A 144179-nucleotide genomic window follows, 5' to 3' on the forward strand; every position below is an offset into this window, starting at 1 on the left:
AAAATCGGGTGTGCTTGGTTTATAGCGTCACAGAATAAAATACTGTCCAAGCATTTAGACATATCTTTATTAATAAAGTTATCGAGGTCTACACCAAATCAAATGCGTCACTGTCGTACCTTTCTTTCTATTTTCGAAAACAGCCTTCGCGGTGATACGAATCATAGTCTGGTCGCACGGTTTCATATCCGTTCATCCCTTTCTTCATTAATATGTGGAGTTAATGGGCTGGAACCTCATACCGTGAAAACATATGATGCAAATAAGCTACTATAGACAGCCTATGATAGTACCCCAATATACACGTTGTTATTGAGTAGTGGCAGAGATAACACACAGGGACTTTCTGAACTTGCAACTGTTGGATGAATTATTACTCGGTCAAAGATATCATGTTTTGAAGTGTGAATACAATAACTAACAGATTGTTTGCTAAATGTTTGGGGCGGCAATGCCATAAGTTTAGGAGAATGATGAATGATTTAGGGAAGATACTATATACACAAACAAATTAATAACGGCAAGTAAAGCCATAAAATTATTCACAAATAGATAAACAAAACATAAAATATGAACAAAAAATGAGCCTAAATACCTTTATTCAATTTTGATCAGAATGTAGTTTACTAAAATGAACACTTTGTACATGATTGCTATGTTTGCGATCGAATATCAAATAGGAGCTGGTACATATCAAATACTTGCATACTAGTATACTTAATGAACATAAAGTATTTTTCAATCATGTTTTGTTTTGTCATATTAGCTTACTCACATTGATTGAAACTATGTATGCTTGTGTATATACATGACTTTTAATAGTTTATAATATCTTATTCAATAATTAATTAATGTAATAATTTTTCTGTAAGAAAGTTAGTTTTGATTTAATTATCCCAATTAATTTGATGTTAGGCTAATAATTACCACACAGGTATTCTAGATCATGTATATACGGCATAAAATTCTACAAATTATTCATGTTTTGCATATTTGTATAATTTCACGTGGAAACTAGCAAATAAGTTTACGTTATCTGATTTATTCAAATGAGAGTCATTTTCAATCATTTTTGAGGGATATTGTTTAAAATTGCATATATAATTCAAATAAAATATATTTCCGTTTTCTTATTAATTGCATATGGAATAAATGTTCGTAACAGAGGTTCTGACACAAACGCGAAGATTGGCACGAGAGGGCGCCGTACGGTTTAGATTTTGGGGTAATAAGGTCCTTTTTACGAATAGATGAAATTGTTTCAGCGATTTCTTTGCAGAATAATTCTCAACAAAATTTAGAAACATTACACAGACATATACAGATTTCAAAATTATGTCTTCAGCTGTGTTACCTAGTATGTATTATTCTTATACAAAGATTGAATGAAATCGCTCTGTTTATTTCCGATAAAACGTTTCCGAGCATATTTAACCTCTGGAAATGAGCAAATAGGTACACAAACATGAAACTGAGAATGGATATTTACGAGCAATACTATTGCAATTTTTTTTGGTGGTTTCATAATGTTTAATGATGTCATTGAACCTATATTGTTAATAGTTTCGCGCATAATGGAATGTCGCATTGCCAGTCAATCTTTCCTAGGAATCTTTCCAAGGAATATTTCACTTTTAGTTTCACCTCCGTCATCTACTACTTTTAAGTGTCCTTTATATCTCGTTTTCTGGTTGCATGACAACATACATTTGACCGTGTTATCTTAAGTTAAGTAACAAGTAACTTGTTGGATCTTGATTTGTTAATTTATATGGTTGGGTTGCCAACAGCAGAAAAACAAACCCCAAATAATAATAGTTCAGAATCTGCCACCCTCGTTTTCGCATTGAAACTTTTTTGCGAAACAAAATAGTATAAGTGAAGAAACCTGGTAACATGTTGCTTAGATTCATGGGCGAGTACATTTTGATATTTATAATTTTGTTGCCAATAGCAAGAAATGAAACCCAAAAATGAATTTATTTTGCATGAAAATGAATGAAAATAATATCATTAATATTTAAACTGCCTCCATTATTTTGTTGAATATGACATGTGATTTAAGGGATCTTGCTGGCACTTGCAATCTCCAGCAACATAATTGGTATCTTGCTAGCACTTTACGCCATCATTAACTTTACCTTGCTGGCAGCGCCCACCTCCAGAAACATTTACAGTACCCAGTTGGCATTCGCCTCATCCAGCAAAGTTCATGGTACCTTGCTGGCACTGCTCGCCAACAACATGTGCTATACCCTACTGGCACCACCCCAATAGTTGTTAGTCCTCGGGCCGAATGTGCTTGTATATTAATCGGCAAACGGCGTTTGAAAGAAATGCCGCATTTCATAATTAATATCAAGGGAAAGTATGTTCTCGGGCGTTTGCTAATTTAGTATACTAAAACATTCAGACCTTAGGACTGTGAAGAGTCTATTATTATATGTATCGCTGAAGAAGTGAAGATCCTGTACAAGTATTTCACGGAACACTATCATTCCGCCAATCATCGTCATTGCTTGTGACATGGAGTGAATGTTGTTTGCAAAAACTGCCAAAGAATATATTCACATGATGTTAGAATAATAACTATTGAGTTTTAATTGTTCTGACTGCAACATCAAACATTTGTCTTTCCTGGCCGGATCTCGGCTATTGGCCGCCAAGTTGATAAGCCAAGGGTTTTCAATTCCTCGACTTAAACGTGCATTTAAGAAGTTTATTGGTCACGATCATGATTTGGTAGCTTCCTATTGGATTTATGTCTGTAACATGATTGCAGATTTGTTAATTGATCGATGTATGTTGTCGTGTTTGTCCTTATGACTTGGTGTGGTTGTTTGTCCAGTAAACTTGATTTTACATTTTTTCCCTGACATGACTTTGGAACATCATGGCGGGTGTGGCATGCCATCAGCAGATGCTTACCTTTCACGTGTACCTGGTCTGAAACCCTTGTGGGGGTTTGTGATTTTCCGCTTCCGTCAATTTTGTCGCAATATCTTTCCTAGACTACTGATATTCGGAGATTGGCTTATTGGTACTACTATAATTCTTGAATAACAGAATACGCTCATTCATAATCCATAAATAAAGGTCTGACATTTATCCCTCTTGATAAATACATGTAAGCTGATAGTAACCAGGTAAGACTTGATATGAAGCACAAGCTCCAAAACATGATCAGACTTAGGAAGATGGAATATATTAGACATTCTTACCTTTCTCATTTCAATCCCAAACTAAACACTCCTGTACTAGCCACTTTTTTCACATTCCAAATTTATCGAATTTAGACAATTATATCTATCACAGTGCAAGGCCTGCTCATTGATATTGAGAGGGACACCCACAGAACTCACACTGGACAGGGGTTCTTCACTGCTAGAAAGTGGTGGACAAGACAATACTTCTGGAAATGAGCTACGCACACTCCAAAATATCAATTCTCAAAATAATGATAAGAAACAAACAGAATAATACAATGATTAAATTCAATAAATTAGGGGATTATCCAGGAAAGTGTGCATCGGTAATAACAGTTCCAGGATGTGGTATTTGATGGCAGTCAATGGCTTCTTGTTACTCAACAACGGAGAGATACAGATGTCTTGCTTGCAGAGGAACACTGTTATTGTGGGTGGCACTACTGCTAGAAGGAGATTGCAGAGGAGCTCATACAAGTCTCACAGAATGATGATAGAAGCCTGTATAATTTTTCTCACAATATCACAGCAGCAACACACAAAATACTCAATTGAAATGGTGAAACACAATTTAGCCTATTTATAGAGCACAATTGTAAACAAGTATAATCGGCCAATCACCTTTATGAGAGTTATCACACGGCAATGCAATGCACACCGTTTCTTCTCATGATTCCATGCACATTTCTACTTAAACGTTTGAGGTAATACAAAAAAAACATGTAGAATGTAGGATGCTGGCAATATCAACCATATACAAAATCTTAGGAACAAATATCTCACATCTTGCATAAAAACTGACAGAAAATTCATCAAAAAAATGAATGAAGGAAAAACAAAAATTGTGCACAGTTTTTTCTTCGATTGCCCAACCAAGAGTTTCGTGACATGAGGCTAGGTGAGTAGGTGCCATACGCGCGTGTGACTCATGTCGACGCTCGGTACATGATTACTTTTATTTAACATAATATTTGCCATGCCTTTTATTCGACGTTATTTATCAGTTTTTATTTGTTATAATGAGCCACAACAACGTTTCTTAATTCAAAGCACTTCCGACCTACAGCTCCACCATTCTCGGGATATTAGACGTCACGGAGTTAGTGTACAATAGGGGTTTGTAGTAATCTTTTGAAATAACAGTTTTCATGATACAAATTGTGCATACACATTATTTTCGCGATGAATAAACTTCACAGTGACCTTAATCATTTGAAAAAAAGCCTACACTCCCATTGCCCGCAAGTCCGAATTGGCGAACTAATAAATACGGGATTGCCGTCATCGTGAATGCACATTTTGTTACGCATTATTAATAAAAGGGGTCAATTCTACATAAAAATGTAGAGTTTGCTCACCAAGAATCCAATGGAATCTTGACAGATTCGCTAATTTGCCGAATTTGATCGTGATGGAGGTTGGAATAGATTAGCACTTAACTGTATTCAGTTTGTGTGTTGTTTTTTCTAAGGAAAATGATTGATCACTGTTTAAATTCGAATAATTCTGAAGCTATGACGTCACTCTGGTGGTAGAGTTCTCGCCTTGGGGCTTTCGAGGTCAGTCGACGACCCCCTGTGCCATAACGCCGGATACATGTTCTACACCAATGCCGACATCACCTGATAAGTAGCTCATTGAAAACCCTGCAAAATGTCATCATCAAACTAGACGCATTTTGAATGTGAATAATTAATGAGAACTATTCATGATATAATTGCTTGATGTATAAATCGAAACAGTACATCGGCTAGAGGAAACGTTCAGCATGTGTCGTCAACTGGAGCTAGAACCAATAATGGCGTCCGTGTCCACTCACTCGGATAAATATAATTATCTAATTATCGGTGAAATGCGTACACTATGAACGATTTCAAAATGATAATCATCGCCAAACTAACATATGACGCATCATAAAAAAACGGCAAAACTATTATGTTACCAATGCAAACTTAAAGATATAAAGACAAAAATAAAGCACAATCATGCATTAACCAACAATATTTGAAAAAATGAGATAACACACCAAGAAATTTAAAACGTTCTGAAGATATGGTGCTCCAAATAAACAGATAAACACGTTTGCCAAATTCAGTCATTTCAGAATGGCGCTGTGTGCGATATCGTCACTTCCATCAGGCTGACCGCTGGTCAGCGCACGTGATAACAGAGCATTGTCTCAGCAGCAGGACGAGTGGTCTACCGTGTTTTGACACGTGACGTTTACATCATACGGCGAACAAGACCTTGACTCGACTTAGCCAAAAACTGTTGTCTGGGACTACATAACCTAAACAATTCTGAAGTCACGGAACGCTTTTTAGTCACTGGATTCAACATTATGCTGACGAAGGGGATGCAGCCAGGGCATGTTTCTCAGCGATTCAAACAGAATTTGTAGTTGTTGATACTTTTCCGAAAATAGCATCCTTAGAATTACATTGCGGGGCATATATAAAATAGATTTGAATACGAGGTCGTAACGAGGTCACCGTGAATACATTTGCATAAATTACCATCAATTTTTTTATTATTATTTTTTGTAATTATTTTTTAATTAGATTTTTTAATTATTTTTTTAATTATTTTTTTTAATTCGACGAGCATGGACGCCACGAAAGATTTTTGGCGCTCACACACACTCACACGCACACATACGCTAATAAATGCACGTCATTTTGCACAAAAGAAGTAAACAAGAATGTATTTTTTTAACGCCACGAAAAAAACGTACCATGTGAGTAAAGAAAATAGTTGCGTAGTGTGTAAATGTTTAACGTGATTAAATATTTTTTTTGTTAACACTTCGAAAAATACGTACATACATGTAAATGTGTGGCGTGGTTCAATTTATTTTTAACGCCACGAAAAAATACGAGTACATAAACGATTCGATTAAAACACAGAGAAGAGAAAAGTCAATAATAGTAAACAGTGATAAATAAAAGAAAATAATTCATTCTATATATACATATTTTGTTCATTTTTACATTTCTTACTTCCTTTCAATGAGTCAAGCAGTCTGTACACTTTTTTCATTCCATCACTCTAATCTGTCGTAGAAAAAAAAGAGAGAGAGAGAATAATATTAAAAATCGATAGTTATATAAAGAGTGTATAAGTTAGGGTTGGAAATTTAAAAGTATTAGTCACAGTAAAACTGCGGTCATAAATCCGGTAAAATGTGAAGTATGCAAAGTCGGTTGATCGACGTACGTTTTTTTTTTCAAAACTGGCGGACTACGCTGCGTTGAGTTAAAATATATATTTATCTGATCGTTTCACAGAATGAGTTTACGGGCGTAACGTAGCAATTTTCGTTTCCCCCAGCGAAGAAGGTACGTCCTCACCTGCTTGCCAAAGATTCAACGGCAGTAGACCAAGTTTATCCTTTCGTGAAGGGTCATCTCATTAATACAGGACGTATTGGCCATACATGGCTTGAAATCAGAGTATTCGATGATTGTAGATCCACGTACGAGAAATCTTTTAAATTCCATGACATGACTACTGTACGAGTCAAAATAGTCTTTGTGGTAAGGGTATTTCAGACAGAAAGTGGCCCAATGCGTTCCAGCCCGAGAATATCACCAGTTATTGATACGAGCGATGTGTATTACTCCAAAGCACACTCGTGAATACCAGTCTGAACTAAATCACAAGATTAAGTTTAAGGCGTAGGGTTATTTATAACTAGCTCGTCATGAGTGTTTCCAACGTGAAATAGACCTCCCACGTAGATGATAAACAATAGATGTTGGTGTATTTGTATATTTATGTTATCTAAAACATTAACACTCGCAAACATGGATATTGAATAGGGTTTCAAGTTGAAAGCATTACCAATATACGTGAATTTCGACCTCCGTGTATGGGATCGCGCCTGGACATAAAAAAACATTGAGAAATGAAGCAAATACGCATTTATGACTGTTCCTTTCGTGGCAGTGTGAATTACTACAGAGTTGAAATTCACCATGAATGAAAGTCGAAGAGTTAGCCTATAACTTATACCCTCTTTATATAACTATCGGTTTTTAATATTATTCTCTCTCACTCAGATTAGACTGATGGCATAAAATAAGTGTACAGACTGTTTGACTCATTGAAAGGAAGTAAGAAATGAACAACATATGTATATATAGAATGAATTATTTTTTCATTTATCACTGTTTACTTTTATTGACTTTTCTCTTCTCTGTGTTTTGTAATCAAATCGTTTATGTCCGTTTATGTATTTTCTTCGTGGCGTTAAAAATTAATTGAACCACGCCACACATTTACACATTATGTACGTATTTTTCGAGGTGTTAACAAAAAAATATTTATTCACGCTAAACATTTACACGCTATGCAACTATTTTCCTTACTCACATCGTATGTTTTTTTTGTGGTGTAAACAAAAATACTCAACCACGCTATGAATGTATACTCCATGTCAATAATTTATTCTTGTTTACTTCTTTTGTACAGTAAACTGCGTTAGTTTTCAAAATGACGTGCATTTATTAGCCTATGTGTGTGTGTGTGTGTGTGTGTGTGTGTGAGGGAGCGCCCTCTACGATACATTCTGAAAAATCTTTCGTGACGTCCATGCTCGTCCAATTAACAATAATAATTGAAAAAATAATTAAAAAAAAAATTTAAAAATTGATGGTAATTTATGCAAATGTCACGGTGACCTCGTTACGACATCGTATTCAATCTATTTTATGTATGAAAATGTATTCACAGTATCCCATTGTGACGTCATCCTCATTCAAATGACCCCTTTTACGGCCTTGTACGCTCACTTATGCTAATTTATGCACGGATCCCATTGTGACGTCATCATTTATGCTAATGTGTGCACCGTCCCCCATTGTGACGTCATCCCACCCGTATGACGTCATCGCATCCGAATATGAACAGCGCCATCATGGTCCTACCTATAGTGGAACGTAAACTACTTTGCATATGACACATTTTGCTTTTTAGTGCCTTTAAACGTGTAAAACGACATATATAGATTTCGAAAAACAATAACAATCGCATGAAGAATTTCTTACTGTAATATTTATGTTGTTGTTAGCAAGTAAATATTTTAAGAACGCCTAGAAAATGCAAAAACCGAAAATGACAAAACCATTAACACAGATTGACCTGCATATTCCTGTTAAAGTCTGCATTTCTTTGGTAAGTTCATGTCTCTTAGGGATGTTGACAAGACATTTATGCAGTATGAAATTCTCTGGTCATGTAAATGCATGATCGGGTAATTAGTAACATGTGTCGTTTGAATTATACTACAAGACGCATGTTGACAGGTGGCATGTTCGTTAAAGAAGCAACAACATCTTGCCAAATGCCCTATAGATTTTATGAGGATAGAAGGGAACCGGAAGTTATCCTGAATAAACTTGAAGGTATGCTGATGTTGTTACTCACCCCTTACGAAAATTGATAGAGCCAGTGTCAGCAGCCTGTACTGCATGGTCATTAGCAGCTGCTTCCATCCATGTCATTAGCATGAGAGGAAACTCAAACAAACAATAGCCAGCCCAACTGCCAATTCCAGGCTTCCTCGACAAATCCAAACCACGTTCAACTAAAAGACGTTAACCCCACACAATATATTCAAACTATACGGGAAACCCGGAGAATAATTTCTGTGTTTATCTACGATGAAAAATATTCCAATACAAGGTTTAGTCTTCCTGTCGGGACTCACTGTTTGATTTTCATTGTTTCATAGTTTTGTTTGCGTTCTCCATCTTTTGCGAGGAATTGATCCTCTGTTCATAGTATTGCTTTCCTTACATTAAGGTACTGTTGTCTTGTTTTTAAACAACGATTGTGGTACATATTCCTGTTTATGTTTCGTCTTTTGTCATGACTGACTTTGTTTTAGTTTAGCTGTGCTGTGGCGTGTGGAAAAATATATTTACACTGAAGTAATAACCGATAATGACCTAGTGTTTTACAGGCGCGTCATTGAGTCTGTGAATAATCATATTTCTAATGTATACTGACAGTAATATTGTTTTACTGATTTGATTCGAACAGAATGTTTTTCTCACTCTCCCTCTCTCTGTGTTTGTTATCTTGTTCAGTGAAAGCATTCCTACACTTCTTTGAGACTGTGCTTATTTTAGAGAAGTATTTATTAAAGTATTAGTTTAACATATTCAGCTAAAATTAATTTAAGCTGGTTAAAGTTTCACTGCGCACAGTGCTTCGGAATGTGTGAATGTTAGTTACCATTGACGATAAATTAGTTTTGTTGTTGGTCAGATGAGGCGATCTATGTCGAGGTTAGATTTCCAATGCCAGCCAGCAGTGTAAGAATGTCTCTGGTATTTTCTATTGAATTTGAAGGTTGTGTGCTTTAATGCATACTCTGTACATACTTCATTGTTGATTTGTTGGTCAAATCTATTCCATACACCACGCTCAGGGTTGACCCCATATCTTATGTGCGTGGTCCCAGTGGGTATTTCCATATTTTAATAACCAAGATTAATTATTTTTTCACTGACGTTTTATTAATAGACAGATGCTTACTGATGTTGAGTATTAATATCCTATGTTTTGCTTATAGTTTTTCTTTCTTCTAGAGAATACAATTATGATGGTTATTTTATGTTAATATTGGCGCATAGAGAAAACGGGTAATCACAAGTTTCACAAGCTCCATGTTTTAATATGGTCGTCTAGTATCACAATGTGTCCCACACTCGACAAAACTAGGCATATTGATGGCAAAATTCGTTGTCATTAACCGTTCAGTAATATTTATGCATTTTAATTATAATCAATATTTTTATCTTGTACCAGGCTCTATACAATTTGCATATAGGTTTATTAGCTAAGGTCAACATGCATTTCTGTCAAATATGGTTTCAATTGGATGATTGCCTAACTGTTGTAAACATGAGATCACATGATCGTCCCAAACATGATATTAGGCTTTAGTTGTGTCCAGAAATATATTCTGCATGTGAGCTCAGAGAACTGAATTACGCTTATCTATCCCGTCACTACAGGTATGCATTCACTATATGCTATTTTAAGGCAATGTATTATGTTGTAAATGAAGCGGGTCATCTGACAGTGGCAAAGCGCATTCCTTAGGGAAAAAAAATATTTTCTAGAAAGCAGTTGAGTCCTTTAGAAGGATTCTTGTTAAAATAGTAGCCAATAGAAGCGGAATCACGCTTTTTTGTAATAATTTGTGAAATGCCTAGTCGTTTCAGGGTCGTTTCCGTTGTGATGACAAAGCTATTTGCATCACCATAATTGATTGAATAGTACAGTTAAAGTAATATTTGTTTCACAAGGATGACATCCTAGTAATGACACAGCTCATTAAATAAATTGAAACTGTTTGACTTATCTATTGAAGTAAGACAGCAGCAATTCTGAACTGTTCTTTTAGCACACGTTTGGGCGTTCGTTCTATGAACCAATGTTTTTTCTTAATACGCATGTGCATTGTTTTGGCACGTGCAGTAACATTTATTGCACATGCGTATTAGTGATTTTGATTTTTCATCTAACGAATACTGTCGTGCGCTTTGCCAATGCAACTGTTTTTATATTTGTTAAATCAGAATCCGATTAGCTCCACAGTGTTGAATCGAATAACAGTTTTAAAAATTGCATATTTTCGTCAATATTGCATCTTTAACATAGCACTTTGTATAATTTATGGTAAATATATGTAAATTAATATCTGTGTAACATATCCAGAACCAAAGCAATAAAAATAACATAATCCACATAGAAAAGGGTAAGCAAATAACACCGAATAAACGGCAAGGTAAATACTAGAACAGATAAACAAGTACCTCATTAGCATAAATTCGAACTACCCACACTATAATCCAGTATTATAGAGAAGGCAATGTACGTACAACGTGGCGTATATCTGCGTTTTGGACATTGGGTTTGGTTTTCTGATGTCTGGTGGTAATTAAGGTAGAATTGAATTTATTTTTATAAATATTGAATATAGCGCTCGTTGATGTCAAATTTGTCGTTGTGACTGTAGCTGAATTCCAACTGATATGCTAGTATTCATTTGTAAAAGCGATACTGTACCATATATGCATAATTACACTACAGTAAACGTATTGACCTCGTACTGTGTGAGTGAATAAATTATCGTAATCCTGCAATAACCTTAATATGGTAAAACATTCATTACCATACATTGTTTTACTCATTTGACACATACCCCCATATATTCGGACAACCAACAAATCGTAGGTTCAGTATTTTATTCACAGCATGCACAATGTATCTGTGTTGAAAATACAGAATATGGTAAAATGTTTTACTAATTCAACTTACTGTAAAATGACTAATTTTCACTGGGTTTAAATTTCGCTGATTTTCCATTTCAGGCATATTCAGTGGGTTTTAAATTCACGGTTTTATCATTTAGTTAATGTGTTCTATGCAAAATTTTACATATTCACTGGGTTTTAATTTAGCGCATTTTCCAGTCAGCGAAATAAGCAAAATTAAAACCCAGTGAATAATAATTAACTCCATTACAGTATTATTCAAGTTGTTCAAAATATGTAAAATATTAGTGCTTATTGATTTTTAATTCGTCAATATAGATGTGCACTCTGATTAGTAGTTTTTAAACATTAGGATATGATTAACTACTACTAGCTATGATGTGGGAAATATTGCAAATTAACTAAATCACCTGCTTCCACCGACAATAAGCGCAAATGTCAAAACATAGTTTTGAATTTACCGAAAAGAACTATAGCTACTCCAAGCTAAGCGCAAAAGGGAAAACAATTTACCATATCCTATCATATTTTTGTCGAGGAAAATACAGTATTTGTATCAAGTAAAATCCTATTTGTTACAAAAAATATTGTTATACATTAGTTGTGAACTACATATTTTGTAATTTCATGCAGCTTCTTTCAGGCAGAATTCAAAACATAATAAATGCGAAACAGAGATAAGAAGCAAATTATTATTTGTCTTAAATATTCAGGTGTAATCGGAAATAATGATAATTATTTTTATTATTGGTGTACATATGGTTTGCATTATGTTAAGAATTATTCATAATATATTTCTGTATTTTTGTTCCTTGTCAAAATCTGTTGTTTTCGCGTTTTTGAACAAAACTTGCAATCGGCACTTACAAAAAAAATCAGGAGAGACAACAGTGACACTCAATGTCCAGAACTGTCGCCTGGTACAAAAACATTATTAAAAAAAAAACAAGAAAAAAAGGTATATGGTATATATCACCGTGTTAATATGTAGTTACATAAGTTTAATTAAAATAAAAATGACTGCATGTCTACGTCTTCCCAGGAGTTGATCAAACACTTAGTAATGTCGTATACATGGTTATATCATTTCTTACTAAAACTTGTGTAATAGATAACCTCAAACTCCAATGTTTTTATTCCTTAAAATTGTCGAGAGTGAAACTCAATACCGGCAATTCTGACGCTCCACGCTTACTAACCAAAGGTATAGCGTATTACCGGAACATCTCAACCAGACAATTTTTGTATTAGCAAAGTTCGATGAGAACCTCTGCTCTTTGTTGCTTTTTTTAAATAATCGATATCTTTTTACATATAATCTGGTGTGTACATTTGTATGTACATTAGTAGTAATGTAGTAGTTGTGATGTAGTAATGTTTTTTTGTTCATTTCTGACTACAATATTACTAACTTATTTTAGTCAAGATAGTCATGTATTATTTCTAATATCGCACTAACTCAATAATTTTTGCCTACTGCCCTTGGTTAGAGACAAATGATTGGAATCTTGTAACCATGCTTCCAATATATTGGGTAACAAGTGTCGGATCCGGAGAAAATAGGATTCTCGGGATTGGGAATTGCATTTCATCTTGAATTTGTTGATGTTCACTGCAACTGTAGCTGCTGCTAGTTCATGCATCAACACTGCCGTCACATTGAGAGGAGTAACTTTGAATGTGTCCATCTGCAAACTACATTGAACAAGATTAAAGAAAGAACAAAGAACAACATCTCTCCTTGTATATCTCTTCTCTCAGTCTGTCACCCATTGTGAAGTTAAATGTGTCATTTTCCTCATCCTATTTAATGCCAAACGTTCTTTCAATTGAACTTCCAGCAACGTAGCATCTGAATACCTTATGATTGCGTCCTACGGCACTCATCTGGGACATCATTCACAATAAGGAGAGTGACCTGTTTAATTTGTAATTCTGGCAATTCTATATTACTTAGATTAGGCCACCACTACCACTAGAATACTGTCTATTGTTCAATCGTTGTCTAGTCCCACACCATAGACTAAGTTTAAACATCTTACATCCATTTTTACTTCATGACCGTTCTGCTTCTCTTCACTCAGTGTGGACAAAATATAACTGATAAATTAACCAGTAATGCTCATCTTATCAACAAGGCTGCTGAGGCAGGCAGGGGAATCAGAACCACTATCACGAACTGTTTTAATACCTGGACCCAAATCAACACCACTTACATGAACAAGAATCAAATGCAAACTTAAGCGTCGTTGATGAAACTGAAATGTGTTGAGTGTAAATTATTATTGATCATTAACTGAATTAAATAAATGTATCACGTTTAGCTGGAGTTTTTATTTGGTGGTTCATTATCATAAGAGTTCGTTATGCATGTGGAAGCTTGCGATACCTACAGTATGCTAAATAGGGTAAAATACCTTCCTGCATCTACTTAGAATACAAGAAAGACCAGTTATGCTAATGTTCATAAAGTGTAGAAACAGTAGGCGGCCATATATTGCTTGTGGATGTAACTGCATTTCAACTGATGTTGACACACATAATATGTGTACCACTAGCAGTAGCAGTGCGAAGCTGTAGATAAAGGCAATATGTCAAAACGTTAGCATAGTCGGTGATTCTATCAATTGTATCACAGTGATTTCAGTCACTTTGCCAGCAGATGAATAAATATACATAGCACTTTCTGTACATGTAGTAACCTCACTCACTTGAGAATACTGGACAAAATAAAATATAGAGATGTAATAAACGAATACTTTATCATACAATCGATTACGACAGAGTGTTTAGTAACATTTGCGATTAACAGACTATTTATGTGTTGTAATGATCTTGTGACTTTTGAAAGTGTTATGTTTATATATAACTTGTTATGTGATTGTAAAAAAAGTATTAAAAGTTTATACATAAAGCAATGTTTGTAATTGTTTTACAGATGTTGCACTATGACGATATATTGGTAAATATAGTGGGAGAGTTTGGTACCTATCAAAAGATAGCTTTGTTTCTGCTGGGAATAGGGGGTACCGTGCCATCTGCTCTTTTAGTTATATCACCAGTCTTTCTTCTTGCGACAACTGATTCCTGGTGTATAGTTCCTGATCGATATAAAATCAGCAAACGAGTTTGTTTTAATAACATCACTGAGAGCTGTGAGGATTTGGTTAAACATCTCATTATACCAAAAGAAACGAGAAACTTTGGATGCAAGTCTGTCTTAGTATTTGACCAATGTCGTCGTTATAACATATCCTATGATTCCGTTACTGATTATTCAGAGGCATACATCGACCAATATCTTAACAACACTGAAACTATGAAATGTGATCTTGGATGGGAATACGATACATCGCAATATAAATCAACAGTGTCACAAGAGGTTAGTAAATTTCACATCCTAGAAATTATCTAAACTTTTCATAGCATAAAGCTTGACAACTTTTTTCCCAGCAAAAATGTATTAACGAACATTTCCATTTATAATTTGCATGAGCAAGAACATAGGTCTATGTAGGATATGTGGGGTTTCTGTCCAAACTAACATATAACGTTATTCATATTTTGGGGAAATAGCATACACACGCAAGTAATTAACACGCTAGCTAAATGATAAATAATACTCTGAACTTCACATGTCTAGATTACATGACAATCACATTTGATATGTTTTTTTCCCTTCCAGTTTGACTTGGTTTGTGATAGATTCTATCTGAATGCATTAGCCTCGTCTGTTTACATGCTAGGGATGCTGGGTGGATCTGTAATTTTGGTCATCTTCTTTGGCCAGTAAGTGATATTGTTGTCTTCTTTAGAATTAGAATTAGAATACTCGCAAACATACGGATATGTAGCAGACAAAAACACTAGACATACTTACGTATTATAATGCATAGTCAATCAGTGACATATGACGTATGACATATGGTATTTACTGTAAACGCATTAATTATTCGCTCTGTTTTAATTTCGTTAGTTTTGTTGAGAAGTAAAATTCTCCAAATTAAATCTATGTGAACATGTATAGTAACAATCGAACTCATTGTTTTTCTGCCAAGTTCATGAAATTAAAACCCAGTGAAATTGCTTAAACACTAAATAGTGAAATTTAATGGTTTTACGGTAAATGTATGATGTACATGATGTACGGATATACCTAAATATGTACGGTACATATGTAATATGTATGATATATATCTAAAGATGTATGATGTATACCTAAACATAAATGGTATAAATATTTGCACACTGTCGAGAGGTGATATGAAGTGTTTCAAAAACACTAAATGTACTTTATTCTGAAGGATCTTTACTCTATACGAATAAATGAAAATATAACATAATAAACAAGGTCAAAAAATATGATGCAATTAAATTTACTTAAAGGCAACGTAGACAATGTTTAGTTGTGTGTTAACACAACGTATATCGTAGCTTACATATTTACATGAATACGTTGTATTAAAGGTTAGCTCCCAATTGTAATATAGTCACCTTGTTTGATTTTTTTTAATATAGGTTTGGTCGAATGGATCAATTTATGATGTCATATATATTACTCATAGTTACTGGAATTCTAGAAGCATTTTCTCCCAAATACGTTGTGTTTGCTGTACTGAGATTTTTCATGGCAGCAGGGCAATACGGAATTTTTATCTCTGCATTCACTTTAGGTGAGTTTGTTTCTAAACTAAAGTGTCAATAACAAATAATGACTGTTTTAATATAAATGCTTTTTCTTTATTTTGCGTTGTTTGATACTTTTCAGTAAGTGAGTATGTTGGACCGACAAAACGCGCCATTACGGGGATGATATATATGGCACATCTTAGTGTTGGATATATGATATTAGCTGGGTATGCCTACTTCATACGTGATTGGTGGATTTTGCAGTTGGTCATTGTTGTACCTTGTATCATGTTTTTAAGTTACTATTGGTATGTATTGCTTAATCTATTGTATTCAATACTTCGCATGCGTTATGAATAAGATATACGTCAAAGTCAGTTTGTATAAAATACTGACTATGTCTATATTGTCACAGCGAATTGTCATACAACCAACCATTACACAACACTTGAATAAATGTGTTCCTGTATAAACGTAAATGAAGGTGTGTTATTTATAGGACTCATAGACACATGTGTAATTTTCGGGAAACACTTGAGATGTTATAATAAGCTTTGACTGACTAATATTGAACTGTAACTGTATAAATAGGATCATTCCAGAATCACCAAGATGGCTTATTTCTGTTGGAAGGACAGAGAAAGCTGTGGAAACCATCAAGTTATTTGCCAGAGTAAATAAAGTGACAATTCCTGAAGATCTGTTTAATCAAGACTTGGATAGTGATGACGACACAATACACTTCCATGTAAGTAGGTGTAGTGTATATGTCACGATGAAAGATGTCCATTCAGGATTGGTAATATGTTCGTGTATTAAACTGAATCGAAATGTCACAAAGGGAAATACTTGCAACTTCATCATTATGCTCTTCTGTGAGCATCTATATATTGAATTCTACCTCATGTTGATATATATGTATTAGAGTACTCATAAAATTAACTCATGTACATGTTATTCATTTACTAAACCATCGCACAAGCACAATGGATTTTACCCATGTGACATAAGTGATTAACTTACTATTCAAAATTCAATGTTTAACGAAATCTGTGTTCTGTGATGTACTCATCGTCATCGTATTGAGCAACGTGAGGCTCAAATGCAATTTACTGTTGGAGTTTAGGAAAAAACATATTCCGGGAACCAGAACAATTATTGTTGTGCTGATCTACTACGATATCCAAATCTGCGATTGAAGTTTCTAATTCTTTGTTACAACTGGTGAGATATTCTATTTGTTTTTGACATATTTTAACAAGGTGTAGTAATACATTTATGAGTCAGAAGTGGTTCAATGATATCTTCAGGATATTTGTTGGCTCTCCTTGTATTGTGGATTTTTTTTAATTATAGCATATATTGATTTGTCATATATTGAAACAAGTAGTCGGTAATTGATATTACTGATGAAGATATGATAATTTTGCATTACTACGAACTATATACCTCTCTCTGTACAGTTATGTTTCAGTCCTAACAACTTTTCTGTTTTCAAGTATTCTCGGTTGTATTCTGTCATTTTTGTGAAATCATAGTACATTAATATAAATGTCTCAACAGGGCCATTACATCCCTTGTGTACTATGGGATATCATTTGACACATCCAGTTTGGGTGGAAATGCATACCTCAATGTATTATTTGCTGGTGCTGTAGAAATCCCTGCATACATTTCCGGGATGATCTTGATGGATGTTCCCAGGATAGGACGTCGAAGATCACTTCTTATAGCATGGGGTCTTGTCGGCGTAGCATGTTCTGTGTTAGCATTTATACCTACATGTAAGTACACCTCCTTTAGTTGTGTGAACGTGCGCGTGTTCGGATTACATGTATGCGTAAAGATTAACAGTATGCAACAAACCGAATTACGTGTAAATACCTTAATCATTATCTAGCATGCGTACAGTGTCAATGTAAAAATGAAATTAACATGTAAAGTGGAATGTATCAAACCGCAATCATTATTCAAAAGTTGCCTATAAAATGCAAATTAAACTAAAACCGTTGTGCATGAACAATACAAATTGAATACAAAACATATTCAAATTGAAGGAAGAATTATACATTGACATAAATGTAGTAAACAACCAGATGTTTTCGCCCGATGGTGATACAAAAAAGCATGAAGACGTGATTAGCAATTATCATCAATTATAATTGGAATAATAACTTGCGGGTGACACTGGGGATAACGCGTGGTATTGCTCCAAGCATTTTTGATATTTGTTTAAGTGTGTAGGACGGCAAAATGTTTCTGGCATTCACCTATGCATTTTATTTCATGCAAAGTACATTTAATGTTACAGGTGGCGGTAATTATCGGGTGAGATTAGCGTTGGTGCTACTTGGGAAGTTCGGTATCACGTGCGCATTTGGTATGGTACGTGTCTATGCAGCAGAAATATTTCCTACACCTTTGAGGTAAGGATCTGCTTATCAAATATACATGTTCAATAGACGGTAACAGACAATTTACTAACAGTATTTGGCTGGGTCCTAAAAGATAAAGGTAATACGGTAACACAGATTTATGCTACTCCTCGCTAATTACAAAATAATTGTGATTAAAGTAGAGTATTACTTTCATTTCATCTTCTCCGCAAAATTTGTTTTATATGGAAAAGAATGTTGTAAATGGACAGTTGTCTTTGGTTTAATTATTAACAAATATTTCCAGGTCGGAGGGTCTCGCGATGTGTTCTGTGTGTGCATATACTGGCGGTATTCTGGCGCCTCAGTTGATTTTAATGGGTGAACTGTGGAAACCACTTCCTAAACTAATTTACGGGATTACCTCAATCATAGCAGGTATATTAGTAATATATTTACCGGAAACACGTGGAAAGCAATTATCGGAAACAATAGAGAAAGCTGAGCAGTTTGGAAAGTAAGTGCACATCGTTTGTGTTGTAATCAGTTTGATATACGATTATGTAAATAGGGAGAAATCGTCACGGTCATCATGACCCAATGGATCATTTATGGGATGTAATGCCCCGTGATATTAATGTCACAATACACCATCAAATGTAATGTTATTTATCCTCGTTCCTATCTAACCTTGTGAGTCACAAATATACGTATAACACGATGACTTGACGTGAATAATATCTATTTGTGAACTTAAAACAACGAGTTAGTTACGATAATATGAGGTTATTACGAGGACACCTCTAAGTATGCATGAAGACAGTACAGCGGGAGTATCGACCAACGCGCAGCAGAGGTCGATGCGACGGCGTACTGTCTGAGGTGTCCTCGTAATAACCTTAGTATTATACATCTTTTCCTTCAAAAGTTACATCATGGGAATGCCGAAATCCAAAAAGTTTAGAAAAGAATGTGGAGTAAAATCGTGGTGGCAGCCATGTTTGTTTTTAATATTAGAGGACGTTTACGCGCGTAATCATTCCATATTTGGAATTCGCATTTCAAAATATGGTAGGATGAAAATATCCAGTAAAATACCGCAAAATTACGGCAAGCTGTAACTTATGGCGTTACGGTTACAGATGTATAATAATGTGCTTTATTTCAGAAAAGTGAAGAAACATCGTGTAAGCAGTAAAACAAATGACATAGAGGAATCAAGACTATTGAAGTAAAAACAAGGCACGGAGAGGAAGTTTCGTTGTGTCATATTAATTTATATTATTAAAAATATACTATGTTATGATATATACCAAATCAAATCATATTGGCTTTTCTTCTTTTCATTTTTATTCATTTAATTGTTCAATTTTGTCTTCTATTTTTAATTTTCTGACTGAAGATGTGAACGACCTTGATAGAAGATCTTGTTTGTGAAGTGTCATGGATTTGTTTCAATGTGTCTGGATACCGACTTGATTGTGGAAAACCTGCTATGTAGTGCTGCTAATTTAAGTGGCTATTTTAGTAACACTGATGACCTGGGGTCACGTTCACCAGGAGCCGAGAACAAACTTCTTATTTATCGATTTTTATGTTGACATTTGTTCCAAAAGTCTAGTTATTATATTAGAGTCTCAATTATTGTTATGAACATTAGCGAAGTTCAAATATGAGAAATAATTCTTAGTTAGAACTTTCGGGTTTTCAGAGCGCATTATGAGAGTTGTTATGAACATCGTGACTGAATTATTATTATCGAACAACAAACATTCAGGATATATCATTGTACAAGATTCGTGATTTATTTGTGTATACACTCTGATATCGGGAAATCGTATATTACAAAATTTATGCACCAGCTATTCTACAGTTATTGTCATTCGCGATGATTTCACTCTGATTTGTAAGATAAATTCTCCATACTCTTCCATTACCCATGATACTGTTCGAGTCTCGTTGGTAGGTTTTTCTAGAATGTTCAAAATGTCGCTGATGTAACAAGTGTTTGTAAACCGTTCCGTTGAAATAAAAAAGAGTTTGTGTTCATCGCGAACCGTGAGTTTCTTCAGTGTCACTGGGAATGGGCGAAAACCTGTATCAGAACATTAAACGTTCCCCACACTGAAAGGTGGCGACCACGACGGGACTTACTGCACAATAGCGTTTGTGTTATACAGAACCGTGTAATACAACAGTGAGTATTATTGCCAGCTTATATAAAAAGAACTGAAACATTTGATGCGAAGTTAAAGAATACGTGAACTGTTCATACTAAGCCACACAGAAATACACCAAACATGGCATTTACGGAAGAGAAATTTGCAAGGCAACTAACAATAGCCAAACTCAAGCTTGAGGAAATTACTGAATTATCACAGAGTGAATGTACTGCTGATATAACAATGGCGTATGAACAAGTAGGCGAGTTACTGAAACGGCTGGAGCATTCGAGAGATCAAACAACTGAATATCTGTTAGACAAAGAATCAGAATTAGAGTATGTGAAGCAGTGGACAACAACGCAGAAAGCGTCCATGCAACCAATCAGGGAGGCTCGTCAGCATATCAGAAAATTGGTTGATGATGCAACAGAGCGAGAGACACAAGGGAAACTAGAAAAGGAACTACATATCCAGCAAAGGGTGAGTGAAGAGCAATCCAAACACCGACTACGACAACAACAAGAAATTGAAGAGATAATTATTCGTCAACAAAAACGAGAGGAGGAGTGGTATTTGAGAAAACTTGATTATGAAAAACAAATACACGCTAGACATGCTGAACAGGTGAGCAGTGGACAGTCTTTAACAGCGCCCTCTACACAAGCAGTGAAACTACAAAAGTTATTACTCCCTTCTCTGGTGATTACAAAGACTGGTTACGCTTTTGGAATCAGTTTACTGTGGAGGTGGATGGGTCCAATATTGATGAAGTCAGTAAATTTAATTATCTAATTGAATTGGTGAAAGACAAACCAAGAGAGGACATCTTGGGACTGCCTCACACTGCTGCAGGATATCAGGAAGCTAAGAAAATACTTCTACAAACATACGGTAAAGATATTAAAGTACACAAATCACTGATAAAAGACCTTGAGGAAATTCCAACTGTTACTAACATCCACAAATTGAATGAAGTACATGACTTTTATAACAGGCTATCAAGAATTGTGCGTACACTCAAAACAATGAATAAACTGACTACAGCACAAAGCTCAGTATATACATTAATGGACAAACTAGGTCCTGTACGTGAAGTGCTTGTACAAAAGGATGACAACTGGGAAGAATGGGGTCTAGAAGAGCTTGTTGAGAGTCTGCGGAAATATGTGGAAAGAAATCCACAGAGAGTTACTGAGGAGAATAATACTACAAAATGGAGAGATGATAAGGAAAGAAAAGATGAAAAATTGCTGCTTGGGAGTAATGGAGATCACACATCGAATCGTAAAATTAAGTGTGTGTATTGCCGTTCTGAAGATCACTCCAGTTATAGTTGTGTCAAAGTGCTCAATTTGGCCACAAGGAGAGCCATACTCCGTAGAAATCGAATGTGTTTCAACTGCACAGGAGTTGGACATCTTGCAAGTGACTGCAGATCAAGGGGATGCAGAAATTGCAAAGGAAAGCACCACACATCAATTTGTGACAGGGCAAAATCTACACTTAACGTTTCAGAGAGTGCAAAAGTAGAAAAGGGACTGAGTATCACTACACAGCATACAAGTGCGATTCATGCTACAGTCCTGAGCAAAGTTGGAACAGAGACAGTTCGAATCATGTTTGACACAGGTGCTGGTAGTTCATATGTGTGTACTGACTTGATAACACAATTGCACTTGAAACCTATAAAGAGAGAACAACGCTGTATAGAACAGATGTATGGCACTGTCAGGAAAACTGTCGAACTGTACAATATTACAATAGAATCACTAGCAATAGGTGGGTTTTCATTTGATGTCACCTGTGTAAATGCAGAAAAGGGTGTTTTAACCCACTTACCAAACCCAAACATCAAATCACTGAAGAAACGACATGTTCGGTTTCGCAGACTGCAGTTTAGTAAGGAAGAAACGACTGAGAATCTACTTGCTATTCACATCATCTTGGGAGCAGCCGACTACCAGAGGATTCGAACAACAGAACCGCTGGTGTTGGGCATAAATCCAGACAAGGATCCAGGTGCTGAGTTCACTATGTTGGGTTGGAAAATTTCAGGAAAACAGTCATCAACAGAAAGTCAAACAGAGAAGCAGTTCTTCATGAAAACCGGATATGAAGAATTTGAGAAGCTGTGCTCATTGGATGTTTTGGGAATTAGGGATGTGGATAGCAAAGACACTTCAATGATTCATGAAGAATTTAGACAACAGTTGAGTATGACAGAACAGGGATACTACGAAACCAAACTGCCATGGAAGGAAGATCACATTCCTCTTCCTACAAACAAAGGCTTATGCACAGCTCGACTGTACAGCACATCAAAGAAACTAGAGAGAATGGGGAAATTAGAGGAGTACAATAACATTATGAGAGAACAAATAAATGAGAGAATTATTGAGCCTGCACCATTTCATCAAACAGGGAAGGTCATTCATTATGTGCCACATCAGGCTGTTATCAGAGGGAAAGCAGAAACAACAAAGATGAGGATAGTGTACGACTGCTCAGCAAAAGCCAACACAAAAAGCCCCTCACTCAATGACTGCTTAGAGACAGGCCCCTCACTACAGCCACTACTGTTTGACATTATGATAAGGAACCGCATGCGAAAATATTGCATCAGAGGAGACATCCAGAAGGCTTTTCTTCAAATTCGAGTACACGAACAAGACAGAGATGCAATGAGAATTTTGTGGTACAACAATCTACAAGATCGTCAACTGATGGAGTACTGTTTTACACGGGTGATCTTTGGAGCAACTTCAAGTTCATATATCCTAGGAGTAACACTGCAAAAACACATTGAGAACTATAGGGAAAACTATCCAATAACAGTCCAAACCCTATTGGATGATACATATGTTGACGATATTCAAGGAGGAGGAGAGACAGAACGTGATGTTGCAGTATTCAAAGAAGAATCTACCAAAATACTATCAGAAGGTGGGTTTTCACTTCACAAATAGCACAGCAACATCACCCATCTTAGCTCCAAAAACAACATAAAACATGAAGGGACTGATAACACATCAACCAGTGACACAACGATTCTCGGTATCCCATGGAACAAGATGGAAGACACACTGATTCTTGACTTTGAGCCAGGCTTAAAAGGCAGTGAACCAACTACTAAACGGAAAATGATATCGGATATTAACAGCATTTATGACATACTTGGGTGGAGTTCACCAGTAACTATCACTGCAAAATTGATCTTCAGTGAAGTTTGTCTCCTTCAGTTACATTGGGATGAAAGGGTGCCAGAGGGAATTCACAAAAAAAATGGTGGATGTGGATAAAGAGCTTGCAACTAGCACCAACCATAACCATACCACGCTGTGTGTTTACCGACACACCCACAAGTTTTGAGATTCATGGATTTGCAGACGCCAGCAAAGTAGCTCTCTGTGCTGCAGTCTATGTTGTGGCATGCCGGGACTCAAAACCAGTCAGTCAGTAGTTGTTAGTTGCCAAGTCCAGAATCGCACCAAAAGACAGGACCATCCCAAGATTGGAATTGGCAGCTGCTCATACTTTAGCTAAATTGCAGAATAATGTTTCAAAGGCACTAGCTGCATTTCCCATCACAGCCTGGAATAGTTGGGTAGACAGCACAACAGTTTTGTATTGGCTTCAAAACCACGGTGAATGGTCAACATTCGTTCGCAATCGAGTAAGAAAGATCGGAGAGCTTACAGATGCTCAGTGGAGATATGTACCGACAACAGAAAACCCAAGCGACTTAGGGACCAGAGGCACAACGCCAGACCGTCTTGGTACACTTTGGTTCAATGGGCCAAAGTGGCTTTCAAGTGAGATAGACAGACCAGTTCAACCAGAGATTTCTGAATCAGCAGGCACGAAAACAGAAAAGAGGTCAACGAAGTACAATAAAGCTATGCTCCTGACAGAAGATGAGAACGACTTGAATAAATGGGTACAAGACCTCCTGAGCCGATTTCCCTTCTGGAAGCTTTTGCGCATAACGACACACATAAAGCGTTTTGCAGACAGCTGTAGAGGGATGAGACGGATTGGGCCTCTCACTAAATCTGAGATGTCAGCAGCGGAAACAGTATGGATTAAAATGACACAACAAACAAACAGAATGGCAGTCGACATTGCAATATCAGTAGATCATGACGGGATACAGAGATGCAGCAGTAGAATCCAAGGTTACAATCCAATCTACATTCCATGAAAGACAGCCTTAGCGAGACGGATAATTGAGCATTGCCATATTCTAACATTACACGGGGGAGTAGCCACAACAATGAGTAAGGTGAGAGAGAAATACTGGATTCTAAAACTGAGATCCCTAGTCAAATCAATACTACACAATTGCAACAATTGTAAAAAGTACCGTGCAAAAATGTTGGATGCACCTGTGACATCAGTTCTGCCTGCCTTCCGAACTGAATTTACTGAGCCCTTCGATGTGACAGGTGTGGACTTTGCAGGACCACTTCACTACAAATTAGGCAAGAGTGAAACGAATAAGTCTTACATCGCTCTCTTTACATGTGCAACTACCAGAGCTGTACACTTAAAGCTGTGCAAAGATATGTCAGCGATAGAATTCAAACGTGGACTGAAGGAGTTTGTTGCACGGAGAGGATCACCAAGTTGTATGGTGAGTGACAATGCCAAGACATTTGTTGCGACCAAGATGTGGCTAACTAAGCTTCAGAATGATGAAGATATATTCAACTACCTCACAACAAAGGGCATTGAGTGGAGATTTAACCTGTCACGCTCTCCATGGTGGGGTGGTTTCTTTGAGAGACTCATTGGCATCACAAAAAGAGCCCTATCCAAAACTATAGGACGAGCGCTGCTGATGTTCGAAGAACTTGAGGAAGTACTGCTGGATGTAGAAGTTTTCATGAACAACAGACCATTGTGCTACATGGAGGAAGACTTAGAACAAGTAGTTATCACTCCAAATATGTTGTTACGCTGACAGCCAGCACGTTACCTAGAGGACAATGTTCATGACTTAGATGATGACATAGGCAAACGTCTAAAATACCTTAAGACCTGTAGAGAACATGTACGTAAACGTTGGTTGAATGAATATTTACATGCATTACAGGAGCGTAATACCAAGGGGTTAGAAACCAAAAAGCATGAATTGCCAGGAAAGAACTCTGTCATTCTACTGAAGGACTCAACAAAGAACCGAGCAAATTGGAAGATAGGACGCATTGTAGATACCATTGTTGGTAAGGACGGAGTGATCAGAGGATACAAAATCAAGACAGGCAGTGGCTACATCGTTGAAAGGCCACTACAATTGGTTTGTGACCTAGAAATCAGCAATACAAATGATGAAACTCCAGTGGGTGATGATATTAAATCAGAAGAACCAGTTGGGACCCTCAAGAACCAGAATGTGAGTCGTCCAAGTCGAAAGGCAAAGACTGCTGCAGTGAACCGCTTAGTTGGTGTCATTGCAAACGAGATTGAGGACGATTAGAAAACCATGATATTAAAGTTAAGGTAACTTTAATAGGGGGAGGGTGTGGAAAACCTGCTATGTAGTGCTGCTAATTTAAGTGGCTATTTTAGTAACACTGATGACCTGGGGTCACGTTCACCAGGAGCCGAGAACAAACTTCTTATTTATCGATTTTTATGTTGACATTTGTTCCAAAAGTCTAGTTATTATATTAGAGTCTCAATTATTGTTATGAACATTAGCGAAGTTCAAATATGAGAAATAATTCTTAGTTAGAACTTTCGGGTTTTCAGAGCGCATTATGAGAGTTGTTATGAACATCGTGACTGAATTATTATTATCGAACAACAAACATTCAGGATATATCATTGTACAAGATTCGTGATTTATTTGTGTATACACTCTGATATCGGGAAATCGTTTATTACAAAATTTATGCACCAGCTATTCTACAGTTATTGTCATTCGCGATGATTTCACTCTGATTTGTAAGATAAATTCTCCATACTCTTCCATTACCCATGATACTGTTCGAGCCTCGTTGGTAGGTTTTTCTAGAATGTTCAAGATGTCGCTGATGTAACAAGTGTTTGTAAACCGTTCCGTTGAAATAAAACAGAGTTTGTGTTCATCGAGAACCGTGAGTTTCATCAGTGTCACTGGGAATGGGCGAAAACCTGTATCAGAACATTAAACGTTCCCCACATGATAGCTAGTTTCTAGTGGAGTGGCTGACGCAATGATCAAGGGACCCGCCGTAGGCGGCAGTTTTTTCATGCGAGGTCAATTTTGGATCACCAGGTCAATCCTAAACGCGTAATTAGGACTGAGACGAGAATCAATTTTGGGTGCCAGAAATTAACCAAAGACGCTTATTTGGGTATAATTTGCGCTGTCAAGACAACGTTCAGGTTAATAAAATAAGATTGACGACGTTTTCCCATGAGAAAAAAGTGAACTATTTGTTGAAAAAAGCGGAGAAAAATTGATATGCAAAAGTCGTGACGTCGTCATGGAAATTGTCTACAGTACACGTACACGCATCTTTCGATGAGGTAGATTATTTTGCTAGTCAGCCAAGGACGCCGTACAGACATTGTACTAATAGAAGGTAAGAGCTCATGTTTTTCCACAAATTTTAAAATATTCTTAACAATTGCTTTACCTATAAAACTTTGCAGACCATGCTATGATCATTCAGTGTTTTGAACTAAACGACTCATCGCTTAGCAAAGCCGATTTTCAGGATTTATTGGCACATGATGTCATGAATCAGGGAATCTAATGGCCAAAAATAAATCGCCAAATATTGCATCGTACATAAATGATGACAGCGATTTACTAGGCCTATGGCCTGTGAACTCGTATGATTTGTGTGATGTGCACATGCACGGTGCGACTAGTAAAAATTACCTAACCTACCGGTCCTTCACGGCCACAGTTGTCACGATGCATCTCAATAAAATAGCATCTAAAACCAAAATGAGGCCGATATGTGTAAATACTTGTACATTAATAGTCTGGTCTATGCAGCCAGCAATAATGAAATTGCAAGAATGATGACCTCGGATGTAGCCATGTCTAGGGCATGGATATGACCACCCTATTCGTTATTCGGCATAGGCTACCACACACTGTATAATATTATGCAAAAAATTGTATTTCATTCATCACATTGGCATGGCTGGCTGTACCCATTCTTACTTTTTCATGACCATTGTTTGGCCCACTACAATTTTCTTGTGATTTAGGCGTATTTTTGTCACATGAAGAAACAGCAAGAGCTGCAATGTGTACAACAAAAATGCTCTTATCATGCTTGTGATGTTGCAATTGTAGATAAATGGCCACATCAGGAATGTACATAACTGTTATTTATTAGGCAGAAACTGATAGGGGCCTATTCCTTGTGCTGATGTCTACCTACACATGTACATCAGTGAAAGTTTTGCTGTCACCAGCTGCCATTCTTGAAATGATGCCATCGATCAACAGTTCACGCCACTCACCTCAACCTTAAACAATGACATGTTTTGTCATTTGTTAATAAGGCCAAATTTTATTTTTATGGAAATAGTTACCTTTTTCTAAAATGAACACAAGTTGATATTAATATCAGCGTGTAAAAAAACAGTTGTTTAAAAAGATTGTATTTGATGTAGACTGAACATGTTGGGCAAAAATAAATCTAAAATAATAAAATCCCTGCCTAACTACCCAATAGTTTTTACCCTAATACTGGAAACACCAAATTTGTTTTCATTGGCCTCATAATGGTTTGAGATCTTTTCAACATGGTCCACATAAATAATGAGGAATAAACTGGTATTCTGTACAAACAGATCCATGCATTTACATTCTATGTTTCTGGTTTGATGTTGAGTCATTTACAGCCCTGTCATTGGTGATACCAGGATTTCAACTCACTCCAGTTATATGTCAGGTGGCACATTGCCATTGCCATGCGATAAATTCATTATTTTTACGATTTCCATCAGTCTGATGGGATTGATATCATTCATATAAGGCAGTGATATTCCTATGAAGTACAATTACATATCATATATTCTCTTTGCACCTACTTTATTTTATGTGCATAAACTGTGTATATTTTCAATGAGAGGATGCTTGAATGCACGGTAGTGCTTTCAGCATCCTCTCGCCAGTTATTTACAATGTGCCTCAGGATTATATTATGGAAAGTCCAATCATTTCCAAAGCATTATCTATTTCAACAATGTTCTTCCTATTGAACATTCCTCTACTCAACACCTTACTCAAATCATTCATTACCTTTATATAATCCTTACCACTTACTTGTTTTTTTTATTTTCTTCCAGGCGAGATAATTCAACCATCGTCTGTATCTCCTACTGGCCAAACTTGACAATTATTTTCACTTTATTCTTACTCGAATGTTTTTTGTAAACTTGTTGTTTATTGTTAGTTAAAATGAAAAATAAAAACTTTATTATTTCCTTGTTCATTACAGACGATTATTTTATTCACACTATTTTACCTGGTTGTCTTCCAACTTGTCTGCTAGTGATGTCTAATAGCAACTGGTCAAATTACAATCGAGTATTGGGTGGGTCACAGTCTTAGTACAAATAAGCCATTCACTGCCAAAGAACAATTACAATCATTCTTTCCGATCAAGTACTTTAACCTCACCTTCTTGATTCAAATGACATAACCAAAAGACTTAAAACATCACCCACTTCGTATAACACACAACACCATTTTCACATAATTGTTCATACATGTATACATTGTCACAGCAAAATCAATTCCATAAATTTACCAATGGCTCAAGCAAATCCTTTGCCTATATTAACTATAGTCTCTTCTGTAAGCCATCTAATACTTGTGACTTGTGTTTCAATTACATAACGTTAGTCCAAAAATGTCAGCTTCTATTATTTGAACACAATCCCATTATCAAGGTCACGTTTATATTGTGCTGGTCCCGCTAACTCTTGATGATATCATTCAACACTTTCCCATAACCTGTCATCATTTAGGCTTACACGAGGTTCCAGACGGATTTCAGTGACTGACAGTGAAGTCAGTGATTGGAACTAATTACGATATAAACGTCGCCAACCCGACTGCTGTTACTGATAGTTTGGTATGTGTAGTCTCTTAATATAGCGGACAATTAATCAAATATATATGACGTGGTAAATACTTTATGTGATTGGCTACATGCGAGTGGAATATGTGGAAGCCACGCCTCTAGCTCTTAAACTTCAATGTGATAGGTTAAAGTTTTGAAGTGAATAAAGCTAGTCTTAGTCAGTCGTGGCGAGAACTCCACGAGGCAGGGGAGTCTTGGGGTATTCTCGGCAGATGATCCAGCATTGGCGAGCTCTCCACAGGGCTACTGAGATTAGAAGTTGAAACGAATTCCATTTGTGTGTGTTTTTTGTTCGGTGGAAGGGTTGGCGAACGTAGCGATCCCGTGTACCTGAGATAACGTTTAAGAACATGATAATTAAGCCGTTATAGAGGACTCAGATAGCTAGCTTAGTTAACAAATCAATATATTATGATAGTCGTGCGAAAGTTCAAGCATGATTGTATATAAAGCCTTCACTGATTGGTTTTAGTTTGCGAGAGTTGAACGAGAGTCCTAGAGAGGTTGTTGATCAGGCAATACCAACAAATTAAATTAGGGAAATATTTAGAAAAAATAAAATCACACACCAAGAAAAATTATATAAGAAAAGGTTAAAACATGACAATTAGTTCTGATTTAAATTTAAAACGAAAGTCAAATTATTTTGAATGTTTGTGTAGCTTTTAAAAATGCATTATGACCATAGTATGACAGAATCAAATGTTCTCGTCTTCGCGTTTGTCGGTTATGTTTGTTTTCACAAGTAATTTATCCGATACCCTTGTATCGCATTCGACATCATTTATGGGACCTACTTATAATTTAGTTCAAATTGATAAATTTTATGCTCGCGTAAGGTAGCTGGATTCACGCACACACACACTGTTTTAATCGGTTTTACTTCGGTCGTTCGTAGTTATTTTTGTCCTTAATACTCAGGCCAATCTCGATTGGAATAGGATAACAAATATCAGTTGTGAGAAATATAAATACTTTTGTGGGTGAATCACTAAATATAGTACAGAAAGTGCTGAGTATTTTCAAACTCAGGGATTAGTAATAGCACCACTGATGACAACAAGATTTTCAAATATTTAATTTTGAGATTATTTGAATATACAGAAGATACTTGTATTAATAATTTGGATGATATTGAATGGATTTTAAATAGATTTTGTCTTAAATTAGAAGTACTGCTTTAGCGTCTATTGTTTCTTTTAGTTACTGTCAATTACTTAGACTATTCAGAAATTGTCTTGGACAAGTATGGTTATACACACAGCAATTTTAGCACACACTGAAGATTGTAATTGGTATTTGGGGGGGGGGTTGCCTGGCAATGGCGGATATCATGTGAAATACAAATATGCAATTTTGCTCCACCTTTCATCTTAGCACTGGCTATCGCGAAATTGGGCGTGTTGTGTGGGCAATTGGTATTGACTAATAAACATTTATAGTTGTTTAAAATTATATCATCGCCAGCCAGTAACAACCACTATAACATTTTAAACTTAATTGTCTAACAAATATGGACGAATCTGAATCAAGTACAAACTTTAACGGCACAGCAATTGATCCTCTGAAAAGGTATTGTAAGACAAGTGTATATATAAATGCAAAATATTTGACAATGTTATAGAGCAGAATCTGAGAAAATAGGAACTTGTAAAAAAATTTACAGATGGGTTTTCTTTATGCTAGTATAGTATGTTAACATCATTCATACCAATATATTACTGGTTATATCCAACGATAAACAAATTAATTTATGAACAAGATTTATTCTATTCTAGTTATTATATGTTACTATACCGGTAAGTGTGTTAGTATACATGTTCATGGGCAAAGATTTGTTTGTCTACACTGAAGTGTAAATTTAACAAATTAACTGTGGTGATAAATGACATCATGCACATTGAGTGAAACCATACTTACCTTACACCAAGTCGATAGAAATATATTGATTGGAACATTTCTTAATCTGGGGCTTACTGCGAAATGCCACCTTCATTTTTGCTAGGTTCCATTAAGGCAGGAGGTCTTAACCACCTTGAGCTGCCAGTCACTGGCCAGCTAGTGTGTAAACATAAAGCCTAATCCAGTCCATGGCCCAGACTGTCAAGTAGAAATTGACAATTTACTAGTAAAGGAAAGAAAAATTACTATTTACATAACGAAAAGTAAAAGGTAATCTATATGGTTTAGATATAAAAATGACGAAAATATCATCTGTAATAATAATAATAATAATAATAATAATATAAATGAACTACTGGTACAACGAATTTATATGCAGAAGAAAAGAAAAAAATGCAAAGAAGTGGTTCTGAATTTTTTTAAAGGATGAAGGAGTTGAAGATTAAGTGACTGGAGGTGAGTGATCTTCAATTAAACAGAGCGTCAAATTAGCACCTCAAGGAATTTGTTCATTTTAATATATTCAGACGTTCAGCCATACCTAAATCAAATCGAAAGAAGATATTGATTGAAACATTTTGGAAGAATGCATTAGCACAACTATTGGGCGCATGGTCTGTCTGGAGCTCAACAATTAAGTCGATTCTAAATTCCCAATTTGAATATTAATAATAGATGACATGAGCAACAATATTCACTGCCGTATAATCCTTCTTGTGACCCAGCTGTCCTATCAGAATGACATGGTACTAGGGTTATATTTAGTGCTAACTTAAACCACAGGTTTCTAACATAGTACTGCCTACCTCCACTTAAAATTCTAGGTGGAACTATGATCATAACACAAGCCCAAGGTTTCTGTAATTGGACTAAAGAACCTCAAGCTTATTACCTACACTACTTATATTTATGCTTTATGTTTACACACTAGCTGGCCAGTGACTGGCAGCTCAGGGTGGTTCAGACCTCCTGCCTTCTGGGTTAAATAACGGCTGATGAAAACAATCATGCGTTGAGAAACGTGAGTTAGCCAGTGACATGGCCTGATTCATATGCAGGTTGACAAATATTTTTCTTATGTATTTGTATGCTTTGGTTATGATATATTTAGCCAATTTGCCATTCGTTGTCAGGAATGTGGCTCTATTCTATTGCCTTGGTGGTTTGTTTCATTCCTGATATTTCTGGTTATATAATGGTATGGAGGCGGGGTTTTGAGAGGGGAAAATTGAAGTCTTACTTTTCAATTGTTTAACATGAAATCAAGCCATGACTTCACAGTAATGGTAGGGATGCAGTGACAATGAGAGGTTGATATTTTGCTCCTTTCTCAGTCTGAGGCAGGGAAGAGCAGAAAGACTGTTGTACATGGCAAATTGTGGATCTGATTCTAAGTCGGCGCTGGCATATGGCAGAACTTTAGCACCTATCTGGGCGAAGCCTAAGATTTGTTTTTTTGTAAAACCACTTCTAGAAAATCTGATGGTTCCAGTACATTCGTATGTTTTGTACCACACCACTGATCGGGCTAATTCAAGATCGCCATTGTCATAACATTCAGTACAGCCACTTTACATCGAAGTTCAATGTCAATATGAGTCAACAGATTTTGAAGTTTTGGGCAAAGTCAAACACATTTATCAATGATTCACCAAACAGGCTGCTTATGTGCAACGTCTCTTCAACCAGGGGTACCTGGTTTGTGATGTAAATAGAGTTGTCGCAGCGAACTAACATTTTCTTGTCCTAAACTTTGCTTAGAAAGTGGACTAGCCGTCTTTGTTTATGTGATGTCTTACTTCTTGTGGGTAACCACTCCCCCTTACTCTCAGGTTTATGAAATAGGATCCCTATTCTACTGAAAAAGCATCAGTGACTGGGGGGGGGGGGTTATGGATGGAGAGTATGGATCAGTCTGGAACCCCATCGTAGGAATACTTGGCAGGGTCCACGCAATATGCTACCAACTGTGCTTGTAGTACTAGATGCTGAATAGGGCATACTTGGAGGACCATTTCTGGAAAATTGAAAAAAAAAGATATTCCAACAGAACCCATAAGAGTACTCAGCGTTACTATTAATATGGAGCATAGTGCACAAGAAGGTGTCTGACAATGACCCATGCTGGTGAGTGCCTTACTAGACCTTGCTGCATTATAAATTCCATACCAGAACACTAGCTCCTGTTCAGGGTTTTGGACACAATTTAGTTGGTTTACTGTGAAATGCAAAATGTGTAAGATTTCTGTTGACACTGTAGATACAGGTTTATATTTATTTACCAACTATGTGGCATGCTTTTGGTTCTCCGAATAATTTGGTAAATATTCCTAGAGCAAAGTTCAACCCACAGGGGCAAACATTGAAGTGGTTCTTTGTACCATGAATCATGAAGGGGACTGGGGACTTTCATGGTGAATCGATCTGTACAGTACAGTAGGATCACCAGTTTAAGCAGAAGCGCACACAGCCTGGAAGTACTGATTCTGACAGCTCAAGTCTACAATACAATAGAGTTCATCCACCCATCCCACTTTTTCTCAGATTAAACAGCTTTCTGATTGCCAAACTGAAACTTTATCTGAGTAGGAGTGCTACTGTGCTTGCTGATAACCCTGATTTTGAAACCATATCAATCATATAAAATAGTGCCTTGTGCAAAGCCCGACACACTGAAGTCGTTTAGACTGGCTATCATTAATGTAGTGTGAAATGGTAACGCAATTCAGAGGAACTAAAATTGTCAACACAGCACAGACAGTAAATTTTAGATCTAATCTTAGGGAGTCCAGTTCAGGCTGGCATTGACGGCGCTTTCAAACACCTTTACATGCTTGGATCCAGCAAAAATAGGGTCAAGAGTTTCTACTGATCGGGTGAAAGTATGGCAGAATTGTTAGTTGCATGGACCTGTGGCCTTAACATGTATATCATTATTATTTCAAAGGTAGGCTGGGTATACTGGGGTCCCTGTACAGGATTGCCCTGGAACATAATTAATTATAATCAAAACTTAGAACCACATACTCGAGTGAATGAAAATGAAAAAGTTTATAAGATTTTAATAACATTTTATTTGGAATCATTAAATAACCATATATTAATATCCAAATTACTTTAAAATTGTGAATCTACAAATACACCATTGCATACTATAATACACCAATTCAACCAAACATCAAATTACCACGATATTTGAGATTTTGTACAATTACAACATACCCCCTCCCCCCTAAAAAATAGAATGGATACAATAAAGTATTATTTAATAGCACCTCAAAAGATAATATAAAATATTGTGCATAACATTCTTACATTTAAAAATCTATCATAATGGCATCTTATATTGATATAAATAATTCGTGTTAATGAACATACTCATCAAAAGTAACCCTCTGTACAAAAACGAATTTAACTAAAAATAATTAGAAAGAAGTTATAAATTTCTGAAGACTTGGCAATAGCATGGAAATCACCATAATTATGTATAAATGCAAATGCGCTTGTATTGCACTTATTTTAACTATAAATCAAATTGATATATTAACACGATCAAAGATTGTTAATTATTGGTAGCATTTTCTAAAGTTTAAATTTACACTCCCCCAAACCTAATACTTCAAAGTGCCAAAATTATCACGCAAGATGCATACAAATATCATATTTTTACATGCATTGTAAAGATCGCATGCTATCCATAACACACATATATATGAAACGTTAACCCAAGCAATAAACTTTAGACATAAATGAATGCCAAGATCTCATTGTGAAAACAAAAAAACATATGTAATTAGTATTATACTCTCTCCTTTCATCATAACTGTCCTGCAATCCTAACCACGCCATGCCAAATTTCATTTTTAACAAGCTATAGTTTAGATTAGATTAAAGATCATAGAACTGACAAATACAATATATAGAAATATTTAATTACTAATCGTAGTCAGTTTTACTGCCCCCAAATACCACTGATGAATGGCCACCACATCACGTTATATTGAATAATTCTTTTCTATGTATGTTAAATAAGCATTGTATTTGTGACTAAAATCAAATACAACATGCACATTTTCACATTATTTGAGAATATATTACTCAACAGAATTATCATAATCAGTGGGACATCAAGTCTTTAGCATGAATAGTATGGATTAATCCATTTGAAGAAGGAAAATATTCTGAATGTGCTACAAAGGTATATCAAGTTCAGTGTCTACAACTCAGTTGAGTTTGTAATAATATAAAACAACTATGCCACTTATTCCGGTACTTTCATTGATATGACTGGATCACAAACATGCCCAATTGGGACATTTTAATGCATCGTTTTGTTCTAAACAGAAACATAGTGCTCATGTAGCAGAAACAAATAGCCAAGTCTAGAAAATTGTGCTGAAATATCAAATAAAATAAATTGATTCTCATACTAATGAATGTACCAGGAAGAGAGAACTTTCACACATAGAACATATAACTGTATTCCAACAACAGTGAAGTCACACTGATACACACATGTACAATACTGGTATATGACCACTATAATTTGTAATACTAATTACCAAATGTCATAATAATTGTGAATAACATGAATAAAAGATTATTGATATGTTTCAGAAAAAAAAAAACTGATGCACTAATTCTGAACTGTAACTCACAGCTCAAAACAATAAATATGAATAAATAATTACATGCATGAATATAATTATGCAATTATTGCATATCAAAATGTGTAATCTATCACATATTTTTAACTATCCAGAGGGTGAAGTCCTTCAGATTAATTTCCTTAATTAACCTTCAATAGTTAGCACCATACATGTATGTATAAAAGTTTACAAGTGAAAAGGCAGTGTTTTTTTTTTTTAATATTGGCTAAGATAGATTCAGTTTCTATATCTCCCAATGGAAAGACGACATGTGAGGACTATTTTGAAACAAATGTTATTCCCATAACCTAAAAAAATCAATCATCAATTGAACATTAAATAAAAATCAGTTTCATATACATATAATATAGATATCAAATATATTCGATATTGCATCTGATAATACTTCATCATAAAGTATGAAATACAAATCCAACTACTTTGTGCATTTTCAGCCCCAAATATGACAGAAATATAAATATTAAACTGCCTACATTAACCAGATAATGGAAAGAAAGTTAATTACATTACATTACATTACTCAATCAATTAATTTCCAAAATGTCATAACATCACTTACAAGAAGATGTCTTTAAAGTGACTTTTTCATAATAATTTGGATACTTATTCTTTGTGGTAAGTAGGAATGAAAATGAGTGGAATTATTGATAGTTTCCATGGAAATGGTATTTTTAGATAATCCACAAGATTTAAAAATACCAAAGAGTACCAATTTTTGAATGAATGTTGGTGAAATTTATGAAGGTGACAACAAATTTCAAAATTTAATTTAATTAAAAATCGGAGGATCAATCAAATAAATCTGTAATATAAATCCACTGGAGATCAAACATGTTAACATTGTATGTAGTTGATGCTAATATGGTACATTGTACTGTACTGTATATGTTAGTATTTACAGCCACAGTGAACATATTTATTGCTACTCCATATGTTGTTAGTTATAAATCAGCTTTATTATGCTAGTTTTAAAAAATTATTTATCGAGGATATCAGAAATGAAATATAATAAATACACATTTATCTTTGTTGTGTTGTGACAAATATTCACCACAATTATTGACCACACATTGGTGTGAAGTTGGTAATGCTGAATTCCAAGGGTTAGCTCATTCTACATAATTTTTTATAGAACAACAAATTTCATATAAATAACTGCACTTATAAACATTGCACTACAAATAGTTTCAGTATTGCACCTATCCAAAATGGAAGAACAAAAGGAATGAAAACCCATGGAATCAGGATGATAAATTATAATAATTATAAATCGTCAACAAAATATACTCTTTAAAATATGTATTTTGTCATCTGCAATAAATAAACTTGTGAAGCATAAGCATAGACTTTTATATAATTTCATTTAAATGGGTCTGGATATCATGTGGTTGATTAGTGACATTGTTTTTTCAATACGCTACTGCATAAGGACTCGATTATTAACTGGGTTTTATTTTCGCTTATAAATGTAGCTAAATACAGCAAATAAAAACTCAGACAATACTGCGCCTTGGGCAGTGTATGTTCAGTACAAAAAGTATATGGTCTACCAGCCTGTGGGATTGAGTGTGTTATGCAACAAATGGAGCACATACCACATCTTGGATGTATGAAAATATAATATAAATTTCCATTAGGCAATATCGTCTTCTTGCTCTACCAATAGCTTGCTGGCCTCATAAGTACGGGCAGTAGGTACGCCAGTGTACTCCTTCATTCGGTTCTTGTGTTGACGGATACACATCCCAGTTAGGAAGATGGCTGATGTCAGGGAAACAATCCCAGCTATAACAATTGCTACAAATTTGAAGAAAAAAATTGATAAAGAAAAAAAAAAATATTACCGGGTAGTTCCTCCATGTAAGCGATATAGGAAAAACAAGTAGTTGTAATTGATTTTGTTTGTATTTGGTGGGATGGAAATTTTAGTACACGCAAGGAGGGAAAGAATGCCATGAAAACAATTGTAACAACAAATTATATACAAAACCCAGCATAATTTGCTTTGTGCCACATCAAATACAAGCCATGCATGGCACCGTCCCAGTAAGTTATCAAATTTAAGATATATAGTTTTGTTTATAGTAGTATAGTTAGAACATCAACATGTCAGAGTGTGGATCCAGAAGTTGATTTTTCAACATTAAAATGGTTGACATTCAGTCATCTTGTATCTGATCATCAAATGAGTACTTGTCCTTATTGAGAGATATTGCTCTGGAACACCAATACTGTTAATTAATACAAAATGGCCACCATTTGGCCATTTTGAATACATCTGTATATCTATTACATGATGTATAATGAATACATAAAAATTGAACTTAATCAGTCAAAGCATGTCAGAGAAATGGCACTAGAACCACATTGATTAAAAAAATGGCCACAAATTGCCCATTTTGAATCCAATCTGAAAAACAAAATTACCTGCATTCACGTCCCATAGCGTCCAATGTATGTACTAAGTTTGAACAAAATCCGTCTGTAAACAGCAGAGATCCGGTTTCGGAATTGCAGAAATGATTGATTTCAGTACAAAAATGGTCGCCATTCGGCAAACTTGAATCAGACCGATGTACATATGTATAATATTATGTATGATGTATGTGCGAATTTTGAATGTAATTGGTCCAGGTACGTCTAAGATATAGGTCTGGACTCACAGGCGCATGGATGCATGGACTGGGACTGTGTCCGAAAGGGTACTAAAAAATAGTTGGATGTTTCACGGCTGATTGGATTTACACAAATTTCCCGTTTACAGTGTTGGATTTAAAAAAACCTTGATCTGTAAGATGAATATTATCAGTTCAACTTACCAATTATTAATCTTTGAGACAGCGCTGAATGTTTACTAGATGGATTTGCGTCATCAGGTCCATCCCCTCCACCACTGGCACCACCTCCACCCCCACTTGTAGTAGGTTTTATTGGTGTTGGATAGGTTATGTTCAACATTTCTGAAACAATCGCTAAACTGCCGTTATTTGGTGCAGCTTCCAAACCCATTATCTGGCAGATCAGAGCGTAGATATCAACATTGTTGAACGACAACGAGGAAAAGTTACTTTTGAATGCTGGTCCATGAGCAATGAAGAAGGAACTCATCGACTTCAAAGTATTACTATATCCATCATCGCCTTTTTGGTCTGAAATAAAAATAACATGAATAGTTGACAATTTGGCAAATGAGTGTGTCAAAAGTCATATACAACATTCTAAAGTAGTTACATGAACATACATTTCAATGCTAAAATATTAAAGCAAGGGAGTCGTTACCTGCGTATGCGGTAAACAGCTTTAGCATAATGTTGTTTAAAAACAAGCATCTACCCATGAATCTTTGCATTCGTTAGCAAGAGTTGTTATCAACGCTCGGGACTAAATTCCCATGCATGCACAGGTGACATCCCCACCACTTCAACATCCACAATTATTTTCTTATTGTTAAGTTTGAATTGATATACAAAAATATATGCACAATCACTCAAACAAAATTGATTTGAAAGGAAACATTATCTTTATGTTACTGGTACTATTGTAAAAATATTTTTTCCCACTATGAATTTACTTAAAATATTCCTCAGCTCAGACTCACAAGAGAGAAGTCAGAAATATACAAGGCATACAAAAAATGGCAGTAAATAACACTATGAAGGCACAGCAGTATAACAGAAAATTTCTTTTGTGGTGTGATTCCTTCTTGTAAGATGTTTTTAATAAATTTTGACCTTAAAATTGGATGCTCGTGGAATACTGAAGTTCAAACCTTGTAAGCAACAACTTGTAATATGAAGCGTCATAAATATACATCTTTCTTTAGTCCCATCACTCTGAGAAACCTCTAGTATTTTGCCATGGACCATCCAAACAGACACATGGGCTCATTAATTAATTTTTCCGCAGGGAGATTTGCTATTTTTTTTTTAAAGCAATATTACAAGTCTCAGCCTGCAATCACACTATCAAGAGATGAAAACAGACTGTTTGAGGCACCTGGGCAATTCCCAGCAAATACAACATGTGCTCTTTGTGTACTATAACCTTCAAAAGTAACCAAATATCATATTCAACTGTCAGTAATGCTGTATTTAATTAAATACTTACAGCTGTATGTGTCATATTGTTTGTTATCAGTGAGTTACAGGTGCTCTTCATAAATTGATGTCCAAAGCTGGAAATCCCCTAGTATTTTCGTGAATGTAAATGACAATTTTACTTGTAATTTAACTCTGGTCACTTTAATTGAAATCCCCTCAGTGCATTCAAGAGTAATCACTTTATGTTTGTCAAAGATGAGTGTTTTTCTGTTCATTTTAAACTGAGAAATAATTTAGTATGGTTCACGCATATTCAAATTTGGATGCACCCATGTAATATGATGTGTGAAAACACTCTGTCCAAGCACACATAAAAAATCAAGGTATATGTATAACCAATGAAATTAGTGCTTACATTGGGGGGGGGGGGAAGAACTAAAATATCCAAACGTGTAGAAAACGTGAATGCAATAACTGAATTGTAAGCATACTGAATGCTAGAATAGAGATAACAGTTACACATAGGTAAAAGTTATTACCAGTATATCTGACTAACTACACTATACAAATTGCATTCAAATTTTGCAGGAACAGCAACCAATCAACATACAGTGTATGTACAGGCTGCTTTCTAGTGGAATTAAATTTGACTGGCATATAGTACTTTGCAGTTAGAGGCAAGGAACACTGGCTAAAGCAATTAGCTTACATCACATTTTAAATCATATTGGACTGGGACTAATTATTCATAGTAACATACATGCACAAGAGAATGAAAAAGAAATTGGGGAATCAATTAACATAACTAACAACACTGGTGTCCATGCGGTGAACTGGGATGAATCAGGTAATCAAATGAGATCTAATAATAAGCCTTATAGCCATTGGTGAAAAAAAAAGCAAAACCAGAGCCAGAAACAAACACTTTCTTGATGTTCTGTAAGATATGATATTCTTCTCAATGACATCCTTGAAAATGATTCTATTCTTGCCGTTCAATGGTAAAAATCCAAATTCTTACTACTTCATCTTTGAGAATATAAATTCTCACTAATTTATTAGCGAGACTTCAAATTGCATGGTTTTTCACAAGGGATTTTAGGTAGGTTGAATTCTCATCAGTTGGTCAACAAAATCTCACCAACAAAATTGGATTTTCGCTTATAAATCAGCGTAAATTTATATTCTCACAAATAAATCGGTGAGATTATACATTCTTACCTATGTGAAGTGGTCAGAATTTGAATTCAAGACAATAAAACAATAATTTCTCACCATTGAACCACAAGAGCATAAATGTGAGAAAGCATATGTCTCTTGTTCTAGTCTTGAACGTTTACTAATAATATATGCATGACCTTCATCCCCCAAAAAAGGGCACATACCTGATAATTTGGGAGGGGGAAGGGGGGTCACCAGGAATGCAAGGTCCCTTTCATTGATGAAATTGTTAGTATTACTGTTTGGGCAAAATAAAACAAGTCATGACACGACACAGTCCCTGTTGTTTTTAATAAAAGTATATTCAAGAGCAAGTATATATATATCTGTACATGTACACGTTTTGTCAAACATGCATGCAATCTTGCGAATGTATTGCATATTAACAGCTCAGGCAAATGCCTGAAATACTGTTCTACAAAGGCTTGATATTGTTGCATATTGTATTCTGACTGACACTCATATAACAGGCATGATGCAAACTGAAGACAGTTACAACTATTTGGTAACAGGTATGAAAAATCATGGTAGAAATGCTATTGAAAATGATGAAAATGTTGAATTTCAATGCTTTTTTAGCCCTAAACGGCAGTAATTTCGTCATCATGAATCAAATGTATACACCATTACATGTGCATATGTCTGACATGATTTCTGGTATGTGTGGAGTTTGAAACATTTGAAAATGACAAATTAATATCAATTTATTTACGTGTCAGTTTGCCTGATTAACTGTCTGAGAAATGAGTCATGACACATTAACAGCTCGGATTGCTTATGTCATTTATATATCGTCCAATCCCATCTGTTGTCACAGCTTGATTTATAATCTACCATATTGCAGTGTGAGGTTGTCAACTGTTATATTAATCAGCTGACCTACTCATTGCAGATAACGTAACATTGACATGCATCTCTATAGAGTAAACTTGGCGAATGTAATCCCTATACAACTTTCACAAAGTCACAATTTCAATGACTGTAATGACTGGATGCTCGTGGAATACTGAAGTTCAAACCCTGTAAGCAACAACTTGCAATATGAAGCGTCATAAATGTATATCCTTCTTTAGTCCCATCACTCTGAAAAACCTCCAGTATTTTGCCATGGAGCGTCCAGACAGACACATGGGCTCATTAATTAATTTTTCAGCAGGGAGCTTTGCTATTTTTTTTTTTTAAAGCAATATTACAAGTCTAAGCCTGCAATCACACTATCAGGAGATAAAAACAGACTGTTTGAGGCACCTGGGCAATTCTCAGCAAATACAACATGTGCTCTTTGTGTATTATAACCTTCAAAAGTAACCAAATATCATATTCAACTGTCAGTAATGCTGTATTTAAGTAAATACTAATATACAGCTGTATGTGTCATATTGTTCATTATCAGTGAGTTACAGGTGCTCTTCATAAATTAATAAGATTAGGGGTGTCATAATAATGGCAATGTCCAGCATTATAATACCATGAACCATCATTTACAACTAAACCTTTAGTCACGGCAGACACCCCTCCCCACATCACCCCCCCCATACCCCCCCCCCAAACTTGCTCAACTGATTTTCCACCAAAAATCACAAAATATTATACACATGTGGAGAAGGTGATATGTTCATAGACATGTAGAAGGTAAAAATATCACATAAAACAGCATGTTTCCCCAAAAACAGAGCAAAATGTGAAATTTGTTGTGTCTCTGCCTGTCCTCGGTCACGACGTTAAGCTCAAACATAAACAAAATTGCCAATTTAATAGTGACAGAAAATTCAGTCCTAAAATACACCCAAATTATAACATTTTCAGTATTGTGAATTAAATGTATGTACTTTGTATTATGTATGTTAAAAATTGTAGAAGTTTACGTTGAATGGTCGATAAAGGTGATTTTTGAAGAAAACACTGGTAATGGTTCTCAGTATTTAAAACATAATTATGCAACTTTTGTTATTTTCACAAATAAGAAATCGAAGAAAGTTGGACAAGAACAACATAATTGTGTCAAATATTAAGCGAAAAGAATCCTGATTAATACAGTTAATAAAGAAAATATCTAAAATTTTGGTACATTACAGATGTATACATGTATAAGCCACTCATATCATTATTTCCTATCAATGGGCTCCGAGTCCATATTTACAGACATGGAAATGAAGGATGTACAACTCAGGTATACATACATTGTATGCATTGGGAAAAATATGTAAGCTTTCCCATTAAAACTGCTACTCTTGGCGACAAGTAAAACTGAATCTTTCACATGCACAGGAACAGTATACAGGACCAACAGCTTTACATTCCCATCTGAAGAGAAACCATCCTCCCAAATACGAATGCCACAAGCCTGGCAGATACTCTATTTTGCACTATTGAGTGGTCAGCCGACCGTGGGAATCAAAAACACAATCTCCCAGATGACAGACTGACATACTAACCACTATGACACACACCAGGTAACACTATGCTACACTGCACTGTAGACCACTTTAATTTGGCGAGAAACATTTTTCAAAACAATTTCGTAGTACAAATCGTTGGAAATTTTTCTGGAGGTCCTTCGACATAGAGTGTCAGTGTCTTTAATGAAATATTGTCTTCATGACAAAAGATGATAACAATTTACAGTATTCAAACATACAGTTATCACAATTTTCCACATGACGGAATTTAACACCACTGCCATGCATTGTTAATGTCAGCTGCAATATATTAAAAACACAGTATGGACGGGGAAAATGTCATTTTCAATCATGTTGTTTGATGCTTGAACGCTGATATTAAGTATTCTTCGAAACAACACAATTTTCTGATACTGATGTGCACTGATTGTTTTGGTAGATTTATGTTTTTCTTATTACACTGTGTGAATACTGTTGTATGTGATATAAAAACAATATTTTTATTTTAGGATAAATCTCAATCCAATTTGCTCTTCAATAACAGGGTTTGACACTCACGCTGGTCCTCTATTCCGAGTCTAGTAAATTTTGAAGGACTAGTGTTTTTTTTCCCATTGTTTTAATGAGTGGAAGGTGTACAGGTGTACACGCACACATCTCTACAGGGTACATATACCTGTCCTACTATCTCATGACTTCTGTTTGAGAGCATTGCTATGTAAATGTTTCTATATTCAATTCAAAATGATGGCGAAAAGAGACTACTCTTGCAAAAAAGTAGCAGCACCAGTAAGATTTTAGGTGCGATAGCATTTTTCCAGGTTCACTAGCCCTATTAGATAGTGATGAATTTTTTTGACTGTCTAACCCTGAATGACCAGCATGAAGATGTATGAAAAATTGTATGTTTTCATTCATATTTCAACTTTAATTAATGCAGATTTATTAAATATTTATTTTGTGATTTTGCTTGTATTATTATTTTATTCATGTTAGCCCCAAAAAATCAACACAAATAATGACATACAGTGGTCCCTCGCTAAGTCACGGGTGTTGGGATCCAAGCAAAAAAACATGACTTATCAAGGGTTGCGCCTTACCAAAGGGTCTTGTGAAAGGGTTATACATTGAAAATTGATAACAAGCACATATACACACATGGGTTTATTTATAGTACATATTTTTTATCGAACAACATCACAGCATCCATGTCCACATGGATTCAACTTATGGCAGCAAGTTTAATAGAGCTTTATCTAAGGGGACCGGTTGAGAAGTGTCTAAAGTCACGACCCTTGACATCTCGAGTCAGGCCACCATCACCCTTTTGTATCTCCGTAATTGATGACCAGTAGGTGTTAAGTTGTCTCCTCCAGCCCTTTAACAGCAAATTTAATACACAATACGATGAAACCTGAGTTCTTCTACTTTAAAACTGCCAGCAAAATACAACAATTTTTGGGAGCCATGGAACTACCCGAAACTTACTGAGGCGCGACTTAGCGAGGGGTCACTGTATTTCAGGATTCAAGACTGTTAAACTGACATGGCAAGAAAGGCCCAACCACTTATAACTACTAACAAGTAACCTGTAGAATGCTGTGTGGGTCATATTTTTATATTGATTTTTGTTGCATATGCAGCAAATAGTTACCAAACAATGAGAAATCTATAGGATTGAATATTAGACCTCTCAGGTGGCTTCACATGCATAAGTCAAGACTGCCTAACCGGTGCTTACACCAGGTTTTAGTTATAGCACCTAGACGGTCTGTGGTTACAGCTTCATGTTCCGAGTAATCGCAAGAAATTGACATGACAATAGAAATTCATGAAAGACTGGCACTCCCATGCAATTAACAGCAAGTGAAATTCCTGGGATTGAAACATATATGTTGAAGTCACTGATGTAGGCAACGAAAAACTTCAAGTTGACATAAAGACGAGGTAGTTTATTTAATCAGTGCTCAACTAGATTATAATTAATTTGTTTATTTCAATTTCTCCTGAAGTCAAATAGAATACACTGGTGAAACACGGTAGTAACCGTGGGTGAAAGGATGTTTTGGGGTGTAGTTTACATTGTGTATGGAGTGGTAGGGTCGGGTGTAGTTTGTTCATTTCCAACTCTTATGAAGTCATGTAGAATTTCACTTAATTTATTTTTGCTGACATGTTTTCAAGCATTACATGTGAATCCAATTTTCACTGTGCTGTGTCTCAATAGAGTATGAGGGAAATGGAATTTTCACTGAAATTTATTTCAGGGGAAAAATGTTTTTAGTGATAATGAAGTATTATGACAGAACCCCATACCCTCGCCGTGGCTTTCAATGCGTATGGAAGTTATTTTCACGAGTGATGCGGTGTATCCTGCTGCCGTACTTTCACGAGCGAAGCCACGGGGAGGGCGTGGGGTTCTGTTATTATTACATATGTCCCATATTTTATTATTTGATGTTAAAGAAAGAACGTGCAACAAACCGGGATAGAAATTTAGGTCGGGGAACCCAATTGGCCATTAATATGCTCCAAGACAGTACTGCGACCTAGCAACGCGTGTCAGTGTAGAACGCGTGTCACTGTACGTGTGAAAATAAAATAATCAGACGTCTGATTTGAGTCATTGTCCGAATAAATAACTCGTGGATTTTTAAACGCGGTGGTCGTCGCGCAGCGCGTGTTCGAATTTCTTGTAAATAAACAATGTATTTTACACGCGTTGTATACGTCGCTATGAGTTCCATATCGAACAGGACGCGACACAATGACTGTCGCCCTTTAGTTGGGACCACGATAGAACCAGGACTTAAACTGGGCTACTACGATACACGATTTATGTTGAAGTTAAAAGTTCCTCCACAGATGCCGTGCAACTGCGGTACTTCACTGATGGAATGACTTTCGTTGACATCGGTCGTTGCTGACCTGTGAGCTGCACATTACAACTTCGTTTGTGATGTTGCTTGCTGGTCGTGGATAGACTGAGTCTTGGTTACCGGTAAATGTTGCTCATTTGGCATTGGTAATCTTTATTTGGAACTGAGTAACACCACAACGTCGCCAGCAGAAACCTCCTGGTATTTCGAAGTTTATAGTTGCGGCTCCATAGTAGTAATCGCTGATTTTACTGCGGGTCCAGGCTGCGGGTGAATCTTCCGAGAGCCCTTTAAGATTTATAAAACTCAGTTTCCAGGTGGTCAACATACATTACGTTCTCCCAATCCTAGTTTTCTATGTGATGTACATGTAACATGCCAAAAATGCTGGTGAATGATTTGAACCTGACAAAAATAGCAGACGGAAATGTGTTTACAAAATAAAAATAGTTCGGTAGCCAATGGAAATACCATGTTCATTTGCATATCGACCGTGAAAATATCGAAAACATTATCGCGTGGTGACATGCAAATTAGTTTTAATCAAAATAAGTGACTACCTAAAATTACCATTACTGTTATTCAAATTTAATTTCACTCGGCAAGTATGTACCCTAAGGGAAAAATATCGTACTTCTAAATATTGTTTATTTTGGCTATATTTCGAAAAACAGTACTCCTGAAGGGACTACTTTATTTGCGCTCAGATCTCATTTGCATTGCATTTGCATATTAATGCGAGATGTAGACACACCCTATTATAGTAAAATATTTCTATATCCACTAGAGGGACTGTGTTATATCCTATAATAGGGTGTGTCCACATCGCGCATTAAAATCTGCATATAACATTAGCGAGTAACAAAGATTGTGATGAAGGAAAGAATGGTATAAACAAATATCAGCGATTACTTGAAATAGATACCAGGAAGAGGGGGGGGGGGGGGGGTGAAAGAAAAGTTATATAGCATTTTATTATTCAATAATTTATTAAAATACATCAGTTTGCCCAACTCCCTGTGATACAACACCTCAGACATAGCTCATTGTACGAGCTTGAGTGTGGGCACAAAGTTACTATTTGAATTTTTGATATCTTTTTTCATTAATGAGAAAGTTGACCCCAAAGTTAGAGTAACTGTTCACCAGGAATGGCTTTTTAACTCTTCTGTGATTTTTTTTGGCTTGGCTGATTTTGTTCATACTTGACAAGCAGGTCGTACCATCACTAATTGGAAAAACAATCCTGACCCATCGCTACCATGCCAACAGCCAAAATCTGTTTTTTGAATACTCTCGCCTCAAATGTATTACCTCCTACCAGTCTTGTAACAGCAGTGGCCAAATGATCATGCCTTTTATTCTGGCTACGTTGCGCACTGGTAAGAGATCACCGGCGCCGACATCGTTACACTGTATCAACGTAATCCCAACGCAACTTTGAATAAACTGTAAATGCTGCCTCCAATCTAGAAAATACTATCGCAAAACGGTTGGAAATAATACATTTAACGGCTGAATACGTCCTAGCAATAAAGTAAAGTGACTTTTAAAGAATGAATGTTATTTTGCGAACCTCGTATAAGGTGCCCGGTTTTAGTTATAAACCGACGTTAGCTTCACGACGTTCATGTCCTACCATGGTAACAGCCGAAAACATATTGCTTGTTTTCATTGGCAACCTAAGTATTTTTATTTGTAAACAAATTTTCATCTGCTATTTTTATCCAGTTCAAATCGTTCAGCAACATTTTTGGCATATTAGGTGTACATCACATGGAATACTACGATTGAGCATCGTCCGCCTGCACGGTGTTGTTCCGTTCGGACATACCTCCCTCTAGAGTGGAGTGCTTCGCCGGAAATTTCACCTTGAAAATTCAAGATGCGATTGAGAGAACTTGATGTATGTTGACTGAGTTTTATCATAGTACGAAGTACCAGAAGGCTTTTGCTGGCAACGTTGCGGCGTTACCCAGTTCCAAATAAAGATTACCAACGCCAAATGAGCAACATTTTAACTGGTAATCAAGATTCATTTAATCCATGACTAACAAGCAACATCGCAAGCGAAGTTGTAGCATGCAGAACTAGTAAGTCATCCCGTCAGTGGAGTACCGCAGTAGCACGGCATATTTGCCTTCGGCATTGTATGCAAACGAATCACGTGGTGTGCCGTTCTCGTTCAAACCCGGGATTCGATCAATAGGGGAGTTTCAGTAAAAAAAAAAACATTACAAATCATGCAAGTTCAACATTTTCAAACCAATATACTGAAACAGAAATGCTCAGCGATGCAAAAAAGGATAAATATTACTTTTCAGTATACACATCTCTGATTTTACAATCCCTCACATATTCTACTCCCAATTATTCCTGCGTAAAATAGAATAGCCTCTTTCCATGTTGACATTCTCAGTAAAATCATGTGATAGGCTGTTACAATTGGCTGTTACATACTATTTCGCCGGTCTGGAAAATGTGTTTAATTAGCTCTCATTCAAGCGACAATGCACATTTCCCAGTGGGAGTGAACCTAGCTCGAATCTGCCATTAAAAAATAGGGGTGTTTTCAGCAAAAAACGAATAGTCCTTGAGTGCACACAATACACTTAATTTTAGAACAAATGTTGCATTAGTTACAGCAGCAGAATACCACAGAAATATCAGACGAAACATGAAAACACTATATATTGTATTTCGGCCTGAACCCTCTCTATTGCAATTCCAGGGATTACCCCCATATGTGCAACCATTTTCCACCTTCGTATCACCCAACCCTGAAAACAAATTCTTAATACCACGCTGAAGCGTTTGGTAATAACATGTTCATCTACCATGTCATGAGTAAAAAAATTACAGTAAAATGAATGTCATGCATTAACAATCAAATCGAGGTACGATTTCAGTTAACTTCTAATGGCAGCTATCTTGGAATTGGGTTGTTAGGTGATCTTACCTTTAACGTCGTCACGCGAAAACACAATAGTCCATCCTTCATTGGCAACAAGAATAATAGGCATGATACGAGGATTCTTTTTATAATGCAGCTCATCTGGTATTTCATCTTTCAGATATACTGACATATGCTCGTCAGATCCCAGAGCAGTATAGATAATTCTTGTAAATTTATCTGAAAAATAAATTGCAATCAATAGTTTATAATATTTATTATACATCTGTCACCACAACGCCATAAGTTACAGCGTGACTTAATTTTCCGGTACTGCACTGGATATTTTCATCCTACCATATTAGGAAATGCGAATTCCAAATATGGAGCACTTATGAGCGCGACATTCTCTAAGAGTAAAAACAAACATGGCAGCCCCCACACAAAGAAGTTCGCTGAATCTGTTCTGAATTTTTTAGGATTTCGGCCTTCCAATGATCCTTGGGAGGAAAGGATGTGCAATAATAAGGTTATTATGAGGATACCGCAAAGTATGCACTTAGGCAATATGCATTGACCTCCAATGGAAACGAATGCATTCACTTGTTGTACCTGTATCTCTAATAGATTCTTAGTTTTTTTAACCAGTAGATCATTCATTTGTCTCAGTTTTTAACAAGTTGAATATACATACTTGTACATTGTCGCCAAGAAATCTTACAGAAAGATGCTCAAATATCAAGATGTTATTAATTATATGTGTATATGTAAAACCAGTGTTGCATATTTTCCAAAAATGAAAACTTCCAAAGGTAACATTGAATGCCAACAATATATAGGAACAACATGCACAAAATAAAAGTGAAACTTGTAAAAAAACTGGCAGTAAAATATAGGGTTAAAACTGCATATTCCTACTGTACGCAGGTAAATCAACGTCAATTGTAACCCTAAAAAAAATCCACCACATAATTGACAATTTTATAAAAATAATTATCATAAAACAAAATTTTCATTTCATGGCGAAAATTATTTTTTGATCTATGCATAATAATGATAACAATAAAATTTATAAAACTGGAATATTATTTCTTAGCTGAAAACATTACAACTCTAGAAAGTAACTGGCCCAAACTGCAAAAAAAAATGTAATGAGTTGTTTGGTTTGAAGTGAAGCAATATAAAAATGTAATGTTTTCAGCTAAGAAATAATATTCCAGTTTTATTAATTTTATTGTTATCATTATTATGCATAGATCAAAAAATATTTTTTTCTCTAAAATCCAAGCATGCATGCAGCTTTTTTTTTACTTTTATTCTGAAATGATGTTTATGAATTTTTCAATTTCTTTTAGTTTTTCTAAAGTCAGTATAAAAAATTATGAAAAAAAGCGAGCTGTGATGCGCACATTTTTAACTGATGCAGTGAAAAAGAAACAAGAATATTTTTTTTTAAAACTCACATTACCTGTTTTTTTTTCAAATTTCTAAAAATAGTATATTATATTTAGCCTGAATGAACACAAACAATGTGTCACACTATCTATACATGTACGAACACAATTTGAATTTTTTAATTTAATTTGTACATAATAATAATTAACCTGAAGCCGGGAATATTTTTAATGTAAAACAAAACTATTCATGAGAACCACTTGTTTCTGCCATTCATTTTGGCTGGTCATGGAGGCTCTCAGTGGACAATGTGTTAACACAGTGACTAGAAAATGGACAATCAAGGTCAGAATAAAATTAATGGACATTAGACAATGTCAAAACATAAAGACCTTTGTCTCATATTCTTTCTATAGAGAATAAATTTGTTAACAATTTTAATGATCTGGATCAAAATTCAACAACAATACTACTTGTACTTTTGATGATATCTATATTTTATTATTTACTAGGTTTTAGTTTTGTCATTTTTGATGACAATAACAGTAAACTAAACAGAATCCAGAGGATATGTAAAGTTGAAATAAAACTGAATTTTCCAATGAAATATTCGTGAATGTAACCCCCAGTAATATGATCAAAAATCGTGATTAAAAATGAATTTAAATGTTGTTACAGTGTCTTCTATGGAGCAGGGAATACAATTGTATGTGATCATGAAGTATAAAAATAAACATCACAGCTCATAATGGGAATAGATTGGATGAATATTTAATGATATACAGCATTTAAGTAATCTACTTTTTAGGAAGTTTCTGCGTGCCATGGGACAGTAGCAGTACTCAAGACATCAGTTAAATAGCCATCATCTTATCTCCTGTAGTTATATGTTAATTTGATCAGGCAACCTATTAATATGCAAATCAGTACAATGAGTAATATCCAGTGGGATTGAATAATTTCACTGATGCACACACATGTTGAAATGAACAAGCGTTTCATTTTGATGCATGTTCAAACATGTACAAAATGTTTTTTTTTTTACCAAAAATATAAATTTTCACAAGAATATTTCCATCATACTGGAGTAAATTTTAAGAGCATTTTAAACAGTAGTGGCGTATATTGTAATGAAAGTGAGGGGTATGAGCAGGGTCACCAATATAGTTGTTGTTTATACCCATATTTTCACTACAAATATAATTGAGAATAGTTTAATATTACCGTCATGAGGGCGGATTCCTACAACAGGGGATGTACCGATGATATCAAGCATGTCCGTTATTTCTCCCAAGATGTCCTTCAGGACAATTAAGCGATCTGTGGAGTCCACTGCAGTCATTCCATGATCACTGGTAATAATAACGTTGGTTTTATTGTACAGGTTTGTCTCTCGCAACCGCTGTACGAGATGACCAATTGTTTCATCGCACATACTGATAACACCCACCATTTCTGGGGCATCTGGGCCATATGTGTGGCCAGTATGGTCTGGTTCTTTTAAATACAACAACCCCATATTAATCGGATTCTCAGTTGAAGTGAACCAATCTATGACTGTATCCACACGTTCATTAAACGTGACCGTGTCCGTAGAATTAATACTGTTACGGAAATTTGGTAGGGTGTTTTTAATTTTAACATCCGCTCCCGGCCAGTCGTATACGCCACTTTTGCCGCCTCGGCGTTGGTTGGTCACCCAAATTGGTTCAGCTCCTGTGTCCCACCACAAACTGCTATCATTTCCCGTCTTGCCGTTATCGAAATGATCATCGAGAACAGGGTCGTACATCTCGTCCGCCACGATGCCATGGCTTTCTGGCCACAAGCCTGTTGCTATCGTGTGCTGATTTGGAAAAGTGTCTGTGACGAACGCGCTTACGATACCGTCTGGAGCGAACGATCCATCTTTTATCAACTGATCGAAATTGGGCGTGTTCGCCTTGCTCAAATAGTCCCATCGGAAGCCGCCGAAACTGATCAACAACGTTAAGGGTTCTTCGCGGAAGGCACAAGATGCATCAAATGTAGTAAAAATTAACAAAATGGAGAGAGAAATGGACTTAGCTAGCTCCATCGTCATCATCGCTTTGAAAGCATGAGGTTTCGCGTCCAGATGTTACACATATATGCATAATAAGCGGGCGATCGTAATCCACGCAGCCTGTTCGTAAATTGACACGTGTTTGTTTACTTCCGGGTAATTGAAAGGCCCGTTTTGTTTTATAGAGGGCGCCCTATGTTTCCAATCATCGTTTGTATACTAGTACTTTATATTTATATTCGCCTTCCAGAAAATCAAGAATTCAGAAAAATATAGTGGTAAAGAAGACCTTTTCTAAAAATGTTCCTTCTTTCTAGTACTAACCGTTCTGCTCATTCTCTTTCTATGCACTTAATTTAATTTGTATTGGTGTATTACATGTATTTGTAACTTGAATTCTCTCTCCCTAACCTTTTCTACTGATTCGAATTTCTTTTCTTCCATAAATGTATTTGCTCTCTCTTTCGATTTAATACGGTCGTAAACCATCTGTTCTATATTTACATGATATGTACGAGTCACTGTGTTAAAATTTTTAAAGTAACTGCTCTTTTACTCATAATTTCAATTTATGTAATTGTTTTCCCCTTATTTTTTAAAGTCATTGTTTGCACACGAGCCATGGAAAATATCTAAAAAACACGGGCGAGTCGTTTCTGGTCGGTCATTCATCCTACATATCCAACATTTCTACAACTAACACTGATAAATACGGTTTTGGTAAAGCCGGCCATTCATAACTGACCAACGAACCAGTGCGTGATCGTGTTAGAAAAAGCTGCATTTCACTGCCACCAATCAGCGTTGCTGTATCATAAATGTGAACGGCTTGGGGTCATCACATATTAAAACAATGGCGTGTTGACTTTGCGCTGATTCGCCGAGAATCAAGTACAGAAGGCAGGTGCAGTCAACGGAGCTGTTCGTGAAAAAATGTGTTCGCAAGGGATTTTTAGCGGGCAGGCAAAATAAAACATCTTCAGTGGGAGGGAATTAAAAATAGGGTTTCTCAGGGGAATTCCAGTAGGAGAAGATTTTTATTCAGAGGGCAGGCAAGTTCCATTTTTAGATTGAGCGGGTAAGGGCAAAATCACTGATTGTACATTGTATTTTTCAGAAGTGCAAAATTTAAACTTGGGTACAACTCTCTTAATAAAGAGTGTTGCCGGTGAAATGGGTCATGGCATTTTGTCATTTCATGGAAAATATAGGTATTATATTATCTTTAAATTCGCCTGCTATAAAAAAAACGTTAAATTTAATTCACATGGGTTTAAGGATTGGAGCTGGTGACCAATTAACTTCTTCTCTGGGAAATGATAGTGAGAAGGTAGCAGAAACTATTGAGAGGGGAATATTAAGACAGTATGAACTGGGTGGGAGAGAGTAGATACAACTGTGCGTCCAGAGGGCAGGCAAAAAAAATGAGTGGGGAGAGGGCAGTGGGGAACAAAAACTGAGAAGGGAAAGGGCAGTGGGAGCAAAACCAAGTGGGGAGAAGGCAGCGGGGAACAAAAACTGAGTGGGGAGAGGGCAGTGGGAGCAAAAAACAGTGGGAGGGCAATTTAATTTGGTTGAGAGGGAGGGGAGTTGCGAACAGATTGACCTTTCCCCTCCAAATTAAATTAAGCCTTAATAATGTTCATAAATTAAGTTACTGTTGATCAAACATAAATACCAAATATTTTTGAAAATTTACTCGTTGACTGCACCTGAGAAGGTCTATATTCGTTGACACGTTTCCAAAATTTGTTATTCCAACGTTGAAAATTGTTTGTGGGCAAGTGAAACAAGACGATGGAATGTGTTTTAGTAAACTCACAAAACTTTCGAAACTGATAACATATCGACTTTCCCTTTCCGGTTTCGTTGCAACAAACACATCATTTCCCTCAGATACAGCACTAAGCGCTTTCCTTTGATAGACAGTAAACTCGTTCACAGAGCAAAAAGCTCACAACACGTTGATTTCTATATTCCAAATTGTTAATTTTACCAAGTAATGTGTCGGTTTTATCATGAGTTCTGATTGGATAATGCAAATGAGCCCAAGTGAATCTTATAATCGTACGAGGGCGTGCGACATACAGTAAATCGTGGTGAAATCTGCCAAGGGTTAATGTTGAGGCTTCGGCTGAATAAATGGTCCTTGGCTGGCGAAGATGAGTGCTTCCGGACCAATAAGTCAGGACCATATACATCTCTGTTCCCATAAGTTGTTATAGTACTTTTAAACGAGATCACAGCAAGACGAAGTCGAAATGAAGAAGACTGGGTCGAACTCGGAACTCACTCAAGGGCAGTTTTGGCATTATTACACGATGAACATTGGGCTATCTGGAACTCGATGTCGGTCATTGACTTTTGGGTTGCTTCATTCTTGTCTTCGAAACATTCATTATCGTATTTAATTGTTTTTGTTAAATGTCGTGTTTATCAGATTATTATATTTTTGAAATATATATATACATATATTCTTTGCTCTGAAACCTTGTCTGTAAATATACGTACTGTTGACGTACAACGTTTTCCAGTGTAACAAAGTATAGTGCGAACGTAGCATCTACAATTTAACTTTCAACCAATCAGGGACATTCCGGCCTCGGTTTCAGTATCCTACCAATATTGTAAATGCTAGTAGGGCGCGCAACTGCTTAATTAAGCTCCGATCTCTACCGCGTTGTTGTGTTTTACAGCTCTCCAAGTTTATGTAACCTTTACGGTAAAGTCTCCTACACATTAGTGGATATACTGCATTGATGAAATTCCTGTATATACTTGCTCCCAATGTATTTCTACGAAAACGTCAAATCTTGGGCGAATATTTCGCAAGGGCATTCAAAATTTAAAAAAAAAGAAGAAAATACAGTAAAAATCTGTGTTTTAATGGGCCAGACGAAAACCCCAATATCCCAAGCTTTGATTTTGAGACGACTATCATACAAATACGTAATCATATGCGTATTTAGCATTTCTTGAATAATCGGGGCCGAAAATACAATTAAGTGCTTGCGGCGTTTCATAATAATTGAGTTCCATTAATAATTGTAACTTAAAATATTATTCATGGGATATGTCTTCTTCATAACGTCATTGGTATGTAGTTATTGTTTCTGTTTGCTCTACTGCTCTCGGCGGTATTAGGTAAGTATACGCCACAGTCACAGTGGCTAGGGACTGGCACCGAGTCTAGTTTGAAGTCCGAATAAAGAGAATTGCCATCCCAAGTGACACAAAAAATAACACAGCCACTAAACAGCTAAGAAAAGTTGAAAAAACTTACCGAGAACTTTTTAGAGGAAAAACGTGGTTTTGTTAGGCTTTAGTTTGCATAGTTTTCATCTATAATTTACAGATAAATGCACCAAGGACGATGTGATTGATGTTCTATTTATAATATTTTCGTTAATTTACAAGTTTTGGGTAAAAACAGTTTTAAAATAAAAATATTGTGGATATTGGATTTTTTTGTTGTTGTTGTTGTGGCACAATGCTGTTGCCATAGGGATTTGCATGATAAAAATCAGTGGTAGAATGATGTTACCATAACGATTTACATGATAAAAAAAGCTTAGGACTTTATTGATCTTTCTGACCTGAAATTGTCAATTTCTAACACTGCCTATCTAAACTTGCCTATCCGACGAGATCTGTACAAAGACGAAAGGCTCGAAGTCAGCATATTATTCACTGAATTTAAACTACCATTGTTTAGGTCAGGTTTAAGACTCGTAATATGGCACATCATTGGTTAGACTTCGACGCTATTGAATGGTTCGGATTTGAAGTTACTTTTGAACGCTGGTCCATGAGATGAAGAACGCACGTATAAATTTATAGCGATTGTCGCAGACGTGGTCAACTTTGTCGTCTACAGGATGAAAAGAATGTATGAGAAGACGAATTATGAAGGTTTATATATTACAATATATATTCAAATGTTGAAATAATTGTAGGATCATGATCATGCTGCAATGGTATTCGCACTGTATTCCTCCATTGTTTGTCAGTATCGATGACTATTTTGCAATTTTAAGTGTGGATTTTGGAATACTCATTATCTTTTTAAAGTTTATTTGATGTTTGTGATACCCGGTTTAACATGGAACAGCAAATATTTAACAAATTATTACCGGTACTTTATAGTCCATGCATACTTTTCGGTATCCTCGTAATAATGTCGTAATTTGTTTCCATGTGTCTAGAGACCGGTCACTGATACGACTTGATAACTGGTTTCTAGTGAGTGGCTGGATGACATCATTCAACACTTTCCCATAACCTGTCATCATTTAGGTTTATAAAAGGTCCTGGACGGAACTCTAGTCAGTGATTGGAACTAATTACAGATATAAACGTCGCCAACCAGACCGTTTGGTATGTGTAGTCTTGTAATATAGGGAGCAATTAATAATTGATATATGACGTGTTAAATACTTCGTGTGATTGGCTACATGAGTAGAATGTGTGGAAGCCACGCCTCAAGATCTTGAACTTCCATGTAAGGTGCGATGGTTTTTGAAAGGCGAATAAAGTAGTCTGGGACAGTCCCCACGTGGCTCCATGACGAGAATTTGACAGAAATTCTAGATCTGTGTGTGTGTCTTTGTTCGGTGAAGGGTTGGCTAACGTAACACTCCCTGGTATCTGACGTAACTAAAGGATTAATAACACGATAATTAAGCCGTCATAATAACCTCAAATTATACTACCCTAAACTCGTATATCATCATTGACGACTTACTATCATACAGTCTATCTGATACCACAGGTGTTCTATCAACGTTGTCAAACAGATTCAAATTTTCCAACACTACAACCAATGTCGTCATTTCTTATTAATAATATTGATTTTATCATATAGGTTTGCTTCTTCCAGTCTCTGTATCAGATAACCTGTCGTGTTGCCACAATTCTGGTGCTTCCAGGCCATATTGATGTCCACTGTGGTCTTGTTCATTTAAATATAGCAAACCTAAATTAATAGGATTTAGTTCTGTTAACCATTCGATAATCCCATCAACCCGCTCCGAAATGTTCGCCTAGAATCGGGTCGTACATGTGGTTAGCTACGGTGCCATGATGGTTTTCTTCCCACATCCCCGTCGCAGTCGTAAAATGATTCGCTTTCGTATTTGTTATGAATGAGCTCACGATTCATTTTGGAACTGTGACACCGTCATAGACCAATTGATCAAAATAAGGTGTCTCTACTTTTCTCCAAATAATCCCACCTGAAGCCGTCAAAGCAGACCAGTAAAGTACTAGTAAACAAACTCTCTTCATAGGCGGCAGAGAGCCAAATAATAACTAAACTATATACAGCGGACGTATACCTGTCTCAAGTTCACACAATGAATGAAATTCTGAGGACGTTAAATATTAATTTCTATAAATCAAAATGGCATCTACAATTAAATTGACAAGTCCTGGAATGAGTTTTCATTAATATTGACGAGTTAGTTCAACGTCATTTTTATTATTCAACCGGTCATAGAATAACTTATATGAACTATTTTATTATATTATATTTGAATTTTTATTCAATATATACCTCCCCATGTTATGCACGTTGTTTAATTACCATATATAGTGGCCTTATCAAAACTTGTGTTGTGCGTAAACTTCCCGTCATGCAATATATCGCCATGGTGACGTCAGTTCAACCCAGTCATCATACATGATGTCACAATTCCAGGGAGTACGCAATCTCCATATTGATTACATTAGACTTAGTTGCTGAATAGGATTGGCTTCAAATCTGGTTTGCCGTTAAAGCGGGGGAGTCGTCACCTGCGCATGCGTCAGATGTCCATAGCGTGTCACTAGAAACAAGCGTCTACTCCCGAGCCTTTGCGTTTTTTAGCGTGTGTTGTTATCGTCAGTTGGGACTCAATTTCCGCGCGTGCGCAGGTGACGACCCTCCCGCATTAATTATCCCGACATACAATAGGGATAGAGATTTTAGATCGGACTACATACACAACAAAATGGCTCTAGTGTAGCATACTCAATATTATCAACGCTTATGTCCAGGTTTCACAATTTTGACACAGTTGGAGATAATGGAACTGCGGTTCAACTATAATTCTGTGTTGTCCACATCCACTTGTCGTAGTGTATCGGACAGTCTATGTCCTGGCACTGTAGATTCCACTGTCTGGCTGTCTTTTCCGGGTAAAAGTGGCACATCGTCATCCAGTTTTAAGTTGATAGAACCGGAATGGTGACCTTTGAAATGTTTCCATAGATACACGGGTGCTAACAATATGACACTAATCAATGCAATTGAACAAACAATGATGATGGCTATAAGAAAGAGAAAACATAATATAAATTGTTCTGAGAATAATTTCACACATTTGTCACAAAAACAATTGATTGACTGATGATTAGTTTCGACGTCATAATTATTGAAGCAATTGGCCAACGCCGAAAGCGGGTATATCATGAGATTTCGCAAAATTCACCGTGACCGTGACGGATTACACAATTGCTCATGTGTAATATGGTGTGGATTGTGCTAAATCGAGTGGTATATATGTATTCGGCGGTGGTTAATTGCCATTATATTATATTAACTTTAAAGCATCAAACACCATGATACAGTACTGACACGTTCTTTGCAACGGTAGAAAAATAAAAAAATTGGCCCTGGAACTAGCATACAACATGTACACATACACTGAGCGGCGGAACAAATTCGCACCCGTATTTCGGATTTGCGAGGTTCATTCATTCGGCAGTGTGGATGTGTGTAAAATCGCCATAGTTTTTAAAAATAAGCAGACGCCGAATAGTTCCGTCCGCCAAATTACATTATGAGGACCGACATAACTTGCATAATTAAAACACGCTCTTACCCAATCAGAATGACGCAATCGGACACTTATCTTGCTGGGATAACACCCCTCTCCCACAGACTATTACGAGCATACTATTGTGGATATCGGTGATTTATTCATTTTTTTGAATTGTTTGGTCGTGGGAGGATGTTGTTTCAATATCGATTTGTGTGATAAAAATCAGTGGCAAAATGTTGTTACCGTATTCATTTTTATGATACAAAATCTAGACAAAGCTTGGAAACAGCATTGATCTTGCTGACCTAAAGCTTATGTTAATTAAAGGTACGTACCATGAATGTAAAACAATCATGTCCGACGGGTCTCAAATAAAAATGCAAATAAAATGATGTTATATCATGCACCAATGGTTATACGTACCTAAGTGACCAGACAAGTACACAAACGAATGACTCGAAGTCAGTATATGATTCACCGCACTTAAACTACCATTGTGAGGTCCAGGTTGAAGATTCATAATATGGCAGATCAACGGGTAGACATCAACGTTATTGAATGGCTTGGAAGTAAAGTTACTTTTGAACGCTGGTCCATGAGCTATGAAGAACGCACGCATAGATTTATAGCGATTGTCATAGCCGTGGCCACCTTTATCATGAAAAATATGAATAAAATGTATGAAAAAAATAGTATTACTATTATTATTATTATTATCATTATATATATATATATATATATAAACAATATTGTTTAAAAAAGTCAGCTTTTGCTTACGGTCTTTAAACGCAACACAAGGTTATAACACCCATGGGAGACATCCAGGCGACGCCATGTTTTTTTTTTGTACGGGAATGGGAAATCGCTCTCACAAACGTAAGAAGCATTATAAATTACAGTTTCAGTGGAGTAGTTTCTCGTGATGAACTGTTATATAATTAGAAATTTTGAAAATTAGCTACATCGTTGAAAAACATTAATTTCAAGTTGACAACGTCATAGTTTGATACGCCGAATAATTCTACATCTAATATTTTATCCAAGCATAATTACACATTACCTTTGAGATGTTTGTTTGATGCAATGCTCCAGCCTTCACTCGCAACCAATAGAATAGGCATGATACGTGGATTGTTTCGATAATGAAAATGTTCTGGTATATCTTCTTTTTTATAAACGGTCAAATTAGGATGTTTGTTGTACAATGCGTGGTATATAATATCAATGTCTCTGTCTTAGAAAGGAAAAAGAAGAAGAAAACAAGCCCATAGTTACTAACAATGATAAATTGTGAGCAAAGAGAAAATGCATTTTGGTGAGCAAAACAGTAAACGGTTTAGTAACGCTTTACTTGCCAAAATCGCCGACAAAAAATTACGTAACAGATGTATTATTTTATGTTTTACTTATTTTGGCGAGATCTCGACTTGATTTGTTGAAATCATTTTCTATGTTTGAGCTCCTGTCGGACTTAGTGAGCAAATTTGAACATTTTTCTCAATGTTTACGTTTGCCATTTCTTGTCGATGTTTGTGAGAAACTTTACTCAACGCCTCGGAATATTGCTTATCATAAATTTGCCCACCACTTACAAAACCCAGTAATATTCAAGTAAGAAAGTAGAAGCCTGCTATTAATTTATAAGAAGTTTTCCTTAAATCGCACGCCAATATTCATTTAGTTTCTATTGAGAAGTTCTAGTATTGCCATTTATCAAAATCCGATTGTTTTTACATACATGTATGTTGAAACACCAAATTTACGTAAAAGGCTCTTGAGCCTTACAAACGTAATAAGCTAGACCGATCAGCGATAAAAAAAAAACGGAACGCAAGCGTGGAAATTGGGACAACAAACAACACACAGCGTTATGGTAGGACGCCATTTTGAACCAAAGCTTGACCTGGCAACTGTTGTCAGGGTTTCTCGCGGAATCTAGTAGTGAGCGGAACATCCACTACTTATGAAACACACTGGAATTATCTACGTTGTTTTACATTTCATAGACGACTTACTATTATACGGTCTAACTGATACCACCTGTCTTCCATCAACGATCTCAAACAAATTCAAATTTACGTAGTCTTGCAGCACTATAACTCGTATTTCGGTGTCCAATGTCGTCATTCCGTGATCACTGGTAATAATAATATTGATTTTATCATACAGGTTAGCTTCTTTCAGTCTCTGTATCAGATAACCTGTCGTGTTGTCACACATACGGATGACGTCGAACATTTCTGGCGCTTCCGGGCCATATTGATGTCCACTGTGGTCTGGCTCATTAAAATATAGCAAACCTACGTTAATAGGATTTGATTCTGTGAACCATTCGATAATCTCATCAATGCGCTCCATAAATGGAGTCGTGTCACTATACTTCTTGTAATGGCTCGGTAAAACTCCTTTAATTTCTGTTTCACTGCCTGCCCAGTAGTAAACACCACTCCGACCTCCTTGTAATTGATTGGTCACCCATATCGGTTCGGCCCCCGTGTCCCACCATTTTGTTTCTCTGTTGTCTTTATCGAAATGTTCGCCGAGAATAGGGTCATACATGTGGTTAGCTACGATGCCATGGCTTTCTTCCCACATGCCCGTCGCAATCGTAAAATGATTCGGAAACGAGCTAGTCATGAATGAGCTCACGATTCCTTCCGGAACTGTGACCCCGTCAGAGATCAATTGATCGAAATAAGGCGTTTCCACTTTGTCCAAATAATCCCACCTGAAACCATCAAAGCTGACCAGTAAAGTAAACAAACTTTCTTCGGAGAGCCCAATAATTATAGTTAAACCATACGCAGCGAATATATACCTAGTCACCTCCATTGGTCTTGCATATTAGTGCATTAGCTAAATGCCAAGGTTACACACACGATACAGTGACAGGTATTGACCCGGGTATTTAAAAACTATTTATAAACATAAATATTTATAAACTCAAATGGCAGTATAAATCTGGATGGCAGTTGACATACAATTCAACCAACACAGGAAATGTATGTATTGTGCCATCATCCGTTTTCATTAATATTGATAAGCTTGTTCAACATCATCCAATCAGCTAGCATTTCATAATAAATAAACAATACGTCACAACCACTGCATTCATTCCTCAGCTCCTGAGCGCGAGGTTATTTGTAGATAAGTTGGCGATCGCCGCTGTGTCTGCGGAAGTACTATGGGAGATTGCATGATGGGAGTGAAAAGTCTTTTGATAAGTAAAATAATTTTAGAAAATTGAAAACTAAAGTGACTGTGAAATAAAGGTTGGTTTAAATTATTAAATATCATGACATTTGGATGTAATAATGAAAGGAAATTGAACTGGTATGAAAGGGCAGTACATGTAGCCCGAACGCAAGGTCAGAATCCGGGGTCATAATACGTCACAATACATCCATCAAGGCGGTTGCAAAGTGTCAACAACTATGGATGAGGTAAAAGACATGAAAATACATTAACCATGGTCAATAATCATACGCAAAAAAATACAATAACACGAAATACAGAATATAAAAAAACAAAACAAAAACAGATAACGCTAACAACTATAAGGTAAAATTATGTTGATAAACTTTCCTAGACTGTTGGCAATGAATCTTTTATTCCCATAATATGCTCAAACATATCTTCTTTGGTAATTTTAAAATATTATCATTGTACAATGATAGAGTATTCAAAAAGTTGCTATGTGCCTTTACAATTTCATCCAGTATTCAGTCAAAAAAAGCATGCACTTCATCACCAACAAACTGATCAGAACACTGTGTGCAAAATCTTTGCTCTGAGGGTATTTTTTGGTATCTTAATTTTCAATTGGTAATATATATATATTTAGTTTATATACTGATCGCGTCAATCATAAATTGTCTTATATTGTTTACGTCATTTGTTATTGTTCTGAGTAATCAGATGAGTAATATAAGATGGGAGCGTGTAAAGAGAGCGTGTACATTTCTGAAATGAACATAAAAAACAAGCGCTACTTGGCGCGTGACTGATTTTTCAGCTCCTGAGAGCGAGGTTATTTGTAGATATGTTGGGAGATTGCTGGTATGAAAGGGCAGTACATGTAGCCGGAACGCAAGGTCAGAATCCGGCGTCAAAATACGTCACAATACATCCATCAAGGCGGTTGAAAAGTGTCAACAACTATGGATGAGGTAAAAGACTTCGTTTGCAGTTTGCGTGAATGGCCGGGGAGAAAAAATCATGCAAATTCTGTGCTTCAGTAACTAAGTATTTGCTTTTTCTTTTTTTGTGCAATGGAAATTAATACAAGAAATGCTGCCAATAAACATGTCCTTCTAGTACACAAAACAACCCTGGGACGTTTATCTTTGAGAAATTGGAAAGACGAAAATCCCCTGGGACAGTCGTTGTGAAACAATAGACATGCTTCGCCAGGGTATCAAGTTTATTTTGATTATTTGAAGATGGAAACTGCTGCTTTATGGAAGAGCAAAGTTCAATGTCATTGGCACAGTAATGACGTTTTTAGAGGGGTGACTCGGGAGAGAGTATTCGCCGTGACTCCAGACTTCTCATTTGGGTTCTGTCACCAAACTGTACGTGTTGACGACTCGTATGCACTTCTGGGACTTGTAATAATTTTCTGGAGACTGCATAGCAAAGCACATATTTTCCTTATTAATTGTTTATAGTTTTTATTATCAGTTTGTATTGTTCATAATTATTTACAGTAATAACATATTTTTCCGATTGTGTGCATGCCAGCTTTGCCCACACACAATTAGACAGGATGATATGTACGGATATGTGTGAGTATGTTTCATGGATTAAATGGTCACTCCTTTGCTTCAATTCCAACTACATCTCTGGAAATATCACTTGCTGTTTATCATCCATATTTTGATATCTCACAATGTGTCGATTGCGTATCTGGAAATTCTAACTACTATTTTGCAGAATTTGACCAGCCTTGCTTTTACCAGTCATTTAAGTCAACTCTCATATTTTCCTTCACAGTGAAGGTTAATGCATATATATTGTAAATTACACAGAGGTAACATTACAATACATTTCCCTTCACATTCCCCTGTATTACATAACAATCTTTGAGGTGAGGCAGTTATGGTTCTACAACCATCACCATTTCTCTTGTAAATGATTCAAGGCATGCGCGTGTCATATTGATGTGAACAGTGTTAAGCTTTTGAGCCAGTCACCATAATATATATTTGAATTTAAATGAAAGCCGGGGTACTGATCGAATTTGGTAGTGTTAAAAAAACGAGCGAAATTTAAAAATAAAATAAGCATCTGCAACTTATTTTGCCAGGTGTTTTTGTCCGTGTATTGCTACATTCGATCTGCAAACACGGCGGACAAAACCGAGATAGTGGTTACGGATTAGACAGTACCATTTGATACCATTTAAGGTAGCGAGACTATTATTTGTGTTGAAAATTACGATTTTCACGTTTATTTATTAATTGATGAAATGCACTATAAACTTTCATGTGATAAAGTCAACATAACATAGAATGTCATGTAAGTTGGTTAAAATGTAGATTTTCTGAAGGGAAGCAAGGCAGCCTCAGTAGTGTTTTCCAAAATCACAACACAGGTTTAATCTGTGTGCCTATAAGTTTCAAAGATAAACTCAAGACAAAGCAATGTTAGGATGTGTTATCAGTAGCTATCTGACACACAATGAGTGTTTCCAAACATTTGAGTGGTTTGTCTTCGCCCCTGTTTGTTTCACAGATTAGTCATTTGCATATGAATGTGTCAGACACAAAGTCACACAGCCACTGAAAAAAATCATTGATTATGGTGTTTTCATATGCCGAATTTATCCAATTATAGCTATCCCATTCCTTTATTTTTTTGGTTTCCAATAGCCTTACGCATTTGGATGTCCCTACACATGTTAAATGACGCTTAGTTTCACATATAGGCTTGCTGAAACAGGTAAGTTTTGAGTTTGGTTTTGAAGATTTGGAGCAGAACAAATGTCATTTGGTAATTGATTCCATAAAGATGGTGAGAAATGGGCGAGTGACCATAATTCTTGAGATGAGTTCTAGGTATGACAAGTGTATGTTTCTTACTTGAGAAAAGGGTTCTCTGGTTTTGTTTTTTGTAAATTAGGTCCGATATGTTGGGTGGTGTACGTGAGTAGTAAAATTTTAAAGTGTATCCTATAGTGAACTGGCAGCCAATGTAATTTACGAAGAACAGGAGTGATATGATCAAATTTGTTTGTACGTGAAATTAGACGGGCAGCACAGTTTTGAACCCGCTGAAGCATTGCCGTAACCCAGTTTTAAATTAGGGGTTATAATAGAGTGAATGAGTTTAAGACAGATATGGGAACTCCATATTGGAGGGTTGTTTCTTTAGATGAATGACCATTATTGGCAATTGACTGATGTCTGTCAGTGAGATATAAAGCTAGCCATTGCCAGGCGAGATCACATATGCCCATATCTGCCAGCCCTGCAAAAAGGATGTCACGGTCAATCGTGTCAAAGGCAGCAGACAGGTCTAGGAGGACAAGGATAACATATTGTCCTGCATCAGTACACATTGATATGTCATTGTGGACCTTGATGAGTGCTGTCTCAGTGCTGTGAAATTTCCTATATGTGGACTGGAGAGGTTCCAGAAGAGAGTTCCTAGCAAGATGGTCATTTAGTCTCTTGGCGACGACTTTTTCCAGAACTTTTGAAAGGAAGGGTAGGTTAAAGATGGGTCGGTAATTGCTGATCAAGTGTTTTTCTTTTTGAGCAGAGGCATGACAACTGCAGACTTCAGATTAGCGTACAAGTCCTTATTGGAAAGATAGATTGATGAGATACATGAGCCAGGGTATGTATGTGATAGTATCTGTGATTGAACTTTCTTGAATAAATATATGGGAATTTGGTCGAGGAAACATGATTTAGATTGTGATTGCTTAATGATTCTTGAGTTCCTGTGTAGTAGGCTGGAAGTCGTCCAGATGTACATGTAGCATTTAATGTAGAAATGACTGGATTATTATCACCCTGTCTGTCTAAATCCAAACTATGCCGAATATTGGTGATTTTCTTTGTGAAGTATTCACTAAATGTTTCTGTGAGTTGATTGAGTGAAGAAGGAGTTGTCAGTGGTGATGTTTTATCAGTGGTTAGATTAGATGATAACTGAAATAGTGCTTTTCGATTGTAAGCATTCTCTTCAATTATATCTGAATAGTACTTAGATTTAGCATCTTGAATAAGTTTGCTAACTTTACAACAATGGGTATGGTAAATTTGCTTGTGAATTTTCAGTTTCGTAGTGCTCAACTTCCTTTCATGGAGTCTGTGTGTTTTCTTAGCTACCATTATGTCCGTTGTATACCAATCTGCATTAGGGCGCACATTGATAAGAAGTTTACATTGTGGTGCATGCATGTTTCCTGAGGCACGAGTTGTAATGAGAAATAGCCACATTCACATCTGCTGAAGGTTGACTAGGGTTTAGAGTATCCTTAATGTCACATTCAAAATCTTCCACAACAATATCTGCAATGCGACGATATTTAATTTCCTTTTGAACTAATGGAGGTTTAGGTAGTAAGACTTGTATATGGATTGGAAAATGATCTGAAATATAAACAGTGTCAACAGTGACATTGAGGATTAGGTCAGGGTTTGTGAAGACCAGATCAAGTGTGTGACCATGGGTGTGTGTTGAAGTGTTCACCCACTGCTTTAAGTTACATGAGTCCGAGTATTGGGATCAGATAATCCATTTGCCCAGTGACAATTGAAGTCCTCAATAATAGATATATTGCCAGTGTATGTAGATGAAGTTTCAAGAAGATCTCCAAATTCTTTGAGGAATTTAGAGACAGTGAATTTGTTCTTTGCGTTGGGAGGTGGACGATACACAGTAATAACTTTAAAAGTAGTGCCATGGTAACGCAGAGTGACTTCAACAGCTTCAAAGGTAGTAACATTCTGTAGCGGCTTCCAGGTGGTGACTGTAATACTAGACTTAAATATAAATGCAATCCCTCCACCAGATGATTTCACGTGCGGAAAATGACGGTATGTGTATCCAGCTGGTGTAACTTTGTTAATTATTGGTTCATCGCCACTGGTTTTCAGCCATAACTCTGTGATTGCAAGTGCATCAATATAGTCGGAAATTAGTGTAGCGTGTTTTGAACTATTCAGAAATTACCCTATGCATTCGATTTCTAAATGTTTCATGTAAATCACTGCTACACCTGTTTTAGTGGGAATGAACCTTGTTGTTAGAAAGTTGCTGACATTTGTGTAATTCGTTGTATTTTGTGGTTACTGTAGTTACCATACAATCCCGTTATACAGTGCAGTGCTACTGCAGATCTTGGATTTTGATTTGGCTAACAGGTGTGATAAATACATTTATAGGTTAGGAATATAAAATGGCACACCATTAATACTTAGTTTTGAATGACGTCTTGAAAGATTGGGGGAATGTTGATTGTTTGTACTATAATACCGGTGAGTTTGATAAATTAATTAAATTCATCTATTTTTAAATGAAAACTAAATTTACAGGCGTAAATTTAAACAAAACATTAGTTTGTATTTCAATGTTATTGATTCCCACAATAAGGAATGACTGACCAATAAAGGTCAAGTAGTAATGGAATAGGATGGACAAATGGATGCCTAGATATTGCAGGAATACAAGTCATACTGATGAACCAGATAAAATGCATTTAATTGACGATTACCAAAATTTAAGTCTGGACATTTTGACTATAAGTGTACCATTTGTAGTGCGGCACAGTATAAAGAGAAAACTAACATAATGTAACATTCTTTCGTTTCAAAGAATGACTTAATGGAGTACAGATTGTTTTCTGTGGGGGTTTTAACAATGCTTGTAAATAGCTGAGACTGAAACAAGTCACACTCATAAAAGTAGAGATATAAGGCTGAAATATCTAAGTAGGTTATCTGTCTGGTTAGCATCGGTAGATGCCATCAGGTGTCTCTACTGTATAAGATCTCTGATTGAGATATTGCGTTATTTCTTTTCACCAAAACCAAAATGGAATCATTCTGACAACATATGAGTAGATATTTGACTTGTCTTGTTCACTATTGGATTCCTTGTACTTCGTTGGAACGCGTTTTGCTTTTTCAATTGTGGCTTTTTCTGTTCCACTGCTTTGAAAGGTCTGATTACCAAATGTACCAATTCCAATGTGTGTTCAAACGTGGTGTATATTGGGTTCCATTACCGGTTACCACTTGTTTAGCTATTCCATGCCTCACAAGGTGCTTCTTTGTTGCCTTGTTTGTTTGTCTAGCTCGTAGATGTCACTGTATTAGTCAAAAGTCACAAGATAGTCAGGGTTTTCATGTATGAAGTGATTAGTCGCTACTTTCTCCAATGGACATCGAGGCAACTTATAACTCTTTATTGTTTCCTTTGCCTGACTTGTTCTGCGGGTTTCACATGATGTGATGTGATCACACTATTTTTCCAGGTCCTTATTTGGAGTGTACCAGTTCTAGACTAAGTTCATTGAAAGCTGATTAGTGCACTGTGCTCAATTCCCATGGGGAGTTTGGTTCTGTAGATGAGTGATATAATTGCTCCAAACTTGCTTCTATATTTTCCACTTTTCAATACTTGTGGCGCTGTTACCCACATGTAGAGCATTTGGCGGTAAAACAGGGTTTGTTGCATTCAAACATAGACCCTAAAAATGATTTTAGGGTCTATGGTGCATGATGAAGGTTAAAGAATGCTGGTTGGAGTCGTAGTCAACTTCAGTAGATCTCGACACACAGAAAGACTAGTAGAAAGCTCTATTAAACGCCTGGACGCAAATATGTATGTAGTAACAAAGGAGTCAGATGCACGAAGGAAAACTAAGGGGTCTCTGTCAAAGTGGGGGAAAGTCGTCATCTACGCATGCGTCGCGTGTCATTTTTTAAAAACAAGCGTCTACTCATAAGCCTTTGTGTTTTTAGCATGAGTTGTTATCGTCGCTTGGGACTCAATTCCCGCGCGTGCGCAGGTGACGACCCCTCCGCTTTAACGTGTGAGAGCGCCCTCGCCTGGCAAAATTATTGCCTACAATAATACAACAATAAACCATGGGATATACATGCATTTATTTGCTTATAGAAACCATGTAAAACAATTGTATAAGGGGAACTCAATTGGTTGTGATTATATCAGGTACGCAATCTATTGTACTACATGGAATGATGGAATTATTTACCATAAGTGGGGGAAAGGGGTTATAATCTATTAGACTTCCTTGACTGGTTGAAATTTTACAGGGATGTAATCTACCGCACTCCATTATTAACATAATGGAGGTACAATCTACCGTACTCAAACACAGGTTTCAATTGTATGAGGAACACAATCTACTGCCCTCTATAGAGTGGTGGAATTCATTACATCATGGTACAATCTATTGAACTCACTATAGTGGTTGAAAAAATATGGACACAATATGTTTGACTCCCTAGATTCATTGATATTATCAATTATACAAGGCACACCCTAGACTGGTTGAAATGTTATCAGGAGAAATTCCGAACGAAGAGGATATGACATAATGTTCATAGCTTTTTTTGTATGTATCTAGTGTTGAGGAAACACCGTTGTTTCAGAACAGAACTATTAAATTTGTTGGGTAAACTACAACATGCTTCCCCCTCCCCCCTCTTGAGGGCTGAAAGAGCGCGACATGTTAAGCAGCTGACCAAGAACAGAGTACAGAACACAGTAAATGTGCATAAAATTTATTTATTTATTTGTTGATTTGCTTTTTGCAAGACTGTTATTTTTGGCTTATTGTAGTTGAATTTTCAGGCGGCACATTTATATGGTATGAATATGTGCGAATTGCAGGTAATATGTCCTAAATATTTGGGTGAATCAAAAAGCTGGCTGGCATTGCAAAATCTCTTTTGATAGCTTTTGTAAACCATGTTTGAATTCACAAATACAGTGATCAGCCTGAGTAACTTGGAAATATGATGATTCCTCAAATATGTGCTGCAATTTGCATACATTAATACCATCAATTATGTCACATGACAATTCCAAAACATAATTGCAGCTGCCAGCTTCAAGCTGCAGAATAAACAGTTTGTTTAAAATAGGAACTGTTCTACCATGACCTGGTAACTAGTCTGGAATTTCTGTTTTGATTTCATCTCCCAGGTCAGTGATTGACAGTTATTTATATTGGTTGATAAATATAGCACATTGCTGATTTAAATATGCTAATTTTCAAAATAATGATCGACAGTTATACGTTTTCTTTTCATCTACTGATAGTAGCCACAGTAGCGAAAGTGTAACTGCCTTAATCTGCAGAACATTGGAAAATAAATTTACAAGTTAATCAGTAAAATTTCAGCAGAAAATCCAGACAAATATAAAGAGTGGGTACAAAATGTATTCTGGTTACCAGGCTATATCATTAACTATGGTTAAAGACTGGTGTAGGTTTCTATACAATCAGTCATACAACATAGACGGGATGTAGGCAGAGTCACCCGAATAACACCCTCACTATACACCCCCTGCATAGATTTAAAAGCTAACTTCTAAAGATTATACAACTATAAAATTTATACAAATTAGCCACCTAAATTAAAATTGGTAGTGCATACATGTAACTGGATTATACAAGATAGTGCTGCCCAATTGTCACTAAGAAAATGCTAATTGAAATCCAATTGGCTCTTATTATCATACTTTATTAGCCACATGGGCTAATTCAATAAACATTTACCATACTGCGTAAAAATCTTTAGATAATGTCCAATCTATAATTTGTTACATTGTATTGAGACTGAAAAATAGGTTCATCATAAAGTTGATTAATCGTAACGTGATCACAGTTCCGCGACCATTATATTTATATACTGGTACTTAGTAATTGTTAACACCCGCCTATTCAACTTTACACAATGTAAGGATTCAACAGCATTTGAAATTTGAATAAAATGTTAATATAAACATTCCTATATTACAGTTTGAAAATACCACAATTGTGGTTATTTATTTCCGCTAAATTAGATAAAACAGAGAAATAGAAATAAGTCTGGCCACTGCCATACATGTATGCTATTACTCCAGCATGTTTGTGATTTCTGTTTTTGTTTGTGTGTACTGTTAATGGCAGTCAATCATATCATGCGACAGACGTGGATGTGATGAACATCCAACTTAACTAGTTATTCACAAACAATTATTGAGACCTAACTTGCTAGTATAATGACAACATCTGAAAAGCTGCAAAGCAAGGTGCATCAAAATCATTGTTTCAATTCGAACAATCTTAACTAAATAATAGTTAAATAATCAAATAGCCGCAATAATTTCACAAACAGTATAGCAAACATGCTTGAGTGGGTATGCAGTAGCGGTCACATGCAAAAACATTTTGTAATACTTAACCATGGAACTAAAATATAACTTTTTTCAAATCTTTAACTCAAACATTTGTATCAGATACAAAACTAATGTTAGTCTCATATACCTTAAAGTTAAACACTCATTCAAGAATTATCGCATTGCCACAGACCACTGTAATTCGGGACAGAAGTCAATCATGTTTGAACATTATTCAAAAACATTGGCACATGAAACTTGAACAAAACATAAAATGACTGCCAACACTCTGTGTTATATTTTCTAGTCCAATATTTCCAATATTTCACATTGGGGTCAATACAACTTATTTCAGAGTGCAACGTAAGTAAAATGTTTTCAAAATATATAATTTTTCATTCCAAAATGACATCAAAACAGAATACCTTACAGTTAGTTAGGATATATAAATTGTTGATTATGTTAATTTGTTCTAAGGCAAAACAAACAGTTGTTGGTTAAAAACATTCTGAAAGACATAAAATGGCAGTCAATAAATAAATAATTTGTTAAAAGCAATTTTTTTTTAAAACGTTATTTGTTGCACATGAACAATACAATCACATCAACAACAACATAAAACACACAAGATTTTCAGCAGACTTAAATTAAACAATTTGGTTCAGAAATATAAGCAATGTCTACGAAAAGTTCACAACACTCTTAAGCTGGGATAAGTGTCCTTTATCTGCATTTAGTGGCAAATAAAATAATTATTCATATACATGTATATTTTGAATTATTTTAGCTAAGAACAAATACAAATGCGAGAAGACAGGTAAAGTTTAAAAAGTAAAATGAAAAAAAGATAAAAGAGTTTTCAAAATATTATTAAAAAGACATGTTAAAACATTAATGACACAAATAGATTAAAAGTAATAAAGATAAGCACTGTGTACATGTATAGCTAACTAGATCGCAATAAAATTGATTACACTAATCAAAAATCTAAAAAACACAATTTTAGGATTATAAGTGTGAAATGCAACAAAGCTGTGACACTATAGTTCAATAGAAACACCTCTGGAAATTACATAAGCACATGTAACAAATATGTTATAAGCGTACACTGAGTATTTCATTTTTTTTAAAGTGATTAGGAATGGTGAAAAGAAAACCAACAGGGGTCAGCGGTATTGCTGGTCATATATCATTTACACTCGCTGTACACATCATTTACTTTTAAGTTCAAGTTCATAGATTCACTTCTAAAATACAAATAATTATGGATACACTTGCGGTGGATGGAGTAATTTAAGTATACATTACAAGCTAAAACAACTGAATAATTGGAATCATAACAATTATTCAATCAGTTTTTATTATTAAAAAAAAATATTTGGCAATATGAATGCGAGCAACCAAACAACTATACAATTACTTAAAGGCATTTAAAGAAACAAACTGTGTTTTGGAGAATTGTTTTTCATCAAATTATGATGAAAGCTGCATATATAATTATTTTAAAACATGGTTTTTAGACAATCCAGATAATAAAATCTATATATAATAGCTAATTATAAACTTTGTGAATAATTTAATATGTTAATTTTAGACTATATATATTAATTTGTACATTATTGTAAATGCATTAATTATTCATCAGACTTTAATTTCAATATTTTGAAAAATCTACTTAATTAAAATCCAAAGCAAACTGGTAAATTACAACGTAAATTAATGCTTTTACAATAATTTGGAATTTTTTATTCCCAAATGTAAATATATTTTCGAGAGTATGAATATGGAATGCAAGGAATTTAAAAATAAGTAAAAATTCCAACCTGTCCATGATGGATATAGCCAGCAAGTATTATATAAGCAGACATCTTCCATCAAGAAACAATGTAATGCTGGGCCAATGTAAACTTTCTTGAATCAAAAGAGAAAACACATGGTGATATTACATGGCATATATTTATAATAAAATGCAAATAGCAAAGAAATTCATTTTTGTTGCTAATTACTTCCTAAAAATTCCCCCCATGTGTGGTACCACAAAGTTTATTTTGGCTCAGTGTTACAATACGGCTGGTTGGCTTTCGTGGATAATATTAAAAGGAATGTTCTGGCAATAAAAAAAGCAGACCCTTAGTTTGGGAGAACGGGAGATAAAAGGAATTGCAGTCAGTCCTGTGTGTCGTTTCACTCCCTCAGTGCATGATAAAAATACCCAGACATCTTCATCATAAAAAGAATAATTGTCTCCTCTGTCTCAACATCAGCTTTAAAATATGGAGCTAACAGATCAGTTACTGTGTTATTTGCTCCAAAAACTATTTGTTTTCTCATTTACTTTTATGCAATATCTTCATCTTGCTCAGATAAAAGTGGTTTGCTGCCCTCATAGTTGGTGGCTGGGAGATCAGGACGGTAGTTTTTCAAACGATACTTGCGTTGACGCACACACATTCCAGTCAAAAGTATGGCTGCTATTAAGGCGATGGATCCAGCAAAGATGATGGCTGAATAACAAAGAATAATAAAAAAAAAAAATTACATATATATATATATATATATATATATATATATATATATACATGTATATATCAACAAGCAGCCTCTCAGCTGAGATAGCTCCGCTGTTAGCAATGCACATTTCAATTAAAGAACAGAAGATATCATTAGAAAATGAACAATATGCATAGTATCAATGCAATGGGACTTGCTGTTTCAAAAATATAATTTTTCACCACAAATAATTGTGGTTTTTAGCAAGAAGAAAATATCACTTTTTACCAAAAATGACAAAAATATTCACCAAAATTAGATAATTAAAGATATCATTACAAAATGAACAATCTGAGAGAGGTCCACATGTAGTACCTATATATGTAATATCAAAGCAATCGGACTTACAGTTTTTAACAAGAAGTCGAAAATATCACTTTTTACCAAAAATGACAAAAGTATTCACCAAAATTAGAGAATTAAAAATATCATCACGAAATGAACAAACCTGTGAGAGGTCCACATGTAGTACCAATATATATAATATCAAAGCAATTGGACTTGCGGTTTTAAACAAGAAGTCAAAAATATCACTTTTTACCAAAAATTTAAAAATATTCACCAAAATTAGAGAATTAAAGATATCATCACAAAATGAACAAATCTTATAGAGAACCACATGTAGTACCTATATATGTAATATCAAAGCAAATGGACTTGCGGTTTTTAACAAGTCAAGAATATCACTTTTTACCAAAAATGACAAAAATATTCACCAAAATTAGAGAATTAAAGATATCATTACAAAATGAACAAATCTGAGAGAGGTCCACATTTAGTACCTATATATGTAATCAAAGCAATTGGACTTGCGGTTTTTAACAAGAAGTCGAAAATATCACTTTTTACCAAAAATGACAAAAATATTCACCAAAATTAGAGAATTGAAGATATCATTATGAAATGAACACATCTGAGAGAGGTCTACCCAAGGTACATATACATGAAGTATCAAAGCATTCAGGCTTGTAGTTTTCAAGAAGAAGTCGAAAAAGTAAAATATTGACACGAACGACGCCGGACAATCACTCAAACATGTATGATAATCTCTGCTCAACAAAGTCGACAGCGGAGCTAAAAAACAGGGTTTGGGTTAAACTTTTGCATCCAAGATTTCTAACATACGAAGGCGGCAAAAACATGGCGGATAATGTATCACATTGAATGCTTGCATTTGACAGAAAACATTCGCTTACAGTGAGACAATTTTTTTTTTTTTCATTTTTTGTATATTATAATCAATACTGAGTAATGATCAACTATTGCACCGCTTCAGAAGACAGTAAGTTATTCATTTGTGAAACACGACATGACCAGTTTACTCTACCGACACCATGATCAAATATTTGTTACTAAGCAATGCATTTGTGGTTTTATTTGCAACTTCTTTTAGAGGATACTTTCCATATACTAACAAAATTAAAAAATGAATGCATATTACATTAAATATATTAAGTATTTTTTTGTCATACGAAAATACTAATACTTTTTTGGTTGGCTGTAATTTTTCAACATTTCATGACACTTACTTTAGAACTAAATTAACGTCATTCATTCACTGATGCCTAAATTAGAAATTTTACAGTAATCTGTGATAGAACTAATTTCCAAATGTTTTACTCTAAACTGACATTGTGATTTGGTAGATGAGAACCATAATACTATCCCTGGAAAACAACAAAAATAAGCTAAAGAAGCAAGAGAGTAGACATTTAAAAACAGCTGTATAAAATAAATACACAAACAAAAACTAACATATAATTTAGTACGGAATAATTTAGTATTCTCGCATCTATACAGGAGGTGCCATGCCCTTAATTATCAACCCTTGAAACTTACCGATGATGAGTCTTTGAGAAAGTTTCAAGTGATATGGAAAGAATGCAGGTACTACTGGTATGACTGAGGCAATTAGCATATCATTCACTACATTTAAACTACCATTATTTGGACCAGGTTGAAGACCCATAATATGGCAGATCAGCGGGTAGACATCAACGTTATTGAACGGCTTGGAAGTAAAGTTACTTTTGAAGGCTGGTCCATGAGCAATGAAGAATGGGTGCATAGATTTGTAACGATTGTCGTATCCATGGCCACCATGCTCTGAATTGAATAAAAAGATAATTATATTAAGAATAAAATAACTTAATTACGAGATACTACTAAATGTATTTCTATGAATAGACCATCTTACAATGGAATGAGATGGGTGCTGGAAGCTACATGTATTTTTAATTTGTTTTTCCAGATGGGATCCATATAAAACAAGCAGCCAGTCGGCTGAGATAGCTCAGCTGTTAGCAATGCATATTTCAATAAAAGAACAGAAGATATCATTAGAAAATGAACAATATGTATAGTATCAATGCAATGGGACTTTCAACAAGAATTCAAGAATATCACTTTTCACCAAAATGACAAATTAGATAATTGAAGATATCACCATGAAATTAATAAATCTGAAAGAGGTCCACATGTAGTACCTATATATGTAATATAAAAACAATCGGACTTGCGGTTTTTAACGAGAAGTCGAAAATATCACTTTTTACCAAAAATCACAAAAATCTTCACCAAAATTAGAGAATTAAAGATATCATCACGAAATGAACAAATCTGAGATAGGTCCAAATGTAGTACCTATATATGTAATATCAAAGCAATTGGGCTTGCGGTTTTAAACAAGAAGTCAAAAATATCACTTTTTACCAAAAATTTAAAAATATTCACCAAAATTAGAGAATTAAAGATATCATCACAAAATGAACAAATCTTATAGAAAACCACATGTAGTACCTATATATGTAATATCAAAGCAAATGGACTTGCGGTTTTTAACAAGTCAAGAATATCACTTTTTACCAAAAATGACAAAAATATTCACCAAAATTAGAGAATTAAAGATATCATTACAAAATGAACAAATCTGAGAGAGGTCCACATTTAGTACCTATATATGTAATCAAAGCAATTGGACTTGCGGTTTTTAACAAGAAGTTGAAAATATCACTTTTTACCAAAAATGTCAAAAATATTCACCAAAATTAGAGAATTAAAGATATCATTACAAAATGAACAAATCTGAGAGAGGTCTACCCAAGGTACATATACACCAAGTATCAAAGCATTCAGGCTTGTAGTTTTCAAGAAGAAGTCTAAAAGGTAAAACATTGACATGGACGACGACGGACAATCACTCATATATGCTCCGCTCGACAAAGTCGACAGCGGAGCTAATAATCTATGATTGAAGTTATTTAACCTATTTAAAATATGCATACACATGTATATCCTGATTAATAATAATCAAACTGCAGTATTATATAGAAAAGTCTGATTCCCAAAGCTCTCTAATAAATGACCTACCGGTATCTAACCTCTGGACTGAATTAATGATGTTGTCAAAAAATCATAGGAGATTGAGCAAAAATTGGTCGTTTTTGGTTTTTCTGGGCCAGAAACGCAATGGTGATAAGACTTGATTTACAAAGACATAATATGATATGTTGTTTGAATCGGACGGTTTCATTTGTTTTGAGTCTTTTGTGTGTCAAAAAACATAACAGCATTATTTTGAGTTAATCAAGAATATGTTCTGCTCCAATAAAGGATTTTGGTATGTCAGTCAACAATCAATTCAACAACTCTTTATTGGAACGACTCCCCAAAATTTGACAATGGTAGTAGCACAGAATGGACTTTCTGTTCAGCTTGTTTTTGATTTTAGCAATGTTCACGCCACTATACCGTACATAAAGACACACACTCACGAACTTGACAACATTCACTTGCACATTTTATTTGTAAGGATAGAAGCTAATAGATGGAAATACCGGTTGCATCACTCATGGTGATCAATGATTCTAAAGCTGTCTAGGATAACTGTATTTAGTGTTCATTTCGATGTAATGTGTCTACATTTGTTGTTCTCAATTTTTGCATGTGGATGTGCTGTGGATTCAAGCTTGATTTATAGCAAAATATAAAATGAATCAAAGCATCATGGGTATTTTCTAATTAACTGTGCACAAACGCCGAAATTACGAGTGGCTAAGCAACTTTATTTTTTTTTTTTTTTTTAAATATTTTTTTTGTGCCAGGCGACAGTTCTGGACATTGAGTGTCACTGTTGTCTCTCCTGACTTTTTTATTTTCTTTCTGTATGTGCAAATTGCAAGTGCTAGTGATGACACATAGTGCATGTTGCCACAGAAGTCATATTCATGTTTGGGACTACATGACAGGGCTGTGCGGCCATCTCTCTGTCAAATGGAAATTTGTAATGCGCTATCCTGGTGTCAACCAGGCCCGGTCGAACACAAGCACCTGCGGACCTTAACCAAGGTTCCCCCAAAGTCGCATTCGTTAGTGAATGAATCTCGGCCTGTGGAATTGGCCTTCCCATTGAGTCTGTGGCACACTCACCCAGGGTGGGGGTCGACCCTTTGATGTTCAGCCTAAGGTAGGATTTGAACTTGTGTCTACCGATCATGAGTCTGATGCGACAACCACTATGCTACCAGTGACCGCTAAGCAACTTTAAAATCATCGTCCTTCGACTCCTACAATTTATAACGCACATTATGCAAAATACAAACCTTATTTCAAAATGTTATAATTTGGGTGTATTTAAAGACTGAATTTTCATTTTGTTTGTGTTTGAGCTTAATTTCATGTTCAAAGACAGACAAAGAAAAATAATTTTTCTCTGTTTTAAGGGGGAACTTGCTGTTTTATGTGACTTCGAAAAAAATGATGAACCCACAAAGAGACTGTATACTACTTTGTCTTATTCTGCAATCCACACTTTCTGAATTTGCATTATTTTATAACTATAAAACTAACATATATATATATGTATATAGGTTTCTGTACTGAGAAATCATAGTTAAAACAAAGACCCAAGAAAATAGTGTCTTTGGTTAAAAGGTCTAAAGATTTGTAAGTAAGTAAGTAAGTAATTCTTTATTGCTATCGTACCCCATATGAGATCTTGACATAAAATACAATAAAGTCAAAAACATGTAATAATAAAAAAAATGAAAATAAAAGGAAATACTAAAAATACTGTAAATGAATGAAATAAATACATATCTCACAATAAGAGATACTGTAAAATACTTTATTTTCGCTTGGAATTTATTTTCGCTATTTTCGCTGAAGGGATGATTCAGTGAAAATAAAATCCAGCGAATACACTTTTTTTCCTATATTTCATATTAAACTCAACAACAATCAGTGAAAATAAATTCCATACAAAACACCCAAAAAGCTCTTTCAGCGAAAATTAATTCCAGCGAAAATAAAGTATTCCACAGTAAATGAATAATTGTAATATAATGTAAATATGGAAATCTGTGTTTTGTGGGGTTTTTCTTTTGGAGACAGCTGGTACTGAAGTTATTGTTTGTGTATATACTCAACAACAACAAGTTGTCACAAGCTGTGCAAGTCCTAACTATTGTCACCTTCTGTGAACACAATTGGGTATAGCCGATGCAAACATATGAGATTAGCTTAAATCTTGAACATTACTAACATAAGACTTGTTTAATTATATTCTCACTTAGAACAAAGGGTTGATCTGACAGATGACAGATGACAGATAAACAATGTATAAATTAATTAGTGAAGACAAGCTGTCTATGTAAAGATTGCCAAAATCATGTATGCACAAGTATAAGCTATAAGCTGTGTACACTAACGCTTTAGCTAAGACAGTGACAGTATTAAATCATAGGTGTTGATTAGATCTGCATTTCTTGGCAGCAGATATCACGAAAAATTCAAATAGCATTTTTCATTACAAAATTAAAGATATCATCTGGAAATATTCAAATTGAATAGAGGTCCACCCAAGGTACACATATACTAAGTATCAAAGTAATTGGAATAGCAGTTTTTTGGAAGAAGTAAAACAAATTTGTGAATTCTAATATACATGTAACGCCAAGTATCAAACCAATCAGAGTAGAAGTTTTCAAACTTCCAAAAATATTCATTAAAAATAGAGAAATGAAGAATCAGATATCATCACAAAATGATAAAATCTCATAAAGGTTCATTCAAAGAACATATATACCAAGTATATAACTAATAGAGTATTTGGTTTTCAAAAAGCATTTGAAAGAAAAAGTTGATGTAGGACAACAACGTCAGACTTATACCAACAGCTCTAAATAAATAAATTAAAAAAATGAATAAAATAAAATAAAATAAAATAAATAAACTAAAAATAATTTCAAATAAGCATAAGTGAAATAAATAAACTTCAGTTTCAAAATGATGATATTTGTATTAGAATATTAATTTGGCGCCAGTCGTATATTATATTCAATACATTGTATTTGTGGTTGTCATGAACACAACATTCAATCTATTACTATTGTGTGTCACACCATCCGTTGAGAGAAAATTACGTCTCCAAAACGATGCAGGTTTATAAGTATAACGATTAAGTCTTTATTATCTTCTCGAAACCATATGCCTCTATTCGGAAAATTATCTCACGGGTGAATACTTCTCATCAAGGTTAAAAGATAATGGTCTATAAATTCTAAGATAATTATCATGTTTACAATGAACTATTGTTATGCAAATTATAGACACAAATATGAAATATGGTATCAGCAAAGATGTATTGTTTCATTGTTATAAAATGGAATTCTATAATGTAGAGAGTAGACTCCCATGGAGACATTTAATTAAAAGTTGTATGGTAGTGTATATTATCTCGGATGGCACAGCTGATGCAGGAACAAAATCAACACATGAATGGAGAGTAAATTTGAAGAATTAAATTGTTGATGCCAGAAATGTTCATTTCATATTTAACGTTTTCAACACCAAACTTTATTACCCAAATATTTCTGCACTCTTTTTCTTATATATTTTTCAACATTTCTGGAAACAAACCCGAATTTTGGCGTCCAACAGACAAAATTTGAGTCAATTTTTTCAGTCTCATTCTTCTATAAACAGGACTATTTTGTGAATTTGTGATGAAAAGAGAGAACTGGTGGTGAAAAAGTTAACCCTAATTTTGTCAGCCCCATGTACTTTTATACTGATTTGACAACATAAGGATCAATCTGTTGACAATTTTGTTGAATTCACACGTCAAAGGGCTATTTCGTTGACAAACTTTCAGTCCGTCAAAACGATTTTACTTTCATTTATTAGAGGCAGGGTATGATCCTATATGAAGTACATCGCATTTTTTGATGCACCAATTTAAAATGTTAATGACTCATGAATATTAATGAGCGACCAGCACTCTTGTCAACCTGGGCATAACCCTGAATTTGAGAACACCCCTTATAGTTCCAACTCATTTTCATCAAAAAAATTACAGTCACATGACCTATTATTTTTAGGCACTTAAGAAGGTGGATATTTCATAACCATTAGTGACATTAAGGTAGCGAGAAGGGAAATTTTCACTTTTTTCTTGATTTTTCAAAAATTGATAAAACGGTTACTTTAGACCTTGATACATCACCCCAGGTTTACAAAAGATCGAAATTGCGAAATAACGTTGCTCAAATTAGTGTTTTAAAACACTAGCAGAAAAGACTACAACTGCAGTTTCGTGGATATTTGCATAGTGTTTATCTTTGGAAGGAATTAAAGGATAAAATCTTATCTGTATACTCTGTTGTTGACGATTCTGATATAACGGGTGATAAGCTTCCAGTTGCAAACAATGCGTGTTTATCTAACGTCCATTTCAGCATTATTGTCAGTCGAGACTTCGTCGGAGAATCATGGTCATACAGTACTCATTTCGCCCAACCTTCCGCTTTTACATCAACCGCTTATCGCTTAATTTCAGACCACACGGTCTTGTCCGACCGGAAACCGACCGCATTTTAATCGCGTTTTTTTTTTCGCTCGCTCGCTTATTGAAAACATTGACCGCTCGCCCAAACACTGAAAACTGGCACATGGGTGGTCGAAATGGTGGTTTTGATAGTGAAGTGTGAACATACAACTAGTATTAACAATTATTACATTCTGAACAACACTTCAAATCTAATAGCTGTATTACACTTGTATCGTGAAAGCAACTGAACTGGGACCTCTTGTTACGTGTTTTGGGTGCTTGTTCTAGATGTAATATTTTTATTTTTAGTTTAATGAGACAGTTACGTGAAAAAAGCCTAGGTAACTCCTTTTGACAGAGCAAAGAAACGAGGAAATGTTAGTGACTAATTCCAAAAATAACGATATCGAATCCACATCGGTCCACGTCTGGTAAAATTTGACATTCAATTTTTAAAATTAAGTCACGATCATTGAATGAGCTCGGTCTATACTGTATACGTACCGTAAAAGTGTTCCCACAAAAAATATTTTCGACTAAAAACGGCCATATGCCCTGAAAAAATCGAACAGAGCTTGACATGTATGAATAATTTATTGGGCTTAAATGAAAAACGTGTCAAATTTAGTTATAGCCATAACTATTTGGTGGCCAGTCGATGAACAATTCAATGTCCTTCAGGGCTGAAAATCATCGACGCTACTCTGGTTTACTTTATTTCACAACTTGCAGAGAAAACTGATTCGCGTGAGCTCTAATGTATCTTAGCCTAGTATTTTCTTTATGCACTAAGGTCAAATTCCATCAGTTTGTCAAAATATATGTTTTTCAGCGAATAATTTTGAAGCCTGTCACAGCACAAACAACAATGTGAATCAACGCCGGTGATTGGATTGTACGACGACCCTTCAATTAGCGTCAAATATGCTTTGTTACAACATCATTGATTGGCTGAGAGTCACCTGATCGGAGCACGAACTGGGTCACAGAACCATATTTGTCCGTATTATCAACAGGACTTTGCAAAATAACCACACCCACATTTTCAATCTTTTTTAGCGCGGAAGTTGCCAACAAATGTAAAAAAAATTGTGAATTTCATGGATTCGAATAAAATAAAGCAAGCGATTGATAAAGATGATTATTAATATTTTCCCCGATGCTCTTCGAATTTTTATTTTTTTTATTTCAAGGTAAGAAATGGCTAGTTGAAGTTGCATCGTCTTCAATGCGGTTGTTTCACCGCGAACAACTCTAGCTCTGTTTTGGGCATGGTTTAGTTTTGCGATGTAAAATAAAATATATATTAAAATAATAATAATAATACTTGATTAATTATTTGGGGTTTCAACCCACAAATTACGGACATGATCTCCATGAATTACGGTCAATGTTTGTCTTCTCTCGGCTGATTGTCACGGTGTTGATCGACGCCCTTCCTAAACTCAGTATGGAGAAACCAATGGGGATCGACATTCCAAACAAACAATCGAAATTATCAACGAAAGACGAGATTTTTCTAGATATTTACAAACATACTGTCATGACAAACATATGTAAAATTAACAAATACACAAAGAGGTGTAATATTAGGTTTTATTTTAGGCTTAGAAATATTTTCTTTCACTCAGCCCATGCATGTAACTGCCATTTAGCTTTACGGTCCTTCAGCATCGGGGGAAAACAACAATAATTATACAAAACACATTGCGAAGACTCAACAATCAGGAAAGAAACCCCAGACAACCATGTCGTACTTGTGTTGAAATACATTTTGTATTTCACGTCAGAATATTGTTTAAAATAAAATATTCAGTCCAAGCCAAATCGAGGTCAAAGGGTCAGATTGCGTGCATATAATTATATACAGTTAAAACAAAAAGTATTCGAACTTTTGTCAGCTGCTCAACATCTATAAAAACCAGAAAGACAATTAAAGGACAATGTAAACCTCGGAAATTATTCTGTTAGTCCGAATTTTAAATGCGCGCGAGCGAGCAGGTGGGCGGTGGTATTTCGGGGTTTGCGCGGTCGAAAAAAAAGCGGAAATTGTCCGGTTGAATTCAACAAGCGGTCGCAAAAGCGAGAGAAAAAGGTGATTGGAAAGCGGAAGCGGGCGGGAGGTTGTGCGAAAGGAGTACTGTAACTTTGCACAACTTTCTTTTAAATCGTTTTATTTTCCAAGTCAATATTCTATTTTACTAATACATTTTTTTTCTAACGCAATGGCAAAGAAAAGAAAGAAAGCGTTGACAGATGAGGCAAAGAAAAATCTGCCACTCAGTGTCGCACTCTGACACAGCAATTTTTTTCAAACATCGGCCATTTTGTTTCACCATGAAAACCGTTTTATTAGATGTCTTATCTGAGACACTTGAAGGATTAGATTGTTTGTAAACTGTCAGCATGTACAGTGGGACAGTAATGTTTGTCAGAGGATTATCCCTCGTTGTTCGTTTGCATAACAATGGAAAACCCAAACGTTCCTGGAGTACGGACTCAAATGCCAGCAGTTTTCTTCATTTTTCACGCTCGAGCTTGAAATTATTCATTATCTGACACTCTTTATGAGTTCTATGATATCAGTGGGTAATATGTTTGGCCATTTTTAGTGTATATTTATAATAATGCAGCAAATCTACAGTGTTTTATTAACCAAAACTGTTTTTCGCGTTTTTCTCGAGTTGAAGTTTTGATCGAGAACGACTCATTGGGACCGCCGCCAAATCAAGTGCGTTCGGACTAGGACATTCAAACTCGCAGTTATCGTTCAAAAGATAATGATGGTGCGAAATATGTCTGGGTTTTTAAAGAAAATGCTTTGTCACAGAATAATAGTCTGTTAAAGGTGCCAAGTATGAAATAATTTGGGGACAAAAAAACAAACCTGCCTAGAAATCGGAATAATAGGTCTTTTGATTATCGGAGACGCATTTCAATGGACTTGATTACGGACAATGCATAACTTAAATTTCACCAGGAAATTCCGCAGTGTGCTCTCGCAATCGCGTACTTAGTCATTTTTACAAGGTTCGCCATTTTTGATGTCACGTGATAATTATGTAAACAATGTCTGTCCAGTTTGTGCGAACTTGCACCTCTATACTTAGTCTTTTGATATATATAACCTAAATTACTGTTCTGAACGAGACAACAGACAGAGAATGTTTTATTTAAAAACGTCACAAAACCTTCTCGCTACCTTAAGCACTGAGGATATGTTCATGTTAACTGATGTGTGACCAATGGCAATGTACTGTACCAGCATACATATCTGGCTTGAGTGAATAAGTTAATAATAGAAATGATATCACTCTGGAAAGCTAAGACTATTTTTTTAATACATCACCTGCTAAAATATTCCAAAATGAATGGAAAAAACACCCCTCCAATGTAATAGTATATGCCCCTCCAAATAACTATGTGTGTTCTGAAGAGGGACATATAAATAATTAAAACAGGGGAGGGCAGGGTTGGGATTAGAGCTATGGATGAGGGGCCCTCAGGATTTCTTACTATACACATATAACTGTTGACAAATGGTCAGTTTTTTGCTTTAGATTTTTTTGAAATCGACAAGGTTTGAAATACAGGTTTTAAAACTTCCTCCATACGATATTTAAACACATACTATCTATTACTGGCTGACTGTCACTGTTTGAGCTGGTTGCATACAAGTCCCAGACTAGCAGGAACATGTATATTTCATATAAATTAAAGGCATATTTCAAACATGAACAACGCAACATATGATTTGAACTCGCAAGCTTGCAAAGCGTCTCGCAACTGCAAACAAAACATGGCTCAAAATAGCTTGAAATGAACAGGATTACAGTGAATAGATAGACATGCACAGACCAAATCACTGATAACACAGACAAACTAAATACATATACATATATATAAAGTTGTCAAGTATTTATAACCAGTAGATTAACAGTAAAACTAGAACTTACGGGTTGAATTCATATATTCAGCTTTAGTGGATGCGATGCTCCACCCTTCATCTGCAACCAAGATAATAGGCATAATTCGGGAATTTTTCTGATAATGGAATTTTTCTGGTATGTCTTCTTTCAGGTAAACTGTCAAATTTGGATGTTTATCATGCAGGGCATTGTAAATAGTTACAATGTTTTTGTCTGAAAAAAAAAAGTATAAATGAATTATATATAACATACAATCACACTTGTGTTAGGATAAAACGATGGAATATGGGTATACATTTTTTGTTGAATACTACCTGTCCACTACCAGGCTTGACTGTACAAAAGAATTTATAACAAAATCACTGATATGGAATTGAGATATGCACCAGTCATTGTGTTAACATTATTGTGAAGTCATCATTATTAGTACTAAGCCTACCGCAGACATCTCGTCATCGTTATTCATGTGTGACACATATTGACAATAAATATGAATCTCATATGAAAATACTGTAAAAAAAATATTAAATTTGTATTCGTTCATTTTTTCATATTTATTATTTCATTGTCTGAATATGTGATATATATATATATATATATACATTAAATTTTTGGCATATCCGATGTTAGTGATTGTTGCAATTTAGTTCCCTTTAGATTGTGTAAATTTCATTTCCGAATGGTTTTGAATAGTATTACTATGTGCATCGATTCACCTCTTAACGTAGTCAGTCGTTATCCAGAAAAAGTGCAAACATGGGTGAATCCGCACTATTCAATACTTCATGTAATAGTCTCAGTATACTAATTATGTGATATAAATGATCTCAGAGTACAATTTTTATATCAGAAGTTAGATTTTATAACCTTTCCATTTTTTTGTTTTATCATAATTTTGAAAACACTTAATGTATGAATTAGCATCAATTATTATATCTAAAGTGCGATCTCGTTCTTAGAATGTTAAATTAAGAAAATCAATTACCATATTTGTATTTTAATACAAATTAATATACAATGGAGATAATTTAGCTGAAATAAGGCATTGCAAAAATAAAAAAAAATAGATGTTTCTGGTCAAACTGTTTTTTTTAAAAATGGGTTGTTTTTTTCACTAAAAATATTTGATGGCACACAAATAAAATATTTCATAGAACCTTCTATCAAATTTATTGATGTACGAATCCCAAATAGAAGATACACATCAATAAAATTATACATGTATGACATTAATTGTAAAATGTGAAATTGACGAGAGACATTTTTCTGTTTGATGATTACCATGATTATCATGAGAAAGAAAATAAAACATAGAAAACAATAATGAATCCAACAGGTGTCAGTATCTTTCTGAATAATTAATAAAACATGTGTTGTTTTTTTGTTTTTTTTTTGCTTTACAACATAAAAGGTTTCCACAGTGTTTTTTTATGTGGAATCTATGCGTTGGATATATGGTAGTTGCATAGCTGCTCACTGTTAAAAAAGCAATATGGAAACATGTACAAAAATGTACAGTTCCTTTTTAGTAAGATCTGACATTTAGTAACTGGTTTATTAGTGCAATTTGACAGAATTCAAAGAAAAGAATAATTTATAAATTAATTTAGGATTAAAAATAGATTGTACAACTTAATTAAGACTTCATCTTCCCAGCATTCAATCCATTGTCTGCAATTAGTACAGGTTTCTCAACATGTGTATTTAAAGTGTGAAATAGGTGTTGGCAGTGACGATTCGCACCCCTATTCGACAATAACGATGAATTTTAATAAAATAGTCAATGCTGGAAATGTGTTGGTTTACAAATTTATACATGCAAGAAACTTCAATGAGACATCGAAGAGAGTTTTGCATTGATGCCTTTTGAAATATGAAAACTTTCCCTATACTATTCCTCTATGCTTTAAAATAGATTGATGGGATGTTTGTATCTATGCGTTGTATTAGACCTGGAATTTCGGAAACAATGAAATAATAAAGTAAACTATGATAACAAATTGAAATAACTGAAGAAAACCAGCAAGGTTTTAATTAACACATAAATTTCTGTTGTGCTACATACTGATAGAGGGTGCAATTTCACTTTGGCGATGCATTGGCATTTTATATAGCGGCACTTGTTGTTGCGTAAACTCTTGATATGTCCTTGTGTGAAATAATGCTCAAATAATTTTTTGAATTACTTTTCTAGAAACTTATTTGAAAAGTCATTAATTTCAAGAGTGAAAATTTGGGAAATGAAAGTCCCTGTAACTGAAATTCATGTTTGAAAAAATTGTAAATGTAAGTACGGCAAAAAACATCAAAATCAAAAGTAACAAATTGTGCCTGGAAATGGATGTTTTTTATCTGTGAAGTCATGCTCTGATGTAGGTGACAATTCCTCTAAAATTTATTAAGTTGATGAGACCTAATTCTGTGTAGAGATCGCTATTTCTGATAGTACATGTATAACAATTATCACACCTTACTGTTTTGAATGACAAAAGAACAATAATATCAATCAGCATACAATCAGCAGTGAAATACAAAGAATAATGACATCAATAGGCTTAAAACACAAATAACGATGACATCATTCACACTAAAAAACAAAGACTTATGACAGGACTAGCAGTGAAATACAAAGAATAATGACATCAATAGGCTTAAAACACAAATAACGATGACATCATTCACACCAAAAAATAAAGACTTAGGACACGACTAGCAGTGAAATACAAAGAATAATGACATCAATAGACTTATGACACGACTAGCAGTGAAATACAAAGAATAATGACATCAATAGGCTTAAAACACAAATAACGATGACATCATTCACACCAAAAAACAAAGACTTATGACACAACTAGCAGTGAAACACAAAGAATAATGACATCAATAGGATCATAGATCCACGCTTCTGAGTTCTATAAATATATATACGAACATGGAAGGTGCTGCCATTAGTACCTTCCATGCTACGAACAAGTGGGGGGGGGGGTTTATATGTGAATGAACACAGGAGGGGCAGACAAGTTTCTATATATACCCAAATTATGAGGTACTGGTACTGTCTGGGGTAGCGAATACTTGCGTGATGACACCAACAGAACTATTGTTATAAACAGGAAGATAATCTCTCTTTTGTGGGATTACTATAATGCAGGTACAGGGGAAACATATTGATGTTTCTTGTCATTGCACATGTCAGTTTTTTGTCAGAATTAAAAAAAAATAACTTTCAGATACAGTAATAACAATAAACATCAATATAAAATAAAAACAAAAATTACCAGAAAGCATTTTTTCATTTTAGTCCAGTTCTTATGATTAAGATATTTATAGTTTGTTTTTTTATTTATAAGAATTGCTGGCATTTAGGAATGTACTCATGTAGATGATGTCACCAACATGAGCTCTAAATTCAGAAACAAACTGCTACATTAGCTCAACAATATAAGGCTAATAATATGCACATAATTACATCTCAAATGAAATTAATTAAACATCAATCATCTCATGGATAAATGACCTTTAATACCTTCCTCGCTGAATTTAAACAATACTTACTATCAAATGGTCTGATTGCAGCCACCGGAGTGTCATCAACCACTTCAAACAGATCCAAGTTGATGTAGTTTTCCAACACAATGACACGTTTTTTCATATCTAATTCAGCCATGCCGTGATCACTGGTGATAATGACATTAGTTTTATCGTACAGATTTTCTTCTTTTAGTCTCTTTATCAGATATCCGGCTGTGTCGTCACACATGCGTATAACATTCAGCATTTCTGGCGCGTCTGGTCCATAAACATGACCACTGTGGTCTGGTTCATTGAAATACAGTAAGCCCACATCAACTGGATCTTCTCCGGTGAACCATTCCAATACACCATCAACGCGATCTGAGAAAGGCGTATCAGTCGAATAATTTTTGTAATGATTCGGTCGAATACCTTTAATTTCTGATTCGCTTCCTGGCCAGTAATATACACCACTCCGACCTCCCTGCAGTTGGTTCGTCACCCAGATCGGTTCGGCCCCGGTGTCCCACCATTTGCCGTCCTTGGCATCCTCGTCTCCAATATGGAAATGTTCATTTAGTAGAGGATCGTACATATTATTGGCCACAATCCCGTGACTTTCTTCCCACATTCCAGTTGCCAGTGTAAAATGGTTAGGAAAAGTTTTCGTGATGAACGTATTCACTATACCGTCTGGAACAAAAGCTCCGTCGGCGATCAGCTGATCAAAATTCGGCGTTTCTACTTTGTTGACGTAATCCCACCTAAAACCATCGAAGCTTACCAACAGAGTGAGAGGACCTTCTTCTCCGATGGAAATGCAGAACAAATTGAACGCACACGAAACGAAGAACATGAACTTTGCGGGCTCCATCGCTACGATCTTCTCCAGATGTTACACTAAGTAGGATTCAAAATTTAATGCCCGACTCCGGTGCGTGATCAACAACACTAAATAAATACGACTTCTCTGTCTTTCCTCTCCCAGAATCCCTTGTGATATTTCTAAAACTCGTATGCTTAAAGCATCGTAGGACAAGGTACGAGAAATTAATTTCTTCCGGCTAAAAGATGAAACGAGTCACCTTGGGTGCTTCCAAAAGAAAATAAAGTAAACAGCAAGGAAGTTATATAATTTATTTTTGCTAGTCAAGATGCAACTCACGATATAGTTCGAAATTTGAATCAAAATTAAAAATACCCAAAACGTCATCAATGTCATTCATGAGAAATTCCGATCAATCCCGATCGTGTTTCGGCGGTATTCGGAAGCTCAGATTCAGAGGTCAATCGACAACTAACAACAATCAACATGTCAGCCGACGAAGATACGGAATTGAGAGATTTGGTTGCTCAAACATTGGAAAACAATGGTGTCCTGGGAAAAATAAGGGTTTGTATTCATTCGAGTGACGTTTGTTTTTAAAATCAGCGACGAAATTCGAAAAACTCAGTCCTAAATTGTACGATGTCGTTCGCGCCTGTGATTGTGGTTTGTTTTCAAGACTGAACAAGTTTTCGTTCGCCAGACCCTTATTATTCGTGCAGTTCAAATATGTCGTTTATAACCAAGTACTGAGCACACTGTACAATTCATTTAGCTTAACGTACTGTTAATGTATATTTTTTTTTTATTTTGAAAACGTTCGCTGTTGCCATGTCAAAAAAGATTAAAGTTTCGTGATAGTACGGCAAGAGATGGGGGCCGCATATTCTTGTGGGTTTCCCACCCAAACCTTAAGTTGACTACAAATACACGGTAAATTCTGAAACATAGTGATCATGTCCGAACACTTGTTGTGAGCTCAGGACTGATGTTCACTCTGACAACACTGTGGATCAAGGGTTAGGGCTAGCTAGGATCTTGAATATTGTGTTGCAAGGTGATCAAAATCTATCATTTAAGGAACTAAAAATGACATGGACCTTCAGCAGAAATCCTATGATGATAGGTAAAATCATTTGATTGATCATTGTTAAAGTTCACATGTGAAAGGTTATTTTTATTTCATCATGGTAATCAAGTTCTCGAGATTAATATAAATTACATGTAATCACTATTGTTTGACCCAGCCAAATTTTATATATCGATAATCCTAGACAGAATGATCTTTGTTCACTAATTTGTTCATCGTTTTGACACGATATCTTGGCATATTCTGCTCAGCAAGTGTTTAATACAGTGTTTATCTTCGGTAATTCAACATGATTTTCTTTTTTTTACTCTCAGTTGACATATGCTGTGCCAACTCTTGTCGGGCGCATGTTTTACAGACGCATCTGATCAGATTTAGGCATTGATGTAGTTTGAGGTTGTGTGACAGTTATATGTACACCATAAATGATTGCATAAGACACAAGCAATCAAGGATTATACAGTTTTGGGGGAGAAATTATGGCTTCAGTGGGTTACGGTAAAATCTGTATTAGAAACCGTGACTTCTATTAAAATGGTACAATTGCAATAGAGGGGATGCAGGTTCTATTAGAGCATGTACACATATGAGAAATGATGAATTTTTGGTTCTCAATTATTTAAAACGAGTGGGTGCAACTTCTATTAAGGATGCGGCTTCTAATAGCGATTTTAGGGTCGAAGTTTATATTGCAAGGGTTTGGGGTTTCAGCATGGGTTGGGTTTTAAAACATTGTTGAAATAATAATTATTTACCGGAACCACTCACTAGTGCAAAATGGAATCATTTATCAAACTCTGCACCCTTGTTGTACAGTGATGCCAGGATTTAATTATTTCACGCTCAGGTTATTTGGAAATATATTTACCTCAAGTTCGCAAAGCCATGTTATTCAGACGATGAGATTGAATTAAAATTATCGAAAAGTTAAGGTAACATACTGAATCACATCAAATGTTCTTTTTTCTTAGGCTCAGTTGAGAGCAAGTGTCTTTCTTGCTCTAGAAGAACAGGAATCCATTGAAAATGGAGCACCACTTATCAATCATGATCTTAAAAAATTTATTTCAACTAAAGAAGGTAAGACAATTCCTTGAAAAAAAAATCAAATCTGCAGAATGATACCTCAAATAGAATCATGTTGTACAATAATAGACTATCCACCAGCCAAGCTGCTCTGACAAAATTCCATTGTCATATTTAGTTCTTTGGAGTTTTTTCCTCATCGAAACTAACACAGATTGGCTTTGCTAACTAATGTGAAGTAAATGAATACAAATAAAAACATTATTCTTTGTTAATTCATATTTGCAGTGTGGATTCAATTATGTCTCATTCACAGTTATTAATAAACACTGTGTTCACAAACATAAAGGGATAAAAGACGATGTTGTGTAACTCCAATTATTGTATTTATAAGCCAATCAAAATGCAGCATCAAGTAATTTGACGCCACTGTGTGAATAGGTAACACAGCAATATTAGTCATGGCCAGAATTCATGGAGACTACAAAGGCAATTGCCTAGATGTCCCACCTGACTTAGGACCCTTAAATTTTCACTATACTTTTTCAATTAGTTTTCAACATTTTGTCTTGAAAATTGGTACCCTCACAATCCCAAAATTGAATCCATGATGGTCCAGAGCTCAAAATGAACAGGAGCCTAAGGCGTACAGGCTACCAAATCTTGTCCTGGGGATACCATTTTTTCAAAATTAGTAGCCCTACCTGAACTACTAATAATGTACTAAAAATATTAATGCTTTGTCTCAAAAATTATTGATTTTGTTAATTCAAGCCCCTTCTCCATATGGGTGCTTCAATATGTTGAAAGGAACTTCATCCTTAAAATGCCATCTGCTATCTGCTAACCTATTCACTTGCATTCATAATTTGCCATATTTTTATGATATATGGACAAGGCTTATCTGTTTTCTCTGTTCTTAGCTTTCTGAAAATGCACATTTATATGTACAGGCACATGTGTAATTATCATAAAAATTTCCCATATTAAAACCTTAATTGTATATTTTCTGTTATTGCAGGTGTTCTCACATTATCCTTAGTACGCGAGTTCCTTCAGTACTTCAATTTAGATTTCACCTTGGCTGTGTTTGATCCAGAAACTAATATTGTAAGTATTGTCACATGTAGCATTTGAGGAATTTTGCGTTATTCAGAAAATGCTGAATACTATTCCCTTCACTTTTGTGTGCAAGAGGTGATACAGGAAAAATACCTTAGTTGCTATTACACTTACAGATCCCAGTATACAGTAGAATACCCTATTTGCTATATTAGTAGTATAGATGTTTATGCATATGCCAAAGTTGTCATGATCAAAATGCCACATTTATTTTAGTTTGTATGAATGTACATTTTGAGATGTATTTTAAGGTCAATGAATGAACCTGGATCAGGCTTTTAGCAATCCACCTATCTACCTATCATTTTAGACAGGCACTCCACATTTGAGTCGGCAAAATTTCATTTGACAGGCAAATTTTCTACAAACCTGTATAATTTTGATTGAAAACCACCAGTAAATATCGAAATAACCATGAATAATCAAAAAAAAATCACTGATAAGCCTGTGGTTACAGACTCTGGATGTTATCTTTCATTTTGATAATGTTTTAAGACAGGCACTTTCAATTTTTTGGCTATAACTCTGTCTTGGATGTTTACTTTCAGGGTAGCAACTATGAAAGTAGAGACACTCTAGCAAGAGAAGTCAACGTAGTCGATTCTGAGAAAACTCAAGACAAACCTCTATTATATTATCTTATGAAAAAAGGAATATCAGCTGACAATAAAGGAAGGCGAAAAATCAGCTCAACATCAGAGGTATTACTTATTTTGTTTTATTCAGTCTTATTTAGTTGACACATTTGTTGTTGTACCATTAGCAAGTTAAAGCTAAAAAGATGGTATCTTCATGAAGTAAAGTTACCCTTTCAAACACTTAAGTTTTGCGATTTTGTTTTCATTTTCACAATTCACTGGAATTTCAGCATACCTTTATATGTATATGACACTCATCTTATAAATGATACTGATACATAGCTCTTTGAAAATATTTGTATCATCCAATCAACCCACTTTTTTTTCTTGCTCTTCTTTTTCTTCTCTTCCTCAGGACGATGAGCAGGTTTGATTGATTTCTATTTCCTTTATATGTTACCATCCATTTTTGTTGGTTCTTAAAATTGTTTAATGCTGTTTATTCATTCCATCTAATATAAGTTTTATGTCAGTCTTTGATCTGTTTTATCAATAATTTATTTATTTATTTATTTATTTATTTGTTTGTTTATATATTTATACTTATTTACGTTTTATCATAATTGTTCATATCATGTGTATTGAATTTAAGTGTGTTGTCTGACATTATCTCACATGTCATATGTGCATTGTTATTATGTACATTGTCATATTCATATTCTAGTACTTCTTGTCCACAACGTATGTCAAAGAAGTATTCTAGTTTCAGCATACATGTAACTAATTTGGATTTGGCTCTATAATAGGCGTCTCTAATAATTCCTCAATATTCGGCATTTGTAGTTAACATAATTAATCAATATACATATCTCCATCTTGAACTATCATTAAATTATTGACTATCTCGGGACACAAGTTATGATAGTTGAAATTCTCTAAATATAAACAGCGCAACCATATTTGATAATTATATATTATCACCACTTGGTAACGCTGTTTATATAATTTAACATCCACCTGTGATACAATCTATTGAAAAATTTCTACTGGCTTAAAAGGACTAACATTATATAAATATTCATGTTTCATTTCCTCCGAATCAGTAATCAGTATCACTCCTCCAAATGTTTATGTTTGTTTCTTTGGGTGAATGCCTATCAAAGGCAATCAAATATTTCTGTCTCTTTATCATTCAGTCAAATTGACTACCGGTATATATTCTCTAATCCCACTATTCACTGCCTTCTAACTATACACAATGTTTCTGGCACATTAACTAATATATTTCTTACTGCTCTTTGTCTCTTTCATTCATGTCACATCTTGTTGGCTAATCTTGTCACTGTAGCAGGAGATTGTACTGCCAAAGGTATATGTCATTTACTACACTTACCCGTAGTTACACTGTCATAGATAGGAATATGTCTCAAACTTTGCTAATTCTCATTTTTGTGTGTGAAAAGTTCACTGATAATGCAATGGTCAACAGAATGTTTGGTCATGTCTGTTTAACTTGGAAATAAACTATAAACTTAAAAAAAAAACATTTCTATTTTTTTTTAATATTCCTCTATCTGAGAATGCAATAAATTCTCGCTCGGTTCTTTTCCAGATTTGTTCTTATGCTGACGATACCTACAACTTTCTAATTTCAGTGAATTTTAGTAAAGGGCTATTTTTTCTCTGTCAGATTTGTTTAAGGAATATTTTTGGTAAAAAAAACAATTTACAACTTTTTAAAAAAAACAGAAATGACCAGACTGATTCATTTGATATACCTTTTTCATTATACATCAGAAAACAGCAGAGCTTATACCAGCTGACACACTGCTTGACACCAAACTCTGATAAAACAAAATTGCATTATCTTTTGGTGAAATCTTTTAATGGAAACAAAAATGGCAATTATAGGTTTGACTTGTATTCCAAAGTCCATTACAATTACCGATATGGTAGTGGTTACATAGTTGTAGTTATTGCTATGGTACCGGTATTCTATTTCGACTAATTCTCTCAAAACTAGGTTACCAGGACCTTTGTGTATGTGATGTGACTGTAGAATATTTTATTTAAGCTGGAATTATTAACATTCTTGTCCTGTGTTTAATAATTTTATTTTTATTGGTTCAGCATCAAAATAAAGTTCATGTAAAGTTAGATATATTTTCCATTCATGTTTTTTGCTGGATTTCTCAGCTAATAAAAACAGTAAAAACCTGATTCCAGTTAATCTTCTACATGTTATTTACGTATTTAATGATCACATTACATTTTTTTATAGCTTGCAGCTAAATTGTTTGTAAATGTAACCTCCACCATTTCCTGTTGTTTTATTTCAAAATTCCAGTATTGCTGTTTGTTCCATTACTTTGCATGTTCATTAGAACTTGTATTTTTTTTTTTCCATTGCCTGTTGATGTATTCCGTGTATCACTCTGGATGGATTGTCTTCTAGGAATTTTGGGTATAGAATGATTACATGCATGTGCTTATGTGTTTTTTTTTAGTTATTTAGTATTTGCGTCTTTTATGTTGTTTTTGTTTCATTTTCATTGTCATTTTGCTGGCAATGCAGTTATATAAAATAACGTTTTGGTTTTTTGGCTCAGCTTCTTGTTTTTTATGTTTGCTCAAAATTGCATGCATTTGTGTACTACTGGTACCTTCTTGTAAGACACAAACTCAAATTTGCTTTCAAGTCATTCTACTGTAACTCAGTTTTTCCTAGAATGTATGGGAACAAATGTTACATCATTCTCCGGAATCGGTCAATGAAAATTCAGCAGATTGCACTTTATTCAATATTCTAATCATTTTGGGTGAAAAAATTATCAAACTTGCTCACTAATTTCCTTACAAATTTGGTTTTGACTAAGCAGATGATATACCGGCATAAACAAGTTCGGTTTTTTGTGTCATAAAGAAGGGTAATAATCAAATTATAGGTTAATTTGTTTTAATTCAAAACCATCAGCTAATTAGTGAACAAGTTTGCTACTTTGCTATCCCAATACTTTTAAGACTTGCTGTAAAAGCATGCTACTATTTGAAATCTGATGTTGATGATTTAACTATGTCCCTACCATACTATCAAAAGCAGTTATCAAAAGCATGACATTACTGACAATAAAAAAGAATTATTTTCTCTTGAGTATGTGTCTTGCATCAAGGTTCACATTTCAGCAGTGTTGTTCATCCATACATAGTAGTTGATAATAGGCTGCTGTAGTGCAAATTTGCATTAATTAAGTTTTAATTAACTGTTATCTACTAAACATGCATTGAATCTCTAGAAGGAAGTGCCGGAAGAGTCTCCTCTGAAAGTCATTCTAGACACCGTCTCTTGAGGGACGGTGTTCTAGATCAATGAAATGTTTTGCTCATAAAAGTATTTGGTTCTCTATACATGTTCACAGTGCTATGTTGCATGTTTCGGTATCTGACAGATAAATAACTTACTGGTATGCAAATTTAAAAGTTTGCATTCTGAAGTGATTATGTATTACCAGTGACCAAATGACAAGAAACTATGTAAAACAATTAGAAATTGTCTTCGATTTTTGTTTTGGAACATGAAATATATCGTTCAGCCATTCAACACCTTCACAAATGACACAAATGAATGGGAAAAAACGGCATCAGCAGGCGATACATTGATTAAACTTTCGTAAAATGTACTACTGTAAAATCTGTATTAGAAACGGTGGCTTCTATTAAAATGGTTCAATGTAACAGAGGGGATGCGACTTCTATTAGAGCATCTACACATATGAGAATTGGTGAATTTTGGGTCTCAATTGTTCAAAAAGAGTGGGTGCGGCTTCTATTAGAGATACTGCTTCTAATACAGATTTTATGGTAATGTATGTGGGTAGTAGAGGAGTTTAACCACTGATATTGAAAATATTTGTCACTGGAATATAAAATCATGATTTGTGCTATTATTGAATTTGAGCATAAAGCAACTGCAATCTATTCTGTTTGATGCGAGTGAAGAAGTTTTGCATACTGAAATCATGGAACAAGTTTTATCAATACATGTATTATGTGTTTTAGTTTTAAAGATACAATATGGACAAGAACATGTAATTTTTAATATTGTTGTATGCTACTGTATTTTTGATGAATACATCGGACTATGATTTATCATAACCCAAATGCTGTTCTTTAGCACACATCTCAGTATTTGTTTGATGAAACAACGAAATTTTTTTGTATGTATTTACACTTGTTGTTTTCGTTTGCACAATATAAATCAATTCACATGTGTATTAAATGTTTTGATTTTTTATCTAACATATACAGTGATGTGTTTTGCAAATACATCTTTTTTAGTTGATGATAAATCATAAGCCTAGCTGGTCTACAATGTGGAGTGTCAAAGAACAATATTTAAAAATATATATTTTCATCCATACTGTATCTTTAAGATCCAGCTTTTACTACCTTTCAATGTTGTCTGCCATATATCTAGTGTGTGACATTGCCTACTGTACACTACTATGCCATGTGGTGAATATTTTACAGGTGAAAACTGTCATTACAAAAAAAAACTTGCTATGTGTCAATCGCAGTACCTCCTTAAATGGATTTTAATGTTAAAACTCATGAGTCTGGGTTGTCCCTGTAAATATGTATCTTTCACTTATGGCTGGACAATTTCACAGAATTAGTTATATGTAAGACAGAACATTGAAAGATAAATTACGGTATGGTTGTGTAGTATTGAGATACCAGACATAGATCAAATTGTTAATGTAATACATATTTACCTTTGCATGCTGGCTGCCTCCAAATGTGTTTTGCATTTACATTTTGTCACATGTATCACTACATTGACCAATCTGATTAAAATCTGATGTAGTGTACGGGCTTTAATTATTTTGGCTATAAACTTATTTTAATTTTTTTTTTTATTATATTTGTTATTGATGCCCTTTTATTTTATTATTATACTTTGATTTTGAGATTTTTTTTTTTAATTCCGCCCTACCTACATCTGATCCGACGCCTATGTATGTCCCGTTCAAATCTCGCGTAAGTAACAGCCAATCACAGACCCCCTTTTATACAAGCTGTCGGTTGCTTACTTTTCAGTGTATACGGGCAATCTTTCTGTACATTATATTTTGCCCACTTGAATAAACCATTAATAGAAAATTGCTAGTATATTTTTATTTGCAAAAGAAATTCCACAGCATTTTACAATTTTTGTCATTACATTGAATATTTTTTTCACTTCCAACAAATGTGTACACTTCCAGATACATCTTCGCCAGCCAAGGTTCGTTCATTCAGTCATCGCTTCAATTTTACATCACTGAGCATAATTATCTAGAATGGAAGCAAAAAAATAAGTAAATCGTAATGATTAGAACACTGTAAACAGCTATAGTAAACAATGCAAACTGATTTTAAATTGTATAACGGTCACCGGCCCACGGCATCGACGCAGAAAATTGGAGCAAACAAATATTTCCTGATCAATTGCGATGTGTTCCAAATAAAAAATATTTTATTCCAGTCCAAATCAGCTTAATTACTTTAATAAAGAGTTATTGTATAATGTACAAAATGTTGATACAATTTGATGAATATTTACAGCTTCAATACCGTAGACGATTTTGGCCCAATCGTCAACAAAACATCACCCGTCTCCAGGGCAGGCGACTGGAAAAAGACACTGGTGTTCGGTCGAACCGGTGGAAACAAAATCAACACTCCCAGAATAACTATGCGGAATAACGATCTAAAGTCGAACCATTCGAGTCACAATATTAACATAAAAATGACTTTCGTTGCATTTGACAATGATAAACTTACCGAAAAGCCGTGTTATTCACGGTCGCTAACGTCGGTATAATCCGCCATTTTATTTGAGTGTGTTTGCCACCCGGTGACGTCATCATGTACGCTATAGAAGGAGGTATGTGATTCGTTGACTAAAATCGTCGATAGTGGGTCTCGTTGAAATCTCGTTACATAGGCGTCGGATCAGATGTAGGTACGGCGGAATTAAAAAAAAATCACAAAATCAAAATCAAAGTAAAATAATGAGATAAAAGGGCATTAATAACAAAGGTAATAAAAATAAAATTAAAACAAGTTTATAGCCAAAATAATTAAAGCCCGTACACTACATCAGATTTTAATCAGATTGTACATTGACCAGCTTTTTGGAATCTATGAAGTAATAAAGAAATACTAGGTTGCTAGCGTTTGATAAAAATCTTCATTATCAGTAGTTTAAACTAAAATTTGTGGCAACAAACATAGTAGGACTTCATTATCTTTCAATGAAACCATCTTTTACTGGTATCGCCCACAACTACACTGTGTTTGTCTATAGCTGGTAAATTCATCTCTTCATTGTCAATCCATCTACTAGTATTTTACTTAATAGTTGAATGATCATGAAGTTCCAAACATGCATATGCCTTAGTTTCCTGTATATTCATATTTTGATTTCTCAATGTAGGATTTGACAAGTAAGCAAGTTGTGGATGCCAGACAAAAATTTGAGCAGTATGACAAGGTGAGTTACCTGCTCAACTGTATGCTGTCTCCTATGCTGCACATTGAAATTAGTATATGATATATTGCTTTCACCAATATTGAAATTGGTATATAAAGCACATCCCTTTTGCAGTGTAACTTGATTACTGTAGTTACAGCCAACTTCAATGTTGCCTTATCTGCATTCTACCATGTAAGGAAATCCACTTACAAGATAAGGAATGAATCTGCCTCTCCCCCACCAAGCTTAGGAATCATCCTATAATAATAAAGATGGCATATTCAAGTTTTCATCCCTCACGAAACAATCATAATTTATTGGCAAAAAACACATTAAAATAGCTATTCCTTTGTCATTCAGTACACAGTGTCCTTGAAATAACCTCTAAAAATCTTGAATTGTACTTAGACTCTTGTTTTACATAACTCAATAATCTTGTTTCTATTTTTTCAGGATGACAACGGTATGATAGATAAAGATGAACTCAGAGGACTCTTCTTAGATATTTTTCCTCACTTTCATAAGTAAGAGACTTCACATTTCCTTGTCCATGTATTTATCCTGGCAAATGAAATTTGATCCAATTAGTATTACACCTATTGTAAAATACTGTTATTTTTAGCTCCGCTGTCGACTTTGTCGAGCGGAGCTTATCATATGAGTGATTGTCCGTCGTCGTCGTCCGTGTCAATGTTTTACTTTTTCGACTTCTTCTTGAAAACTACAAGCCTGAATGCTTTGATACTTGGTGTATATGTACCTTGGGTAGACCTCTCTCAGATTGCTTCATTTCATGATGGTATCTTCAATTCTCTAATTTTGGTGAATATTTTTGTCATTTTTAGTAAAAAGTGATATTTTCAACTTCTTGTTGAAAACCGCAAGTGCAATTGCTTTGATATTACATATATAGGTACTACATGTGGACCTCTCTCAGATTTGTTCATTTTGTAATGATATCTTTAATTCTCTAATTTCGGTGAATATTTTTGTAATGTTTGGTAAAAATTGATATTTTCGACTTCTTGTTGAAAACCGCAAGTCCAATTGCTTTGATATTACATATATAGGTACTACATGTGGACCTCTCTCAGATTTTTTCATTTCATAATGATATCTTTAATTCTCTAATTTTGATGAATATTTTTGTAATTTTTGGTAAAAAGTGATATTTTCGACTTCTTGTTGAAAACCGCAAGTCCAATTGCTTTGATATATTATACATATAGGTACTACATGTGAACCTCTCTCAGATTTGTTCATTTTCTAATGATATCTTCTGTTCTTTAATTGCCATGTGCATTGCTAACAGCGGAGCTATCTCAGCCGACAGGCTGCTTGTTTATTATACCATGAGAGCAATTTTATATTCTGAAAATTCCATATTGGATGCCCAGAAACTTCTATTATATGTATTGTCAGAGAACTTGAAAGAAGAGACACTGCATTAATGGACTATTCCACTTTATATTCGCAACTCCTTGTTGATGTGTCTGAACTTCTGCTTTTCTTCTGATACATTTTCAACGTGTGTATATATGCTACAAATTTTTCAGTCATTCTACATACTATAGTCAAGCTTTTATTTCTACACTATGTATGCCTATTATAATTTTTGGAGTTCTTTGTCATAATCAGTTCAAAAATTACCTTGTAGTGTAGAAAATCTAGACTCCTCATCACTGTGGGTGCAGATACAGGTGAAATGGCTCATTGTTCTAGATTGCCTGAAAATGGATTGTTGCTTATTATGGTACTCATATGTTGCTTTTAATCTTCAGAAACATGTTAGATCGATATGTCAATGATGAATTCAGATCTGTGGACAAAGACTTCAGCAGTGGTAAGTAACGTATGTTACAGATGGTTAAAATGAAGTGTGGAAAATCTTTTAATATCCTGATGAAACACAAATAAAATGAACTTTTAACCAACCAATATACCCCTCAAAGTCTATAGGTGATTGAATTTCAGCATTTTATTTTGGTTAGGATGCTCAATACAGTTTCACAAACTTTTGTTTATATTTTGTGAATAGATTGCTTATTGCTATTCATGGTCCTAGGTGGAAACAAAATTTCATAGGTTCGGACCTAAGTTTTGAAATGAATATGATATTACTGTAGGTGGGTTACAGAGTTAATACATAAAACTCTATGGGAGTTAAAGTAAAACATAAAATTGCCCCTTTGCTAATACTTGGGTTATACATGTTGAGACTGTTCTCGCAGAAAACTATGTTTGGAAAACTGTATTGAGCAACCTTAGGTCTGTGCGTTCTCTTTTATCTCAGATAGTATTGATAAAAGAAAAAGGGGATTTCTATTATTAAACCTAGGCAAGAATATGTATCTGTGATACACGCGCTATCTGTGATCGTTCAGATAGTCAGATAAATACGAGTAGCCATTTTTTGCTAATTGGCAATATTTATTTTTACAGGAATTGATTTTGAAGAATTTTTAGCAATGTACAGACGTTTATTTGTGTTATGTAAAGGTGTGGTAGCCCATGATGTATCGGATATTGTACAAACTTCACCCAGACTTAAACATTCACCCAGGGTAAGCAAAACATACATTTAGTTATAATAGATGATTTTATTCAATGTATATATAATATTGTTACATTGATGATATTTCGCCCCATGTCGTAAAATTTCCTGTTAATCATCATCAAATGTTGATTTTTCACTATACTGTATTTTGCTCTATTAGTAGCTAACAGAATTGAGCAAAGTCTGTCTCCAGTCAAAATAAGTCATGTTTCAATAATCCAACACACATTATATGACATTTTTTGTTTATTTTCGCTTCTATTGAGATGTGCTTTTAATTTAGGCTAATTGATGGATATATTCAAGGAGACAAAAAAAAAAGAATTTTCTGTATCTCAGTAGCATTGACTTAGTTACCAGTAGTATTAATGAAGTGTTAAATTTTTAAATTGTCTTCAATAGGTATTTTGATTTTCACTGGTGCCTGACAGTTTCATATGTTTGTGACTTTCAACGGCACTATCAGTTTGTGCAATATGATAATTTGATGGCATTGGGAACACAAAACTTCAGTAGCTTTGTGACTGTAGCCTACAGTATTATCATTGACCTATTACAAAATTTTACAGCTTTACCTAATAACTCACAAATTGAAATATCGTGAAAAATAAAGCTGTTAACATATTTTACTTTGTGATCATACAGAGAGAGAAATCCCCAGAGAATGGTAAGAAGAAAAAGGAGAAAGCGTCAAATCAAAGCAGTCCCAAAACTTCAAATGGAATACAAAGAAATGACAGTTTAGAAGATGCATTCTTTGATGAACCACTCCCAGATAACAGTAAAAATGTCTTCTCGTAAGTGTGATTACCTTTCATTAAAGGATGGTAGTTGTTGCACCACGTCCTGTCCAATATGGAACTCATAGCAATGTACATAACATGTTGAAAACACATTGTTTGTTTACATGAAATTTGAATATGCATATGATGACCAATTGACCATCATCCTTTAAAAATCATATCATATGTGATTTTTACTTGAACTTGGATTCGACAATCATCCTGCATTTATTATGTTCTTTTTTTAATCAAAAGTTCATAGATTATTATAATCAAGCCGTTTAAATTTGTTAAAAAGACTCCAAGTGAGAACTGTTTTTGCATTCCATGATTTAACCAATAACATTGCCTTCATCTTTTCAGAAAAGGCAGGTCTTCACCTCCGAAGAGTCCACCTTCTAAACAGGCAGGCTTAACTTCATTGTCAGGAGCGCCACCTCTCAGCAGCAGTGGTCTCGGTTCACTCAAAGATGCACCACCTCTGCCTGGAGTTGCGAGTCCTAAAGGTAAGTAAGAGTACAATTGCTTGTAGTATCCTAGCATCATTTCTGTGCATGTAGGTGTGTGAATACAAAATAGTATCGCTTTAGGTTGATCCTATTAAAAGGCTTGTTGTGACAACAAGGTACTATACCCCCCTGTCAGTGCAAATTATGGTATTTTTTTAAAACTGTATTAAATCTGTGTTGGACTTCCAAATAAATAAATTACTAGATACAACTGTTCACTCATTATCATTACATTGACTGCATAGTCCACTTAATGATAACCACATAATAATAGTGAATTGATAACAATAAAATGAAGCAAAAATAATTTCAATAAAATAAACTAATCATACTGTAAAAGAGTTAATTATTCACTAGGTTTTAATTTTGCTTATTTCGCTGACTGGAAAATTCGCTAAATTAAAACCCAGTGAATATGCATAATTGAGCATAGAACATGTTATCTAAATGATAAAACCTTGAATTAAAAACCCAATGAATATGCCTGAAATGCTAAATCAGTGAAATTAAACCCAGTGAAAATTAAGTCATTTTACAGTATATGAAATATTTGACTATTCTGATGCAGGATTCTTGGCAATGGTCTCCAAGCCCTGTGTATAATTGTGTAAACTGTACAAGATCAAAAGTTCAAGAAAATCACGAAATTTTGTAGCACTGATAATTTCACAGTGACTCTCATAAAATTTATTTGCCTGTAACTCCCTCAAGTATTTGTATTATTGAACATTTCTAGTGGCTAGATTTAATGGTTAGTTTCCTAATTTGTTTTCCTTTTTTGCAGAGGGTGTTAAGCACTCAGAGTTACAGAGTCTTGACAAAGATTTAGAAAGCATAGATAAATTAGCGGGCTATACATCACCGGGCATCACACCCAGGGATGATAACCCACCAACTGATGACTATGAAGATGACTTTCAAAGGTGAGATAAATATGTGATTTTAAGTTCTCAGAATACTCAATATTATGTCACTTATGCTGCTCAATAGCTTAGCTTGATTGAGCAGTCGGAGGAGTTGTACAGACCCTGAACTGCTGCTCAATCCATTCATTTTGATTTCAATGAAATAGTCAATATTAGAATATTAATTTTGAAATTGATTTTTGTTGCATCATAACAATGCTAGACATGCTCATTGACAATATATCACTTTTAGAAAAAGGCAGGTGGTTGACCCGTCTCTCAGCCCAATATTTGCGCAATTTTCAGTGATGTGCTACGAACACACATATTATTTCGCAGCATTGACAAATAAATTTGAAACAAATTGCGAAATAAAATTTTGACCATTGCCAAGCAGCAACCTAGATGTATAACATATCTATTTATGTAATATTTTGCATCATTTGTGTATCATTGTAAACTGCAATTGGTGGTATCATGAAGTAATGAATAATGTGAACAATCGAACAACATTTATGGTGCATTATTCAGGATATCTATGCATGTATTATTATGGTGATAGATTGTGTAGAATATTAGAATTTTTTATAACTGTTTTATATTAATTTAAAATTACTTTATAACCTGTCTATTCCAAACTATTTTTCTGGTATTTCTTATAAAATTAAGACATATATGAACAGACATTTCTGTCAAACAAAATTTGTCTCTAAGCAATAAGGCTTTTAAACGATTCCTTTTCACTGAAAATCTAATTTCAGTGTGTGTAGCATGTAATTATTGTATTCTGATTCATGTTATGCAAAACCCAAGAAAAACAGGGTTAATTTGTTCACTGATTTATATTGCAATAAATATTCCCTTTATATTTGGACATGTAATACACAATAATTCACCACAAACCTTTCTATTCTTTTCTCCTTTTCTGTTTGATGTGATGGTGGTATGTTATTGCATGTTTATTCTTATAACTCATCTGGTGTATGGTATATTTGTAAACTCATGCATGCCTTGTGTTGACAATATTATCATCTATTTTGTCTAATATTTTTTGTTGATGGTTGTCACTGAATGACTGTTGGTTGTTTTACTGTATGTCTCATTTGTCATTAACACATCATCCATTTTTTTTTATTCATGTTCTGATTATTCATTGTTATATATACACCTATACTTATAATTCTTGGGTTTTTTTCCTGTCACTGTTTGAATTATAAACTCCCATTACATTGTCAATTTGTTTATTATTCTATATATATATCCCCTACCATGTTCACGTCAATATTCATTATGTGGTACGATGTGTGTGTTGTATGTATGTGTGCCTGTGGTTTTTGTACCAAAACTTCAGCAGTAGTAGTTCTCATGACAGCCAAACCCAGCCAAGCCAAAGCCAACCTGAAGGACTGTCTGGAATAACAGAACCTACATACAGTATGACTGAGGAGATTGAAGAAGACATTGATGATGATTTTCTTGCTAGCAGTACTGATAAGGTAAAAATCTATAGCAGACAAACATGAAATAATGTTGAGCAAATAAAATAATTTGCTTATCACCATCACCTGCGGTTGCCAACCCAATTCATTTATTATTTGTGGAGGCTTTCAGCAAGTGATGTGATGCATGTATTGTATATTATTATACATCTGTCACTGTAACGCCATAAGTTACAGCGTGCCAAAATTTTTCAGTATTTTACAGGGTATTTTCATCCTACCATATTAGGAAATACAAAATACTCGCATAAGCGTTCTCTAATAATAAAAACAAACATGGCTGCCACCACAGTTTGACCGGACTCCACACAATGAAGTTTGCTGATTCTGTTCTAAACATTTTGGATTTCGAAAAGGAAAAGATGTATAATAATAAGGTTATTATGAGAATACCTCAAAGTACATGTATGCAATCAGACAGTACGCCGTCACATCGACCTCCGCTTCACGTTGATCGATACTTCCGCTGTACTGTCTTTGTGCATACTTTGAGGTATCCTCGTAATAACCTCAAATTATGCACGCAAACTGTCTGAGAGATGAATAAAAATGTCTAAAATATTTAACATGGCCATGTTTTTTTTGTTTTGTTTTTTTAAATACTGTGCACTATAATTTACACAGAATAGCATGTGGTCCAAATCCAGGGACTAAGAACTAAGAAAATTAACCACTTCACTTGTGCAATCAGTGAACAAGTTGTTTATTAATAACACAATACTGTAGAATACTTTATTTTCGCTTGGAATTTATTTTCGCTATTTTCGCTGAAGGGATGATTTCGTGAAAATAAAATCCAGCGAATATACTTTTTTCCCTATATTTCACATTAAACTCATGAAAAATCAGTGAAAATAAATTCCAAGCAAAACGCCCAAAAAGCCTTTTCAGCGAAAATTAATTCCAGCGAAAATAAAGTATTCCACAGTATTAACTTTCAGTTCTAGTGTGTTATTCAAAAAGTTTGATTTTGATTTCTTGGATTTTATGCAAAGTTAACAAATTTCACTGTTAGATCATTCTAATTAATTGTATTTTCAATATCTGATATTGTACCTTTATTGTATTCATCGCTAGAGAGCATGGACTATTGGAAAGGTGTATTGCAGATAATAAAATTGCAATCAATTAGAATGATATAGAAGGTGAATTTAGTCATGTTTAGTGACTAAGATTTCTGTTTGTTTTTCAGTTTGATGAGCTTACTACTGACCGAAGCATATCTCAACTCAGTCAAAGTGGTCATGGATTTGACTATGCAGAGGAAGCACAGTTGACACTGTCACCTTAACCTGTTTTGTAATCTGAGCATATCTTTCAGTTTGATTTTACTTCCATATGACATGTGGTTGAAATAAGGATTCAAACTTGTAATGGTGTTGGCTTATGTGTTACAGTGTAGATGATTGCATCTCATAGGTTGATTGAGAAAAAAAAATTATTTCTATCTCTGTCAGTCACTCAATGAAATTCTACACATGTTGCAACTTGCTTTTTATGTACATCTTTTCATGATGTTGTGAAAGAACACCGACACACATTAGTTAGCACCACTGGAAATTTGAAATCCTTGTATTAAATGACTACATGTGATGTGGAAGAAATTACCGGTATCATTTTAGGGTTGTTTTAGTTCCAAAAACCAGTATGTATATGCACTTTTTTAAGTATTTAAGAATTAACCAATCAGAAATAGCTGAAAAACGGAACACATTGATAGCTTTAAGTTTTGTATCATTGGTTGAAAGATAATACTCGTGTGCATGCTAGTTGCATTTTCCTTCAGATTTTATAATCCAGGACATAACATGGAGCTTTGAGTCATCATATGCTGTTTAACTTAACCTGTAATTAAATAAAACCCATTGCATAATTAATGCAAATGCTGGCCATGATATACATATTTGTGGGGGAAAGTGATATTGAAGAAAAAAGGTTACAGATGAACTACCGTATACTTCTATGGTTTAGTTACCTTCATGAAGTACATTGTGTACAATTACAGCAAGTTTGTTTAGTCACCCTAAACTCATAAATAAATCAATGTAATTTTTCTTATTTTTATACATATTAGAAATCCAGCATTTTCTGTCTCTGGTCACCACAGTTAAAAATGTTTGTCACAGCATTTTTTTTTTTCAACTGTGCACATCAATTTCTTGACTTGACTTGATTTATATTTCAGTAAGTTGTAAACTACGAAAATAAAGCCGATTCAGACTACATTTTTACTGTGGTGGTAATAAAGTAGTTATGATATATTTTATATTTGCTTCCCGATAAATTTAATAAGTTTCAGGGATAAGGTTTCCAAAATGTTTTAGGTATCATGCAAAATGGTATTTGTTTTGCTGTCTATTTTTATGACCACTTTTGTATTCAGTCTGGCTTTCGTGCAATCTGTCATTATTTTTGTATAAATTAGTGTTGCAAATTGATCACAATTTTTGCTGCATATTTTATCCACTACAATGGTGATCTAAACTTTCTCAGAAAACACAAACATCACCAACTGACTCTATGATCACCCTTGTGCTAACAAAAAAAAACAAAAAGGCTTTGCCTGAACCAGTCTATTCAATCTCTAGTGTACTGTGGTAAAATATGTGGTCGAAATATATGATGAGATCAAGTGATACTAATATCATAATTAGATGTTGCAAATGAGATACTAGTAGTTTGGCAAATGCAAATGTGATAAATGCATTTGACAGGTTGGGCAAAAGCCTTATTTCAGGCTGTTCTCATTAAAATACATGAGTTATCCACATATATAAAAAAAAAGTACTCATAGGCATAAATCAGTTTGGGTATTTACAGGTAGGAAAATTAATTTATTAATATAAGTATTTGTTAAACTTTTTAAAATGCCTTTTTGTGTTTATTTTATAATTTGGATGTGTTAAATGTCATTTCATTTTGATGATTAGTCTCGGATTCGGAGTACATCCAAGAATGGCCTGGTGAATAGCTATGTAACAATTCTGTGTCATCACTGATAGGCTTTCTCCATGAATTCAGTACATTACCATGGAAACACACATGTGCAGACTGATCTGTAGGTAAGGCCTGCCCACAACTGATTCACCATGGTAGTCCATTGTTCATAGATTTTTCACAATCAAACATTAAACTTCCCAAATCATCATTCTGACATGTTTATAACTGGGCTGTAAATGATCATCTTTGTCAGCCAATGAACATTTACTTCAGGTCACCCCTCCAAACTAAGTCAGCACTAACTGTGAATCGAAGGATGGTATTTTATGTGGCAACATAATTTTCAAACTTGTGATCTCTTGAAAAGTGAAAAAACGAATAAGATTAAATCGTGTTGACTTCAAACAGGATTAGAGTATTTTGGGAAGAGGTTCTAGTCTTAGAATTTTTGTGCCAATGAATTGTAAATATTAATTTATAATCTGTATTTTTGGTATGACATGTACTTGGATACTATGTATCATACTTGATAATTAAATAACACAATTTTTATACTCTTCATTGCTCTTGTATATGTGGTTTTGAGGTATGTATTCTCTTAGTAGAAAGTCCATGTTAAGTCACTCCACTAACGCCTAGTTACAGTGCTAGTAATATCTTGTCATGATCAGCTATGTACCGTAAATGTGATTGGTTGAATGAAAACTGTAAATTTAAGCATTGACAATCATCTGAAGATCGTGTAGCTATGTGGCCAGTGACCATGTGACATCCATAGTGGGATGTGGAAAATTAATGTGTATTAACTAATAATTGAAAGCAAATCGGTTCACTATCCTGACTTGAATTGGCATCGGGTCCCAAATTCTAGGTATCTTTATACCAAAAAATCCTCATAGATGACTGCTATCAACAGCATCCTATGACTGCAAAAGTATACATAAGTCATTGTTTCGTCAAATAGATTGATTAAAGACCTCATGATTTGATGCAACTCTGTTGTATAATGCACATATTTATTTTGATATATTTTATTGAATTTTGGGGGCTTTCAGCAGATGGAGTTAAGAGTATATAAACTGGAGTATATTGCATGATTAGACAAATAAAACATCTTGTAGGTTTTTGATATGCGTGCATAACAGTGATGATATTTTGTGTCAAAATCAGTCTGTATTTAATTAGTATTTAAAAAGGTGTGTGGAATTTTAGTTCACTGTCAAGCTTTTAGGGAAAAAATGTCAAATATCGGTATTATACATTAAATAGCAACAGAAAATGTCTGTCATTAAAACTCGACTGTAAAACTTTAGACATGAACTAGTACTTTACTTGTAAGTCATGTATCACCAAGTCAAATTTTGACATATATCCTTACCATAAGAAACAATAGATAAAACACTTTCACTCAATTTTGTAATATCAATTTTCGATGAAATGATATGGTAACACCTTATTCTTCACAGTTAGTGCGTTTGTGTGTGTATGAAGGGTGTGTCTGTCCGTTCCACTGATATCTCAAGATCCATATGTTGATTTTTGATGAAACTTGATGCATATATGCTCTTGGCTAATGCGTAGATTCGATTAGATTTTTTAGGAAACCATGCATTTTAATAACCTAATTTGCATGATAATTAGCTAATTTGTAGCTGTTCCACTGATATCTTAAAAACAACTCATAGGATTTTGATGAAACTACATTCATGCTGTTTACTAATGTACAGATTTGATTAGATTTGCGTAAAAATCCATGCATATTAATAACCTAAGCTGCCAGTAATGAACCGGAAGGAAACTCTCCAAGCTTGGTCGTATGGTCAACAGTCTAGCCTTATCAGATGGTTCTGCCAAACATGTCATAAATGAAGGGTGCATATATGAAATATGTGTGTGAAGACTTGACATACCATCGTCACTAAAGATCAAATTGAAAACTGGGGTAACAACACGAGTCGTGAACATTCGATGGATATCATCTAGTGACTAAACGTATTTTAAATAGCTGGGTGTTTTTTTTTTAAATGACAAACTAACTTTACTGTCTGTCTTGGTACCTTAGGTGAGGAAAATACTCAAAGCTTTACCCTCATATACAAAATATGTACTTCCCTTTGGTTTTCCAAAACAAAATGATTTTGATTCTTTCATTCAGCAGAGATTACATGATATCCATGGTGGAATTACTTAGGCTTTTAAAATACCTAAAAAAAATACCTATTATTCGCATGTGCACAAATCAACAACTTACCATTTTACTGAAATATTACAAAGTTTGACGTTCTAAGTATGCGGTTGTTTGGTTATGCAGAGTCCGTTTTTATATAATTTCTAAGCATACTTCCTTCTAGACTTGGGCAATTAAGCGCATATTTCGATTGGACGATGAAGCCCATGTAAAAGTATTTGAAGCATCACTATCATACAATTGTAAAAGTTGTTCATTGATACCAGTATCGTGGGAATCAAAATGAGCTGTTTTATACATTGTCGATATCCAGGACTTGATAAAAATATCCTCCAGTCCCCGTAATAAAATAAAAGTTCGTAAATTAGTATATACTAATGATGTCTACTGATTTGTGGTCACATGATTTTTAATTACAAATTACGGTTTGGTGCGACATTTGATTATTAAAATCATCATAGAAATATTTCCGCAAAATTACTAGGTACAAACACATAACTTATGGCAGTGTTGGTAACCCCCCCCCCCCCGCCTCTCCGCTAGTCTCCAGACAGACACTTCCTATAATGTGCGCTTGTGTATTTGTGTAAGAAGAGAGAGTGTACGTGTTTCACGTGTTTCGATGATAGTTCAAGGTTTTTTTGTTTTTGGAAACGCGGCACATTCTTTTGAAAAAATGCCTGTTTGTCGATACCTAGGGTCAATAAATGATAAAATAAACTATATTTTATATTTTTATTGTGTTTGTCTTGGAGAGCCGTTTACAAAGGCTCCCAAGTATGCGATGTTACAATACAAGTATGTTCGAGCATTAGCAGTTGTCATAACGCTAGAGTCAATTTCCTTTATTAGCGAATTATATTATTACTATATAGCTTTTATTTACAACATAAATTTAGGGACGAACCATTGCTGGTGCAGCAACAGGATGGGAAGTAATACAAATGAAAGAAATGGTGAATACAAACACTGCCAGAAAGAGAAATCGCTATGAAAGTGAACATACTTCAGCCTCCGTATACTGACAAAATACGCCCCCCCCCCTCAGAACAAAAATGTTTCTCCCATTCGTTCGAACTGTACATCATCGTGATATATAAGCATATCATTCGGAACAAGGACAAACTAGCCTAATTATATCTGAGTTCGTTCCGTACGGTGATTTAGCCATGGTCAATCAATAACCTATTCGAATAGAAATCGATGTTCCGTCTACCGCGGCGTCGAGCTGAGGTCATCTGCGATATGTATCGTTACTACGCTGTGATCGGCGATTGTTTTTCTTTCAACGCGCATCTTGAAAAGAAAATATTTCATTATTTATGATTTATTTATAAGCCAAATATTACATGCCGCACTCACAATGGGACGCCGATGTACATAGTTTAGTTGTTAGGACACCAACTTTTGACAGACCCCAACACATCACGTCATCACGCGCGAAGGATAAGTACCCCTTATGTTTCTGATGAAATGTTCACATGTATATTGGACCCCAGACTGCATTGAACCAGGTGGGTGATATTAGCAGTATTTTCACTGTGATACGTGTGCTATGACATGTTGTGGTAGGTACAGTGAGCACGCAAATAAAAGGTAGTTCGCTATTCGCATCGTACACAGACTGACAGGAAGTGGGGAAACACAACTGGTGTTTACGCTCAGCTAACGCTCAGAGTACAGGTAAGAATGGAAAAGATGTTATATTATGAATAGAAATGACGTATTTGCGGTATTGGATAAAATCCGCAAACCGATACCCAGAATTGAAACCTCCATACAGACATTGGTCTGTATTTCGGTTGTATTTGTTTACCTAGTCTCCGATCGAGGGGGCAACACCATGATCCCAATCGAGTTATCGAATGATATCAACAATAATATCGTACGCGTCCTACAATACACGATCAAATTGAGTACAATTCTGGGGAAAACATTTTTGACATCGCCCTTTGTTCTCGCACAATGATCCCATCAAATGCTACGGAGCATGCAGACAAAATATATTATCCAAAAGCCGCCTCATGTTGGACCCATTCTGGAGATATAGCAACGTCGAGTGAAAACGTAGAAGTAGAAGTCGGACTAAATCCATAGGATTTTATTCAGTTTGAACTTTCGTGAACAGCTAAAAAAACACATGAATGACTAATTTGTATAATAATCGAGTATACAAAAAGGAACTAAACAACCAACGAATGCTTTACAAACGTCATGTAAAATACATGATAGATCGGGCATGGTATTCGTTTTTTTTACCAAATGACACTTTTCAGACTGTTAAAAATAATAGCAGAAGCTTATATGTTATTTTCGTGTGATATGTCATTTTGTTTTCTCCGAGATTTTCGCTTCGAATATGCGAATATAGAAACTGGTACTGTTAATGAAGTACCTCTGTCGTGGCATACTGTGTGAATTCACTTGTATACTGTCGATGGGGGGTTTCGTAACAGTTTAATATATTTCATTTAAAGTGGTATTCTTTTAATACCCACCACCTTGGTGACACAGATCCGTGAAGTCGGCATATGTCCGATAAAATTAGACAGCAGATTGAAGGGTCAATATGGATAACTTTAAGTATTTTTGAGAATGTTAAATTAATACATTTTTTCTTTTAAAAACCCAACTTGTTTTAACTGGAAATATATCAGTATTCGTTCGATGTAATAATGAATATCGTAAATACACATGCGCCAGCATTTACCTTTACGTACATTTAATTCGAAGCGCATGCGCAGAATGATTTTGCATTTGCGTTATTTCGTCTAACTAATACACTACTATAAAAGAGTTGAGCGTTTATAGTTTTTGATAAATTATACTATATCGTTATCACGAATTCATATCAACCAAAATTATCCTGAAAAATATCTTAAATTTATTCTCATTGGCTCTTTATTAAATTTATTATAAAGCGTTTTACAAATTTCTTAACTTATTTATTTGTTCATAGCAGTAGTATACGTCATTATAATTTCCTTACACCATGCCTACGTTCTTTTTTATTTTCCAGAAATGGGTAACAAGTCGTCAAAACCCAACAGTTCTTCTGCAAATGTTAACGCAAAAAACGCCTACAAACTAGGACGGCTAAAAGTTGGTAAAAAAGCAGCAAAACAAATCAGACGTAAAATAAGTACGCATTCGAGGACGCTGAGTCAACCACTGGGCTATAAGCAGATTTTAGAAAATTTAATCAAGGAAAATGAGCGCAAGGTCCAAGAAAAATTTCGACAATCCCATGGAAAACACCTACTGGGACGAATGAACAAATTGAGGCAGGATAACCGTCTCAATGATGTAACTCTCTCGGTTGCCGGTAAGTGTTCGCCATGCCATGCCGTGGTACTTGCCGCATCTAGCTCAAAGTTAAGGGACGAGCTTTTGAAAAATGACGACCACGTCACAAGTTCCTTTAAAAGAAAACGCATAGAACTTGAGCAAATTGACTCGGACAGTCTCGGACATATAGTTCATTATATGTATTCTGGTAGGTGTTGCAAAGCCAACAAATATAAAATTATCGAGACAGCAGCTACGGTACTTGACATCACAACCACCCGAGAAGACCCAGGCTCTACGCAACAAATGCCAGAAAACAGCGCCAACACGCGGGAGACCAGTGACGAATATATTAATTCCTTTCTAACGGAACTTGGCAAATTAAGGCAGACCGAATCGCTAACTGACGTTGCCATCGAAACCGATATACACACAATACCATGCCACCGCTGCGTTCTTGCTGCGTGTAGTGATTTCTTCCTGGCGATGTTTTCCAGCGAACTAAGTGAGAGTAAAGCCGAAACTGTACGATTGCGTGAAATCGACAGCGATATTGTGAAATCGCTGGTTGAATTTGCATATACTGGACACTTGGAACTGAATGGGGAAAGTGTTGAGGGTTTGTTGATAGTTGCCAACCAACTACAATGGAGGGAAGTGGAAGACGTGTGCGTCGAATTCCTAGAAGAAAGGCTTGCAACGTTCAACTGCTTGGGTATATTTCATTTGGCCGAGTCGCTGGGTTACAGCACACTCTCAAAAAAGGCAAAAGAATTCGGTTATGCCAACTTTTCAAAAGTTTGTCGCGAAGACGAAATACTGGAAGTCGATATTGAGCATCTGATAGACCTTCTGTCTGACGACGTCATCATAGATAGGGAAGAAACCGTAGTTAATTTGATAATACGGTGGATCGAGTCGAACCAAAGTAGATACGAGGAGATTCCATACCAGCAGTTTGCCGAACTGATTCACGTGGACGCATTGTTTGCAGGTCGTATAACAAATGAAAATGCGACCGTAGTAGCCAACTTGTCGCGAATGGAATCGCTCCAAATCGTGGCGCCAAGACAACGCCGTATTTATCACCAGGTTCTCGCCTTCTTCGGGAGTTATGAAATGGACAAAAGACAGAGGAATGTAGAAATATATAACCCCCGAACGAAAAAATGGAGAATGTTATCAGTACTTCCTAGTTCCGCGGACGCTTTTATTTCGTCCGTTGTTCCGATAGGTCACGATATATGGGTGTCTACTTTGAAACGCAGTACGTGGATATATTCGCCCGTAAATGACGAATGGAAAGAAGTGCGCCAACAGCCGGGGAGAGTACTAAACCTCTATGCTGCCGTTTACCACTGCGGCCACCTTTACATCATTGGTGGTAGCAATTTCCACACTAACGTTGTCAAGGCAACCGTCGATCGCTACGACCGGGTGAAAGATTCCTGGAAGGCTATGGCACCACTGCTGTCAGCTGTCGGCACCAAAGCCGCGGTGACCTGGCGATCGTACATCTACGTCATCGGAGGTTGGAACGGCACAGTGTACACCAATCAGGTACAACGTTATGACAGCCTCCGTGACACCTGGGAGTTCGTCGCACACTGCCCTGCTCGAGACACGTGTGGCATCGGTGCCGCCACAGTGGGGGATTTCATCTATGTCGTAGAGGGCGGTGACACATTCCGCTATGATCCACAAGAGGATGAATGGTCGAAGAAGAGCAGCACAAACCACCCACGATCCGACTTCAACCTGGTCACGTACAACGGTTACATGTGCGTCCTTGGTGGCGTACATCTCGGCCAACACATACGAAGCATTGAGCAATACGACCACCGCTTGGATTGCTGGAAGATCCTCGACACTTTGGAGGATTTCACCATCTTCTCCTATCCGCGTTGTGTCGCAATTCAGCAATCGATTGTCCATAGAGATGCATACAAGTACAGCTTAGCATCCAACTCGAATCAGACACAAGGACAACGCATCGTACGCAAATCAAGTTTTAAAATGCCTACAGATTCCTCCGTGTCATCTCTTGTTTTGTCGCTAACTTAAAGCGCGGGGGTCGTCGCGCAGCGCGTGTTCGAATTTCATGTAAATAAACAATGTATTTTACACGCGTTGTATACGTCGCTATGAATCCCATATCGAACATGACGCGACGCGACGACTGCCGCCCTTTAAATGATTATAAGAAGAGACATCACTGACTTTGATGCAGCATTAATACATACTGCGCCTTATGTTCACCGAACTGGCCAAGCACCAGAAATGATGTCCATTCAAAACTCTTGACACTGGTCGTTGGCAAATACCACAGCACGAGTGGCATTGTCAAAGCCCTAACCTTGTCAGATAAACATAATTTTGCGCATTTAACATCTTCTGACAGCCACGTCAAATGGGTACATACCGATTATGGGCGTTATACAAAAGACAGACAGTCGTAAAATGGTGCTTGTTTATTTCTTGTGGGTAATTAAAGGTGTACCCTTCCAAGTTTGAAAAGCACAATTTTGTATGCCTATTTGGTTTGTAGATTTATTTATTTATGGTCAAGACAAACCTTGTATATGTTCAACGTGTCCCCAAATTGACTGTGATTACTGAAGTTTATTATTATGTAGCAGCACATGATAGTTCTAGAAGCCCAGTAATTTGAAAATTGCTGTTAATATTACGAGTACTTCAGTCAATGTAGGGCGCCCACTACACAGATTCATGGATTAGTGATATTAATAGAACATATTCTAAGCTCAGAACTTACAGCCTCCTTAAAAATGATATCAGTACATCACCCTATCTGCATTTATTACATAATAGAGAAGACATCAAAGTAATGTCACACTTGAGATTGAGCTGCCATAAACTTTAAATTGAAGAAATAAAAGGCCAAAAATACCAGCAGAAAAAAGAATCTGTAAAAAATGCACTTCATCAGAAATTGAAAATGAAAGAGAAATACTTAATACAGAATTCACAAATGCACTTTTCAATCAGAAAACAATATAAACAAATTCAAAACTATTATTAATACAAAGAACGTAAATTAATCACTAAATACTTCAAACTTTGTCTCAAGAAACATGACACATAGATATGTACTTATTATACATAATTGTATATCACCACACTATCTCAGGCTATTATTATTATTATTATTATTATTATTATTATTATTATATAGGGTGTTTGACTTGGAAATGTTATCTTTTGTAAGGACTGGCAGGGCACCTAGTCGATATTGTGATGTTGAATTATTCGAGTTACGAAAACATCGAGTTACACAAATGACTACGCCCATATTTTAGAAACCATGCCCAAAATGGTAACTCTTTATTTAATTAATAGTTAGCAGAACTTCAAGTTATAGGCAATATATATATATTTTTATTTGTGTTGAACATTTAGTAACTCGAACTTTAATAAACAGTTAGCCGAACATCGAGTTACGGGCAAAATAGATTTGATGTTTTGTTTAACGATCAAGTTTAATAACCGGGTTTTAAATTAACTGTTAACCTAACCTCGAGTTACGGGAAACATAAAACGTTAAGCAAAATAACAAATTTATGTTGCTCATAACTCGAAGTTCGGTTAACTGTTAACTAAAGTTTGAGTTACTAAGTGTGGACGTAAACAACATAAACAATTTATGTTGCCCCTAACCAGAAGTTTTGTTAACTGTTAAGTGAACCTCGAGTTATAATTTGGGCGTGGTTTCATAAATATTGGCGTGATCAGTTTTGTAACACGCTGTTTTCGTAACTCGATGTTCGCATCTGTGTTGGATGTACTTTGACCAAACTGTATTTTCATTGGATTTGCGCTACAAAAAAATTACGAATACAAGAAACCATGTCCTAACCACATGACTTTTTTAGAATAATTTTGAGTGTAAATTTCATGAAGTGGTAGCGTTGCTAATGTACTTAATAATGTATTCTATATCTCTGTATGTGTTACATGACTGTACATCTGTATAAAACCAACACCAATTGAACAATAAGTTCGGATCAACACACATACGCAAAGCAATGTGTAGTGGGAGTGTTACGTGCTTCGCTCTTTAACCTTTGAATGAACTTTGACCCCGGGAATGAAACTTAACTATGCTATCTCCATCGATTACACAGGACAATCTTGACGTAAACAGGAAGCACGAGTTTATTAACCCTATTTAAATTGTAATACTTACAGTCGATAAATTAGTTGCGTAGAACTGTACTCTTCGTCACATGGGCATGATCATGACCAGTTAGTTCAACATGGGTTAGCACGCAAGAGCTCTACGTAGAAGCGATTAAATAATTCGAACACAAAGACAGTGTTTCATCATTATGTCAGTTCAATACGAGTCACAGTGCTACAAACCATTGGTTGCGCCCACTTGTAGTGATATCGCTGTCTTTATATTTCCAGACACTATTGTACGTACCGGTATTGTTTAGTTAGTGCATGGCGTGTTTATACCACCATGGCTGTGCAATCTATTAGGGGCGGACCAATTGATATTCTGGAGGGGAAGGAAGATTTTGTGAACACAAAAATTCTATGACAATGCTTGAAAATATAATCCTAAACTATATGCATGTAAAAATTAGAGACAAGGTCTGCTGAAAAAAATAATTCCATATCAGATAGTGGAAACAAGTAGGCTTCATCTCCCCCCCCCCCAGGATATCAAATGGTCTGCCCCTTAGTTTTGACATATAAAACATGGTCTCCGAACAGGTTATGTTTCAAAGAAATTCTTTAGGTTCTTTAGTAGAATATCCCATCCGAGTCGACACATACACACACGCATCGTGCCACGAAATTTGTTAGCAATCATGTTCAGTTATAACGTGAACCTACATGGTTTTAATATGTTCATTTCTAGTTGTCTTTAATAGTTATTTTTATTCAGTAAATTGATATTTTTTATTTTTTTAAAGATAATTTCATAATGAGTAAATAAAATCGATGACGCATTCAAATACAAAACGATCACGTAGTAGAGATTTCAAACAATAAAAGCATCCACGCCCACAGCAGGACTCTTGACCTGTGCTGTGATATGTGTTTCGCCCTCTAGTGGCACATACATATTTCTAAATCTTGTAGAGAATGAAAGTAATGTGAATATAAAAACAATGAAGTATTAAATTACCAAATTGAAATTCAGTATAATTATAATAATATTAATGTTATTTAAAATACTAGTATTCTCATATATAGCTTTCTTATCTTCTTGAAAATATGAAACCAATCCTGAAACCGACAACGCGTTTTGTCACAACTTCAAAGATGTTTCCCATCATTGTAACATACATTGGACTCCGAGATTAGAGAAATGTTTACGCCTTTCATCTGGAGAAAATGCACATAGTCACGTGTTGTGTTTCCATTTGAAGTATAAACCAGCCTGAAATGTTCATTAATCATCATTTTGAACCATTTCAGTCAAATATTTAGTTTCGTCTGTTTATATAGTGTCCGTTCCTGCTAGACACTGAAGTTGTGAGTTTTTTTATTTATTGGGATATTTTATGTCTGGTAGACCACAGGGAAGAGGTCTTGTAAGGCATAGTAACCGAAACAGGAATGCAAATAACTCAAAATTTACGAGATCGTACGTAAGCTAGGGGCGGTGTACACATCCGACTATGAGCATCGTGACATATTGCAAATACGAGTACATGTATATGTGTAGGGAGGCCATGTAGTGATTGATGAGTGTTTTCAAATGCTTTCTTGGCATTTGCTGTGAGTCAGTCTACATAAGGTGTTTCCCATTCAATTGCTTTCATTATGTGAAGATTGAATTAGCTATTTAGTACTGACCATACTGCCATGTTTTTACCGAAAAACCATTAAAACTGGACGGAATATAGCACAGACGTGGCTAACCACCTAGCTGAAGTTGAAGTTGAAGTCCTATGTGTAGTTATGACATGCCGTATATACAATACGCAAAGTGACGTCACAAATTGTAAACGTGTAAATTTCAAACAAATACCCGGATCGAGGAAACGTCGTAAAGTTGAGTGACCCATGAAACTTTGGAGAACTCACACCGCGTTTCTTATGCGGTGCACATTGCCGCCGTACACGGTAAACGTAGCCGGAATTTCACAGACCATGTTTACCACACAATTATGCAGAGTTATAGTGTGTATAACATTGCTTGGGGCATCGCAAGATCATACTATCGCCGCCACGGGCAACGTCTACAAACCGACCATACTGCACGAACCCACTGACCAGATATATACCGTAAGCGACGGCGATCGGACGATTATTAATCTTCGCTGTTACGTCATCAGCTATCGACCTGAGCATACAGTGTCCTGGTATAAGGACGGAATGGAAATAAACACGGGTCTAGAGAAGTATGACACGCAACAACATATCAATGTTCTGTTTACATTGGCTATTGAGAGCGTCACCGTCGGCTCAGCTGAAAGCGACAGTGGATTTTACCAGTGCGTTGTAAAAGAGAATAACACAGTTTTAGTTCGGGGAAGGAAGGCCAAAATAGATATCCGTGTCTTATCAGTAAGAGACACATATCCTGTATGTCTTAAAGGCGGAGGGTTCCAAGAAGGTGTAGCATTGATACCGGGCCAGACATTATTGTTTACATGCGTGTCACTAGTCAGTGCAAGTCTTGAATGGCACCGAGGGCAGCAACGGTCACTGGCGAGTGAAATAAGAACCGACGGCGTTTTTCTTTACGAAGTCTTGGAACGAACGGTGTCGACTGAGGACGATGGGGCTGTGTATACGTGTTCACAGTCTTCAAGCAAAAACTGTGAGATTGGGCCGCTGTCTGTTTATAACAGGCACCAAAATGAATCTGTCAACTCCCGTAGCTTTATTTCTGAAAAAAACGTTACGGCAATTGTAATTTTTGTGCACGTGTTTTTCGTAGTGTTTGTTTTAATTCCATGCATCGTATGCCTCGCTTTACGCCTGAAACGTCGAGATGGAAAACACCATCGCAAATCAATGATAGTTAGACATACTGTTAGTACACGGGTCGGCGGAAGTCCGCGCAGGACCATGATGACGCCATCTATTGCGTCGGTAAGTGAAAAAGTAGCGTCCCAAGAACAGTTCTGGAAAGCAGGGTATGCGGACGAAAAACGCCAATCTACGGAAGAAGAAATTGAAACACCAAATGCCAACACCGACGTAGGCGATTACGTCATTCCCGATATCCAACTCACGTGGGACGAACGTTATAAATCGTTATCGAACACGGGTAGACATGGGAGTGGCGACTACGTCCTATATGATTACCCGTCAGCGGTCGACAGTGACAATTACTATGTTTTAATATTTAAAAAAAATGCACGTGAATGCGACGAGAGCAGTGAGCTGTGAGTGTCATTCCATGTAACTTCACCACAAAGACAACAATGCTTTCGAATAACTGACAATCTTAAACGAATATAGGTCTTATATTATGCAGTTTAGCAGGTTTATTGAAGGCTATGTATTTTTAGCACTGTTCTTCGATTGTTCCACTGTGTCTCAGTACTGTAATTGCGTATAAAGGAATAACGTTTCAATTTGCGACCGATCGTGCGTGTTTTTTTTTTTATGTCAAGTTTGATTTTGATTTCAAGATAAATATCTACAACGTTTTCTACTTCAATAAATGTCAGTTGTTGATTAAGGATTTATATTTCTTATGGATGTTCATTTCGATCTTCATTAATAATTTAACCTTTTGCGCCGTGCTCGTTATTTTTTTTTTTTACTAAATGAATATGGTAACATTTTATAGGAAATTTCATAATGGTATTTCATTATTCGATGCCCGAATTGAAGTTGGAACAATAGTCAACAGTAAATAATATTGCGCCGCGTGCTAAAAATGCAACAATGATTATGAAAAATACAGCGAAGTAAGTATGACTTCGTTCAAAATTGTAGTTGTTTCAAACAAAACAGAACATACTCAAAATACATTCTCGCACTTTGGTGAGATCTGTCAAAACAGTCTTCCCAATATTGACCAACCATGAACCAGATCGTGCCTGATTGGCTACTTAAGGTAGCAGGATAGTTTTTTTGCATGAAAAATGTAAACACCTATAATCGGAATAAATTTTACAAGAAACCATACAATCTATATATGTTTAGAAAGCTCTTGTCTTGTATTTTCCTACTATTAATATTTTGTGAACATTGAGTTTGTTTTAGCGCCACGTGATTCTGAAAATCAGCGGGGCTGATAATTTAACTAACGTGAATAAAATTTTAATTGTCATCTCTACAGTCATTCATGCGATCAAAAACTTTACACTGTTTTGAAGCAAAGGTCATGAAGTTTAAATCCGTATTTCTATTTTTTGCATTAAGTTTTTTTTTTCTTTCCGAAAATCACAAATTTCAAGCACGTTTTTTGGTGTTAAAGTTAGAGTATACCGGTGGTTTGCACGAGGTTTGTGAAAAAACGCAATAGAATTTTGCAAATATACAAATACGGATATGAAGCCAACATATCCAAGAGTAGGAAAAGTTAAACGGCGACATCGTAGCGCTATTCACTGAAACGCCATTTAAAATTAGGTCAACGGTAATTGCCAAAAACCGAACACCGAGAAACCGGCACTTTTATGATTTCAAACTTCAATCAACGTTAACTCCCGTTTTAGGAGCAAAATTTACATGGGCTAATTGTAAATGAAATGCTTTGAAAGTTGTTTTCGGGAAAAATCATGAACCGACATTTATATCTGTGAAAAACTTTTGCCGTTTTCTTTCACGCTATGGAGTTTTGTGACGGTCTGTGCTGATAACGAACGGTGACGTCATTCATTAAAGCTTGGATTATGCAAAGTGGGCGGTTCTGTTTGCGAGTAACAAACAATACAGACACTACACTTGGCAGTTGAAGTGTTTGCAAATACAGTGTATTTATTTTTGGGCCGTTGTGTTTGTAAACTTATTAGTTCAAGCATGATGCCACGAGTTTCGAAGTCTCCTGGAGGCAGCTCGTACATACTGGCGAAAGGGTGTACCCGTTACTGGTTGAGGTAACCCCTAATAGCTTGACAGTTTCACCAGTCGCTCGCATTCCAATGGCAGCCTTTCTATTTATTTCGAAAACCATGGAACTATAGTTCCATGCGAAAACTGACCCCTTCTTTCGGGATGACGGGAAGCTCGGCTGGCTCAGTTGCGATCGAATACAATCTCCTTGCGTTCAAAGAAATTCAAACTGACTGCCTAGACCGTGACGCCTGCGCTCCACTATTGAGATATTGCCTACTTTGCAAAATTGACAAATCTCTTTTTCTAGGGCGCCATTCAACAGTGACATGTCAACGAGTCGAATCTCGCCGTCTTCAAACGATCGGCCGTGACATTCACTCTCACTTTCTTCTTCTACGTCGGAAGGTAACAATATTTTCCTGCGAGATACAGACATCTCTCGAACGTTTTGAACAGGACTCTCAGTGTCACGGTAAAACTTTCTTCGCCCACTTCATGGCTGACACTGGTTTCGACGGGGAAATCCGTTCTGTACGAACCCAGCATCGTCTCTTTCTTTTTTGACAGGAGTGATCATTCTTTTGACGTTTTTCTTTTTTCTTCCTCGCTTTCTTTTTCTTGGAAATTTTCGCGTGCTTACTATCTCGTCCATAATTAGTGAATGACAACTAAACTAAAGAATTACTGACAACCCTCTCCTTCTTTGCATATTTTGCACATTAATGAAGGAAGCTGCCCTGTTTTTTAATTGGTGTGAATAGAATAATTGTAAAATGTGACCCAGTGATGTATGCCGGCATGTAGCATTTCCTGTGCTATTAAAAATCAAATCCCGCAAAACAGAGTTTTACAGTCGCAGTAACCTCCGGTCTTATACTTGTAGATGAATCTCTTCAAAATTTAATTGTAACCGGACTCACTGTAATCATCTATAAAAACTACCTAGATTTTAGATGATACTTTTATTTGTTACCGAAGTCGTACGAAAAAGTCAACCCTTGCCTTGCGTGAAACACTGGCCCACTATCCGATGTCAAGACGTCGGCTCGGGGGGGGGGGGCACGCTACTATTTCGTTGCCGTGCATTTTGTTCGCATGAGCACATTAGATAAAACAACCAAGTATTTATCAGACAGATTTATTACATGTAACATAATTTACGAATTTAGAAAAACCTAAGCATGCAAGTATGCCTACTTGGTGAAAACTCCTCTGAAAAATGGATTATATAAACCAGGTCCAAGCATATTCTTATCATTGATCAACCTTTACATGTAGTTTGTGACCACTAATGACCGTATTTTATTGTTTGCAACCATATTTTGTAAAAGGGAGCCCCCTCCTCCAATGTAACTGCATTACTTCTGGACTAGGAAAGTAACCCCGTGGTCAGACACCTTTCAATGACAAAGCCAAGAAAAAATATTACAGAAATTTATTGTAAGTTTTTATTCTGTTAACATATAATTACATTGAAGTGGTACATTCATGTACTTTTTTTGTTTATTCAAAATTTGTTGTTCAAAAGCGATTGTTTTGTCTTTGCTGTACTTCCTGTCTAGAAAGGCAGCAGTGCACACATCTTATCAGCTGTGTGTAAACTGTTTGTAAATAGCAAATAAAGAAAGTGGCTCAACTTAAAACTATTTACCCTCAGTTCAGTTATGTTTGTAAACCATGCATATTAATGAGATGCACTAGTTGGGTGTACACTGGATAAACAAAAACTTGGCCATTTGTTTGCACACAAGAAAAAAATCAGTTTACTTGTACAAGATATTTTTTTTTAAATAAAATAAAAACACTAGTGTATGTAGCATGCCTTAGGGAGCTATTCGTGTGGTTTTCAAAAAAAAATGTGAAAAGTGCCCAAAAAACTATTCTGCTACCTTAACCCTAACAAACCAAACAGAGTGGAGCTTGTTTATTGACACTCGTTTTTGATGTATCAAATTCTGGTCAGTATATATGCTTCGACACAATTGTGATTTGTATATTTTACACAATGTACACCGCGTGTTATTAAGACAACATTCAATTATATACATTTATTTTCTACTTGTCAAAATAAACACAGAGTGAGTAAATACACGTCACATTGCATGTATTATGATGTAAATAGTCCTTTTTTTCGGACCGACAATTTCGGTTCAGTATTACACCGATTAAAAATATAAGAAAATAAAAACAACTATGTAGCAACAACTTGAATATGTCAGACCACGATGTAACCACACTCACGGTGTTATGGTATGATATTTGAAAATTATGTCCAATTGCATGTGTGAGGTACAAGTAATTTGTGTTCGTTGGTGGTGAAATCATAAATCTAATTTAGTGTATTATGTAAACAAACACAGATATTTTTCCTGTTCGGCGTAATAAATTCAGCCAGGGCGGAACCGCTAGCGTAAATCAGTACATAATTATATTTTTCTATACTTAGTACTATAACTACAATAGTATATACCCTTGACACGGGCACAAAACATCGATATCGATGTTAATCAAGTGACGTCAGTTGAGTTATATTCAAATCGGATAACTAATGGTTATATATACCTTCTAAGCTAGGTGTTAACTGAAATGCAATGATTGATGTAGATCTCCGCACACATGGGGATATGCAACCAGATCTACTGTCACTAACTCCAGTTTCAATTATATTTGCATAATAAACAGCAGAGAATTATTTTACAGGAGGTACTTCTGGAGTTCAACAAGGTTCACTAATTGACTCTTAATTGCTTATACGGCATCTTAGTTTAAACAGATTCATTGCGGGTAATTTAATTAAAGTTTTTTATCATGTGACGTCGAAAGCAAGATTTGTGTCCGTTTATGTACCTCCAACCGAATGTTCACTAGTTCGGCTGATACCACAGGCAGTAATTCTTTCTCTATAAGTGTGGGTCCAACCTGCTTTCCTTGGCCATCATCATATCTTACATCACAGATGATTTTGACTGTCGCACTTATTTACTGGTTTACAAGAATTTCCACATGAATGAATATGAGTGTGGTGGTTCACAATCTCCATATGGATGAATATGATTGTGGTGGTTCACAATCTCTATATGAATGAATATGATTGTGGTGGTTCACAATCTCCACATGAATGAATATGAGTGTGGTGGTTCACAATCTCTATATGAATGAAATCGAGTGTGGTGGTTCACAATCTCCATATGAATGAATATGATTGTGGTGGTTCACAATCTCTATATGAATGAATATGATTGTGGTGGTTCACAATCTCTATATGAATGAATTCGAGTGTGGTGGTTCACAATCTCCATATGAATGAATATGATTGTGGTGGTTCACAATCTCTATATGAATGAATATGATTGTGGTGGTTCACAATCTCTATATGAATGAATATGAGTGGTGGTTCACAATCTCTATATGAATGAATATGATTGTGGTGGTTCACAATCTCTATATGAATGAATATGAGTGTGATGGTTCACAATCTCCATATGGATGAATATGAGTGTGGTGGTTCACAATCTCTATATGAATGAATATGATTGTGGTGGTTCACAATCTCTATATGAATGAATATGAGTGTGATGGTTCACAATCTCCATATGGATGAATATGAGTGTGGTGGTTCACAATCTCTATATGAATGAATATGATTGTGGTGGTTCACAATCTCTATATGAATGAATTCGAGTGTGGTGATTCACAATCTCCATATGAATGAATATGAGTGTGGAGGGTTCACAATCTCCATATGAATGAATATGAGTGTGGTGGTTCTCAATCTCAATATGAATGAATATGAGTGTGGTGGTTCACAATCTCTATATGAATGAATACGAGTGTGGTGGTTCACAATCTCCATATGAATGAATACGAGTGTGTAGTTTACAACCTCAATATGAATAAATATGAGTGTGATAGTTATCAATCTCCATATATATAAAAGTGTGATGCCTAACAGTCTTCATATGAATACAAGTGCGGTCGGTTACAGTCTCCATATGAATACATTTGCGGTAGTTTACAGTCTCCATATGAATACAAGTGCGGTAGGTTACAGTCTCCATATGAATACAAATGTGTGATTTACAATCTCAATATGAATACAAGTATGGCGGTTTACAATACCCACATGAATATAAGTTCTATGGTCTGCTATTTGCAAGAATGTCTTGAACCATAGTGCACATGATTTGCATATGTTCGGTAAATATATAGTTAATAATGTAGATATGTAGGCTATCTGCATCTGCGCACCAGTAAACATCAATTATTTACGTTTAGGCTTATGTACATATGTAGAATGAATTGACCTGAAAACATTTCTGATCTTCATTTTGTCTAGTAAGGGCTGTAAAGTTCTCCCTGAATTAAGAAATAAGACGTCGATGATACAAGTATACAGCCCTGCTTTAAGGTAGATTAGGTTGAAAGAGAACTAAAATAATAAATATATATGAAGAATCATGAACCAGGACGTTATATTTAGGGATTGCTATAACTTAACTGATGAAAAAATCGTGTTGAATAGACCATGTTGAATTTCTGCAAAATAATACCGTTCTACTTTCATAAATGGCGCCGACGATGACGTTGTTTCTAAGCCATTTGTATAAGAATCAGGTACGTTATGATTTATAGCAACATTTTTCGTAGGATGAACTATACTGATTTCACACACCACAGAAACACAATAGACGTTAACTGTACTAGAACTGATGTCACGCTTTTCAACTTCGCCGTGGACGTCTAAGAGGTTTTTCACGTTCTAAGGAAAGCGCGGAAAACCCGTGGGTGAAATACGAGTGTCCAATTTCCCTTCCTATGCGCTAATTTTGAACATTAAATCTACTACTGTATATGTACACATACATTTATTTTTACTGCTTGAGAATACTGTGATATGAAATCATCCCTAACATTTTGTTGTTGTTGTACGACACATGGATATGACGCGGTCGAAAATAAATACGCCTTCTAGCGATGAAAAAATTGTATGACGTCACAGTGACGTGTTAGTACAGTGTACAGTCATTCGTTACTTGGAATATAGTAAATCCTATGGACGACTACAGATCAGAACAATTGATGCTGTGCACGGTGTACCTTATACCAATCACGCTAGAGGGCGCGCCACATAGAAGCGGTGTATCAACACATGTATAAACTTATATACGTTGCCATGTTAGACGCGCTTGTCATGGAAGACGCATTCCCAAAGATACAAGTCAGGGATTTGTTGGGTACATGTTCTTTGGCTTATTGCCACATACTTCGGAAATATTATTTTCAGTGTTTAGTAATTCACGGCGTGTCACTTTTTCTATTATCATGGGTGAATTCATGTTTTTAACGGAGGGAGTGGACTAAACCGTAACTTATTAAAATGGAATTTCAAGTCTTAAAACTCAACTATACATCGGTCAGATCGATTCAGATTTTATATGTGAGTTTATTAAACATATTTTTAATTCAAAACTAATTTTCATTTCTAAAAAACATATACACATGGTCTCTGTAAATATATATTGTGTTGGATTGACACCAATCAACGCAGACTGAAAGTGTTTACATTCTGTGATTTTCATTCCAATTGACAAGTAAATAATCAACATTTAAAGACTGACAGCAATTCACTTGTGTACATGAGCCCACACTACCAACAATCGCGTGATATAACATGCCAGTTGTATATTTGTGTTCAGACAGTATGAACAACGTTGAAACCATATAGCCCCGCATCCAATAAGTTGAACTGCTACCCGCTGAACCCTCAGCGGTTATTTGCAGAAAACTCTCCATTGAAACTCTATCTCCCAAGTACTATACGTCGCGACGGTCAAAATAAATAATAAAGCATATACTCGGTTAATCACCAGTAACCTGATTCGGATTCATAACTTTCGCTAGCACTGCTCTGAATTATAATATTATTTCACAAAACTGCAATAGTGTATGTGAAACCTGACATGTACTGCAGCACGCACACACACACGCACAAACACTTAATTGTCATTAGTGCGTTACGTGAAAACAAATGAAGGCGAGTGGTTTGAAACATGACACCAGCGACATTGACAACACACACAATTTCCAACACGACCATTTATTCCACCTAAATAAGTAGTCAATATATTATGTGACATGCACAACCTTTTAGTAAACATACCTAACCCGATTCTTACCATTGCCTCGGGGGTATGCACCACGACAGGAGACAATACAACGATTGATGGCGTGTATGCAAAGGTACATCATCCTAAATACCACCGACGGAAAATCATAGCATGCTTACTGAAAATAAACACATCGCCGTTGTCAGAGTCACCGCGTAGTCGAAAAAAAAACCGTACACTGTAACGAGATTCGACGGATAATTGACTAAACGTCTGAAACTAGGACCAGTTGAATTATTCCACGCATTGGCATTTTGACCTTTGCCGGTCTGTGTTGATTGTCTGCGTTGCTGCAAATACACTTGATACCCAGCGAACGTAATGGCGACTGTCTGGGAATATATATGTTGAACTGTTTACAGCAGGGAGTCGACCACTTTATGGATAAAACAGAGTATTTCCATCTAATAAAAGCAATAACCTATTAACCCTATTTTAATAGTGTACAATGTCTGCTTTCTTAGAGAAAACCACACACACTATTAATAAGTCGGGGTTTAATGTAAAACGCACACCGGGATATCCAATTGAAGTTTTTAAATACATAACAAAAAGCGGTGACGGACATTTTCGTTTGAGGTTAATTCATAACAATTGTCGATGTCACCCCACAATAATAATCACCTCGACTGTTTATGTTGATGAAGAAAAAAATACTGCCGGAGTGAGAATTTTTGTCGTTGCGGTAAAATTCAGATGAGTGGTCGGAGGATAAAACACACACATATATTTAGTGTTCAGTGTCTTATTTACTCGAGCGCCTGAAGCAATTGTTGTCTCTAAACAAAACGGGACTGACGTTTTCCAAATAACGAGTGTGATGGTGATGTCACGGTAACACCCAAGTGCACCTGAACTCGAAAACAAATTAGTATTAGAAGTAACCGGAAAAAATATAATTTAAATAATCGATTAATATATACGTGAGCTGAGTTGATATTAGGAATGTCTAATGTTTATGTTTTGAATAATTATTTCATATTGGTTTTCTATATACTGTAACTATTTGTGTCACGTGAGTGCGTTTAATAGCTTTGAGTATCTAATGGAGACACAACGTAATTGTCAGGTTGATATAAATAAAATTAGCATTTCATTTATTATTTGCTTTAGCGATTTTATCTCTTTGGCAGTCATTCTGGATTCCGTAGATGCTCTCAGACTAGTTGAGTGAGTCGATGTCATATTGTTAAACTACAAAATAACGCGGAAGTAATTATCTAAATTATTTCGGGAGGGCGAACTCTCAAGTGTAACTCAACAAGTTAGACGGTCACCGACCCTCAAACACAAAAGCACAGCAGATTTCGGGACAGGTTGTCAGTACATGTATAAAACAAGTACATATGTTCACCACAATAACTCTAAAATCAATATACTTATATTTCCGATCGAGGTGTAATCCCTTTTGTTCATCGTGTTTACTTAGCGGGATTCGTGTTAATGTCTGTCTAAAATACTGTAAAATGACTAATTTTCACTGGGATTAAATTTCGTTGATTTATCATTTCAGGCATATTCAGTGGGTTTTAAATTCATTTAGGTAATGTGCTCTATGCTAAATTTTACATAATCACTATGTTTTAATTTAGCGCATTTTCCAGACAGCGAAATAAGCAAAATTAAAACCAAGTGAATAATTAACCCTTTTACAGTAGCTTATTAATGAAAAAATCTCTGACTATACCCGCCCAAAATATACGGAATCACGCGGAGGTACTGCGACGGAATAAAGGACTGGGTAGAAATGTATCCCACTGAATGTAATATAGCGATAATTGGCTAAACACAAACACGCAAGGTTTTGCAGCGCGAATACTAATTAACGCAATACACTGTACTTGTGCCAGTGAGTTAATCAACTGACTGGACCCGTACAAATTGAATGAAACATTCTAATACGTCCTTCAAACTGCTGAAAAGACACGCTCCTGTTTAGACAACGTCATTATCATTCTAATGAACCGCATTGAAGATGGTCTGCTGGGGATACTTTCTTTTGTCCGGGTTCGGCCGAACGAGGTAGATGTACTGCGAAAACTGCCTACTCGGCTTCCTGACAACACATGCGCAAGGTATGCATCTCTCTGTCTTCATTCAGAAACACGGGTAACCGACCTTGTTGGATGTCAAAGGGCATGCGAGAACCCGGATGAAGACAGGAGAATATCGCACCAGGTAAATCATGACAGCTGTGTTTCTTGGGATGGCGTTTGAAAAATAGGGACGCTTCGATGTGATTAGCGACCGAACACGAACATATGTGTCGTTAACAAAGTGGACGGTACCTCAGTGCAGGGAATTCTATACAAGTATGGCTGCAATGCGGGGATATTCCATCGTTCTCTGTGCGTTTGTGTGTTTTGTTCGTTTTACATGCACAACAACACAGCCGTCCATTCTTATTGCACCCACTGATCGCATGGTTGTTTTACGCGGTGAACACGCTACAAGTTATGTGAAACTGCATTGCTTCGTAATAGGATATCGGGACAAACTGACCGTGTCCTGGTACAAGGACGGGGAGTATATATCTAACAATCGCGACATAGTCGAGGATCGAGTGGACACGGAGCGCTACTCGGTTCATCATCCTGATGGGGGAGGCTTATTCACGCTAGTAATAGAGGAAGTGTCGACGGCTACTGCTGACAAAGATGGCGGATGGTACCGATGCGTCGTCAAAGAAAACGATGATGTCTTAATACAAACCCCAAAAGCCCAAGTACAGGTGTCATCGGTGTCAGTGCACAGTAAATTGGACGATCTCCCCCGGTGTACGCCCAACAAACCCACGTACAATTACACGGAAGGTTCCACGGTGAAACTGAGATGCGAGTCGGAGGTGTCGTTAGACTGGGTGAGAGATGGAAGAAATGCAACTTTGACGGCGACGAGCACAGGCAATACGGGAGAAGGACTAAAATTCGTCGAATATTCATTTGCCGTGTCGTCGGAAGACGATGGAGCTGTTTTTACATGCGGGTCAGCCCTACAATCAGGTATGCCTTACAAATCGTGTAAAATTGGACCAATCAGTGTCACAATGGAGGGTACGACGGACGAACAGGGTCTCGTAACGGTGCATATCATTGCCATTGCTGTGGGAGGCACGCTACTTTTATCCGCCGTGTTAATAATCACGGCTGTGGTAGTATTTAAAGTGAGGCAAAGGAGAAAATACGACAGAATATTGAAAAGGACGCGCGATTTTGCTGGATGGCAGACCTCTCCAATTGACCCCACCCATGAGCTGCGATATATTACAAATCCTCGCCCTGTTAGTCACCCATTGGGTGCCTCGAACATAGAGGAGAGTTACCCAGAGCGGCGAACAAGCTGGAAGGCCAATCAACCGGACGTTGTCATAATGGACGAGAAGGTGTCACTGACACGCAGCCGGGAATCGTTGGCTAAATCAGACACAAACAGGCGACGGAGCACGGACGTGTCTTCCGACCCTGAACCCCAACCGCAGGACACCGACAGAGATTATGAAAATGTCCAACCGCTGATGGACGAAATTAATGAACATTTTATGATGCTAAACAGTAATACAATTGAGCTTTAAGCCCTGGAAAAAAATACTACGTGCAAATATATGAATAATGTGTATATTATGTAATTTTCAAGCTCTGGGATATCAATGTGAAAATACAGGAATGTCAATTTGAAACAACAAAATATTAAATGTAAATATAAATCAAAGAGGCCTATTTATACGTGAGAAAAATTTAAATAAATAGTGACTCACTCCTTCTGGTCGATAAACGCAATTGTGTGGCGACAAATCAGTCGGGATCCAGTTCATTAATTATGCACAATTTTAAATATCGTTCGAGGGACTGATGTATTTAAAGGGGGGGCAGTCGTCGCGCCGCGTTCTGTTCGATATGGGACTCATAGCGACATATACAATGCGTGTAAAATACATTGTTATTTAATACATGAAATTCGAACACGCGCTGCGCGACGACCACCGCCCTTTAATGTAAAGAAGTCTGGCAATTAAATGAACCACATCATCATCATGTTATATTTACAGTAACATAGCCGTAACAATCTCAATTTCGTCGTAAACGGTAGCACACTGTTAAATACTAAATCACATAATTTCTACAAAAAATTCCCTGTAATCGTTGATTTTTTTTCATAAACGACAGTGGTTTTGTCTGCTTCTTTAGTTTTATATTTTATGGTACATGCCATTACTGAGAAATCATGATGTAGTTAATCTTCGCAGTTCAATTATGAATTCTAATACTGAGTGGGTTTAGAGAGTTACGCGCGGATATTGCTGGATTAGTAAAGTGAATAGACTCTTTCTGCATATACTTTATACTTGCTCATTGACGACAGTGACGTGTATTTGCGAAATGACACTCCGGGTCAACACTTTTGATAGCATGCTCGCCGTATGAACGCATGCATACAATCATTTACTTAAAAAATGGCGTGTCATCTACAGTATAGACGTAATAATTATAGTACATATTTTGCCTCGATTGACCCCTCTTCACAGAACAGACAGTTCAGCTTACTGTTATTAAACATGTTTGTCTTTAGTTTTCCCAGTGTCGCGTGGTTCAAGCGGGAATATTTTTGTGGTCAATTATGGACAAAATTGTGCTAACATTGTCGGCGTGACTGCTGGTGCGACCTTTAATATCACCTGAGGGGTAATGTTTAATTCCCGACTAAAATAGACATCCTGTTCGACTGGAAGTCACATTGTCAGTAACACGATTCTCTAATTGTCCCTGTTATGTTTGATATTTTTTATTTGACGTGTTTTTTTTTTAAGTCAATAAAATTTCTTTAAAATAAGTTCATACACATTTGTTTTGTATCATTGTAGTTGGGTATCGTGACCTCGACGCACTGGTGTCACGAGGGTTGTTATCATCTATGCGGGTACACTTGACGGGGTCAAATACTGAAAAAATGATAACTATGCAGATAAAAAAAAATCATGTATATTTATTTATCAATTATTTTATTTCTATTCTGACGTTTTGTAATTATTCAAATTAAAAAGTGAAGTCACTGTGCCTGACACGAGAATTAGAATACGAAGTCGAAGCGCCAAAGAATATCTCTCCAACTCCCACGTGGATTCCAACTGCAAATAAATCATTTTCTGTTTACATTTTCACTGTTATCATTCCAAAAATCCCCTGTGGATTTGAACCGTCGAGCATTTCTAAACAATTTAATGCCGTCCTCGCTTGTCAAGCATTTATTTAACCCATGTGACATTTGATTTGTGTTCCAACAACTCGCCCACATCGAGCCCCTTGACAGTGGGTTTGTTGGACGGGCGTTGCCATTAATACACGCGTACACTTGTTTCACTTGTTGCATACTGTACTGTGATTGCAATGTGTTTTTCCCCTGCCGATCGTTATGATGGCACACAGGTTGCGGCCTTGATCTGGCGTGTACATTTACTGTACATAATAAAACCGGTAGGTTTCAACATGCCCGTGGTTATTTGACGAACATGCGAGCTAGGGGGTCAGATTATCATTTACATACACAATTATACAGGTATAAGCCGAGCTCAGAATATCATTTACATACACAGTACAGGTATAACTGCACGGTTCCAAATCTATCGGTAAATGCGTAAATGAAAAAAAGAATAATAAGAATATTATCAGTACTTATCGTCCGATGGGGTTATATGCGACTTTTAACGAAGAGGGTATTACAAGTTAATATCAGTAGTTAATTGTAGCATATTATGTAAGATTTAGGCGTGGTCATTTTCCGTACTGCGCGCAACAATTGCCTATCCAGGACTAGACGTAAAACAGCGATAATGTTATTATTTAAGTGTGCATTTCCGATGAATAAATAATGTTAATTACCCCGTGGTATGCCAGACATGTCGAGCGTGTTTTTTTTATTGCTCGTGATCAGTATTAGAATGCACTACGTGGATTGTCTGAACGTCTCGCCGCCTCCATTTATATTCCATTCTTCTGTACTCCCTGATTGTCAAAAGTCTGTTTCTGTTTTTATTGTCAGTTGTATTGTGAATGTATGTACTGGCAGTTCACCATGCTTGATATATTCTTGTTATTTTTAAACGATCAATAGGCTAGTTGTTGTGCGTGTCTATAGTCTATTCATGTCCCGTGTACGAGGTTGTTAAATTCCGAATGTCAATGTGTGATAAACTATATCAGCAGTGTGGAAAATAGTGTCGGCGATTCATAATATATATTTGTATTCGTTTTCATATTGCTAATATTATTATTACATGTCATTTCGCTATAGTTAATTCGTTTACCTTTCGCATGAAGGATTCATCTGAGTAATTCTCGACCAATTAGAATCATTTAATTTCAGCCAATCATTTTACTCTGTATTGTATCTTTTTCTCCCGCGTACTTCATTTTGTATTTCCTGCTTACGTGTTTTCTCTCGCGTTCGATACGCACCTATATAAAGGGCTAGTTTCGGAGTTTCGGGGCTCCTTATTCATGTGTTACATGTTTCTATGCCAGTTTATCCAGCAATAAACCATACCGTGTTTTGCATCCACATTGACTGTTTTATTCTGCCATCAAGTTCAACTGAAGCGTATTATTATACCCCACAAATAGTTCAACTGCGAGATTAAATGTGCACGTGGAGCCGAGAAGCACATTAGTTTAATGATCAAGTATGGTGCGGCAGCTTAAACAGTGCTCAAACGTACGATGTATGTTGGGTTGGGTGTATGTTGTAACCAACGTCTAGAGAATGGTGGAGCTGTTTTCACCAGGGGAAAAAATAGTAGACATAAAATAAAAACGAAATTAACTATTATTAAAGAGATATGCGAACATTGAACATTCAAATTTAGAAGTCAACCCAGTTCTACTTGGAAAAAGTAGCAATGGATTATAATAGTCAAACTTTTACTCAATCACAGAAACAAATCGTATCAGCAATTCCCCATCCAGTTTGTACAGGCGCCACCAACGACAACTACCCTTACTAATGTATCATTTAAAAACAAGTTTTCTGCGCGATGGCGCACTTTCAATAATGAAAAGCAAAAGGGCGTATATTATGTCAATCGGTGATATTGCCTGGTACGTAATAACTACCCATATAAGTTTTAGCCGTAAATTATCGAACTGTCACAGACAAGTTTACATTATACATTGTCGACTTGTAATTCTAGGCATTGTCACAGTATAGCTGCAAGACCCAGATCACGTTGTTTTTAAAAATCGACGTGGGTGCGATTTCTGTTATTATTCTGAAGTTGGTACACCTTGTGGTTTTATATCGATTTGATAATAAAAATATTCGATTTCTTTTTAATTCTGACAAAAAAGGAACGATGCGCACATTTTTCTTCCTGTAACTCTAGATAATCTGATTACATGATTTTTTTCGGATATTCGGTTTCGGTTTCAAGTTGTTATTTTTATTACAACAAGCACCATTTGGTAGCCCCTTCCCCACCAGATGAATTTTGACCTTTATATATGTGGTATCATAACAAGATACTACGTAAATCCTCCAATCTTTATATTTCGGTGTATCAGAAATAACATTTACAAACGCTTCTAAATAATATTAATATTTACATGTAATATTAAAACTCAGGTGATGTTATACTTAATTGGTGTACAGGTATAATTTCTTCGAACTTGAATAACGTAACCGCCAAATTTTGTTAAAGTGCCTGTGAAATGGCTGCTATTTTCATGCCTAAAATTATCCATTGATACATAAATATTATTAATTTTTATGTTTCTAAGCATAAATAATTTTTTTTAAGTGAAAAAATGTGTTTTTAACTCAGTCTACGGAAACTTTATTTTTGTGTATTTTAAAACGAGGCTCCTCATTAGCTTTTCATTTGCATACAGAAATTCCCCTTGTGACGTCAGAAGGGGAAGTCGCTGGGCAGCTTGCATTGCCGATACGTGTAAATAAGGCAAATTTCTTGTGCTGTTTTCTCGTCTTTGACTAAATTGCTACTTATGTACTTGTTCGTCGAGGAAGAATGGACCATAATGAACATATAGTATCAAGTTTGTTGCATGGGGTTGAGTCAGATGCGAAATATGTCCGGTCTGGTGTCGCTAGTTACCGTGGTCGTCACCGGAGCACGTTTGTATACTGTCGCTGGACTCCGGCATTGGACAAAATCGAATTTGACGGCTGAATCGTCTTGTTATTTAGCAGGTTACTAGACACTATTGATTTATAAAATAGAGAAATAATTTTAAAAAAACGACAAAACGCAGTTACTGAATAAATGACTGCCGCGTTGTAATGAGTGAACGCGTCGGGTCATGAGGGGGACAAGTGCGTGAATGGCGGCGTTTAATTGGATAACAAACATTATTGAGAGCGACTCACATACTGACAAATTTAGAGCGGATTTAGCGTGATTTTCATGATTATGACATCATATTAAAAAAATACATTGACAGCTCAAGCCCGGATTCTTATTCCGTAAATTATTACGCCGATCAAGCTGCAAGTAAAGGCAACAAAGGTGTGAATTCGACATTCAACACCAATAACCAAACAATTCAGACACTTTTAGCCTGCGAAAATGAAAACAGCCTGAGGGCTGCGTAATTTCCTGTCTGTCCGACGCTTCGTTTTTGTGTCATTATCAAAATTATTGCTACCTTTTTACATAACACGGGTGGTCTCTATAAAGCGATAATCAGGATCGCAAAAAAATCAAATCATTTGAAACACATACTCGACGTCTCTCTTCCTTCTGAAATCCGTCTCAGTGATCATGGGCTGGTCCGGAATCTATTTTTTCGAAAACGTTTTGTATTGTCGGCGTTTCTCGTTAAAACCTAGTTGTTTTGTCATGGACAAGGACAGTTTTTCAAAAAAAGAAAAGAATCTGAGGTGAAGTGGACACTGCATATGACGCTGTTACGAGGAAATCCACCCCAACCTTTTCTCGTTATTTTCACGGCTTTCGTCCACCGATTTCGCACCTTCGGATCGATTGGAAACGTGGAAATACTTATACTATGACTATACGCATTACTGCAACCGCCCACACCACAACGTTTAACCATCATAAAAGTTTGTTGTGAAAACAACTTCTAAAAATTCACTCTCTCAAAAATAAAATAAAATACTAGTAGACAAAAGAAACGCCGATTAAAAAATGTATATCGTTTAAAAGTACAGTTGTACGTTGAATGACACAGTGATATAAAAGTACGGCCCAGGGGTATGGCGTCCTCTCATATTTTTGCATTTGGTGGCGCACTTTCGGCGAGAGTCGGAAATCCGGAAACAGTCGACCGTTTCAGGATAGGTGGGCATGGCTACAGCACGGGAAATATCTCAAATTTACTTGGATACGAGTAATCATTTTCAGCAAAAAAATCAATAATTGCCCACTTCAGTGGGGCACAGATCTAAAATGGGAAGCGTGTGGGTGGGCATTGCACAGGCACTTGAATGTTTCAGTACTGATAAAAATACGGAAATAAAAACAGATCCGAGTAACCCGTTTTAACGGAGAAGTAACCGGCGATAATTAGTGTACTTTGCACCCAGGTGAAAACTCATACTCGTGATTTTCATTAGAAGAACGCACATGCGCAGCGCGACGACTACCGCTCTTCAATGAGTAAATAACACATACCAGAAAGGTGGGAGCTGTTGCATGGAAAGGAAGACAGTTATATATCACAGTTTGTTTATTTATTATAAACTATCGTGTTTGTAAATTTCTTGTCAATATACCAAACATCTATAATTGTAGCCAAATCGAAATAACATAGGAACTTGAAAAAAAGCAAACCCAAGTTTTACAATAATTATGCTTTAAAATAAAATAAAGAATATATATCTAAACTATTTGGTCGATTATTGCGTCCAGTCGACCGGCTTTGATCGGACATCGCAAAACGCAGGATGCGGATATATTGTTTCAAGTATTAAGTACATATATCTGCAATATTTTCGTCTTTTACGAATTAGCAATGTTTAAGTATATCTCTATTGTTTTAAATAAGTAAACAAAGTTTTACTGCAACAATTGGAAAATTGTTATTGCGTTCAGACATTAGCCTAGAGCGAGTCAACGACGTCGCATTGGTTGGTCTGTATATCTAGGCAGCAGTTTCATGTTTGTTTTTTTTTCAATTTAAAAAGTAGAGTTTGCCGAAGTAATTAAAACACTTTTGTGAATATTGAGCACAAAAATTACAGATTATGACTTGTACTTACAAATTTATATAAATAGCCAAAACGCCACCAGCGTCCATGGTTTGCATATGTATAGTGTTATAGTCATCGAGTCTCAAATATTTAATGCCATAATGCTCGTTATTTAAATTATTCACAATGCACTTATTTGATTCTTAGCAAATGATTAGGAAATACACGAGTCTGTATTCGTATTTACAAATAATATGCTAACATTAACACGATGGTATTTATGAATAATACACTTTGTTGCATGTTACGTAGGTAATATAACACATCTTTCTGTTAGTTATATCGACACACAATTGTTTGTATAAATTCCCATCAACAAACAAATCTTTATGATATACTAGTAATACGTTGGTATTTTGTTGTAAATAAATGCTGCAACGCCGATTGTCTTTAACCAAATTTAACCAAAATTAAAAAAAAATCCATATAAATACATGCACAAATGAAATATAAACTTAATATATTAAATTACAAATGCATATATAAACTATATAAACTAACACATTCATTGCATAAGATACAAAATAATGCAAAAAAAACAAAAAAACAAAAAAAAAAAACACTTATATTTGGCACCATTCAGAATGTTAACCAACAAAACAGTAACAATGACATAAATAAAGCTGTTTAGATTCGTGGCCAATGACGGCGAAGTGGATTTCTAATATTTCCTGCAATCTAATACTTTGGTTTTTGACGTAATTTGATGAATTGGCGGTAAGTAAACACAATTTAGATTATAGCTGTTAATCTCGAAGCTATGTCTGTGGTAGCGACATTTAGTTTTCAACAATAGAATGTTTAAATAAACGGCGAAAATCAAAATCCTGTTTTCATTTTAGGACGTTTCATTTTATTGAGTCGCTAGGAAGGCCATTTCGTTTTTTGCACATTTTCAAGTCGACGGCAATAACAGATCAAAAACATGCGCAAACTACAATGTTACCAGTCTGTTCTGTTCCGCTAAATCATCAATTGAAATTACCGCGAAAAACAAAATGTTAGATTGTAGAAAATATTAGAAGTTACCTTAGTCGTCATGAGTCACGGACCCATATAACCCCCCATATGAATTGTTATTGAACGTATCCTAAAGTAGCAAGTAGAGGTCAGTTAGTACCCGGATCAAGGAAGTAGCTTATAAAGTAACCGCAAGTACAGCTTGTGTTTCGATTCGACGGGTACATTCAAAATGTATTTTATAAGCACTACAATTTATTTATTCTTATGTATCTCATTATCCTATCCTCTTTCGGGTCCATACTTCGACGAGGAGCCCATCGATGTACAAGTGGTGTTTTCGTACCAGTCAGCGAATTCGAAATCGCACGCGATAACATGTAGAATTAGTTTCATTGAATCCGGTCAATTGCTGTACTGGTTGAAAGACGGTGAGACGATTGCGAAGGCAACGGAGTTACTATCGAACCGTGGACACCTGATCGACTATGACCGATACAATGTGTACGGTATTGTGGAAACCACTTACACGACATCAGCCTTGGATATAGCTGATATTACAATATCGAGTGCAGTACGTGACAGTGGGAAATATCAGTGCGTATTACTTCCTGAAAACAGTATAGAACCTGTCATAGCCTCCAGAGTAGCGTCACTGAATATCTACGAAAGACCAGAGACACACGATATTGAATGCAACCTAGGTGGCGAAGTAGAAACTGGAAATATCACCGTGACAGAAAATGAACACAGACAGCTACACTGTGAGGCAAGTGACACTGGCATACCCAAGGTCAATGTCTGGTGGACGATTGAATCTGGTACCAGTAGTACTGATGTGACTGCCGCTAACGGCAACACTGCATACTACGACTGGACACCATCGAGACGGGACCAACACGACATGTTCGTATGTATGGAGTATCACCCCGCATTCAATCATGGTAACAGATCGTGTGTAATCGGACCTGTGAACGTTCAGTATAAACCGGATGTTGTCATTACTCAATCTAGTTATACCATGGACGACGAAGATTACAACATAACGCTCACATGCAATGTCAAAGCCAACCCACCAGTGCAATCTATTTCCTGGAAGTTCAACGACAAATTAATTAAAATAGGTACGTATTTCAACGTACACGGTGACAAAGATCAGGTGCTCCTTATATCAGCAGCTTTTCTCAGCGACTACAAGGGGCAGCACATATTTTCATGCCAGGCGGTCAATAGTATTGGGACCGGGACAAATACAACGAATGTAATTTTTTCCTTGGCAGTGACCGCTAGCAAAGCTCCTAAAATCATCGGGGTCGTTATTGGGTTGCTCCTCGTGGTTGTCACATTCGTATTGCTGACCTGTTTTTTAATTAAACGACAGAGAGTTAAGGAGCCCTCGACACAACGGGGAGCGGTACGTAATCAGAACTATTATTCTAAGAATCCGGCAAAAGTTGACCTCCAACCTGGCGAATCGTACCCCCAGGAGGATGCCGCCTTAACAGAAAATGAAGATGGTACTTTGTATGCAAATGCCAATCATTCGCGCATGCCGACGTCACAGCATCGGTATAACGATAGCGGGTACGCTATCGTCTCTAGTCAGGACCAGGCTAATGGACCTCAAACCAAGAACGTGGAAGGATTGACGTATGCCGACTTGGACTTGCCACCAGAGCGCCACGGTCGCGGGCTAGAAGATCCAGCGCTGCATAACACGAACGACAGTATTACGTATGCTCAGATAAGGCTATAGAAGAGTCTACTAATCAGGGGTAAAACATTTAAAATCATAGAGGTGG

At 35.6% G+C, this 144179-nt stretch overlaps 9 protein-coding genes across 15 annotated transcripts in view; 6 read left to right on the forward strand and 3 right to left on the reverse strand.

Moving 5' to 3' along the window:
- Positions 1-103, forward strand: part of LOC146736231 (uncharacterized) — a 1744-nt gene extending 1641 nt beyond the window's left edge. The window contains exon 2 of the mRNA XM_085505439.1: positions 1-103. This exon is cut by the window's left edge and continues 1075 nt beyond it. The gene's annotated coding sequence lies outside the window, so the exon portion shown is untranslated.
- A 10074-nt stretch (positions 104-10177) lies between these two features.
- Positions 10178-20557, forward strand: LOC100377170 (organic cation transporter protein-like). Of its 2 annotated transcripts, none has more exons than XM_085504915.1 (11): positions 10178-10231; positions 14436-14879; positions 15183-15286; positions 16016-16170; positions 16266-16434; positions 16718-16874; positions 17253-17350; positions 17690-17910; positions 18438-18552; positions 18809-19018; positions 19670-20557. In XM_085504915.1, the coding sequence occupies exons 2-11, from the start codon at positions 14436-14438 to the stop codon at positions 19734-19736; spliced, it is 1740 nt and encodes a 579-aa protein (XP_085361041.1). In that variant the 5' UTR covers positions 10178-10231; the 3' UTR covers positions 19737-20557. The 2 variants fall into 2 exon arrangements, with proteins under 2 accessions (XP_085361041.1, XP_077864426.2); XM_078008300.2 differs by lacking the exon at positions 10178-10231 and adding an exon at positions 11079-11165.
- Positions 20558-20801: 244 nt separating this feature from the next.
- Positions 20802-24867, forward strand: LOC100366510 (uncharacterized). Its single transcript, XM_085505221.1, has 3 exons — positions 20802-21290; positions 21401-23609; positions 24257-24867. The coding sequence occupies exons 1-3, from the start codon at positions 20802-20804 to the stop codon at positions 24865-24867; spliced, it is 3309 nt and encodes a 1102-aa protein (XP_085361347.1).
- A 171-nt stretch (positions 24868-25038) lies between these two features.
- On the forward strand, positions 25039-26145 carry LOC146736232 (uncharacterized). The gene is made up of 2 exons (XM_085505222.1): positions 25039-25596; positions 25633-26145. The coding sequence occupies exons 1-2, from the start codon at positions 25039-25041 to the stop codon at positions 26143-26145; spliced, it is 1071 nt and encodes a 356-aa protein (XP_085361348.1).
- An 8574-nt stretch (positions 26146-34719) lies between these two features.
- On the reverse strand, positions 34720-53310 carry LOC100377316 (ectonucleotide pyrophosphatase/phosphodiesterase family member 5-like). Its single transcript, XM_002733639.4, has 4 exons — positions 52391-53310; positions 49838-50011; positions 39159-39488; positions 34720-38136 (listed from the first exon to the last, which is right to left on the reverse strand). The coding sequence occupies exons 1-4, from the start codon at positions 53250-53252 to the stop codon at positions 37973-37975; spliced, it is 1530 nt and encodes a 509-aa protein (XP_002733685.3). The 5' UTR covers positions 53253-53310; the 3' UTR covers positions 34720-37972.
- Positions 53311-59292: 5982 nt separating this feature from the next.
- On the reverse strand, positions 59293-62845 carry LOC100377467 (ectonucleotide pyrophosphatase/phosphodiesterase family member 5-like). Its single transcript, XM_085505223.1, has 4 exons — positions 62029-62845; positions 61074-61247; positions 60437-60664; positions 59293-59519 (listed from the first exon to the last, which is right to left on the reverse strand). Exons 1-4 carry the CDS (start codon positions 62843-62845, stop codon positions 59293-59295), a joined length of 1446 nt encoding a protein of 481 aa, XP_085361349.1.
- Positions 62846-70767: 7922 nt separating this feature from the next.
- Positions 70768-91205, reverse strand: LOC100377617 (ectonucleotide pyrophosphatase/phosphodiesterase family member 5-like). Its single transcript, XM_006815090.3, has 4 exons — positions 90248-91205; positions 86717-86902; positions 76772-77038; positions 70768-74886 (listed from the first exon to the last, which is right to left on the reverse strand). The coding sequence occupies exons 1-4, from the start codon at positions 91077-91079 to the stop codon at positions 74720-74722; spliced, it is 1452 nt and encodes a 483-aa protein (XP_006815153.2). The 5' UTR covers positions 91080-91205; the 3' UTR covers positions 70768-74719.
- Positions 91206-91463: 258 nt separating this feature from the next.
- LOC100377771 (uncharacterized) lies at positions 91464-111117 on the forward strand. 6 transcript variants are annotated; one of them, XM_078008296.2, is made up of 15 exons: positions 91464-91598; positions 93093-93201; positions 94169-94257; positions 94818-94970; positions 95263-95274; positions 96196-96216; positions 101326-101382; positions 101818-101888; positions 103146-103207; positions 103807-103928; positions 104567-104718; positions 105067-105209; positions 105997-106135; positions 107469-107613; positions 108809-111117. In XM_078008296.2, the coding sequence occupies exons 1-15, from the start codon at positions 91518-91520 to the stop codon at positions 108905-108907; spliced, it is 1455 nt and encodes a 484-aa protein (XP_077864422.2). In that variant the 5' UTR covers positions 91464-91517; the 3' UTR covers positions 108908-111117. The 6 variants fall into 6 exon arrangements, with proteins under 6 accessions (XP_077864422.2, XP_085361042.1, XP_085361044.1 ...); XM_085504916.1 differs by having other exon boundaries at positions 107472-107613; XM_085504918.1 differs by having other exon boundaries at positions 107490-107613.
- Positions 111118-114342: 3225 nt separating this feature from the next.
- On the forward strand, positions 114343-118096 carry LOC100377918 (kelch-like protein 23). The gene is made up of 2 exons (XM_002733643.3): positions 114343-114427; positions 115764-118096. The coding sequence occupies exon 2, from the start codon at positions 115766-115768 to the stop codon at positions 118094-118096; it is 2331 nt and encodes a 776-aa protein (XP_002733689.3). The 5' UTR covers positions 114343-114427; positions 115764-115765.
- Positions 118097-144179: the final 26083 nt, after the last annotated feature.

The sequence above is a fragment of the Saccoglossus kowalevskii genome, chromosome 11 (genome assembly GCF_978046115.1).
Source record: "Saccoglossus kowalevskii chromosome 11, keSacKowa6.1, whole genome shotgun sequence".
Taxonomy (NCBI): domain Eukaryota; kingdom Metazoa; phylum Hemichordata; class Enteropneusta; family Harrimaniidae; genus Saccoglossus; species Saccoglossus kowalevskii.

Bases quoted from the DNA above. Each gene is read 5' to 3' on its own strand.
- LOC100377170 (XM_085504915.1), top strand. From the start codon at position 14,436: ATGTTGCACTATGACGATATATTGGTAAATATAGTGGGAGAGTTTGGT. The intron at 14,880-15,182 runs GTTAGTAAATTT...TTTCCCTTCCAG, and splicing joins AATCAACAGTGTCACAAGAG to TTTGACTTGGTTTGTGATAG. The intron at 17,911-18,437 runs GTAAGTACACCT...TTAATGTTACAG, and splicing joins GTTAGCATTTATACCTACAT to GTGGCGGTAATTATCGGGTG.
- LOC146736232 (XM_085505222.1), top strand. From the start codon at position 25,039: ATGTTGGATGCACCTGTGACATCAGTTCTGCCTGCCTTCCGAACTGAA. The intron at 25,597-25,632 runs GTAGTTATCACT...TTACGCTGACAG, and splicing joins TGGAGGAAGACTTAGAACAA to CCAGCACGTTACCTAGAGGA.
- LOC100377316 (XM_002733639.4), bottom strand. From the start codon at position 53,252: ATGATGACGATGGAGCTAGCTAAGTCCATTTCTCTCTCCATTTTGTTA. The intron at 50,012-52,390 runs GTAATATTAAAC...TTTATTTTTCAG, and splicing joins AGGAATCCGCCCTCATGACG to ATAAATTTACAAGAATTATC. The intron at 39,489-49,837 runs GTAAGATCACCT...TTTTTATTTCAG, and splicing joins TTCGCGTGACGACGTTAAAG to ACCAAAAAGGCGATGATGGA.
- LOC100377617 (XM_006815090.3), bottom strand. From the start codon at position 91,079: ATGGAGCCCGCAAAGTTCATGTTCTTCGTTTCGTGTGCGTTCAATTTG. The intron at 86,903-90,247 runs GTAAGTATTGTT...TTTTTTTTTCAG, and splicing joins TGCAATCAGACCATTTGATA to ACAAAAACATTGTAACTATT. The intron at 77,039-86,716 runs GTAAGTTCTAGT...TATTCAATTCAG, and splicing joins TGAATATATGAATTCAACCC to AGCATGGTGGCCATGGATAC.
- LOC100377771 (XM_078008296.2), top strand. From the start codon at position 91,518: ATGTCAGCCGACGAAGATACGGAATTGAGAGATTTGGTTGCTCAAACA. The intron at 101,889-103,145 runs GTAAGAGACTTC...TTTAATCTTCAG, and splicing joins ATTTTTCCTCACTTTCATAA to AAACATGTTAGATCGATATG. The intron at 103,929-104,566 runs GTAAGCAAAACA...GTGATCATACAG, and splicing joins GACTTAAACATTCACCCAGG to AGAGAGAAATCCCCAGAGAA.
- LOC100377467 (XM_085505223.1), bottom strand. From the start codon at position 62,845: ATGGAGGTGACTAGGTATATATTCGCTGCGTATGGTTTAACTATAATT. The intron at 61,248-62,028 runs GTAAGTCGTCTA...TTCCTTTCTAAG, and splicing joins ATCAGTTAGACCGTATAATA to ACAGAGACATTGATATTATA. The intron at 59,520-60,436 runs GTACGTATAACC...TCTTTCTTATAG, and splicing joins GTACTTGTCTGGTCACTTAG to CCATCATCATTGTTTGTTCA.
- LOC100377918 (XM_002733643.3), top strand. From the start codon at position 115,766: ATGGGTAACAAGTCGTCAAAACCCAACAGTTCTTCTGCAAATGTTAAC.
- LOC100366510 (XM_085505221.1), top strand. From the start codon at position 20,802: ATGGCATTTACGGAAGAGAAATTTGCAAGGCAACTAACAATAGCCAAA. The intron at 21,291-21,400 runs GTGAGCAGTGGA...TTTTGGAATCAG, and splicing joins ACGCTAGACATGCTGAACAG to TTTACTGTGGAGGTGGATGG. The intron at 23,610-24,256 runs GTGGGTTTTCAC...TTCCCATCACAG, and splicing joins TACCAAAATACTATCAGAAG to CCTGGAATAGTTGGGTAGAC.